This window comes from Schistocerca americana, chromosome 1 (genome assembly GCF_021461395.2).
Source record: "Schistocerca americana isolate TAMUIC-IGC-003095 chromosome 1, iqSchAmer2.1, whole genome shotgun sequence".
In the NCBI taxonomy this organism is placed as follows: domain Eukaryota; kingdom Metazoa; phylum Arthropoda; class Insecta; order Orthoptera; family Acrididae; genus Schistocerca; species Schistocerca americana.
The window spans coordinates 819022195-819145368 of NC_060119.1; the positions used below are offsets into that span (position 1 = coordinate 819022195).

The 123174-nt window shown below is 42.3% G+C and overlaps 1 protein-coding gene across 1 annotated transcript; it reads left to right on the forward strand.

Annotated features, from left to right (window-relative positions):
• Positions 1 to 53983: 53983 nt before the first annotated feature.
• Positions 53984 to 120949, forward strand: LOC124594428 (zinc carboxypeptidase A 1-like). Its single transcript, XM_047132805.1, has 7 exons — positions 53984 to 54145; positions 58126 to 58361; positions 71411 to 71480; positions 75794 to 75938; positions 81148 to 81308; positions 104597 to 104681; positions 120750 to 120949. The coding sequence occupies exons 1-7, from the start codon at positions 53984 to 53986 to the stop codon at positions 120947 to 120949; spliced, it is 1059 nt and encodes a 352-aa protein (XP_046988761.1).
• The last annotated feature ends 2225 nt before the right edge of the window (positions 120950 to 123174 follow it).

Below are 123174 nucleotides of genomic sequence, written 5' to 3' on the forward strand. Positions count from 1 at the left end.
TCCATGCCCGAGGCAGGATTCAAACCTGCGACCGTACCGGTCGCGCCTGTAGTGCCTAGCCGGCCGAAGTGGCCGTGCGGTTCTAGGCGCTGCAGTCTGAAACCGCGAGACCGCTACGGTCGCAGGCTCGAATCCTGCCTCGGGCATGGATGTGTGTGATGTCCTTAGGTTAGTTAGGTTTAACTAGTTCTAAGTTCTAGAGGACTAATGACCTCAGCAGTTGAGTCCCATAGTGCTCAGAGCCATTTTGTAGCGCCTAGAACCGCTCGGCCACTCCGGCCTAAAAGCCACAGGAACAAAGGATGGCCGGCCGCGGTGGTCTAGCGGTTCTGGCGCTGCAGTCCGGAACCGCGGGGCTGCTACGGTCGCAGGTTCGAATCCTGCCTCGGGCATGGGTGTGTGTGATGTCCTTAGGTTAGTTAGGTTTAAGTAGTTCTAAGTTCTAGGGGACTTATGACCTAAGATGTTGAGTCCCATAGTGCTCAGAGCCATTTGAACCATTTGAACAAAGGATGTTTAACATATAAATGCACTAAATTTGATAGGAAAGAACAAAGTAAGGCCAACAATCCAAGAATCCGCCAAAATATGACGTCAGTTACACTGTCCGAAAAAAAAAAAGGTAGCATCCAGAAGGAGAGAAGTCAACGAAATGAAACTTCACGGCTGGCTTGTATATTGGCACTCGGACCCAGCTTGTAAGATGGTATTTTTACCGCCTTCCATGGACAACAGATACAGTGACAGCCCATTTTACCACCTTCCATGTGCATCTCCTCGACGACACGATTCGAATGATATGTAACAGGTCATACTTCGGGCGTAACAGACTTAATTTCCATATCATATAATAATGAAAGTGTGCTTGGCTGATTGGATAGTAAGTAATTCCTTTTGTCATTTGCATGTACTGTACATACATTTCGGTAGCAACGCAGACCTGGAAAGGAGAGGAGGCGACGAGCCACGACGCAACTTTTTCATTAAAAGCCAATTTGCAGATCCGTGTCGCAGGCCAGGGTCTTGACAGAGTCACGTAGCTTGTTTCGCCACAGAAAGCCAACGGCGGGTTTACGGTCTCAGATGTCGAAGGGAGAGGCGATAGTAATTGTTTGGGCAGGAGAAGGAAGTACGTAGTTAAAACAGCATGAGGCAGTCACGTGAACAGTACATGATGCATACATATGTATATGAATGTCAGTAGAGGCCTGGTACTCTCGTAGAATGCTCTCTCATTGACCGAACAGTCTGAAAATTTCGAGAGAAGGGAGACTGCACCCTTTACATCATTTTCTTACGGGGGTGGAGTTAGCGGGTAGGACGACTGAAAGTAATGTTTTGAGAGTGGGAGAAATAATTCCTGTTCATAGCACTTTGGTTGGCAGACTCCAGTTTTGGATGGAGGCAATGTTCTTCAAAAAGAGGGAGAGGTAGCTCGATACGCGCAATTTGCAGACAAGAAAGAGCTCTCTCTCCAAAACGTTGTGTTGATACATGGAGTGCTTGACGCTCCGTGGGGAGTGGAGAGAGGTTTATTCTGTGGTCGCTTTGATCACAATGGATTCTAAATGGATCATTGTTATATAATCTGAGAGTCTCGTACATTCTCCAAGTGCAGAGATGAGTTCTGATAGTTAATTCATTCTTGCGAGAACTACGAGGGAATCACACCTCCAACCAGGTCAGTGTACACAGCCATTGTAGACAGACTACGGATAAACAGTACTCTGCTTCGCAGAAGAACTCGGTAAGAGCATATGACTGGCACTACTTTCAAAAATAAGCAGTTTTATAGATTTACAGGCAGCACGGAGTAGCCGGCCGCGGTGGTCTAGCGGTTCTGGCGCTGCAGTCCGGAACCGCGGGACTGCTATGGTCGCAGGTTCGAATCCTGCCTCAGGCATGGGTGTGTGTGATGTCCTTAGGTTAGTTAGGTTTAAGTAGTTCTAAGTTCTAGGGGACTTATGACCTAAGATGTTGAGTCCCATAGTGCTCAGAGCCATTTGAACCATTTGAACCAGCACAGAGTAGATCTAGTCGTCGGGCATCCCGCACATCCAATGTCACACCATGCAGCGAAGGTAAATGACGCATTGCAAATTGCAATTGCGCAGGGAGTATGTCACAAGCGTGCTTCTTCACCCAGTTCAGTGTTTGGTTCGGAGTAGTATACTAAACGGTCCTTTGTATTGCGTTCAGCCAAGCAATACTGTAATGCTGAATGTCAGTTAGAAACAACTGTCCAACTACGTTAATTAATGGTTTTAAGTTAGTAGGGGAGAGCGAGGCACGTTGGCCATAGGGGCAGGATGGTCCAGTTGAGTTAGTTCATACAATAGACGCAGGATCGTGCTGGGAATCAATCAGCAGGTTGGTAGCACTGTCCTGCTCCCTCTACAGGAGCAATACGGCCGGCGGAGCAGTTTTGGACAAGTTGTGTTGATTACCTGTTTTTGTGCGTGTGTGAGTAAAATTCTACTCGTGGGATAAAGTGTGTTGTGTAAAGTTTGCTTACTTTAGGTGCGAGAGGTGAGTAGTATAATTTAACGTAGTAGTTTAAGGATTATTTCTATATGGCATACAATCTAAATTGCTTCAGTGGGTTTTGGGACGAATAGAATTTATTGTAAACATGGCGATGGGGCAGGCTGGCCCAGAGACGACGGGGCACGATGGCCACCTGGGCCAACCTACCCCGTTCTATATATTTTTTTAAACTCGATGAAAGATTTCTTGTTTTTAATGATAATAATATTTATAATTCGTCGAGTTTATGAAATGATTAACATAATTTTCGAAGTTAACGCGCTGGAAGTCCATGGTAGCACTGAAGTCTTGATGGAACGTAGTTTATTGTTCCTCACTTCCAGCCACAGGGACTCCCACCAACATACGGCCTTCCTGGTCACAAATGTAGTGACAGCCTTCAAAGGGACTGAACAGCTGGCAGGAGGAGGAAGGGAGCAAGCCTCCTTAGCAGCAGCAGCAGCGAATTCGTATCCCTGGATCCTCTTCTTGATCGCCGTAAGTTTGCTAAGTAGTTCGGCCTTCAGAACGTCCACCAAACTGTGTCCACCGACCCGGGAACTGCAATACTGTTTTATGTTTCAGCTACACTTGCCTTTGCTGTGACATGTTGATAAGTTCATTATCCCGTACAGGTGCTCAGGAACGTCATGCTGTGCCCTGCCCACCGACGCTGTCAGTTTACCTTACTCCGCTAGGGAATGACCCTGTCACAAATGCCAGTTGACGACGAGGCAAGGCACATGGATAATGTGACTGTGGGAAATAAGCTGCACATCATCAAAATATGTGTCATATAATGCAGTGGAAGGCTCCACAGAGAACAAATTCGAACCAGAGGAATGTGTCCCTTATGGCGAAAGAAAAAGAAAAGTGATTAGCATGGATTCGAATGTGGGACACTTTAGGTGTATAATTATAAAGCTTGCACTTTACACTGACCATTGACAAAATATTCAGATTGAGTTCACGTGCACTACATCTATAGTTAATACCAGCATATTCTATTTGCAGAAAAAATTCTGCCTTTTTGCAACAGATCTGGATTACTGACAAGATGAATTTCCAATAATTTTTGAAGTAATATTTCCTCTTCTGCAGGTGCTCAAGGTAAATAGGAAAATACGGCACCTTGCATTTCATTCACGTCAGTGCTGTACCGGACTTCAAGTCTGGCTGCGATTTCTGCTGGTCAGTTTTTGTGCTATCAAGTGTACATATATGCAACAGGTGACTGAAGTCATGAAATAGCTCCTAATATCGTGCTGGACCTCCTTTTTCCTGGCTTAGTGCAGCTACTCGACGTGGTGTGGAGTCAATAAGTCGTTGGAAGTCTCTGGAAATATTTTGGGCCATGCTGCTTCTACAGGGGTCCATAATTGCAGAATTTTGTGCATCAACTTACTTATCGATTATGTCCCATAAATGTTCGATGGGGTTCAAGTAGGGCGATCTGGGTGGCAAAATCATCCCTCGAACTAAACCGCAATGTTTTTCAAACCAGTAGCGAAGAACTGTGGCCCGGTGATATTATACACTCTCATCGATAAAAATGGAGTCTATGAATGGCTGAAAATTGTCTCCAAGTAGCCGAATTTAACCACTTCCAGTCAATGATCGGTTCAGTTTGACCAGAGGACCCAGTCCATTCCATATAAACACAGTCCACACCATTACGGAATTTCCACCACCTTACACACTACCTTGATGAAATCTTGGGGTCCTGCCGGCCGGAGTGGCCGAGCGGTTCTAGGCGCTACAGTTTGGAACCGCGCGACCGCTACGGTCGCAGGTTCGAATCCTGCCTCGGGCATGGATGTGTATGATGTCCTTAGGTTAGTTAGGTTTAAGTAGTTCTAAGTTCTAGAGGACTGATGACCTCAGAAGTTAAGTCCCGTAGTGCTCAGAGCCAAAGCTTGGGGTCCATGGCTTTGTGGGACCTGAGCCACATTCTAAACCTACCATAAACTCTTACCAACTGAAATCAGGACACATCTGACCAGTGTTGCTTGTCTTTTAGCACTGACAACTCTACGCAAACACTGCTGCTCTCGATCGTTAACTGAAGACCCTCACACATTTACCACATCTCAAATGCCTCGATTCTCCTCTGTGCCGATTTTCCCACCGTCCATGATTCACTAACATACAATGCTGTGCTCCAAACATACATTCTCTGAAATTTCTTCTTCAAATTAAGGCCCATTTTTGGTACTAGGAAACGTCTCTTGGTCAGGAATGGCCTGTTTGTCTGCCTAGTTTAGATTTTTATGTTCATGCTTGCTGCATCTGCTTCCAACATAACAGAATACCGTAACTTCGCCTACCTCATTGTCATCAAGTTTGATTTGAAACTTCTTGCTATTAGCATTTCTGCTATTTCTCATTTTCCAGTTTATTCTTAACCCATATTCTGTACTCATTAGACTGTTCACTCCATTCAACAGATCCTGTAATTCTTCTTCACATTCACTGGGGATAGCAATGTCATCAGCGAGTCATGTCATCTTTTCAACCTGATTTTTAAACATTCCTTTTGTTTCCATCATTGCTTCTTTGAAGTATAGATTTATCGGTAAAGGGTGAAATACAGCAACCACGTATTACAGCCTTTTTCATCCAAGCACTTCCTTCTTGGTCTTCCAATCTTATTGTTCCCTCTTGGTTCTTTCCCTAGAGCTTACTCCTACTTTTCTCACATTTTGGAATATACTGCAACATTTTAGATTGTCGAACGCTTTTACTAGGTCGACATATCCAACGAACGTGTGACAATTTTTCTTCACTCTTGATTCTGTTATCAAGCGCAACTTCCGAACGGCGTTTCTGGTGTCTTTAGCTTTCCTAAAGCCAAATTGAACATCATCTAACAGAATGTCAGTTTTCTTTTCCATCCTTCCGTACATTATCCTTGCCAGCACATTGGGAGCTTGTGCTGTTACGCTCAATTTACCACAGTTCTCGCACTTACCTGCTTTTGCTATGTTTGGCATTGCATGATGATATGTTTCCAAAAGTCTGATCGTACGTTGCCATTCTCAAAGAGTCTACACATGTTTGCCACTTCCCTTAACTATTTTAGAAATTCCGATGGAATATTGTAATCCCTTCTGCCTTATTTAATCTCAAATCTTCCAGAGCCCTTTTAAATTCTGACTAATACTGGATCCCCTGTGCCTTCCACGTCCACTCCTATTTCTTTCATCATGCCATTGAACAAATCCTTCCCCTCACACGGGCCTCCACTTTACTCATTCCGTCCATCCGCTCTCTCTTCTGCGAATTTCCATCGCACCCGGCTTCAATTTCATCGAAGGTTGTTCTGACTTCAATATGCGGACAGTGAGTCAGTCCTCCCGGTGATTAATTCTTTTTCTACTTCTTCACCTCTTTCCTGCACCCATTTCTCCTTGTCTTCCTGCACCTTCAATTTAATTCATTTCAAACACATTTATGTTGTTACATTCCTGTGTTTACCTGCACGTTTTTGTACTTCCTTCTGTCGTCAGTCAGTTCAAGTATTTCCCCCATTACCAAGGGTTTCTTCGCTGTTACCTTATAAAATCTGAAAAGGGGAATGCAAACGTTCAATCTAGATACAGTGGGGGTCAGTAAAGTGAAATAGATATAGGTAAGGATTTTTGGTCAGATGAATATAGGGTAATTTCAGCAGCAGCAGAAAATGGTACAATGGGAATAGCATTTGTTACAAATAGGAAAGTAGGGCAAGTAGTTAGCTACTATAAACTGTTCGGTGATAGGGTTGCCCTCGTCCGATGCTATATCATCGCCGACAACAACAGTTCAGGTATACATGTTGACCCCACAAGCAGAAGATAGAGACAGTATATAAGGATATTGAATCTTTAATTCAGTATGTAACGGAAGCCGAAAATCTAATAATCATGGGACATTTGAACGCGGTTGTAGGGGAAAGAACAGAAGAAAGTGGTACAGGTAAATATGGGCTTAGCAGGAGAACCGAGAGAGGAGTGTGACGACTGCGATTCTACCCTGTCACTAAGAATCACCAAAATACCCGAAAAGTTCCGTGTTAACTAATGCAGTCAAAATCAAGTCGTATCTAAATAGACGTTTCTCCAAATTTTACTTCCCAACACAATATCTGACCGTGCATTTATCCCAGTTTAGCATAGAATAACCATATTAAATAAGATTTAAGGACACTGACAAAAAAAATTGCTTCTAACGTCAATAGCCGGCCAGGGTGGCCGAGCGGTTCTAGGCGCTACAGTCTGGAACCGCATGACCGCTCCGGTCGCAGGTTCGAATCCTGCTCCGGGCGTGGATGTGTGTACTGTCCTTAGGTTAGTTAGGTTTAAGTAGTTCTAAGTTCTAGGGGACTGATGACCTTAGAAGTTAAGTCCCATAGGGCTCAGAGCCATTTGAACCATTTCTAACATCAATAAACAAAAGAATACCAAAGTTGAGTGATGAACCCACAATTTTACATGACTCTCATTCAAAGTAATCACAACCCGTGTGGTTTGACAGCTACCCACCTTTGAATTACCCACTATAGAATGTTAGCACCAATAGCAAGCGAGCTTCACTGTCATTGGTCGACGTTTAAGAAATTAATGGCGGGCGCCCTTGTCCAAGTAGCAAAGCATTACAATACTTCTGGTAAATGTTACGGCACACGAATTTAGACACATACCCTCCAAAAGTTATAAAAAATACACATGCAGCGGCAGCGGGTTTAAAATGTAAAAAAAATGGAAATAATTAAAAGGGAAATGGCTACTGCTAATGAAGGTCAACAATGTCTACATAGAACACACCACTTCGTGGAGGAGACTTTTATTTTAAAGAAAACAAATGTTATGTGAACGTCAGCCAAAAGAAAAAGAAATTACAAATTAAAATTGTTTGCAATAATTTTGAGTCTTTGAGAGGAGACCGCTGCTTTTAAATCTTATCTTGTGTGTTGTGACGATGGTCGCGATATCGACGGCAGCTGGCTGTCCTGGTGAAATGCTGAGATCTGCTCCCACGGTCGTGTGATTGCAGCTGATGATTCTTTCTTCGTAATGGGGCGGGTGGTGGAATTCATTAAGCTGCAAATCTGAATACAGTGGCGTTTTACAGGCCACAGGCTGGCCGATGTAATTGTTGTTACCGATGTCCGTATGTGCACAGTCTTAATGTTTCTGGCGCACACAATTTAAGTTTACTTATGCCACACACAGTTTATAAAACGTGCCGACCGCGAATTCTGTAGAAAGTCAATTCGTATTATGAGTGCCGCGATCGCGAAAAAGCGTCCTGGGCGGGAATGTACTCACACACAATAGACAGTTTGCGTAAGTTCTGAACAACTGTTACTGATTATAGGCATCCGGTAGTTCATCCAAACGCTAATAAATACGTAAGTTCACGGTACTTGAGTATACGAGAACACAGTCAAAATACCAGCGCAGTTCAATTCACAGACACAGAGCTACAATAACGTCCATTCCCGGTTGCATTGTCATAGTTACTTCGTCTCACGGCACAGTCTCAGTATTTACTTCGCCCAGTTTCTACACTCACTATTATCATATCAGGTCCTGGTATAAAACAGTTATTGAAACCGTACATCGCTTGCCACTAAACTCAATCTTCACCAGCTCGTAAAAGTCACGACTCCCACAATAAAACATGTGTCCGCCTATCTCGCTGACCAACAACACACGCCCGCGCTTTGTTGGGTCGACTATCGATATTGCTCTCTCTCAATACTCTCGCCCACAGTTTATACAACATCAAAGTAAATTACATATATTTTTACACAACTATTTTCTACCAAACATATTACAGTAAACGATAAACAAAAAAAAAATTAAAGCTTTTCACAATCAATAAACTCTAAACATATTTATCTACTAACAAAAAAGAAATAATTTCCAGTTACATATTACATCTAGAAAACAACTTTTATCTCTATATTACAGGACAAACGAAAATGCGCTACAATATAAAAAATATATCGCAAATAACGATGTCTTCACAGGAGAAAGGCTGACATTCCAGATTCCAAATCGTAGAATGTTGGTTATTCCATCTTTTTCTTATGGTCACCTCCCCTTTGGCAGCCCCTTTCCGGACATCTGAATGGCGGACTAGTCTGGAATCTTTTGCCACTAGAGAGATAACGATGACACTTTTTCACTTACAGGCCATATGTCCTGTGGACACATATTATGTGTCTTTATTGCAGTGATTTCCATTGTCTTCTGCATCCTCATGCCATTGATCACTGCTGATCCATCCGCCTTTTAGAGCCAGTTTCCCACCCGAACGGCAAGAGAGTGCCCTGAACCTCTGTCCGCCCGCCGCCTTTTTTGACAAGGCTTTTGACAGAACAAGGGTAATTTCTTATGCGGTAAGTCTTCGGCCCCAATTTCTGACAATTTTTTTTTAAAATTTAACAAGTGTCTGGATTCGAACATGGAAGCCATGATGGTTTAATTGCTAGTCAAAGACGCTACCAGTGAACCACGCTTTTATTTATTTATTTTTTTAATCTCATTTTGTTCGCTTTTGTTCCGTTGTATCTGCTCGGGGCGGACGTCGCAAGACATCCGTGTAAGTTCGTTATTGATCGGTTAACTCAGTTTTTTTATTACAGAGGGCAGCTAACCCTGTGACCGAACACGCTGAGCTGCTGTACCAGCGTGCTTAGGCTATTAAGCACAGATCTCCACGCTGGACACTCGCACCAGGGTCGCCATCTCTACTCCTCACGCATTTTGGAAAGTGGGGTGATTCTTATCACGCAATATCTATCTCATGTACTAGTTGTTAATAGCTGCAACGTCAGTGCTTTCATGAGTCGGTCAGTCTGCAGAATGGGCAAACAGAGTGCTTTAAGAAACATTTCAAGGCGTATGCGGAAGTTCTAACCATATACCAGTGTGGTGGAGGAACGGTAAAATGAACTTCTTGTAGTGATTCTAGTGCTGCAGTTGTAATTTTTTTCATTGCCTTTCCACTTGTTGGACTTTAGAGTTCTGAGAGCTGTCCACTCTGCAAAAGATGGACCCACAAGTATGTTCACCATTCCCTGTCATATGCTCATATAGGTAAGAAACGAAGGTTGCTATGCCTTCAGCTACCCACTTTCGGCTATTTTTTTTTTTTTCTTCGCAGTTACTGACTTTCATCCACTTTCAAGAACATCATCCAAATACACATATACTTTATTGTAAACAGGAGACTTTTGTAGTTTTTGGCAGGGTAGTGCAAGGATATCCTTAATGGAATTAATGGTTGGTTCATCGCCTAACATAATTTATGGTGGTCAAATAAAAGCAAAATAAAAGGAAAACACTTAGAAAATTAACACTGGGCTGCGTCTCCCACACTTTGCGTGAAGAATGGAGTTATATTAATGTAGGTGTAGAAATTTTGGCACCTCGACCTCCGATCTGTTACAAAGCGGCAGGTAAGGAGTCTGTGGTGACTGATATCTGAACTTAACAGCGTTGCCCGGGTAGCTGTTTGTAGCTGTGCCCGAGACTTCATACGCTTGGAATTTATTTTTGGCTTATATAGCTTATTTGTGTACAAAGTTTGAAGTAGTATGATTGGGGACATGCACGAGATCTTGTTTGCTTCGCTAACACGGTAGAGAGCCATTTAGAGACGGTCGAGCAAAAAGGAAGTGACACCACGATCCACGTCCGCAGTACGTAGCGTCCGGCCTTGTCTTTTGTATATGGTCATGGCATGAGCCCACAGGAACTTGTACACGTTCGAAGCGAAATGGTAAATTGTTAGGAATGATCGGGATTCAATATATAAAAACTTACTCGCCCGCACTGTTTTCGTCAAAATTTCCGCTTCTATGGTGTTACATTGAAGTAAAGTAACTTTAAGTCACTATGGCTGTTTTATTCTAAACAAAACGTAAGATGTTATGAGTTGGCACCAAATCACAAACCAAACTTAAATAAAACTTATCGAAAAAAAACAATATCTTGACGTTTTTAATACAAAGACCGAAATCAATAATCCGTATATCGTAGCCAAGTAAATTTGCCGTTAGTCTGCATTCGTAAAGATAGGACTGCGGCTCTTAATTTTGCCGCTGACGTAAACTTCGGAAAACGTATCTATCAGTGAGAGAAGAAAAAAAAGGTGTATGAAATCTTATGGGACTTAACTGCTAAGGTCATCAGTCCCTGAATGAAGAAAGCTAAGAGCTCCGTCTATCGGGTCTTTGGTGTAGTAAGCCGTGATGATTAAACATTCGAACTACTAAGTTGAGCAGACGGTTTTAGATAAAATTTTTAACTACGATACGATTTTAATGGAATGAGGCCTGTATGTTGCACCAAGCTATGCTCAAGTTACGAGTAAAAACTCCACGAAAGTTCGTTTTTTAATTTAGGAGATCTGCGAATTTAAACTAACAAACAAACAGACAAGACAGTTTTAGATTGTTGTTGTTGTTGTTGTTGTGGTCTTCAGTCCTGAGACTGGTTTGATGCAGCTCTCCATGCTACTCTATCCTGTGCAAGCTTCTTCATCTCCCAGTACCTACTGCAACCTACATCCTTCTGAATCTACATCTACATCTACATTTATACTCCGCAAGCCACCCAACGGTATGTGGCGGAGGGCACTTTACGTGCCACTGTCATTACCTCCCTTTCCTGTTTACAATAGCAGCTATACATTTTTCTTAACTTAACTACAGACAGTTCTACGATTCAACTAGGCAGACTACTTCTTAGTTTACTAGCTAGCATAATTTCTAGTTGCTACTACTGGTTAATACTAACTGCCTGCAGCGTTACAATTGTGCCAGTTAATGATATAAACCTACTTGATGCCCTGCTCATAGAGCTAATCCCTATGAGCGAGCCCCTGGCACAGGGCAGGCAAGGGTTAAATTATCGCTGCAGGTTCCTAACTTACTATCCTATTCTAATTAACTACGTCTACTTTCTACTCTATGTCATTATCGGTGCGTTGTCTTGATCAGGATTTGCCCCAGTCCCCCTGGTCCTGGTCGTGGCGGATTCCAACTATAAAGTCGACCTGTCCACGAACCGGCGGTATGGGATTGGGGCGGTGGTCGCATTCAGTGTTGTCTATTTACTTAATCATGAAGGTCTCTCAAAAAAGTTGTCAGAACTTTCTGTGATACCTCGTTTACCAATGTATTTAGTCTGTGAAATGTCTCCTCCTGTCTTAAAAGATCATAGGTGTTTGTGCTAGGTAATTGTTGTCTCAATGTCCCGGCTACATCATCGAAAAGGGGGCACTCATAAACCACATGGTCAGGAGTACCCTCCAGTGCGCCACAGTCACACACAGGCGTAGCCTTTTTCCCAAACCGACAAAGATATGTCGGATAGGGGCCATGACCGGTGAGAAAGTGGAACAATCCCCGAGTTGGCTTAAAGTACTTCATTTTCAATCTTTCCCTTACATCTGGTAGGAACTGAAAGGTTCTTCTGCCAGTTTCATCCGATTCCCATATTTCCTGCCATAGGTTTACCCCTCTTTCCCTAATCTCACCTTTGTCCCTGACTGGTGCTCCTATAATTTCTTCTACCTTGGTGATAACCCCCTTTTTTACCCAGTACCAAGCTGCCTGTTCCCTAATCTTTATATCTAGGGGACAGAGTCCCATTATGATTAACAGGGCTCCTCCTGAGGATGTTCTGTAAGCTCCCACGGACCTTAATATCATATTTCTTTGTACTCTCCTCACCGTCATTGCAGGCACCACCCTCGTGAGCCTGTGAGCCCAGACTCCTGAACCGTAACCCACTATTGACGTCAGTATACTATTGTGGTAGAGTTTAATTAATTGAGGCGGAAGGTGAAATCTCTTGTGTCCTATGGTAATCAGATTATTTAGTGATTGTAGTGCTTTCTGGGTCACGGTTTCTATGTGCTTTGCGAAATTCCACCTTTCATCGATGATGATTCCTAAGTATCGTGTCTCTCGTCTCCTAAGAACAGGTATTCCGTCAATTCTCACAGTCGGGTTTCTTATTAATTGTCCTTTGAGTAATAAGTAAGTCGACTTGGTTGGTGAAATAGTCATTTTGGTCCTGTGGCACCGTAGTTGCAGTATGTCTATTGCTCTCTGTATTTTCGGCTCTATGTCCTCGCGACTTCGGCCGCCAACCAGCAGGAGGAGGTCGTCGGCGTAAGCTATCACCTCTAGCACATCTTCGCTCTGTTGTAAGCTTTCCAGAAGAGGCTCCATATAGCAGCCCTGGGCACTCCTTCTCCCGTAGGCAGGAGAAGAGCGAAGGCCACCACAGGTTGTCAAAGGCGCCACTGATATCCACCATGATGCCAACAACATACTTACACGGGGCTGAGCCACAGACCTCGGCCGCTAGGGCGATTGCATCAGATGCCGATCGGCCCGGCCTAAAACCGAATTGCCTGTCGCTCACCCCGTGCAGCATGCGGTGAGCAGTCAATCTGTCCGCTAGTAGCTTTTCAAGTAGTTTGCCGAAGCCGTCCAGCAGGCAAATGGGCCTGTAGGATTTGGCCTCTGCAGGGTCCTTCTCGGGGCCCTTTTTAATGATCACCACGTTCGCAGTTTTCCATATTTTTGGGAATTTGCCTTGCCTAAGGCATGCATTGAAAGTATGTGTGAGTGGCGCAACTAACTGTGGGGCTAAGAACTGCACTACCTCCGCACAATGCCGTCCGGCCTGGGGGCTTTTCCCTTCTTTAGGGACTTAATAAGAGCAGCAACTTCCTCTTCAGAGAACGGGAGGACCGCCACGTCATTTCCATACCTATTAAGGTCTTCTTCGCGTAATTGACGCTGCTCTTCAGTGTCTTCATTTCTATCATCGTCAGGCAACAGCGACCGGAGGAGGACCTCGGCAGTTTCCTGCCAAGATTCCGTCATCCCGTCCCCGCGCCTGAGCGTTGATATCATTGTTGGGGAACGAATTTTCTCCCTTACCAGTCTATATGGCACACCCCAAGGATCGAGGGCCAGCTGACTGGTTACAAAATTTTCCCAACTAGCTGTTCTTGTCTTTTGTAATTCTTTTTGAAAGTTCTCTTTTGCCTCCCGGTATAACTGCAGCCATCTTTGCTTTTCCCACCAGACGACACTGCGCTGGTAGTGCTTCCTCAGTCTCCTGACTGACTGACGTAGTTCTTGCAATTCGGCTGACCATGGTGCCGGTGTGGCCGCCACGGCCCTTCTCCTGGTTGGTACGGCTACCTCAATCGCTCTTGTTACTGCGCGTACCAGTCCTTCTGCTCTGTCGTCCACATTCATGTCTTGTCCTTCGTCTCCTTCCGGTAATGGAGGGATGTCGCACTCTCTGGCTAGACGTTCCCAGTCTGTTTTCCTGAAGTTCCTTTGTACCTCCCACCCCATGGCCCAGCGGCACTCTCTATCTCCAACCATGAAGGTGATTAGATTATGATCGCTAGTGGTGGCATTGTCTTCCACTTTCCACTCTCGGAGTATATTTACTGTGTTTGGCGTGACCAGCGTCACGTCAATGTTGGTACCCTGTCCTCCTCCAGCCACGTAGTTGGGGGGATTACCTGGTCTGTTTGCCACCACTAGTTGGAGAGCCATTATCATTTCTTCAGCTTTGGCTCCATTTTCGTCCCTAGTGCCACTGTACCACAGGGGGGATTTTGCATTTATGTCGGCAGTTATAATGATTTTGCGTCCCTGCAACGCCGTGGCCACACTCACTAGATGGTCTATATAATGTTCAATTCTCTCTCCATACTGGAAGTACATATTAATAATGATAACAATTCCAGCCGGAAATTGTATCTCCACGACGTTGCAGTGACTGTTGGAGAACTGTGACAAGGGGGTTGCACGCAGTGCCGTGTTTGTTATTAGAATAGCCGCTCTGGGGATATCCCCACTGCTGACAGTTTGCCATGTTGCGGCAGTGAACGCAATTTTTCCAGCCAGAGAGTACGGCTCCTGTAAACAGAGTACATCCAGTCTCTTTTCCACCACTTCCTTTCGGAGCTCCTGCATTACTAGTCGACTGTTATGAGTGTTAAGTTGTCCGATTTTTATTCTGGTCGTCATGGAAAATAAGTATGTATATGGTCATGCGGCCAGGTTTTGTTCCAGTCATAAGCCAGTCAGCCGTTTGCTATTACTGATTGGTTGTAAATGTCATCCAGGTCGAATTTCTTTCCTCGTCTTTCAAAGACTTTTTTAAGTAGGTCCCGCAGTCCTCCGAAGTCAGTGGGGAGGTTCACCGCCTTTAATTGTATCCTATCCACAGCCTCCATCACCGAGAAGGTTACCCTTCGTCCGTACTCATGTCCAACCTGGACCACATGACGTAAGGCAGTGGTCAGGGTAGTCAGCTGCTCCAGTCTTGCTAGTTGCATGGTGTACTCTAGATTAGGGTACACCCTCACCGGGTCCACGGGTGGCAACCTGACCACCGGACTGTCTTTGGTGTCAGAGTTGGCGGTGGAGCTTGTTATTATGCTATCTTGGATGGGTTTTGTGATTTTATCTGTCACTACCACAGGGTGCTCTTGCCGTTGTGGATTTTTAATCGGCAGCATGCCCCGGCATTGGGAGGAGGGTGCTCTGACCTCTGAGGGGAGCTCAGTTTGAATACCAATGTCCCTGGTGGGGGACTCTGTCTGTATGGATTTGTCAACTGCTTGAATGTCTGCGCTGATGAGCGACTTCAGGAAGTTCCTGAACCTACTTGCTCTCATTGCATCCCTCCTCCTTTTGCTTGGGGATTTATGCTTTGGCATCCTGCATGGTATGCCATTTTCAGCCATAGTCTATACGTGAGATCAATCTTTGTTCGAGCATCCTGTAGGTAGGGCAGTTCCGTCCTGTGGCTCCACAAGACTTCTTGCCACGATTCTTACAGGGGATGCAGACACCTGTGGCCTTACAGTCCTTTCTGGTGTGTCCATTATCACCGCATTTGGAGCAGGCCGACCCCCTGGTGCAGTGCCTCAGGATGTGGTCCAAGTCGCCGCAGTTATGGCAACGAGGTACCACAATGTAGTCTTTAGTATTAATCGCGTGGAAACCCACGTATAGTCTGCCCAGTGCTATTATATTCCTCCACATTGTTGCGGAGACCTCGGCAACGTGATGTACTACATCCCGGTCCCGAGGACCCGTTTTAAATCTTAGTTTGAAGCTGCTTTGGAATTCGTTTTCATCAATATCCTCGAAATTTTGTTTCCTTATTGCTTCAGACAGTTCCTCATTTGTCATTATAGTAGGGACATCATATAATATAACCAAGGGGTTCCTTTTCTTGGGGGGTTCACATTTAACAACTGCATTTAATTTGAGATTTTCGAGCAATTTGGTTTTGTCTTCTTCAGACGCAACTTCTACTATCACTGAGTTGCGGCTTGGTTTGACACGTTTTATCTTAATTTTGTCTTTGACAGGGTCAATGGTGGTAGTCAGGAGTTCCTGAATCCTTTTAACACTCGTGTCTTTCCCAGGCAAGGTCCTAAGGAAGACCGCCGTCTCCTGCTTCTTAGTTACCCTGTCAATTGCTTCTTTTGTATTATTTTGTCTGGTGGGGGCTTGTGCAGCCACCGCCGCCCAGGTCTTGCTTGGTTGTTGTTGCTGTTGTCTTAGCCGGGTGTTTTCTTTCTCCAACTCTTCCACTCTTCCTTTCAATTTGGCATGAGCAATTGCCCATGCAGCCAGTTCGTTCTTTATCTGCAATATTGCTGCCTGGCTTATTTTCCCATTCTTAATACTTTGCTCCAGGAGCAACGTAATTTTTGAGTGTCTCCTCATTACTGTGTAATCCTCCTCAGCCTGTCCCAGCTCGTCCTGTTGAGAGGGATCAGGCACAACAGAAACTCTCGAAGGCGCACTAATATCACTCGTTTCTGGTGTCGCCATTGTATACGAGTGATAAAAAAAGAAGTGGGAGCCCGTCTCTTGCCCCGGACCGGCTCCTCTGGCATGGGGGGGGGGGGGGGGTGACTCTTGCAGCTCGCCCATCGACCTCGCCCCTAGGTCAAGGGCACTCCAGAGCTGCAGGGTTCAGCGCGCCGTTGCCAGCGCACTGGTCCCTGTCGAAGGCCTCGTCGTCGACGATTTCACTCGACGATCCTCGGCAAGTGCACCCCGCACTCCGGAGAGGCGGATGCACCCCTCGCCCTTCGCCGCCTACTAGCCCGAGTTTCCACCTGAAGGCCAAGGACCCACTCCTACTCAGGTGGTGGGTCGGTCCCCCAGTCGTTCGGCGGTCTGGGCCCATCTAACCTAGCCCAGGCGATGTCACCACCTCCTGGGTTTGGCAGAACACGCCCCGGTTACCCAGGGGCGCGGCGAAGCACCCTTGCCGACTCGCGCCGCGATCCCACGCCGACAAACGAGGTCGCCGGCATGCAGAGCACCTGCTGGTCTGTGCCCTGCGAACAGAAAGGGACTGGTGTTCGGTCCCTTGACACAGCTCCCCCTGTGCCACGCACCTTTCGCTTTCGCATCGGGTTGGGTCGCAGCTCTCCCTTTTGTCGCAAGGCAGAACGCCAAGCTTAACATCTGGCACCACGGGAAGGCGGAAAGAGCCACTTGGGAAGGAGAGGCTATGAGAGACGCTTCACTTCCCCTGTGAGGACTGCCGCGGCACGCCCGACTGGAAAGCGATACGCCCCAGTGCGAGCTTCCGTGCCCTACGGCGCGCCGGCAACGGGCGGGCCCGCCCCGAAACGCGCCGTCAAACGACTGACCTCACGCCAGACTTGCCAAGTTCTTTGTAACATTTCCTCTGTTATTGTTGCAATCGCATTAGTGATACGATGTCGCAATGTAGGAATATCGTCCACTTTGGTTGCATACTCGCGGTCCTTCACGAATCTCCACATGAAGAAATCAAGTGGCGTAACGTCGGATAAACATGGTGGCCAGGCAATGGGTCCTCCGCGACCGATCCAACGATTGGGAAATTACCTATCCAGGAACTTGCGAACAGCCGTTGATCAATGCGGCGGAGCTCCATCTTGTTGAAAAATGATATTGGGTTGCAAGTCTTGAATCTGAGGGTCCACTAACTGCTCCAACATGTCCAGATATACTGACCCATTCACAGTTTGTTCTGCAAAGAAGAACGGTCCAACAATCCTGTCGTGCATTAACCTGCGCCAGACGTTTAGTTTAGGGCTATCACGAACATGTTCAGTGACAACGTACGGATTTTGCGAACCCCAAATGCGAACATTATGCCAATTAACCCTTCCTGACTTTTGACTTACGTGGGCTTCTGAGAAACGTTTGTTTGATGTCGTCCACTGTCTCTTCTGAAACTCTGTAATGTGCACTGACAGAATGTTTCAGAACAATCTCCCTGTTGCCAGAAACTTCCTATACCACTCCTTAATTGTTTTGACATCAAGTGGATCATATTCATACACAAGACGGTAATTTCTTTGCACAGTAATTGGCGATTTTGCCTCTGCAAACCACACTACTGCTTGTGTGCGCTGCTGTGGAGTCGCCATTTTCACTCCGTGCGACCATGCTGCACTCTGGCGACGATAATTGGCACTTCTGGCTTAGGAATATGAATTCTTTGAGATGCTCTACAATGCAGCGCATTTTTCACAGTCGTATCTGCTGTGGTTTTTCCCTCCTGGGTCTTTGAAATCAGGGAGGATTGAGTGGGACCGCCTGTATTAGGATACCTGAATCATTCGTTAAAAATCTTTATCGCCGGGTCAGACTCCTATGGATAGAAATTGCTGGCAGTGGAAGCACAGAGGACACTGTTAAGAATTTGATCGAGTGGGAAGCCTTATTCCATATGTTTTCAGATCATATCGTTATTAATTACGCAATTATATTTTACATCTTTTTCATACCTACCATTACAATAAAAACACATCACACTGTACGAACTCTCATTTATGTTTTTCACATGACAGGGTAATTTCTGGCCAGAGAGAGACAATGATACATCTCCAGTAACGTATCAGAGAAAATTATATCAGTAACCCTCTTGACTATAAAGCTAATTATTCCAAAGGGAACTGCCATTCAGTTTAACTAAACAAACATTGTGATACATTAAGATGAATCATCCTATGTAGCTGAACTATTATTCCCTTGTCAGTAGAAATGTCGAAGCTATCACTAAGAGTACACACACGACAACAGAAATTGAAAAGTTTCTCATAACTGTATTTATGAAACGTCGAGACGTTACTACCTTCTATACATAAGGTAATTAGTACTAATCAATATTTCTGACGACAACGGACAGGCAGAATGTTTATGGCTGCAATATTGTAGACTGGATAGAATACTATCGTTATCTGAAATCACTAAATGTACTACTACAAAGTCCCTGTCCAAACAAGCATTCCAATGAAAATATTACGATCGATTGCGCAATTGTGTTTCTAATTTTTACAGTGATTTCTTACACTTAACTGATAAGAAAAGAATATCACTTAGCCGGAAAGTGCTTTTTGAAAACCATTTCTGGACCTTGCATAACACCAGTGTTTCGAAACAATATCGTACATCAGCTCCTAGCCGGTGGACACTGATATATCACCTCTCGAGAGCACTTCACGGGCAGTAAACGTGAGAAACGTCTGCCCTGATTACCACTCTTTCAACCTGAACGTTTTGTCCGCTTTTTTCTGGGTACTGCTTAAAATTCCCACGACGATTTTTGGCGATCACTGGTTTCTCCCTTTTAGCTTGTTCTAAAGTAGAAATTGTCATTTTGTAGATTCTCTTGTCACCATATACAAAGGTAGCACGTTGGTAAGCACAATATTAAAGATCAGTAATATGTGTCGTCTAACTTATACACTGAGGTGACGATAGCCTTGGGATAGCAATATGAACATATACAGAAGACGGTAGAACCGCTTTCATAGGCTATAAAACGGCACTGCGTTGGAGGAGCTGTCTTTGTACTCAGGCGACTCATGTGAAATGGCTTCCGACGTGAATTTATGGCCGCAAGACGGGAATTAACAGACTTTTAACCCGGAATGGTAGTTGGAGCTAGACGCATGGGACATTCCTTTTCGGAAATCGTTAGGCAATTCAATATTCCCAGATTGACAGTCTCAAGAGTGTGCCAGGAACACCATATTTCAGGCATTGCCCCTCACCATGGACAACACAGTGGCTGAGGGTCTTCAGTTAACGATCGAGAGCAGCAGTGTTTGCGAAGAGTTGTCAGTGCTAAAAGACAAGCAACACTGGTCAGATGTGTCCTGATTTCAGTTGGTAAGAGTTTATGGTATGTTTAGAATGTGGCTCAGGTCCCACAAAACCATGGACCCCAAGGTAAATGTCGAAAGCTAGGTGGACTGATAATAAGGAATGAAAAGGTGCTCCACTGACAATAAATAGTTGAGGACGTAGGGTTCAAATGCTGACAATGAGATGAAGAGCTTAGCGCTGGAAAGGGATCCGTGGCAGGCTAAAAAAAAGAAAAGAAAAGAGGTACCAACTCGCTCGGCCTGCTGTAGCACGACAGGCACCATCTGATGCCACCCAGTCCCTCAGTGGCCTGGAGCGACATTCGCGCCTGATACGATGTGGTGTGGCAGCACAGCATGGCACGGACAACCTACAGAGGCCACCATGTCTCTCTCTCTCTCTCTCTCTCTCTCTCTCCCTCTCTCTCTCTCTCTCACATTCACACACACACACACACACACACACACACACACACACACGCACACTTGACAGCAGCGGATTTTAACGCCAATTTCTTTAAATAAAACCGTTGAGCACATCTCTCATCCTTCAGCTCGCACACAAGGCTGGATAGCTCCAATGGAAACGTCAAACCGGCGGTAGTGAAGAGCTGTGGTGTGGCTGTGGTTGGTGAGGGCTTAGCCCACTTGCACTGTAATTGTTTTAATCCATCAAGTGTGTCGAATTACGTGGAAAAAGGTGAGTTTTAAGAAAATTGAGAATGACAGGGCTCGGACCTCGAGCCTTCTGGCTCCAACATGATTCTAAACTTTACACAAAGCAGTTAGTTCCTCCATCTTATATTTTTCGAATTTCCCTCTATTGCTTCGGATATTCTGACTACTTCCACCACCTTGGATTTTTTGAATTGTCTGCCGTTTTAAGCTTAGGACAGGTGGTAAAGTCTGCAGTCTTGGATTATGACGTAAGTGGGGTGGAAGGAGGGTATGGGAGTAAATCTGATAACATTGCATGATGTCATAGGGGAAAGTAGGTTACTGGAAATCTGGCAACCATGCAGGCTGCCCTGAAACTGTTCCTTGTCCTTTACTTAAGAGTATGTCGAAGTCCATCTGACCATTGCATGCCCAACAGTACTGTTGATGGAGATATTTTCGTATGGAACCTGTTTAATGGGTGAAACTGAGACCTTGATCTGTGGGCCATCATTTCCAATTGGGACACTATTCAGACCCTCACGATTTTTAATGTGGATCCCTCTGTTTGCATATAGTTCTCCATAGTCGACCTGTACCTTCAGTAAGACAAAATGCCATTCCATCTTTCTCAAAGATGACAGTGTTGTTCGAGGAATGTTCCAGGGATATAATGGTGCATGCATTCTCAACCACTACCCTTCCTCCCCATTCCCACCTTTCTCTTTCCCAAATACATGTATGATCATTTCTTATGGGGCACATCTGGAACGCACCGCAGGAGATCCTGCCTTTGGCTCAGGTCCGATCAGTATTTATGAGTTATGAGCGAACGAAAAGCGATCATGGATCATGATGGGTCCTTACCACGACTCCTCGCTGGGGACGTTTGTGCGAAATACAGTGCTGCACGCTATTCGGTAAATGTGTCTAATTTCTGACATAGTCATTCAGCAGAGATAAAGAACATGTTAGTATCATGTTAGAATGAGGAACACTCTGTAACGGAAACTGACGATTTCACAGATCAATAACTGTGGAAGGCATCTCCTTTACTGTGATGGTAGAGGAGAATGCGGATTTGGTGGGGATTACCTTTTACTAACGTTATAGTGCATATATAAAGTTTCTGGTGTACAACATAGTTATTACTAAACTATACTAGCATTTATGAAATGTTTACAAAAATAATTAATTCATTGCAGTAACTTTCAACATTTAATTTGCTTTTAATTTTATTCCATTTTACATTATAAATAGCACCTCAACGATTATTGTGATCAAACCAAGAAAAGTAAAACGCGAAAGTTTTTTTTGAAAATAAATAATTATTAAAGAAGTACGGTCGCCATTCTGTAGGAGGTACAGACACGCACCACCGGTGTGCACAGAAGGAAACAACAAAGAACAAAATGCAGGATAATTAAACTAAACTTTACTAAAAGCGCAATAGATGTATTCATATAAAAGTTACAGAATTAGAGTTTTATGTTGAAATGTTCAAATGTGTATGAATTCCTATGGGGCCAAACTGCTGAGGTCATCAGTCCCTAGACTTACACACTACTTAAACTAATGTATGCTAAGAACAACACACACACCCATGCCCAAGGGAGGACTCGAACCTCACGCTGGAGAGGCCGAGAATTTTATGAAAAGGTCAGAGGAGAGACAAGTTTTCATCACACTAAAAGCAAATTAATATTTATTAAGGTAATACAATGGAATAGTAGATCTATTTTGGCCACTATGGCTATGACTGCACAGAGCCGAGGGTCCGAGATAAGCAACTGCTGGAGATCAGATGGTTTGCACAGCGATAGTACACGGTCCAATCACATTAATGTGAGCACCATTTATGCTCGACTTTAACTGAACGTCCAAAAGGGCGTGGTCTTGGGTTTTTGGGGCAGGGTTGGAAGTATTTCTGAAACGGCTATATTTATAAGCTGTTTGCGAGCAGCTGTGGTTGAAGTATACCACGCATGGCAAGATGGCGCTATCCAAAATCGGCGCCGGTGTAACTGTGGAGCACTCTGGCCGTAGCTGGCGGGGTCGAGCCACGACTGCAGGATGTGTGCAGGTGAATAGACTTGCAGCTGTTGAGTAGCTAACCACGCAGATGAACCAAGAGGCTACCAACAGTGTCTTATTAACGACCGTTTGTAATCATTGGTGCATATCAGCCTCTGGAGAAGGCTCTTTGTTCATGCAGCCATACTGATTGCTTTTCATCATCGGCGAAAGCTCGAATTTGCTTGCCAATACCGCAAGTGGACGTCCATTGATTGGCGACAGGTGGTTTTTTTCAGATGAATGACGTGAAGCGTCTGAAAGCAAACACCCTGCAACAAGGCTGAAAGGGTGCAGACTGGAGGAGGGAGCGTTATGGTCTGGGGAATGTTTATGTCACCTCGTCATTCTGGAAGGTAGAATGCATCATCACAAATATTCCTGTGTCCTTGGGGACCATGTCCATCCCTACATGCAGTTTGTTTTTCCGCAGTACGACGGCATCTATCAGTACAAGAAAACAGTATGTCACATAGTTTGCAGAGAATATATGAGGTATGAGGAGCACGAAGATGAATTTACCGTACTCTCTGGCCACCAAACTGCTTGGATTTAAGCCCATTCGAGAATCTAAGGGACCACCTCGCTCTGATTGTTCGCGCTGTTTAAGTATTAGGGTAATGGCGGCATGAGGACAATTTGATAACGAAATTAATGAAATTGATCAATTAATTATCCCCCAGAAGATGTCATGTGTTACCTCAGCGAGCAAGTTGGTCCACGTCCCCCCCCTCCTCCCAACCCCAGCCCCTCCCCTACGTACCCTTTCCGCAAGAATTCTGAATTTTGGTGGGAATTCCTAATTTTTGCATGTATTTAAAATTTAGAATTTCCTCGTCCCAGGGCTGTGCTGACCTTCCATCCCACCGTCACACTGGAACTGGCAGGAAATTAAAAATGGCAGTGCCCTTTCTGGGACTTGACCCTTGCTCCTTCTGGACAGAATGCCCAAGTGCACCCCCAACACAGATGAGTCAGTGTAATTTATTTATTGTGGTTGGGAAACTGAACTAAAGATCAATCCTAATTATGCAATTAGTCATAAACATCTACCCTAATTACACAACTATATGCAGGGTGCTACACAAGGAGTGCCAAAAATAGGAATTCAGCTCAAAAATTGACAATGTAATACAAACTGATGTTAACCTGCTGGGAAAAATTTCACAATACCACGCGAAATTAGTCTCAGACACACTCAAACTCTACCTTTCACCTACACGCTATTGGGGAAAAAAGAGGCAGTATACTTTTTTGATGAGAAATGTATTCAACGGATGAGATGCTACTATGGACAGAAAGGAGTGTACATTACCTGTAAGTATACAGCCGAGGACTGTATCTATCGCCACATCTACATATACATCTACATGGATACTCTGCAAACCACATTTAAGTGCCCATTATTCCAATCTCGTATAACGCTCAGAAAGACTAAACGCCAATATCTTTCCATACGAGCTCTAATTTCCTTTATTTTATCGTGGTGATTGTTTCTCCCTATGTAGGTCGGTGTCAACAAAATGTTTTCGCATTCAGAGGAGAAAGTTGGTGATTGGAATTTTGTGAGAAGATTCTGTTACAACGAAAAACGCTTTTCTTTTAGTGTTGCCCAGCCCAAATCCTGTATCATTTCAGTGACACCCCATACTTCGGGATAATACAAAACGTGCTGCCCTTGTTTGAACTTTTTCGATGTACTCCGTCAGTCCTATCTGGTAAGGATCCCATACCATTGTTTGATGTCAGAGTTCACTACAGACACCTGCTCATCAGTCACCCTGCAGCCCAGGTCATCGAAACCAATACACGCTACCACAACTGATGGAAAATAATTCACTGCTCTAATTACACTTCGAAATTGTCTTGAAAAATCCAGCACTTGTGTAATAGGTCATAATGCAATACATATATTGGGGAAAATCCTCGTCATAAAAGACCGCAGGGAGAGCAGTAGTTGGAACGTGCTTCTCCTCGATGTACAACAAAAAACTGCTAAATTAGAGGCCCTCTTACCTCCCCTCATCCCTCCCTCCTTCCTCTATCCCTCCCTACCTCCCTCCAGCTACAGCGGGACACAAGCTTCTTCAGTCAGCTGCTACCACATGCTGTGCATTTATCCACGGCATAACGCCTTCCCACCAGCAGACATGCGGCACCCTGCATTCCTTAAAACGAGTATCCAGCATCGGCCCTTCCCCAACACAAAATGATGTACAGTCAGCTAAACAAACAGAGATATATGGATGGATGCAACTTACTTGTTCATCAAAAATTTAGCAGCACAGCGCCACCCCACATGCCGCTCTCTGGTCAGCTGCCTAGGGAAAACACACAAGAGCCCACCATTCTAAGTGGAACACTGCGCTGTAACAATTATATTTAATATCAACGCATCCCTCTTATAATCAAGCATCTGTTAAAAAGGAAAACACAGTCACAACCATAATAAATGCCCTATTTCCCTGAATATAGGTGCAGTCCATTTTCTTTTAGTTTTATGTGCAAAGTCAATATTGTTTTTACGTTCGACTGCAGGATGCAATTCGCATCTCACTATTTTGCAACATCCAGCGAAGTGCACCACTGCCCATAACAAATGATCGGAAAACAGAGGCCTATAAATGTCCACCCTGCGTAAAATCAGAAAAAAAATCTACCACTATTTTGCTGCGAAAACTACCGATCACCTCAGAATAGCCTCATTATTTCGAAATCATTAATGAAGTAAAGAAAAAGCGAGTATTTCAACTATGTTACGCAACTTCTCCCAGCTTAATTGGCAACCTACACGACCTGAGAGCGTCTCTCATGTTCAAATCAGTGTCTGTACATAAACTGTCATGCACGTGTGTACTACAAACATTTCAGACAGGCACAATAACATTACAGAATACAATCTTTCACTCCATTTAGTCACTTGTCGGAAAAATCGCAATCATTTTACATTTGACAACAACAAGCTATAATTCTATAGGATGTTGCTGTTTTGTATACTATGGCAGGTTATGTTTTGCCAGTGTGAGGCCATATCGCACTGGCATTTATGAAACATCGTGAGAGCCTGTCTTGTAATAGAACCTACTATAAGATTTTACCACGTCTCCCTCTTCCAATACATCGAAAAACAAAAAAAAGTCTGAGTGTTGACATGGAATGTTGACATGGAACATATTATATATGCACAAATCATTCCATTGTAGCAGGTGACCAGTGTTCGAAGCCCCTTGCACACACCTGTGTAAAGTTTTGTCAACAGTACTGGATGAAGACCATATCCAGCAGACTATCAATCACACGAGAGTTTTCCTGTGTTATTCCTTCATAAGCAGTTTAACACATATAAGCAGTGTGACACATATAAGCAGTGTACAACTGTGTCTTTGTACATTGCCATACACTTTTGTTTTCTACCATGACTTTGAGGTACATGTCAGGTGCTAAACCGACATTACCATGTTTCGATCCACTGGCTCTCACAGAAAGCTGAACACTGCATGGTGTAAACTACACAGGTCCCATATCACACAGGTTGGTAGAAATTAAACAGAGGTGATGTTTTTGAGTGACAAACATTTGGAAGACATCGCAACATATGGAAACTGGAAGAGTTTGTAGCATTTTAGAGCGTTTCCAACATGCATCTGAAGGTGATGGCCTGTACAGTTAATCTCGTCTTCCACAGCGTAGGGGTAGTGAATGTCTCGGTGTTCCGTTTACGAAGATCAGTGTTTCCTCACTTTGCCATAACGTATATGAATGCTGTTCCATTGTTGACCATCGCTGGAAGGTGCTATTCGCCACACACATGGGGTGGTGGAAATAAAAAGAGATACTATTATCATATTGGCAAAACAAAAAAAAGAACATGTGAAGGGTATTGCAGCATATGGAAGTAGGACGAGTCTGCAGCATTGAGGAACGCTTTCAGACAATATCTGAAGGTAATGGCCTCTACACTTAATCCCATGCTCCACAAGGATAAGTAGCAGATATCTAGCATTCCACGTAGGCTTCCTCCTCAAACAGGTGGTGTCAGTCAGTCATAATCTGGTAATCAACAGTGTACCAATGGACAGATGGGACTTAGTTAGTTGCTTAGGTGTTCCATTGATCAATGACATGGTACGATAGCCGTTATGATGTGGAGTGTGTCAAGTGCACAAGAAATGCACATTAGAAACAAAATTTATATATATTTTACAATACAGAGTTAAAGATTAATATTTCTATAATTTACCCCATTCCCTTAAATGGAACAAAATGCATATACTATATTTATAGATTTATTTATTCCTATTCAAGAATTCATCTATGGTATAGAAGGAGTTATGAAGGAGATATGATTTCAATTTATTTTTGAAGCTATTACTGCAGTCTGTCACACACCTTATTTCATCTGGTAATTTGTCGAAAATTTTTATAGCAGCATATTTTACCCCTTTCTGTGCCAGAGATAGGTTGAGCAAAAGATAGTGTAAGTCTTCCTTTTTCCTGGTACTATAATCATGAATATCACTGTTGTTTTTAAACTGGTCCATGTTATTGAGAACAAATTTCATTAGTGAGTAGATGTATTGTGAGGCTGTTGTAAGAGTTCCCAATCTTTTAAAAAGATGCCTACAAGATGTGTGACTATGAAACCCACAAATTATTCTAACCACTTTATTTTGAGCAGTGAATACTTTTTGTCTAAATGTTGAGTTACCCCAAAATATTATTCAGTATGACATCAGAGAGTGAAAGTATGCAAAGTATGTTAGCTTACTAATTTCTATATCCTCAAAATTGGCAGTTATTCTGATCCCCAAAAGTTGCTGAACCTAGTCGCTTTAGGAGATTCAAAATATGAATTTTCCAATTAAGATTTTCATCTATATGTACACCGAGAAACTTAGTATGCTCTGCCCTGTCTACTGACTTCTGTTGATGTATTGTATTTGTTGAAGGAACTGTATTTTTTGCAGCAGAAAATTGGATGTACTGTGTTTTTTCAAAGTTTAAGGCAAGCCCATTTGCAGAATCCCAATTAATGACTTTTCCAAATACCTTATTTGTATCATTTTCAATTGGACTTTCTTTTACTGGATTAATAATTATGCTTGTATCATCAGCAAACAGTGTCAGTTCAGCTTCCTGTTTCAGATAGGAAGGGAGGTCTTTCACATATATCAAGAACAGAAGGGGACCCATGATTGAACACTGTGGAACATCTAATGTAATTTCACCCCAGTCAGACGAAGTAGCAGACTTATTTAAATCACTTGACCCATATATGGAAACTTTTTGCTTCCTGTTCTGTAGGTATGACTTAAACCACTCATATGCTATTCCATTTATACCATAGAATTGTAATTTATGTTGCATAATGTCATGGTTCACACAATCAAATGCTCTGGACAAGTCACAGAAAATTCCTGTTGGTGACATTTTACTATTTAAAGACTCTATTGTGTGGAAAGTGAAATTGTATATTGCTGTCTCAGTGGAACAGCATTTTTGAAATCCGAACTGTGATTTACTATATATCCCATTACTGTTGAGAGGGCTAACCACTATAGAGTACATTACTTTCTCGAAGGTTTTTGAGAATACTGTAAGCAAGGATACTGGCTGATAATTATTGACATCTGTGGAGTCCCCCTTTGTGTAGAGACACCTGACGTGGCATATTTTAACCTGTCTGGGAAAATACCTTGAGTTAGTGATGCATTACATATGTGACTCAGAACATCAGCTGTAATTGCTCCACATTGTTTTAATATCTTATTAGAGATGTCATCTACCCCAACACAACATTTGTTTTTCAGACATTTAATAATTTTACTTATTTCACAAGAAGTTGTTAGGTGAAACTTAATATGACTAAATTTTTTTTCAAAACAGACTCTTCCATGTACTGCCTAGCTTTTTCTTTTGAACTGTTCTCAGCAATTTTTTCTCCTACACTTAAGAAATGATTGTTAAGTACATTAGCTACTTGTGTTCTGTTGGTTAGGATGGTCTTGTTCTCTTTAACAGTAATACTACTTACCCCAGTGTTTCTTTACCTGTCTCCCTTCTAACAACATTCCATATTGATTTGATTTTATTGCCAGAGTTGTTAATTTATTCTCTATCATACATATTTCTTGATTTCCTTAAAACTTTTCTTAGTATGTTGCAATAATTTTTATAGTCTGAAACTACTTCTGGTTCTTTACTAGTTCTTGCTGTCTCATACAGTTTTCTTTTTCTTTCTGAAGATACCTTAATACCTGTAGTAATCCAAGGTTTCTTTGAAAAGTGTGTGGTGTAACACTTAGTAGTTTTCTTTGGGAAACAATGTTCAAAGAGGGATATAAATTTTTTCAAGAAATATTTTGCACTTATAATTAACATTTGGTTCATTATATACATCTCCCCAGTTAACATTTCTTAAGCTTTCTCTGAAGTGCTGTATAGATACCAGGTTGAGCGACCTCACACTTTTACTTAATGGTTTCTGAACTGTACACCCTGTTAGATTTTGTAAGTTAATCAGTTGTGCATCATAGTCTGACAATCCATTTACCACAGGGAAAGCACATGTTTGTTTTACACCCTCTTTATGTACAAATACATGATCTATTAGCTTGCTACTGTCCTGAGCTATACGTGTAGGGAAATTGATCACTGATTATAAGTTATATGTTGTTAATAATACTTCTAGTTCACTTTTCCTATCAGAATTGCTTAGGAAGTTTACACTGAAATCGCCACAGATTAATAACTTCTTTTTTTTGTCTGGCAGACAGCATAATAGGGCGTCAAACTTTTTTATGAACAGCTCCCACTCTCCTAATTGGGACCTGTACACTGTTGCTAGTATCAATACTACATTATCTAGCTGAAGTTCACATGCACAAACCTCAAAGTGCTGATCAACACAAAATTTGCTTACTTCTACAGTTTTGCATTTATACCCTTGTTTTATAAAAATGGCAAACCTAAAAAGATGGGAAAGACATTGCCGATATGGGACGATGAACTGTAATATGCATCACAGTTGATAGTGCAATCACTTTTAGCAATTTTACTAGTTGTTCCGTAATTTCATCGCCAGACAGTGACATGGCAGTATACTTCCCAGTTTCTACACCATCGCTAAATCACCCCTCCACTACTTTGAAAGGACCATGTACTAGATTGCGAATGCAGATAGATGACAGTGCAATATGTCCATTTGGACATATGCACCAAAGTATACCCCTTGTTACGGTTACACAGCTCTGCACCTAAAAATACTATAGTGTCAAAACTATATGGTTTCCGAAGTATTAGTCGTGATCAGTGCAACGCTCTTAATACTCTAATGCACGATATATTTGTCAAACATCACACATACAAACACCGCGCAAGTTTCCTACCCCATTTAAATTGATAAAACTACGTCCTCCTACACTACTCTGGTGTCATAGGAGAGGATCGTCAGTGTATATCCGCTGCTCGAGCTGCATGTAAACCCACTAGAGCGAAGTGAGGAGACTTCTGTTTCGTCTATTGTGAAATGAATGGATTTTATACGTCTTTTTAAGTCGCAAACGTATGAACCCTCAATCACACTTCCCGCGGCAGTAGTACTTATCATTAATAGTAGTAGTACCGGTTTTGAAGGATGCGGCTGTCTCACTAGCAAATAGAGGAGGAAAAACCGACATGAATATTTTCCATAGCTAATACATTAAGGAACCACACACGCACTGTTGCGCGAAAATGCAGACGAAGAAGCAGCAACTTCTTACGAGGGAGTAAGCCCCACGATCATTAGCCAAAGGAGATGTAACAGTCTTATTGCTGTTTACAGTAGCGACACCACAGCTCTGGTAGCATTCCTCTTGTACGAAGAAGTCCTGTTCTGATGTCAGGTAGCTTTGCTCATGTGTAGGGTAATGTAGCAATTTCGTCCTAAGACCACACCTCTCGAGTACATCCCCTCATACTATTAAAGGTGGTATACGTGACACAGGTCCACTTTTCTACAGAACACTATAGGGAATGGCTTAAGTCTGACAAACGCATTGATTCTTCTTCTTAATACTTAAAGAATAACATTATATCCGAGAACCAACTATAATTCAGTAATACCGATATTTGACTGCATGTGTGAGAACACAGTTGTGGGTTTCGGTACATGCATTTTGTCTGCTTTTACATGGAGCCTCTGTGTAGTACTTAAGTCGCCTTTCGTGTTGTATGAGTTACAAAAGCCTACGTAGTTTACAGGGAGAGGGGCAGGGTCAAAAGTAAATGCAGCCAAAGCATAATTTTTAAGCTTTTCTCGATCTTGAGTGTCCGGGTACCCCCAATCCATCTCAATTCCCCGCATTTCGTGGTACGCTTTCTTTAATTTTATCTATTATCATTCAATGTAAGTAGGTTTTCAAGTTTTTTCACGATTTTACTTATTTCGTCGTATTTCCATCAATTGTACGTCTTTCCCATCAATTTGTCGTAATTATACCAGGTTTTTCTTAATTTTCAAGGATTTTATGTCATTTTTCATAGTTTTTGATATTTTTCTTATATATATGGTCATATTGCCGGCACACCCTTGGGTTGTTTGATTTTATACGAGAATATCTGCGTGTCGTTTACACCAAACTATTAAAAAATCCTAAGACTTCCTCTCTTCCCGATGATCTACATGCATGCATTTTGTATAAGAAGATCAAGCAAAGCACAGTACACTCGCCTCGTACCTAGATGAGACTCAACGAATGATGTAGATTGGAAACTAGTTGTCTAGAAACAAATCCGTGTATTGTTAGGACACATCAGAGAGCTTGTTTGCAGACACATGAAGCGATGCACTTGACGGGAACTCAAAGTTTTGCACGGTTCTACACATTCATCTGACTTCCACTCTACCATGTAGGAATCTGCAACACAGAGTTGACATGTGTACAAGGTTGATTTCTGCTGCTTTCTGAGAATTTTTCCCAGAAGTATATGCTCTTATTGCTTAGCAGACGAGCTTCGCTACTTTTGTTTTCACCTTCCAACTCTGATACGTCCCCACAACCTCGTCAGGACACCTGTAAACTGCAGATTTCGGGTATTTTTTTATCCTAGTAAAAAGTTATTCGTCATTTGACAGTGTTTATGCTGCACTTAGCATTCTGGAAAGTGAGAGATTTCCCCCCACCCACCACCCCGCAGTTACAGACAGCGCACCCCCGGCAAGGTAATTATAGACGAACAATTAGCAAGTATGCATTCGACCCGCAACCGTCAGCCGCGGACAGCTGTATATACATACATATAGAAGCTGTGCATGCATATTACCAATCGCGAAGTCTCAATTTCAACCACTTGTACGTCATTTTTCGACAGTGCTACAGCCCCACAAACAGCGAAAAGCTCTTCACAAAACGACTCTGTAGAGAGTGTAAGCACATTTAAATTCATACTGCAAAAGAGCTAAGAGTATTTCGTAACAATATTGTCTATATTCTCCATTAATAACAACAAACCAAGGCGGATTGCTGTGTTAAGCTGCATTTGAAGGAACAACACAGGAACCCTCTCGTGTTATTGACAGTCTGCTGGATATAGTCTTCCTCCAGTACAGATGATAAAATTTTACGCAGGTGTGTGCAAGTAGCTTCTACCACTGGTCACCTGCTACAGTGGAGAGATGTGTGTATTTATATATGCTCGATGTCAGCAAGAGCAGACTGTATTTGTTTTTCGACATCGGAAGAGAGGGACTAGGTAAAACCTATAGTAGGTTCTATTACCAGGGGTGGTAGAATTGTTAAAGTTTGGATGCAGATAGTTCTCTCATAATTGCACCGATTTTGCTCATAAAACTAATAAAAATCGTCTGTATCTGTTTTTTTATTATTTCACTCACGACTGCGTGTTTAAAAATATCTGTTACCGCAACTTCTATGTTATTTCATACGTCATAATCTCTAATCATGAAGTAGACACCACTGGAATTATGGCTTGTTGTGGAACCTAGAAATGATAGTGTTTTTTCCCAGCAGGTGAGTAGAGTGCGCGAAACAGGCTGTGATGATCAAATTGCATACGAAACCAGAATGCAAGAATGTACTGTATGATAAAAACTTTACAGACATGTCGGTAGAGGTGAGTTATCAGTCAAAAATATCAAATGTGAGTACGCAGACGGTGTCTGATTTAAATGTATCGGAAGAGAGAGACACACTAAAATCTTGTAAGATGTTTTATTACAATACAGGGTCTCACGATTCGCTTCGTAAACGCCCATGTGATATAACATTGCACTGGTAAAACGAAACCTGCCATAGTGTACAAAACAGCAACGTCCTCTTGAATTACAGCTTGTTGTCGAACGTAAAATGATTGTGCTTTCTCCGACAAGTGACTAAATGGCGTGAAAGTTTGTATTCAGTAATGTTATTTCGCGTGTCTGAAATGTTTGTAATACACACTTCCATGACAGTTTATTTACAGATATTGATTTGATCGCGAGAGATGCTCTCAGGTCGTGTAATTTGTCCATCAAGCTAGGAGAAATTGCGTAGCGTACTTTAAATTCTCGCCTTTTCTTTACTTTGATGATGATTTCGAAATAATGAGGATATTCTATCGTGATCTGTAGTTTTCGCAGCAAAATAGTAGTAGATTTTTTCCCGATTTTATGCATGGTGGACATTTATAGGCCTCTGTATTCTGATCATTTGTAATCAGCAGTGGTATACTTCGTTGGATGTCGCAAAATAATGAGATGCGAATAGCATTCTGCAGTCGAACGTAAAAACTATACCGAATTTGGTCATAAAACTAAAAGAAAATGGACTGCGCCTGTTTTCATGGAAAGAGGACATTTATTATGGTTGTGATTGTGTTTTCCTTTTTAACAGATGCTTGATTATAAGAGGGATGCGTTGACATTAAATATAGTTGTTACAGCGCAGTGTTCCACTTAGAATGGTGGGCTCTTGTGGGGTGGTGTGTGTTTCCCCTAGGCAGCTGACCAGAGAGCGGCAAGTGGGGTGGCGCTGTGCTGTTAAATTTTGGATGAACAAACAAGTTCAACTTGTGGCGGCCCTCCATTTATGTCCTATTGCTTAGTTGAGTAAAAATCCTTTTGGGTTTACGAAAGGTTGATGCTTGGTCGTCGCTTTAAGGTGGGCCCGATGTTGTGGCGGCGGGAAGGCAGCATGTCGCAGAAAAGTGCACAGCACGCGCTAGCATTTGACCATTTGGAAAAGCCTGTGTCCCCCATCCCCATAGTTGGGGGTGATGGATGGACAGAGGGTGGGGGGAGGAGGGATGAGGGTCTCTGATTTCTACAGTTTGGGAATGTACATCGAGGAGAATGCACGTTCAACTACCACCCCCTGTGCAGTCCTTTATGACGAAGATTTTTCCCAGTACGTGTGTTGCTCTAAGGCTTGTTTATTACGAGTGCTGGTTTTTTCATGACAATTTCGATGTGAAATTAGAGCAGCGAATCATTTTGCATGAGTTGTAGTAGCGTGTATTGGTTTCGATTAGCTGGACTGCAGGGTCACTGTCGAGCAGGCGCCTGTAGCGAACTCTGACGTCAAGCAGCGACAGGTACTTTCCTCAGCTGTATGAGCTGTATGCTTACATGTAATATTAAACTCCTCTCTGTCCAATAATAGCATCTCGTCAGTTGAATACATCTCCCACCAAAAAAATATAGTACCACTCACTCCAGCCTTTTTTCCCACCAGCTTGCAGGTGAGAGGTAGAGTTTGAGTGTTTCTGCCAGTAGTTTCGAATAGTATTGTGAAATTTTTCCCAGCAGGATAACATCAGTTCTATGACATCGTCAATTCTTGAGCTGTTTTTCGATTTTAGGCACTTCTTGTGTAGCGTTCTGCAAATAGTTGTGTAGTTAGGACAGAACTTTATGATTAATCCGTAACCAGGACCGATTTTTACTTCAGTTTCCCAACCAAAATAAATAAAGCGCACTAACCTAACCTCCCTCTTCTGCATCTGCTCCTTTTCGTGTGTTGGGGGTTGCACTTGGGCTTTCTGTCCAGAAGGATCATTGTTTGAGTCCCAGAAAGGGCACCATCATTTTTATTTTCCCGTCAATTCACTGTTGGGGCTGGGGGTGGGGTGGTGAACGTCAGTACAGCCCTGGGGCAAAGAAATTCCAACCAGAATTCGAAGTTCCCGCGAATAGGCTAGGTGGGGGAGGGGGAGGGGCTGGAGTGTGGAAGGTATGGGCGTGGAGGTTCATGTTCCAGCTGAGGAAAATACATGACTTTATCTGGCGTTGGTGGTAATTAATTGATTAATTTAATTAATTTGTAGATCAATGCGATATCAAAATTTTCCTAAAGCATCCCTTACCATACTACTCGTCTACTCTCAACCGAAAAACTTAGTGCTGCTGGCAACAGCACTGGAGTTACCCTGGCTTGACATCCCTGTCGGTATTTTCAAGAACCTCACTGACTTTCTTCCTACACTTGTTGCAACGGCCCATGATGCAAAATATGGTTATTCAGGCTTTTGGAATTCGGTCACGTTAATGTACCTGAACAGTTCGTTCGCTTATTGTGACAAAAATTGAACTTTAATTCTCTCGTAATAGCCTGCAGATTTTTAAGTTCAAAATTTCATAAAGAATACCTTTTGATTTTTGTCTTGTAATGCAGTTACTAATAACAATGTTGTCATAGATATGCGACTGTCACCTGCCAGCTGCGCTGTCTGATCAAAATCCATTACTAGACATTAATATGTAGCGTGTCCAGACTTTACTTGGGCTCTGGTGGAGACACATTCAGTGAATTGCCTTAATGTCTTTGCTGGAATGATATTCTTCTTCAGGAGTCGCAGCCAGAGAAGATAGTGTCGGACACTGAAGGTGAAGCAAAGTCGATGTTATAATTCATCCCAAAAGTTTTCCGTAGTGTTCAGGCCAGTCCATTTCAGTAATGTTCTACTCACTGATCACTGCTTTCCAAACGCTGTTTTATCATGGGATGCATTGTCATACTGATACAAATAATCATCGTCTCTGTACTGTTCCTCTACGGTATGCAATACACAACGTGGTAAAATTTGTTCACATCCTTCCGTGTTCGGTGTTTTCTTAAGCACAATAAGGGGACCACAATAAAAACATAACGAACAGCCCCATACCGTAACACCATTTCCTCCATACTTAATTGTTGGCACTATATATGCAGACAGGTAAAACTCTACAGCCATTCTCTACACCCAAACCGTTCCGTCGGATTTACACTCGAAATCACTCGTTTCCAGTCATCACAATCCAGTGGCATCTCTCTTTACACCACATCACGTGTCACTTAGAATTGACTACAGAAGTGTGTGGCTTATAAAATGCTGCTCGACCATTGTAACCTACTATTTTTAACTGAGTATGCACAGTCTGTGCTCTGGATGGAAGATGATAGCATTTTGGAATCCATGAGTCTTTTTTTCTGCTGATTTAATACGATTTTTTACAACCAGCCTCTACAATGCCCAATGCTCCCTGTCAGTACATGAAGTCTACCGGGTCTTGGTTTGTATTCCATTGTATTATATGGAACCGGGGACCTAGAAATGACGGAGAGACTTCGTTCCCACCATAACCCGCAGTGGTACTCCACTCACCCCACCGCCACCCCACACCAAACCCAGAGTTATTGTGCTGTTCGGCCCCGAATGAACCATCCCCCCCCCCCCCCCCCTCTCAGCAGGAACGTCTCACGCCAGACGAGTGTAACCCCAATGTTTGCGTGGTAGAGTAATTACGGTGTAATCTTACGTGGGGAAAGTGTTTGCGCAGCAATCGCCGACATAGTATAACTGAGGCGGACTGGCACGCCTTCCCGCCTGGAAAGCAGTGCGTTAGACCGCACGGCTAACCGGACAGGCTGGTCTTGGTTTAGCTGTGGTTGTTGTTTCAGGTCTCAATTTCACAATCATATTACGAACAGCCGACTGGTCCTGCTATAGAAGGAGTGAAATATCAGTAAGGGACTGTGGGAATTCTGGATCAATGGTTTATCACGTAATCCTTATCTCCACTATTATCTGTGGTCTATGGCCCCACCCTCTACCCCTCACAGCTACTTGTGTAACATACAAATGCCAGCTGTTATGCTATTGGCTGATTTGCTGACCTTGAACATCTAGACACTTCCCCCCTCCCTCCCCCTCTCCCTCTCACGGTAGAATATTCTGGCTGAGTTTTTTAGGGTCTAATTTATTACCCAATTAGGACTACCCTTTTCCTTATCAATAAAACTTATTGCCTTCCCATCTCCCATCCCTCTAGGCCACTTGGGCTGTTTTTATGTATAATCAACGAACTAGAACTACCATTTTCCTTACTGCAACATTTTATTACGCTTATTGCTAGTATTTATTGTCCAATTACTCTTAGCATAATTTATGATCCAAGATAGTGTCCACATGGCCATCACTATGACATCACTATCAAAATGGCTCCCCAAGGTAGTGGAAGATCAAAGTGTCACTCACTGACATGTGTGTGGCAGTATCATGTTGAAAACATGCTAGTACTCGCATGCAGGATATCGCTAGGGCTATGATAAGTGTAAAAACAAAAATTCCAAGTGAGAGATTTTTTGACAGTTGTATATTACATGGTCTAATTATGTCAACATTTCATAACTTTTTGGTGCAATGTAACTCATTACACTTTTGAAGAGTATGTGAGTAGTCATCTTTATTTTGTATGAAGTTTTGTCTTGTTATGTAATATTTGCTCTGTGTAGATGCTGAGATTCATTTTTTAAACAAAGTCTTGTAAAGTATCCCTCAAAAATGAAATCAGTGAAATGCTGAAGTGAGTTTTTGAATGTTGATCATTAGAGAAGTGGGACACATCATATTAATAACAACAGGAGTACGATAATAATGACGTGGAGACATAGAGATTTATATTAATGATAAAAATGGAACTCCTGCTGCATTGAGTGATATCACATTAACTGAAATTCTCAAATTCTTGTAAAAGTTAGGCACAGAAGTTCTCGTTGGAAAGTAGAAAAGCTTGGTGACGCAGAACAGCGTCAATATTACATTGAAATGTAACAAATCATTTGCAGAATAATAGCAGTGATAATCAGACTTCATAAAAAGAAAATTGGACTGCAGGCTCGACTTGTGAATATGTAACTACACACTCAAGAGTATTCTGATGTCATGTGATCATCGTGTCACCAAACTGACCATTTCTAGAATGAGATTTTCACTCTGCAGCGGAGTGTGCGCTGATATGAAACTTCCTGGCAGATTAAAACTGTGTGGCCGACCGAGACTCGAACTCGGGACGTTTGCCTTTCGCGGGCAAGTGCTCTACCAACTGAGCTACCGAAGCACGACACGCCCGGTACTCACAGCTTTACTTCTGCCAGTACCTCGTCTCCTACCTTCCAAACTTTACCTGGAGGTTCGCAGGAGAGCTTCTGTAAAGTTTGGAAGGTAGGAGACGAGGTACTGGCAGAAGTAAAGCCGTGAGTACCGGGCGTGAGTCGTGCTTCGGTAGCTCAGTTGCTAGAGCACTTGCCCGCGAAAGGCAAAGGTCCCGAGTTCGAGTCTCGGTCGGGCACACAGTTTTAATCTGCCAGGAAGTTTCTGACCATTTCTAATGAGTTAATTGTGTGTGTGAAATCTTATGGGACTGAACTACTAAGGTCATCAGTCCCTAGGCTTACATACTACTTAACCTAAATTATCCACACACACTCATGCCCGAGGGAGGACTCGAACCTCCGCCGGGACCAGCCGCACAGTCCATAGCTGCAGCGCCTCAGACCGTTCGGCTAATCCCACGCGGCCCAATCAGTTAATTAATTGGAAACATAAAAATGGGTCACAGTTGGCAGGACAGGATTATAATGATTACAAAACACAGTAAAATCCATATCTAATTATTAAGTAAATTACAAAATTAACAACAGAACCTCTGCACATCCATTCAAGAAAGCGAGAAAGGGGCAAAATCAAGAGTTGAGGCAAGAGTAAGACATATATCAATTTTTTGTTTTTGAGAAATAGATAATTCACGCATTTTACATACATTTTGGCCTATACGCATCCGACGTACTCTCTGGACGATAATTACGTCCTCGACTTGAAGTAACGTTTCGTCATAATGTCATTCAACTGTAATTCATGTGAGACTGAACACTTCATGAATCTTTGAATCAGGAACATAATAAAAGCACTGAAGTAGGAATTTAGTGGAAAATATAACGAACACAGTGTCAGCTATTTAGTATTTCTCAAAGAGTAGTTTTTTTAATGTATTACATATTTAACAAGAGTGCTTTCTACATATTTCTCAAGTAGTCTGTGTTTGGTGTAGTTGTCAACCGCCTTTAAGTGCTCTTTCCTTCTCATGACATTTTAAGTAAGCCGTAGATGTCACCAGATCACTTAACGCTTTAATAACAAAATATTGGACATCATTAGTGTTAACGTCTGGAATTTTAGTTAATTGGCTTCTATTTACACGTAGTCAACAAGAAACCTGAGAAAACTGCGGCAAGGCGTTTGGAAGCTACCTCGTTACAACTGAGGACTGTTAAGTATAGTTCTATGAAAAACAATTTGTCGTAATGTGCAGTTTATTCAAGTGTTGATATAATTTCCGATCATTTTATGCCCTAGCTGATCAATTTCTTGTAATTACTTCCTATATCATAAAAGTTTCATGTATTTCAGTAAAGACAAGTATCATTCAGCTCAACCGTTTCTGTAAACAATATAGTGTCGTTGTAGTATGATACACGAGGTGTTTTCAGTGGGAAGATGGCTGCAGTTTCTTGCATTTTTCTAACAATAAGCGTTAAAGTTCATGAGATCCCAGATTGTATCTATGGTTGGATATTTCTGCAGGTGATGACCAGGTGCGATGGACCCAAGGATACGGTGCAGACGATATTGTTGGCTGTGGTAGGACCCATATAGCTACCAGGTTCCTAACAGAAAGGTCGTCGATCAGAACGATAGGCAGGAAGTAACCGCTTAGTTCTTCTTTCATCTCAGGGTGGCCTCAGAGTGTTTGTAAGTAGACTGTTTAGGTTTTTTTGTTGGTAACGCCACGTAGAGCTCTGTATGTAAATCACTGACTGTGCTGTGTGCAGTCTGCGGCTGGATGGACTCATTGTTGGAATATTCGCTAGTGTAGTGTTGGGCAGTTGGATGTGAACAGCGCGTAGCGTTGTACAGTTGGAAGTGAGCCATCAGCGGTGGATGTGGAGAGAGAAATGCCAGAGTTTTGAGAGGTTACTATAAGCGGACGATCTGGACGTGTGCCCGCCAGAAAAAATTAAATTTGTAAAGATGGATGTCATGATGACTTTTGAACATTATTAAGGTAAATGCATTGTTTGTTCTCTATCAAAATCTTTCATTTGCTATCTATGCCTATCAGTAGTTAGTGCCCTCAGTAGTTAGAAACGTTTATTTAGCTGGCAGTATTGGTGTTCTCTGTATTGCAGTAGTTCGAGTAACGAAGTTTTTTGTGAGGTAAGTAAATTCATGAAAGGTATAGGTTATTGTTAGTCAGAGCCATTCTTTTGTAGGGATTATTGAAAGTCAGATTGCGTTGCGCTAAAAATATTGTGTGTCAGTTTAGAGATGATCAGAATAAGTAAAGAGAGAAATGTCTGAGTACGTTCAGTTTTATTCAGCTGTCTTTGTATCAAATAACGTAGACGTTTACTAGCACAGCCATTCACAATTTTTCTAAGGGGACGTTTCAAGTTTCTTCGTTAACAGATCACGCGAAACAATTATACAATATAATTACTACTACATATTCTATGACCCATATAGGTTGCACTGTAAACTTTTTACACAAATAGAAATAACAAAGTATAAGGCTCTAAAAGTTTCTGCTAACATAATTGGTTAAACCAGTTGCTAGACCACACTTAATAATCAGTTTGATTTAAAACATCTCACAAGATGTGAATAAGACTAATAATTCGTGCAAGGTATCTTTTAAGACCCTGGTATGCATACAATCTCTTAATTTTGTTGGTTTTAAGAGAGACCAGGAGATAACTTACTTCATGTTGAATCCTCTCTATTTTGTAAGCACACATATACGGTAGCTGTCATTGGCAATTTCTTTTGAGGAGAAGCAAAGATTTCACAAAAATCTTTTAGAAGAATATTTTCTGCTACCTGATATCTTTGCTTTTGCCATAATCTCTTATTACAGTACTTTTTTCTCAACTGTACTTGCTTGGTGAATGATACTAAGGCTCTTATTACCTTTTCTTCCAGGAAAAATTCTTGGCCCTGAAGCTGTGGAAGTGGGTCCATACATTCATTCTTCTCTTTTATCCTAGTTATGAGTTCAACTGGAGTGGACTGTGAGAGATGTACAGTGGCAGATTATTTACAGTCCGTTCTAAATTTTCTATCAATTATGTCTCATGATGTTGTGCATTTGTTCATATGAACTTGATAAATTCATGGAAAATACGTGCTGTGGGATTGATTTCTGGATGAAATCATGATATTAGCATTCATTTAATTTGATATTTATGTAAAAATGTTTTCGATGTTCGACATGTAAAGTTTTATGTATTATCTTACAGGAAGGTAGCAGGCTTGCCGACTGTAGGCACGTAATCATTTACAGTTATAATAATGATTATATGTGCTACAATAAAATTAATAGCATATAATTTGATGTACCTTGTGAAAATATCATACAGTGCAACAGCATACTTAAACGCAACTCTAGCTGAGGACAAAAGTCGTGAAATATCAATTGAAATGATTCGTAGCTGTTTTGTTGATATAATAAGATATAATTCTGCGCAACAGCATTTGTTTGTGAGTTTTGTTTTCTGACGTATGAAACATGTTTTAAGGAGCTGTTGTATTCGTCTTCACATGTTGGGAAAGTAGCAGTAAAATTTGATTTTCTTGCACTTTAGTTGTGCCCTAATGCCATCACACACGGGATATGTACCAGATCAAGGTATTCTCAGATGCAACTGGAATACAGACACACAACGTGTCAGATCGTACACCACACGTGACAGATCGTACACCATACTGATAGAATAGAACCTCATTGTGTTTTCTGTAATGTTGTTTTAACTTTTCTGTAGGGGCTTGTGAATGTAGTGTCTTAACTTTACACCAATGCTGGTAAGAATGTTGTAAATCAGCTGTATTATTGTACATGTTTAAATAATATTGTAATTACTTCATTAGTAATACGCAGTAATTACTTCATTAGGAATACACAGTAGCCCATGGTTTTTACTATAATTTCTGTGTACTCTGGTAAATCTTGTGGTAGGCGGGACAGAGCAGCTATCGTTATACTATCTTGTGTGGACTGTGCATGATTTCAAAACTGTACTCTAGTAAAAACAGTGACCAGTGTACTATGAGAGCATGGTGTAGTTTGAATGCCATAAGAAAGATCAATATCTGATAATCATGGAAGACCTTGAATTTTTTCCCTGAATATAGTAAATGAACTTTTTAAATGCCCAAACTACCGCAAGAGTCTGCAGCTCAGTAGCAGAGTATGCTCGTTCTCATTCTGAAAATGCGCTGCTAGGACTTATGACGCGAATATATTGCTTTACATCTTCTCCATTAACTTCAAACAGACATGCTTCAAAGCCAGAGAATGAGACACTGATGACAATCCAAAAATCTTTCGCCAGTTTGGGGGAGACCAGATCCCCCCGAGACTATGAGTTGTCTCCATTCATCTGTATTTTTCATTTCCACTATGTCTGTCTCCAGCCATCGCTCTTTCTCTTTTACTGCCACTGTTTCTCACTGACTATCAATATCTCCTCCCTCGTTGGGGCCCAGTGCTACTGTCTTCATCCATCTCTGTTTCTCCTTCACTGCCACTCTCTCTCTCTCTCTCTCTCTCTCTCTCTCTCTCTCTCTCTCTCTTTCTCCCTCCCCCCATCACTGTCTCCTCTCTCTTTCTCTCCCACTGGCACGGTCTCCTCTCTCTCCCACCGTCACTGCCCCTTTCTGCTACTCTCTATCAGCATAAGCAATGCCGAATACGTCCGCATGCCAAAAATGTTGGTGAAGAAGGCAGAAAGAGGATTGTAGCAGCTGGTTCCCCACTTTCCTGTCAGAGTCTTTTAAAGAGGAATTTATTTACCTTTTTTGTGCTGCAACAGGAACATTTTTCCGCTTAGTCCCTTCTTTTCCCTGCTACAGCAGTGCGTGCTGCTTGTATAAAACGAATTCTGTAAGACAGTAAAGTTGAGTATATACGTCTACAAATTTATATATTTCCACACATATGGACAAAGAAATAAGTACGCATAATATAGGGTTAAGGCAAAACCATTTGATTTACATTTTTTACTGGATATTTTGCTCATATTTCGAAATGAATCGAAAAGTCCGGCTTATGATTTCCGCCTTAGAAGAGTAAAAATGTTATTAGAAATATTTTAATTAATTTCAGACTTTTCTGTGTACATAATTTTTGGCAGTCATTTTAAGATCTTTTCTCGGATGTTAAGACGTTTTGGTACATTTTTAGTCACTACAATACCACTTTGGACACATTTATATAGACTTGAAGTGGCCATTGCACGTTATAAAGTTTTACTGATGAATAAATTGCTAATGAAAACATAGTTTGGTGGCCTCAGATCCCTTGCGATGACCCTAGAACCCTTGGCGTGTGTTCACTGCGGCAGTCAAAACTATATTTATGCCTCAGACCGGATATTACGTGCCTAAGTACGGTAACTTTGAAACTCTCGGTATCGGTAATGGATAATGAAATCAAAAATAATTCGCTGAGGACATCATTTTGAGACGATCTGGTATTAATGGAAATTACAGAACTCACCATTCTCACAATGGTGTGCAACAATTATGGTATCTTGATAACGGATACAAACATTCGAAAAGGGATTATGGTGTTTCTAAATGAACGCCTAGGACATCTATAGTTAAAATTTAAACCATCTGCCAGGGTTCGTTATTTAGATAATTACAGGTCACGGTACAAAAACGGCTAAAAATCGGTTTTTGCAGTTTTATGCACAAGTATGATAACTCTAAATCTTTGAATCTCGAGAACGACTACTGATAACGAAAAAAGTTTCAAAGTTTCTCAAGAATATTATCGTAAGAACATGAAGTAAAAATGTCGACGAACTACACGAACAGAAATGGCCTTCCACTTTATTGGTACATTTCGTACCCAAAAATCACTGTTTTTCAAGGGAATTTAATAAACAAATGCACATGGCTCCAGAAACACAGAGTTTTTCACCAGAAAACCAAAATCCCTACTTAAAGGTAAGTAACAAAATTGTCACCAATGCTACCTCCAAAATCATGTTGTCTCCACTGACCACGTGCCAGGTTCTGATGAGTGGTGAGACTCAAATGAGCGAAAAACAGCAGTTTATTCATTCAAATGAGAAGCGTTGTTTCTCGACTGGCGTTAAAAATTATGCTGAAGCCTTTATGTATGTGGAGGAAATTTTTACTAATTTGAGCCGCGTACTCTTAGGTTTAGTTGACGTTAGAATAATGCGGAAGACTATATCATAGTCAGTCCAAATGCCTTTGAGAGATCCGTCCTGTACGAAATGTAAGTTTGCAGTCTGAAAGTGTAGACAAAGAAACAAAAAATACGACTTGGCGTTTAACACACTTTCGCGTAATGTGCCGGTGTAGCGGATAAGTAGTTATTAGCAATTCAGGAAGATGGGGCCAGTTTATCTTTGCAGATATGCGAAACCGGTGCAAACGTACTTAAAATGCGTCGGTGCTCCCACCGTTTTCATCATACACGTTTGTGCATTTTCACAGTAAGTACTACTTTCATTGTTTATCGTAAAATATCTCGTGCATGCTACCGTAGCGTCGTAGCCACATCGAACAATGTGTTACGAATGTTTCATAGGATGGAAAATGATATACAGCTACAATAACGGATAGAATTTGTTTACTCCGTTTTATTTAGCGTGTTTCTCAATGAGAAAGAAGAAACAGATGTCAGAGACTGGAACGCAAGTAAGGTACAGTGAGGTCTGTAGCAAACATGATCCGGGAATTCATTGTGGTGTTAATATTCTCGAACCCATCAGTTCTTAACAAGTGATGTGACACACAGTCCGACTTTTCCGGAATTTAGCAATGCACTTCACGTAAATGTGACACTGTGCGTTGTGCCTCTGAAGAAAGCAGGCGGCCACATGGCGAATGTTGAGCTGTTTTAGAGCAGCAGTGATCCTAGAAATGTTTGTTCAATGAATATAAAGGTGGAAAAAGGAGCCACAAATTATTGAATAAGCGGCAGCCGACACCCACAATACATTCGTTAAGAGTGTTATATTGCGGAAGATTTAGATGAGTTACCTTAGCTGAATATCTGTGCAAGCATTAAACACGTTTTGGCATAAGTAAAGCTGTATAATAAGTGTTGTATTTCGTCAAGTAGTACAACATTTTCAATCTTAAAATGAATACTAGGACATCATTGTCCCAAATCGTGTGTCCGAGGCTTCAGGATTCACTCATTATTTTATCATAACATCATTTCTGGTTTTCTAAAACTTCTTAGCTCTGTGCTTTTCTCCGTTTATTCCCAAATATACCACGCTCAGAGTAATATGTCAGCGAAGATCTGATAACTGTTAAATAACAGAAATATGGGAAAGACAACAGATGTGTCGATAGAGCAAGAGTTGGGTGTGATTTACAAGTATCGATGTTTACTTACCGCTGTGAGATAACCTCTGCTGCCCTTTTGTTACGGTAATAGACAGAAATTTGATCAATGAATGAAAAGGGTAAAACAGAGAAGTAATAAAGCTGAAAACGAAGTATTTGTGTTAAACAGAAAGCTCAAACAGTATTATCAGGAAATGGAGAGTTAACGTCTGAACTTCAGGGGGAAGAGGAGAAATTAACAAAATAAAACAAGTGACGGGTGGAAAGAAAAATGTGGACGCCCTATAATGAAAAAGTTCCGTAGCAGGGCGCATGTGGCACTAGGCTCCAAGAATCTTATATCCGATTTAGGTTCCTAATTTCGTCTATATAAAACGTCTATAAAATACGTTGAAATTGTTCCGCTACAGAGGTAGGACACAGTCTCAATTATGACAATGAGTTCCACCTAAGTGAAACTCGGTAAGTGCAAAATATACTACAAGATGAACGAGTGCTGCAGTTGTTTACCAGTTTTAACATTAGAAACGCCAGTGTTATTTAATTACATGTTCCATATGTAGTATTAACGATAAACGTAGGAAAATTCTGGTGGATAAGAGGCGCATACATTCCATTAACGGCTGTGCGTGGCAACATACACCTGCTACTTACATTTAATCATTTGATTTCTTTTATTGAAGAACTTACGTATGATAAGAGAATAAACTATGCACTGAAACATATTATCTCTCTCAGACTTTTCATATTTATATAAATTTTATAAAATACTTTTATCGTTCAATGTCTTCTCCCACCGGAGTTAAGTTCACTAAAGGTTAGAGTGGACGCTTTTTCTTCCAGTGTTGCATGATGAACATTAGATGTATTTTCAAAGTCAGCTTCATTGTAAACAACAAATTACATAAAATACATATGATGTCAGGCCTGTCAACTAAAATAAATAAATACGAGAGAAATGTTTGAATCCGTAGTTAACTTGTAATTTATTTTCGGTCATGAGCACTAGGCGGATAGTTGCCCTAAAGTACTTTACCACTGTATATGAATGAATCAAAATACGCTATATACCTACGTTAAGTTACCGATTTCCGTGTCTCAGAATTTGATGGTATCCCTATAGGAGAAAGATATGATTCAAATCATTTTAAAGAACTCTATTTTTCAACTTTGTCTCTTTTCATTAATATGTATAACCTAAATGTAGCATTACCATTACACTTCTCGTACTCGTACATAGAAAGAACTGTTTCTCCTTTCTATTTCAAATAAATTGTGGGATCATGAAAGACATGAATAGCAGAGAAACCACTACGAGCTGTATGGAACATTCACTGTAATATCTTATCTTTGAGAAACGCTTTTGCACATTTGTGGATCATGTAGCATTAATAAGTGTTACATCATTTTGCTTGAGTCGCACATAAACAAGGCACATGCAAAACAACAAATACCACACAAAATTGACTTATCTTAGATCATGTTACGAAACGTATCATAGCATGCCTTGCATTAGTCTTGAAAGACACAAATACTGACATTTTAACGTGTGAAACTTCCTGGCAGATTAAAACTGTGTGCCGGACCGAGACTCGAACTCGTGATCTTTGCCTTTCGCGGGCAAGTGCTCTACCGTCTGAGCTACCTACGCACGACTCACGTCCCGTCCTCACAGCTTTACTACCACCAGTACCTCGTCTCCAGGATTTTAATGTGTACTGAACAAGTGTGTAACTGTAAAATAGCTATTTCGAAATCGAAACTCTGTATGGCGATCGCATTACTACTACAACTATTGAGTAGATAATCTTCTCAAAATTATTACAGAATATACACAAAGCAATTATTTACATTGTTAAGAGACCAAAAATAGGAATCTATGACAAATTTATTGACGTGTCGTAACAAATAACACTACGTGGGATCAGAATTATCTAGAATATTCCGTGAAATATCATTGATCCCACACGAAATTTACTGAGAAAGTTCATTATTTGCATGAAAGGACTGAAGACAATTTCACCAAATATCCAGACATTTCACTAGTTTCCAATTTATCTGAACTAATTTAAAAAGGACTCATTAAAAATCTTAATTCTTCTTGGACGACAAACAACCACTTTCTACCTCATTTTTAGCAATAGTTTTGACTGAATTTATCTTAATACGAGCTACAGGTACGAATACAAAGCTTTACTTATGGGTCAATGCTTTCTGCGTTTATCTTTATATTTTAGGATAATGCTTTTATGGCGAGTTGTATCATATCATTTCCCAGAATAATTGTTTTCAAGAATAGATGAAAATTCATAGAAATATACAAAACTACGGAGAAAAATGAAGATTTGTCAAATGGCGATCTATTTGGCTTTAGGGAGAGTGAAACCAGTTCTAAAGTTATGTTTGATAGTAAAAGGAAAACTTAAGAAAAATAAGAAACTTTCATAGGACTTCGACAAGGCAGTGTAAACTATGGGGAAGGAATGGTAGCGTACAGTACGTCCAAGAACCGAGAGGGCAAGCAGTAAGAATGGAAGGGCAAGAGAAGAAAAACGGGGAAAGACTTTCCCCCGTACTGTAGACCCTACACACCAAAGATGTAATGATAGAAATAACAGAAATGTTATAGAGTGTCATCAAAATTAAGGAAAAAGTTGTATCAGTGATACGATTCGGTAATGATATTGCTATGAAAGTGGTGAAAACTTACAGACCCTGTCGATGGCAATAAACAGTCTAACACACACATAGAATAAGAACTGAGGGCGAACCGAAAAAAGACGAATGTAATGCGGCATGGCAGAAATATTAGCGATAAACTGATCAAAAGTGGGGTTCACGTAGTAGATTGAGTCAAGGAATTCTGCTAGCATGGAATTAATTTATGACAGAGGCTTTTGAAAATATACGTCTGGAATACAACATTGTATGCATGTGAATAATAGACTGCGGGGAAACGGGAAAAGAACAGACTCGAAGCGTTTGTGATGTGGTGTTACAGAAAGATGTTTAAAACGAAGCAAAAACACTGAGATTTTCACAGCATCGGGAATAAGTCGGAAACACTGGCCAGAAGAAGCGGCACGACGGTGGAACGTGTCCTAAGATTAGGGAATAGAAAAATGGTTCAAATGGCTCTGAGGGTTCTATGGGACTTAACTTCTGAGATCATCAGTCCCCTATAACTTAGAACTACTTAAACCTAACTAACCTAAGGACATCAGATACATCCATGCCCGAGGCAGGATTCGAACCTGCGACCGTAGCTGTCGTGCGGTTCCAGACTGTAGCGCCTAGAACCGCTCGGCCACTCCGGCCGGCTTTAGGGAATAGCTCCCTTGCTACTTGAGGGACCCGCAGCAGGTAACAATTACAGCGAAGAATAGAAGTTGGATTACATCCAAAAAATAATCGAGGACGTTGAATGTAAGCGTTTTTCTGATACGCAGAGATATCCTCAGGAGACGAAGAAGTGGCGAACTGCATCAAAACAGTCACAAAAACGATCCTAAAGGCTGTAAATTAAACTTAACACTTGGAGATTACAGTTACGAATAACTTAAATTGTATCTATCACATAGGTAATGTTATGGGGAAGGCAAACCAAAGACTTCGATTTACTGACAGAACACTTAGAAAATGAAGGTCTATTGAAGAGACTTGTTACACTAAGGTTGTCCGCCCTCTTCTGGGGTACTGCTGTGTGGTATGGGCCCCGAATCGGATTGTACTGACGGAGAACATCGAACAAAGAAATGCATTTTTCTTTGTGGCAGGAACTCCTCATGAAATTTCTAACACCAACTTACTCCTCAGTGTGTGGGAATATTTTGTTGGTGGCCACCTACAGAGGAAGAAATGAACATCATAATAAAATTACAGAAATCAGAGCTCGCAAGGTAATATTGAAGTGTTTGTTTCTTCCCGCGCGTTGTTCGAGAGTGGAATGGTAAAGAAATACCTTGAAGGCAGTTCGATGAACCCTCTGCCAGGCACTTAATTGTGAATTGCTGAGTACGTACGTACGTATAGACGTAGATATAGCAGACCGATGGTATTAAAAAATTCAAAACAGGTCATAAGTGGTTTTTAGTACCTGCTTATCATAATCATATGTAGCCTAGCTACGTCTGTGTCAAATTGATGTTAAACTGTAACCTACCTTTCTATATTTAATACATATTTTGTAAGAACTTTGAAAAACGTTTGTAGTAAAACACGATAAAAGTAAGCCTCCCTATCTATCTGATAAGCAGTGCAATACGGTTGGCTTGCCAGCGGACCTGCCGTCTCTTTTAGGCAACACTCGGACGAATGTGGTTAAAGTTTTAAAGTTCTGTGCCCTGTCAAATGTTTTTACAAAGATTTTAGGGAGAGGATTTTAATTTGCTCACTGTGTGACAAGCTCACCCATATTTTATGTAAGTGGCCAGCCAATAACAATTTCCTGTGACATTCTTGTTGCTATGTTTCCCCTTTCCTTAGGTTTTACTTTCTTATGTAGCATTTTCCTTCTTTTCCTGCTTTCTTTGAGTGTGTGCTTTAGTTTTCTTAGGTCTGTCCACATTCGTTCCTTTTAATATGTGTCAGGGTGCTGATGACCTCGATGTTGAGCGCCCATAAGCCCCAACACACCACCACCACCGATACGGTTGGGAATTTTATATGAAAGTTTTCTATTCTTCCAGTGGGCATAGTTATATATTTATCGTAATAGGTGTTAAATTGTAATAATGATTCACTGGTGTACAATTAAACAGTGGAAATTTTTGAAGTTTTCTCTTTTATAATTGTTGTAGCTTCCCCATACATATATTGCGCATATATGAAAATGCAACTTTTTAAATTTTTTATTGAATTAGAATATTCTGATGAAACAAATATAACGTCAATTTATTTGTAGATACTCTCTCTTCACCGAAATTCAGTTACTGAATTAAAAAAGAAGATAGACTTTCTGTTCCATAGCTCGGATTGGAGATGAGCTGTATATCATATTTTGTAACAGCATCAGTTAGAACAGGAAATGTATGCTGCTGTCAAGGAAGATCATTCAGCTCTGTTTTATGGGTGTTTATAATACCTTCACTAAACTGAAATTTGTGATTTCTGTTCTCTCTATCGTATCCAATCACACATTACACGTTACATTCTTAGGTATATTGTTTTCAGTAGTCATCATTGTCCAGTGGTCCTTCATACAACCCTTATATAAATATAAATAATATATAAATAAGAAAATAAAATAATAAATCAAATACTGTAAATGAAAAGTAATAAATAACATAAAGTAAATAAAAATACTGTATATAAATATAAAATCATTACATAATTTTCAGATTTTTTTGTTATGTACCTAAAGAACATAATCTTTATATACTAAGTTTATGTCTCAATGTTTAGGAGATGACGCTACAACTAAGTACCAAAGAATACAAAATTATATGATAGAAATAATATCACAATGTAATTTTCAAAATCTGCTAACATATTTTATTTGGAAGCTCCTGCAAGTGATCCATGTGTGAATAAAATTCAAAATATAAAAAGCTAAAATTTTCTGGTATATACCTGTGTACTAATTTCCATTTAAATTCATTGTGTGGGATCCACATAATTATGTAAAAAATACCACCACAATGATACAGTTCAGTATCGTGTTATGAGCACTGCAGATCCTCAGGTCAGCTTATGCTGATTCATACTATTGCATTGCTTGCAACAATGCGATTATAAAGAGCAGAGTGAACTGCTCAAACAGACGTGTTAAAGAAATTTATGGTAGATGTTCAAACTACAGTCTACGTTCTCGAATTGAGTTTTATGGTCTTTTAAACACACTCTAGAATATTCGTTCGTTTGATTGAAGTCACCTTCGTGTGGATTTACGATTCACGTTGTACAAAAACTCTGACTAGCTAACAGAGCAAAGAACAAACTGTTTGGGGGACAAAAACGTATTTTCACAGAATCTCCTTCCATACCAACGCAGTTTGTCCGACGTTTGTTCAGTGATTAGACTCCATGTGTGAAACAATGTTCTGGAAGTTGCTCAGAATTGCCGTCTTTCGCAGTCATAACGGCTTTATTATATTATTTCAGCGACTTATTTCTTTGGATATGGGAAAAAGTGCATATCAAGAGGATATCAGATCTGCTGCACGTAGAGTAATTCTACTGAACATAGAGTAATTTGTGCCTGAGATCCCTCATTTTGACATTACCGAAGTACATTTGTGGACACGAGAACTGTTCTTATGAAAGAATTTTTTTTCCATTTACATTCCTACCCTTCTTGGGTTCATTTTGTTAATTAATTTTGGTACAGGATACTAGCATAATATTTGCTAGTTACTGTTTTCCCGTGTTGTGTCCTCACTACTTGGACATGGTCTTCACGTTAGATTAAATAGACTTGGACTCTTTCGCTTCAGAGCTACTGGCTGCCTCCTACAGCTAGAACTGAGTAGCTAAAAGGGGATAACACCTCAGAAATTGAAAATGCAAATTTTGTCAGTTTCTGTTTGCACTAAAGTGACAAAAGTCATGGTATACCTCCTAATACCGTATCGGACCTCCTTTTGCGCAGCATAGTGCAGCCTGGGGGATGTGTCCAGAATGAAAAGCCATATCTCCGCATTATCCTTTCTTCCAGGAGTGCTAGTTCTGCAATGTTCACAGAGGAGCTTCTGTGAAATTTAGAAGGTAGGATACGAGGTACTGGCAGAACTGAAGCTGTGAGGACGGGTAGCTCAGATGTTAGAGCACTTGCCTGCGAAAGGCAAAGTTCCCGAGTTCGAGTCTCGGTCTGGCACACAGTTTTAATCAGCCAGGAAGTTTCAGATGAAGGTATGTTTAATTGTTGTCACGAGGGCCGAGGTAATAACGGTCATAATGAAGTGTGCACCTTACTATACCATTACAATGATAACTTTGTCTCCTAAAACATAAGAAAACTCGACATGCTCAGCGATGCATGTGGAGGCTTAAATCGCAGTCATGTGGTTATAAAAAAGTTATTGATCTTAACAGGAAATTGTAAATCAGGCAAAATCTACCACTGTTTCCCTGTTGGAGGGTATTCTTACCTACCACCTGAATACGACTTTGTCGTCATGAAAAGAAAGTGGAGATGTGCGACCAGTGCTTTTTGCTGGTAAGTATAAGTGACTTATCACTGAATCCAACTTGGTTGCTTTAAATTTTATGCAGCTATAACAAGCGAAAGAGTGGACTTTGAATGATGGTGGATCCTTTCACGAAAAAGATCATCATATCATATGAAACAATGAGAAAAGACAGTAAAATTATTTGTTCATCATCATTTTCTGTACTATGAGTACAGATGAGAAAAGAGAGGGAAAGTAGTTCCTAATCCCTATATCAGAGGACTTGAAGTCCATACCTTTATGTTAGTGAAATTCAGATGATATTTTTCCCAACAAGAGCGTTGAGCTTCCTTAAACAGAAGCATATAATGGAAGAGTTTCAGTAAACAAGAAAAAAGAAAGATTTTCTTGGGAAATTGCTATAGATCCACAGTATCAAATAATTTATAATCAGGATAAGACGTGGCCTAGCACAGGAGTAGATGAAGTTGGCTAAGAAGTGGCAGGAACCAATCATCTTTTTTAACATGTTTTGTATTCATTTTTGTATAAACCTAAGACAGCTTTGTGAAAAAGCGTCAAATCAGTTTTTGTAACATGTTTTGTTTTAATTTAATATGAACTTGGAAAAATTTTATGAATACTTTAGAGTTACAAAGTTAGTTTACATTCAAAAGCACTGAGAAACAATAAGTTATTTAGTCACCATTTCAATATGCTTCATAAAATGATTATGTATGATAATAATGCATTTTTCTGTGTAAAAGTACACTCAGGACAGACATATTTACTTTGTTTTACATTTATCACATTCAGAGTAGTGTTATTCATTCATTATAAGTTTTTCCTTTCATGTCATTTAAATAAGTGCTTTACAGTGTATCTGTTTCCTCCTTTATTGCTATAATGGGAGAACTCTAGGTGACAGAAATCATCACAGCAACTACAAATATTTTCCAAACATGATAACATTATCCTTAAAGACTATGACATGAGTTGTTTAACACAGCAGAAAAATATTCTCCATTTCATTACTAAATAAATGATATGGAATTTTTTTTCTTTCCCCTGAACAATTTACCATTTGTGTGTTGCCCCTTTTAGAAATAAGCGATTCAGCTGGTGTATCGACCGTGAAATGATATACTCAGGTCTTATCATCAGTGATCTGCTGCATAGTACTCGCAGATTGCCTAATACCACGATGTGGACTTCCTCTAAAGTCTTCATCTTCACGAGAAATACGGCACATCGAATTCACCCACCCATTTCTTAACTGATTACAATGGATTGGTCTCCTTATAAGTGTTTACGAACTTCTGATGGACATCCATTGGCGAAATTCCGTCTGAAATATAGAACTTTGTGCCGCCATGATATACTAGTTGATTCACATGAACAAAAACACACAACACTACTGCTCTGCATAACAGTAAGAGAAAACTGACTTACGTTACTACGGAACATGTACCAACATAACAAAAAGCAAAATTCTGTTGATATCAACACCATGACTGTGGCAGGTTGATAAATTGTGTCCTTGCCTTGATATTTCACTCCTTCCAGCTCGAATGTTCCCGTAAGAGATGAAAGTGACGCTTCCTTTGTATAACTTGTAGTAGCTTGTAGATACTCGATGATAACGTAAGAGTTTACGCGTAGTTAGTTAAAGGTACTATGATTTTGCCTTTCAGTGGGTGCCACTACTGCAAGACATGGCCGCCGTTTCCTACTGCCTGGCAGTTCTGCTGATTGTCGCTAGGGGCGCGGCTGGCGGGGAGAGGGCGCGTTTCGACCACTACCAGGTGTTCCGACTGACACCCAGCTCCGCCACGCAGCTGCACCTGCTCAATGCGCTCAACGCCAGGCCTGACGGGGTACGTGCAAACTGCTGCTACGTTTCTGTCTCAACTTTTGTGATTAGAATATGCGTTAAGCAGAGGTTAAGAACTGAATGTTACTACGCTATGGAACCACTAGAAAGGTAACTGTAATACAACCTAGGAGCCTCTCGAAGACAACGCTGTATCAAGCAGATCATTCGAGCACAACTTATGTCTCTACTTAGCTTCTCAAACTGCCAGAGCCTTTCAGCTCCTAAATTCACCCCGTCCATAGTCTCTCAGCCTCTCGTTGCTCAGAATCGAAGGAAAGTCCATGTGTAGTTAGGCACTGTACAGGAGAAGCACCGGTAGATTGAAGCTGAGAGTATAACCAACAGGAGTAGCGTGATCACTCAACTGAAAGATCACATCCAAATACCGAATGTACCCATTCAAAACTTGGCTTTAAGGATGGGCAGTACAGAAAGCATTATTTCCTCAATTGAAAGTAACATTTCTCAGAATCTTAGCACATCCTAGTTACACACAATAAGCCTGTTTGGATCTGTGGAAGAGACCTGTGATCTCTATATCAGAAGAGGTTGTAATCTATTTCCTACTTAAATGAACAGTAATTTAATAAAATGTGATGAAAACTGAAGGAAGTTCTTCATCAGAATAGTAAGCGGCAGTTGGTTAAACAGATCAAGTGAACAATTGGGAGGTATATTCATTTTTAGCACAATGGACCTGATGCAGCAACCACTCTCTCAGGTATGAATTCCTGTAAAAACTGTGTGCACTGGTATCATAGAGCAGAAAGTCAAAAAACTTGTACAATGTAAACTTACACTTGAGGACTAGTTTTAGATGTCACAGTTGTATTGTACTGACAATGGAATATCAAATGCTCCTACCGCGCGACGTGGCTCAGTGGTTAACACACCGTTCCTGGAATTATTCAACTAAGTCCAAGGAATTCCGTCAGACGAATTGTAGCAGAGCCTGGTTTGAACCGTTTCAGTGAAAGTCACCATCTGTACGAGATGTGTGACAGAAGGCCGACTTTACGAACCAGTTTCTGACATTGACTGATACATTTGATGTTGGGTGCATATAGTGAACAAATGAAACAAACTTCCACCTGAATCGAGTGGTGAGTTAACAAAACTGGCGATTTTGGGGCTCCAGTGAACCCAATTTGTGTGAAGTGAAACCACTATATTCTCCCGAAGTTACTGTTTGGACAGTGGTACACAGCAAGGGATTATCGGCCCATTTTTACGCGATAAACCATCACTAGCGAACGTTATGCTGCAATTTAGGAACAATCTGTCGCCACACAGCTAGCCTTGGAGGATCGTCCAGGCACCGAGCAGTTCATACAAGGTGGGGCTGACCACGTTGCACCGAACACATATTTCTCTTTCTTGATCAGTACTTGGATATTAGAGTCATTGGTTGTATTAGTGCAAATTTACTGCCGCAGGGATGGATTTCCCACCATATTCGCCCGATCTGATTCCTTGTTATTACTTTTCGTGGGATACCTTGAAAGATTGTCTACTGGAACCATGCCACCATGCTGGATAAGCTTGAATCGTCGAACTGTGTGGCATCTGAATCCATTTCCGTTGGCACACAACAGGATGTGATGACAAATTTCATTGTTCGTTTGTGCCATCTCCATACTGCCAACGGTGAACAATTCGAAAAGATTGTGATGTAATTGCAAAGACTGTTTGCAGAGGACGAGCTTAATTATGCGCGCTGATATTGTTCGCCCCACACAGAATACAGCGCCGTCTGTTAGCAGCTTTTCGAACCATTTCGAAACCTCTGCATAAATTTTTTACAGCTTTCCCAATAAGATACCTTTTGTTGCACTCGTCTATCGCTCTAATTTTTGGAGATATTTAATTTTGGAATCGGGGACTTCTTTGTCGGACACCATGTACGAACTATTTTGCGCACATTAGCGCGAGGGAAAGCCGCCGTCAACATTCGTATTATAATGCACTTTTCATACTGGCTACTCATGTCAGTTGTTAATTCTCGTACCTTCCACCCTACTGCAGGAGTATCCCAAGGTTCCGTCCTCTCCCCTCTTCTTTACCTCTTATACGCTGCTGATATGCTCAGAGTACATTCTCCCATCCATATTCTTCAGTATGCTGATGACACCGCTTTCCTCGTCCTCTATCCTGCTCTCCAGTAATCCCAACGATCCCGCCAAATCCACCTTAATCAGTTTATATTGTGGTGTAACCAATGGCTCCCTAAGATTAACCCCACCAAAACCTAGGCAATAATTATAGGACGCTCCACCTACACCTTCCATCTCCGCGACTTCTACTTCACCATTTACGACCGTCCAATACAACTACCACCTTGGAACAACCTTCGACCGGCAACTAACGTGGAAACCTCATACGCTAACCATTTAACCAAAACCCCAAAGTAAACTAAAACTTTTAAAACTAGTAACTGGGCGAACATGAGGACTACAACCCTCCACTGTCCTTCACACATAGAAATCTCTGATGAATCCCAACCTTCGTTATGCAAATGTTGCATGAATATCCCCCCCGCCCAAGTTCTGTAAGGCTCTCCACATCCTCGAACATCGTGCTTTCCGCTTCGCATTCTACGTCCACTTACCTCACCCACAAGGATGCTTTACCAATTAATCAATTTATCATCTTTCCTCACTCACACTGAACATCTCCGAATGATCTGCACCGTTCGCAAAACGACTCGAACAGTACTATTGCGTTCCTTCTCCTTTCCAATCCCAGTGTGCTGCCGCGCCTCTACCCACACATTTCACCAGCCCTGCTCCTGCACACCCAACACATCCTCTCCAAAAGAAAAATTTCAACCCTCTCCCTCTCCCTGACCACGAACTCCATCCTGACATATACCCAGCCTACCAACTCTGAATCCACCCCACCTTATCCAACCCTTCCTCCCCCCCCCCCCCCTGCTCGCAAGAACTCCCTCCTCGTCCTCTCTCCATAATCCACCCATTCCTTTTCACCCTTCCATGTCACCCCCACTCCCTTTTCCTTTCAAATTTATAGAGCCCAGTTCCGGGTACCCCTCTTAGCTTGTCCTCCAGAGCCATTCCTGTCTCGTTCCAACCTCTTACCAGTCTTCAGTCACCATCCCCACCACTCTCCTATCTCCCTCCATAACCACCTTTTTCGTTATCGACAATCAATCTACCGAGGACAGGAGTTTTTCCAGTTCTAGTGAAAGCTCACAGTGCTCCGTTTTTAATGGTCAGCGCATCTTCTGTCGTGTTTAGTGTTTTTAAGTTGTTCTCTTCACGTGTTTAGTGCTCAAGAGTTTTTCAAAGTGTTTTTCACTGACAGCCTGTTGACATTTTTCATTAGCGTTTTTCAACTACTCATGGTGGCAGCACACTCCAGCTTCAGGCCACAAGTGGCCCATCGGGAACATCCGACCGCCGTGTCATCCTCAGATGAGGATGCGGATAGGAGGGGCGTGTGGTCAGCACACCGCTCTCCCGGTCGTTATGATGGTTTTCTTTGAACGGAGCCGCTACTATTCGGTCGAGTAGCTCCTCAATTGGCACACGAGGCTGAGTGCACCCCGAAAGATGGCAACAGCACATGGCGGGTGGATGGTCACCCATCCAAGGGCCGGACACGCCCGACAGCGCTTAACTTCGGTGATCTCACGGGAACCGGTGTATCCACTGCGGCAAGGCCGTTGCCTATGGTGGCAGCATTACTACTTAAATACTCCCACTAACGTCACTTTTTAAAATAATTTTAAATTCATGGTAAATATGTCGCCTCGTTTTGTGTTTAGCTTGTAAGTTGAAAAATAAAGTCCATTAGCTGAAGAGGGGGTTGACTGTAACGCTGTCACAAGGAAAAAATATTGTTATCTCTTTCAATTCCTGGAAATGGCGAGCGATTGTCGTAGTAGGCAACCGCGCCGCTGCCTGTGCGTCCATCAATAGACTGGTGCCTTTTCATCTGACATCTCGTTGCTGCGCGCAGCTGGAGTTCCTGAGCGAGCCCAGCGCCGTGGCGCGGTCAGTGAACGTGATGGTGGCGCCGCACCAGAGACCTGCTGACTACCAGCGGCATCGGCTACGCCATCACCATACCGGACGTCCAGAGGTAGGGACCACCTCCTACTTACCGTGCTGCACAAGTTCCCAACGTATACTCTCTGGAGGTAATGAACACATTTCCCATGTTGTGTTCACCAAAGACAGGTGCCCAGTATCAAGGTAACAGGAAGCGAACCCCCTGCCACAGACATCCGTAGTTGCATGAAAGTGGCCTGCTTGCGAGCTAGCTAGTACAAACCCTTCACGGCGCAATAAATCTAAAACACAGTCGCTTGATAACACATGAGGAGCAATAACAATCACTTATTGTAATAACGTACATGAACATATACTCGGCTTGCAGAGGACGCATGTTACTGGCGTAGGGTTCTGCACCTAAGCTAACTTATCGTAGCTGATAATGACGAACTAATGTAACTGAAGTTCAGTGTGGACGGAATTTAAGTTCAATCTCTCGATAGGTAAAAATTTCGACAATCACTTTTACTTACATTCGACAGACGCGTAAATTGTCCGACTACTAGACCGGCCGTTACTGTAGACAAGTTGTAGGTCGCTGCAGAAATAAAGAAGTGCTGGTTATCGGCGATAGCTGCTGGAACGGGGCAATGAATGCTGGAGAAGGTTGACGACTGTCGGAGTGTCATCGTGCGGTCGCTTGAATCGTAAGGCCCGCTAATGAATGTCGTCTCTTGCACTATCTAATGGCCGGCCGGAGTGGTCGAGCGGTTCTAAGCGCTACAGTCTGGAAGCGCGCGACCGCTACGGTGGCAGGTTTGAATCCTGACTCGGGCATGGATGTGTGTCATGTAATTAGGTTAGTTAGGTTTAAGTAGTTCTAAGTTCTAGGGGACTGATGACCTCAGAAGTTGAGTCCCACAGTGCTCAGAGCCATTCGAACCATTTGTTTATCTAACGCAGAAAAATAGTTTGGGGTTTCGGTGCTCTCTGCAGTAGCCGACGTAGTTGTTGGCCACTGAAGGATTGTTTGAATGCCTTGTGTGGAAGCATAAAATACTTCTTGGTACATGCATAATTAAGGAAGCGACTCACCATAGTGCTTATGTCGCCACGCTGAGACTGGTATTTACTTGGCGCTCTCTGATGCTTCTGCCGTGTACCGCGGCTGGCGGAGGAACAGCATTACGGCAATCACTTTATACAGTGAACGAATTGTACAGTGTAATGGTGCCCACAGGCCAATAAGATTAATAATAAATCTGTCACTTATCTAGCATATTTAGGTGCACAATTCCGGCACACACACACACACACACACACACACACAGAGAGAGAGAGAGAGAGAGAGAGAGAGAGAGAGAGAGAGAGAGGTCGCTTGATCTCATTACCAAGAAATTATTCTTGTTTGATATGGCGTATTAGTGCGAGACTATTTTTAGAGCTTGCCGAGGTTCATCAAAATAGATCAAATCAGTGGCAGTCAACGAGCATTTTACTATGAAAATGTTCTTCCACACTGTTGGAAAATATCGTGTATAGTGTCTTACAAAAAAGAAACAAGGCGATCGCTGCGGTCAGTCAGAGGTCGTCAACTACCACCTCTAAAAACATTTCTGTAGTTCGCTTTCCGTGAGGCTACTCAAGAATTCCGTCTTTCTTGCTACTAGACGAAGTCCAACAACACACTTCTATAAAACTGTCATCCACTGACTTGATCGATTTTGATATAAATTATTACACAGTAACCACACAGTACCGTGTCGGTAAACAGTCGTACACTAGTGCGTCGAGACAAATATTTTGTCATCGTAGCTGGTTTGTTTCTGTTTTGCGTGACCTCGTACACTTACATCAGCAATCCGCAAATCAATGGTCAACGCTACACGATGTGTCTGAATCATTTCCCCCATTCCTATTCCTATCGTGTACGCTACACAGGAAGAAAGACTGCCAGTATCCATTTATAAAATCTGTAATTTATCTAATTTCACTAATGTAATGAGACATTGGAAGAAATAATGTTGCTTACTTTCCTTGGAATTTTGGGCCCCTCCTAATTTTCCGAGGCAACGCCCTCTGCGACACGCAACATCTTTCTTGCAATCCACTTACGAGCAACCCACGAAACGACGACAGATCAGAATCTTCCATGCTTTTTATAGGGATTTATTCTGTTTAGGCGAAGTGTGTGACATACATGAAAGAAAACTCGAAAGCACACACGTCGTTGTTTTCTACTATCTTTCTTCTCATTTAGACTGTTGGTGTACCGTATACAAATGTTGACACAGCGCTTCATCTGAGAAGTGGCAGTCGTCTTGAACTTTCCAGCCATTGTGTGCTTCCATTTCTTATTCTGTGGAGTACCAGTTATACTGAAATCAGTGTGGTTTAACAGCTTTGAAAATAATTTGTTAATTTTGTATGGTTTCACCAGCTAAATAAACAAGAAGAAACTGGTAGATGCAGAGTACCGTTCATTTCAAAATAACAGACTGTGGAATTCTATTATTTGGTTCTAAATAAAGGGTTTTCTACATATGTGCCATACAAGAGACCCCCAAAGCCTGGTCACACGTCGCTTCGAGACTGCTGATCAAAGCAAATGGGACAAGGACAAAACTATAAAATACAAAAGCTAAGTAATAACAGCAGATACACAGGAAACACAGACGAAAAATTCGGTAGAGACGTGGCACGAACTCAGACTGGTGACGGGTGGGAAAGGAAGTCATCCATGTCCTATTTTAAAGATCCCATCCAGGCAATTTAATGAAAGAAAACTGACGAATGTGTACTGTATGTAACAGGCAAAATATCCCATGAAAGGCCAATTATTTTCTATTGTGTAGGGTTTGTGTAGCGATGTAGTCAGTAGTTTAACAGTCTTCCATTGGTGCTTTTATTACTCTCCACAGAGAACATAAAACCAAGGAATTGGTTGAGGGTTTTTGAGACCCACTGCAGTGTGGTTCCAGATGATGTTTCTTATGTACTACGCCATCATCCAACATGAAAATTAACAATGACAATTCAGTACTGTCGTAATTTTGCAAACATGTGGTTACATTTTATTAGGTACCCCATCCCACACACTAACCTGGCTTGTACAGGATATAGCTTCTGTGGGCAGTATATTGCCTCCCCGAATTCAAGCACGCAACCAAATGTTGCTCTCCGTGACTTATATTTCAGAATTTTTGCGCAAACAGTTCACAACTAATAAGCTTGAATTTTAATTCATCTACATCATACTCCTCAAGCCACCTAATGCAGTGTGGCGGAGTGTACTTTCGGTACCACAATCTGATCCCTCCAGCATTGTTCCACTCGCGAATAGTGCGTGGCAAGAATGATGTCGGTAAGCCTCTGTATTGGCTCTAATTTCTCGAATTTTCTCCTCGTGGTCAATACGCGAGATGTATGAGGGGGGGAGGGGGGGGGGAAGAAATATTATGTCTTACTCCTCTTGAAAAGTGTTGTCTCGAAATTTCAATAGCAAATCTCTCAGTGATGCACAACGTTCTCCTGTAACGTCTGCCAGTGGAGTTTGTTTAGCATCTCCGTAATGCTCTCTCGCCAGCTAAACCTGTGACGAAACGCGCCGCTCTTCGTTGGATCTTGTCTATCTCCTCTGTCAGTCCTGTCTGATAGAGATACCAGATAGATGAACGATACTCAAGAATCTGGCGAACAAGCGCCTTATAAGCCACTTCTTTCGTGGATAAGTTACATTCTTCTGATGATTCTGAGTCTTGTATCTGCTTTTCCCACTATCTGTTTTATATGATCATTCCACTTAAGGTCCTTCTGGATAATTAGGCCTAGATATTTTACGGCGGCGCAGTCTCCAGTTGTCTATCAATAGTGTAGCTGTACAGTAGTGGATTTCTTTTCCTATGAATGCGCAATATGTTACATTTATTTACGTTCAGGGTCAACTGCCATAGCCTGCACCATTCACCAATTCTCTGCAGGTCGTTCTGCAAATTCGTACTATCTTCTGGCGTTGCTACTTTGGTATAGACAACTTCATCATCTGCGAATAGCCTTAAAGAGTATCCGTCGCTTTCTACTAGATCATTTATATATATTGTAAACAGCAACGATCTATCACACTTCCCTGTGGTACTCCAGATATTACCTTTGTATCTGTCGATTTAGTTCCGTTAAGAGCGACGTGTTGACTTCTATTTGTAAGGAAGTCCTGAATCCAATCGCAGGTTTGCTCCTATACTCAGTAAGCTCGTATTTTTTTCATTAAACGGCAGTGCGTGACGGTGTCAAATGCCTTACTGACATCGAGGAATACGGCATAAGCCTGAGCGCCGTTGTCCACTGCGCTGTGGATCTCATGAAGGAACAGAGCGAGCTGAGTTTCGCAGGATCTCTGTTTGCGGAATTCATGTTGATTTTTTAGAGGAGCTGTTCATTTTCCAAGAAAGTCATAATTCTTGAGCATAAAACATGTTCCATAATTCTACAACAGTTGACAACGATTTAGGTCTATAATTGTGTGGATCTATCTTACGGCCCTTCTTAAAAACGGGAATGACCTGCGCTTTTTACAGTAGTTAGGTACCTTTGGTACCTTTGCTCAAGTGACCTGCGGTAAATTACTGCTAGAAGGGGAGCAAGTACTTTCACATAATCTGTTTAGAATCTTATAGGTATCTCAGTCTTGTCCTGAAGCCTTTCGGCTACTAAGCGATTGTTGCTGCTTTTCAATTCCTCGATCGGTTATCTCAATATCTGCCATTTCGATGTTCGGACTACGATTGAAAGGAGGGAAGTGTTACGATCTTCCGCGGTGAAACAACTTCGGAAGACCGAATTCAGTATTTCGGCCTTCTCTTTGCCATCGTCGGTTTCAGTGCCGATGTTGTCGCTGAGAGAATGAATATATGACTTTGACCCACTTACTGATTCTACATACCACCAAAATCTCTTAGGATTTTAACTCAGGTCGGTTGACAACGTCTTACTTGCAAAATCATTAAACGCTTCTCTCGTTGCTCTTCTTACGCTCATTTTCGCTTTTTTCAGCTTTTGTTTGTCAGCTAGGTTTTTGCTTCTCTTGAATATGAGATGAAGTGCCCTTTGTATACGTGGCGCTTTTCTAACACGACTATTAAACCATGGTGGATCTTTCCCGCCGCGCGGGATTAGCCGAGCGGTCTAGGCGCTGCAGTCATGGACTGTGCGGCTGGTCCCGGCGGAAGCTCGAATCCTCCCTCGGGCATGGGTGTGTGTGTTTGTCCTTAGGATAATTTAGGTTAAGTAGTGTTTAAGCTTAGGGACTGATGACCTTAGCGGTTAAGTCTCATAGGATTTCACACACATTTGAACATTTTTTGGATCTTTCCCATCCCTTAAAATCTTACTCGGAACATACTTGTCTAGGGCATATTGAACGATGCCTTTGAATTTTTTACATTTGTTCTCCACATCTTCGTCATCATCACCGAATATTCTATGTCCACTGCTGAGATATTCTGAAACTTGTATCCTGTCACCCTTGCTGTGCAGATATGCCTTCCTTAACATTTATTGTAGGACCCGTCGTCATAGATGCTGTCACAGCCTTATGAACACATGCTTTCCTCTACATGAACTGATTCGATAACTCCAGGTCTGTTTGTTGCCAGGACGCCTAAGACGTTACCCCCACGAGTTGGTTCTCTAGCTATCTGCTTAAGGTAATTTTCGGACAAGACATCCAGAACAAAGCCACACGATTCCCTGTCACTAGCACCAGTTTTGATGGAATAACACTCCTAATCTATACCTGGTAAATTGAAGTCCCCCCTATTACAACGGCATGATCGGGAAAATTACTAATAATATTTTGCAGATTCTGTCTGAAGTGCTCTACAACTACAGGTCCTGACCCAGATGGGCTATAAAAGCATCCGATCACAATTTTTACCGTTCTTTGATACTCAGTTCCACCCAGATTAATTCACATTCGGAATCCGTAATAACCTCGCTTGATTTTATCAAATTTTTTACTGCAATAAACACGCCCCCGCCATTGGCGACTAACCTATCCTTACAATAAATATGCCAATCTGAGTCTAGGATTTCGTTGTCATTGACGTCTGGTTTCAGCCAGCTTTCTGTTCTCAATACTACCTGTGCATTATAACCTTCAGCAAGTGATATTAGTTTTGGGACCTTTCCTAGGATGCTCCTGCAGTTTACTCAAATCATATTTATACTTTCTATCTCTGTTCTGCGAGGACCAAGATTCTCTGAGGTCGCTGTAGCTGATTTAATAGGCAAATCGTCTTTGATCCCAAGGGAGGGGCTGACTAACCTAAAAATGGCTCTCGGCACTATGGGACTTAACTTCTGAGGTCATCAGTCCCCTAGAACTTAGAACTACTTAAACCTAACCAACCTAAGGACATCACACACATCCATGCCCGAGGCAGGATTCGAACCTGCGACCGTAGCGGTCGCGCGGTTCCAGACTTTAGCGCCTAGAACCGCTCGGCCACTCCGGCCGGCTGACTAACCAAAAAAGCCCCATGTGCACCCACACGTACTCCGGTACCTTGGTAGCCGCTACCTGTGTGTAGTGCACGCCTGACCTATAAGGGGAACCCTACAATTCTACACCCGATAGCGGAGGTCGAGAAATTCGCATCCGATACAGTCGTAGAACCATCTGAGCCTCTGGTTTAGACCGTCCACTCTGCCCCAAACCAGGGGACCGCGACCAACTCTGGGTACGATACTATCCAGTGCTGGCTCAGAGTTATCATCAACACTGGGGTAACAACTCGTACCTGTTGCTAAGATGTTGGGAGCCAGCCGCACAGCCTGCTCCCTCTTTCGCCTTCCGCCCAGTGACACGCGAACCCACCACTGTCTGCCACTCACTCTGGAATGAAGACGGACCGGCTAGATGCCGCGTGTCGGAAGCCGCAGCGAATTCCGGATCACCAGGGGATTCCAGTGGCACCAAAGCTGTCGCAAGTCTCTTCACTGGAGCCCCGACGTCACCGCAACTTTGGGCATTAGCTAGAAGCTTCTTGACGGTAGCCAACGCAGCTTTCAGCTGTTTACGGACAGCAGCCAACTGTCCTTGTATCCGCACTGTCCCTACCCATGTCGTACTATGTATAAAATAGACATAAGGTCTCAAATAGCGCTACTGAGTTTGAAGATATACCAAGGGAGACTAAAGAAACACCAAAAATTGCTGTGCAGGTATCTCACTGTATTCTAAGACCGCAGGGTATTAAAGAGAAATAAATTTCTCTACTGAAGTTGATGTATTTAGAGGTAACTTATTAGAAATCCTGTCTATCGAAAAGTTACTGCACGAGATAAATATTCAAACTAGAATGCACTGATCTAAACTGTGTGCTAATTACTAGCACAAAATTAAAACTTAGTGGCGTGACGGATTTTCTGGTGACGGGAAAATTTACACTAAGAAGCCGCCCTGCACAAGGATATTCGCAAGACTTATGCAACAACAAAGATTAATTTTCTAACCACTAGTCTACACTGTAAAATACACACGTACAATTCACTTCTTTGTAGAAGCACGTGGACGAAAAACAAAGACTAAATTAATTTACAGTTTATCACACAAGTACTGCTGCTGCTCCGCTACGCGTCCTTTCGGCTCGGCGGCTGCCGCTGCTAATTCTAGGAAGAATCGGCCCAGGAAGGCAAAGTGATTATGCCGTTTGAATCATACGCTACGGGTTGTTCTGATTTTTCGACAACTGTGCCTATACGCGTGGTTGCCGAAGAGTACACCTGAGCCCTTACAACTATTAAATGTCGCTAAAAACCGTGTTTACCACGGACAGTAGTTTTCATTCGGTGATGAATATTGCATTCCACAACCTAGAATTGAGAAATTTTTTCAAAGAGTAAAACTGTGTGCTCAGTAAATATTTGGCACGATCACCTTGTCTACCACGCGAATAGCTTATTTTCCTATTTTAAAAATATGCTTGGGATTGTTATTCAGAATGATTATAACATTCAAATCGCATTCATGGTCAATATTCTCACCTAATATCTCATATTTTAATGTAATTGAAGCCTAAAAATAATTAAATATGAAGATCTGATCACGTGATCGAAAACGATCTGTTATTGCCTGAACCTCTGGAGACGACACAGACTAGGATAAGATGAATCTATACGTTTGATGCAGGAGTATCAGTCAAAGTTACTATGTTTCCGTACTTTTTCTGCAAATAGCTAGGCTATTTGGTGATGGAAGACGCATTTACAACTTTGAACTAACAAAAGAAAGGAATTTTGTGGCCGCTGGTAGTGGAAACCTTACAAAAATTAATGGATTTATGCATGACTCATTTGGAGCGCCGATATGTGCAAGGACGGACATTCTTTTCCCTGCTCCCTGCAACATCATTAAAACTAAGGAATTGTGAAACTTTTGCAAATGGATCCGTATCTTATATCTAGATTGTCAACCATCAGATATGAAATACAACTCAAAGCACAATACAGTTACTCTTTTCAACTTTCAGTGCTGATTTCCCCTATACGAGGCCCACAGCAGAGACGCTGCCAAAAGTACCCTCTCAGTGGCGCAACGAAAAGCGAGTGTTACTACAGATAATAAAAACACAGGTTCCAATTGTAACCTCCCCGCAGAAATTTAAATAAATAAATGTGGAAATTGAGCTAAGTGTAACCTCCCCGCAAATAATATTGTTAAATAATAATGCAAAAAATTAAGGAATGAAAATTGACCATAAACCACACAATAATATTAATTAGATAATGAACCGTGAACTGAATGTAACATCCGAACAAAAATTAATTAAACCTGATAAATTTTATAAGGACAGCAGCGCTGACCTTCGGCCCTGTATTCTGAATAAAAAAGCAGAAAGTCTTACCTCAATAAAAACTGCATCTATATCTGCTCTTATTTATCGTCACAGCTTCGTACAATGCTGGCGTATATTTAATCTTGATTCTTGGAGGAAATGCATAGGAAATATTCTTTATATTGAAATGAATGCTTTTTCTTCAAAAGAGTGGAAAAATTCTTTAAATTGAAATGATTGCTTTTCTTTAAAAGATTTACTTTATAAAAAAATTATTATTGGGGCATTTTTTGAACAAATTAATTACAATTAACATACATTACTAGATGTGCGCAATGCTGCTTCATTACCTTCTACAACAATACTCATCGTCCACCACAATTCTGACCAGAGTCGCAAGAAGAGCACGCCGCCGACGCATGCCGACTTCTGCTACCGTATCCGACTGACTACTACCTCTCCCGACTGGCTACACACTAGCACTGTTCCTGCCGACTTGGTACACGCAACAACTGTTCCTGCCGACTTCTACTACAGACAGAATACAACTGAACACTCGCGCGGTCAAGCGCAGACTAGCAACGATAAAATATAACTCTCTGGTCAGAGATTCTGTCATGCCTCGCCATCGCTGGTAATGAATACATACGTGTTTCACAATCCTGGAAGAATTAAAACTTTTTAAAAGTTTTACACGAAACAGAAAATAGCGTTAAAAAGAACTCATTGTTGGAGTTGTTTCGATGGTGGCATATGTTGTATATAGCTTCACATTAATCTTAGCCTGACAAAAGGACAACTGAGGATGAAGGCATCTATTTTGCTTGCAGACAGTTACATTATTTGGAGAGCATTGCTAGTTGTGAAGATATGGCCATACTCCCACAGTACAACGAGATGTAGGACGAAGAGGTTTTGTATGCGGAAAGATATAAAACCTGTACAACATACAGGTAACACAAACGTTAGGTCTGTGCTGTTTCTGAGTGTAAACTAACGTCAGTGTCTGAAGCAGTCTTAACTTCATCTTATGTAAGATGATGAAACTTCAAAAGCTTAAACAATAAGGATCCTAGCTGGACAGTAGGAAGGTAAAAAAATATTGTTTCTAATTAAGCAAAAAGTGTGTGGTTACATTAACTAGCAAATATCTTCTTGAACGTGACGTATGTGAGCAGCTATTGTAAATGTAAGCGCATGTAAACGGCAAGGAAAATACAACAGTACTCCGTTTGTAATCGGTGTGGTGAAGTTTTGTAATTGTGATTTCGTTTTCATGTGGAAGGACTGTCCATTTTTTTACAAATGAGTTAAAATATTAATGCAGGCTAGATTCTAACCAGCCATTTATCGTTATCACCTTTTAATATTCGACAGTCCACCGCTCTGTCAAGCGAGCTGTCAACGACGACCAAAGAAGAAGGTGTAATGATAATTTTTACTAAAAGTTTAATTTCGTCGAATGACGCTATCCTTCTTTGTAACAATGGGAAAGTGTATCTCGGAGGAAAATTAATGTTACTTCAGAGTGCAAGACATTTATAATTAAGTAAGGGAAATTGGACGTCGAACTGGTGTAATTTTGCCGGTACAGTACAATAAATTTATACGCACCTTCTCATTCTCTGAAACACTCAAAAATAATTTCTTCAAGAGTTTTTATGGATATATTTGTACGAGGGTGAGTCAAATGAAAACCTTAAATACTTTTTAAATATTATTTATGGTGCAGAAGTGGTACAAAGCTGTATCGCTTTTCAACATAATCTCCCCCACGCTCAATGCAAGTCTTCCAGCGCTTACAAAGTGCATAAATTCCTTTAGAGAAAAATTCTTTTGTTAGTCCGCGCAACCACTCATGCATTGCGTGGCGTACCTCTTCATTAGAACGGAACTTCTTTCCTCCCATTGCGTTTTTGAGTGGTCCAAACATATGGAAATCACTTGGGGCAAGGTCTGGTATGGTGGACGAGGAAGACACTCAAAATGCAGGTCTGTGATTGTTGCAACTGTTGTACGGGCAGAGTGGGGCCTTGCATTATCATATTGTAAAAGGACACCTGCTGACAGCAATCCACGTCGCTTTGATTTGATTGCAGGCCGCAGATAATTTTTTAGGATATATGTGTATGATGCACTGGTGACAGTGGTCCCTCTAGGCATGTAATGCTCCAAAATGACGCCTTTTTCGCCCCAAAAGAGAGTCAGCATAACCTTCCCTGTTGATGACTCTGTACGAAACTTCTTTCGTTTTGGTGATGAGGAATGGCGCCATTCGTTGCTCGCTCTCTTCGTTTCCAGTTGGTGGAAGTGAACCCAGGTTTCGTCCAATGTAACGATTCTTGCAAGGAAGCCATCACCTTGTGGTTCAAGGCGCCGAAGAAATACTTCACAAGCAACAACACGTCGTTCTCTCATTTCAGGAGTCAGCTGCCGTGGCACCCATCTTGCAGACACTTTGTGAAACTGGAGCACATCATGCACAATGTGGTGTGCTGACCCATGACTAATCTGTAAACATGCTGCAATGTCATTCAGTGTCACTCGACGGTTTTCTTTCACTATGGCTTCAACTTCTGTGATGTTCTGTGGAGTCACAACTCGTTGTGCCTGACCTGGACGAGGAGCATCTTCCACTGAATTCACACCATTTGCGAACTCGAACTTCCTACTCCATTCGTAAACTTGCTGCTGTGACAAACATACATCACCGTACTGAACCTTCATTCGTCGATGAATTTCAATAGGTTTCACACCTTCACTACGCAAAAACCGAATAACAGAACGCTGTTCTTCCCTGGTGCAAGTCACAAGTGGGGTGGCCATCTTTATACTGATACTGCGACGGTATGTGTGCATCTGCACTATGCTGCCACCTGCTGGCCATTCTGCACGCTGTTTATAGCACGCTTACCAACTTACAGGATAATGGCGCGAAATTTCGATTTGTTATTACAAATTTAAGGTTCTCATTTGACTCACCCTCGTAGATTGAGGTATTACACACCATTTATAATCTGTTTTCCGAAACGTAAATTCCAAAATAAGACTTCACTGTTAATTATCTTTATGATAGTAGGAGCAGTGAGCTAGCCAGTGACGTCACACGCATCACGTGACTCGAATGGAGCGTTATAGTGGGCGTTCAAATTAATTGAATTTCATTTATGTTTTTTAAAGGATAATGAAATTCAAGAAGGAAAGCAGCATGCTATGAGCATAAAATGACATTATTAACCATTTAAGACGATTTCGAGAAAGTCAAATACCCTATTGTCTTATCAGTTGTATCATGTAAGCAAGATGAGAGCTGTGGTTTCAAATTCTGGACCAGTACGCAATTTTATTCTGTTATGGAAGTTGCAGAGATTTTTCACATAATATGTTATTCCGTTGAAAAATGTAAGTCAGTCTTTTCCTCAGAGTATTTCATTGAATCATGGTAGTGTGCTTTTGGGGCTTTAATGACAGATGCACTGGCCGACTAAATTATGGCAATTCAGTTACTCCCATTATGCACACAGCTGTTTTTTTCTTTTCTTTCTTTCTTTTTTCTTTTTTTTTTTTTAAATGCGCAAAAGTGTTTCAGTGTCTCGTTACCATTATCTACACTTTTATTCAGTTCTTACTTCCTAGAACGTTAGGTTCTTTTCGTTGTACCTGTTCTCATATGCTGAACAAACTGCACACAGGAACGCAGAACGTGTTTTCGATGAATCACACTCGCAAATTACAATTCTAACTTCACAAGTAACAGTGTTTATGGTGCTGCTGCAGAGGCATAAGGAAAATAGTATTATGTATTTCTACGGGAGGTGAGGGCACATACCACGAATATAGCTCTGACAGCCATGCTATAATAACGTAAGTAGTTTCTACTGAATCTAACATTTTACAAAATAAAGACTGAAGAAAAGTAGCCTTTCATGATGGCACAAAGCTGCTTAAACATGTTTATCCATGAAAAGCTACAGCTGTTCGCATAATAAGTGGATCAGGTTCCCACAATTTAATTTAATCGTTTTTACTCTGCTGTGTCACATTATTTAACGTTATGTGTTCATATTGATTACATTTTATCTTCTGCGGTTTCAGCAGCGCATTGTTTGGTTACCTCGTACAGCTTCGGCAACGTTTTCTGTTAAATATGAAGTATCATTTTAAATTCTATAAAGTTATACCTGTTAATGAGTAATCCCTTTTCTGCCGCGCGGGGTAGCCGCGCTGTCTAGGGCGCCTTGTCACGGCCCGTGCGGCTCCCCCGTCGGAGATTCGAGTCCTCCCTCCGGCAAGGGTGTGTGTGTTGTCTATAGCGTAAGTTAGTTTAAGTAGTGTGTAGGCTTAGCGACCGTTGACCTGAGCAGTTTGGTGCCATAAGACCTTACCACAAATTTCCATTTAATCTCTTTCCAACAGGCAGGACGGTGAGAGCAGTGGCAAGAACAGCACGGACTACGACTGGGAAACCTACCAGGACCTACCTGAGGTGAGAACTCCCGCTCTCTACCACTTCATGACTTACTTTTAATAGACACAATTTAATAGACACAATTTCAAAACCTCATTGTTGATGCAAGTTGAATATTTTCTTTTGTTGTTGAAGACAATTCTTCTGTTCAATACTTATTACTTGGGAAAACTGAAACTTATCAGTTTTCTGTCTTATGTCATAAACAGCTGTGAAGCAAGTTTATCTCACAAGCCGTTTCTAGTGTTAACATAGCCAGGCAGCTGTTATACCAGACAGTAGCAGCAACAATCCCCTTATAAATGTTTATTCCTTAGAGATTTTCAATTAGAATGGCACTATAAAAGATAAGTATGTAACATTAAACGTAAATGGGCGTTATTAGGTGAAGATGTTAACAGTTCAAAGATTACATTTATTTGTTCGTTTTAAATGGGCAAAAATTTGTATTCAATGCAATTAAAACCAATTTTCGGAACTATTAGGAGTCTTGATTTGACTATATAAATGATGTTTTACACACTCTTGAACACATGCTGGAATGAAAGTTGAAACAATTTTATAAACTTTGTGTATACTCAATACACTCTTACCCATGAATTACAGTTAAGTCCGTCTCCATATCTGGCCACGGCGGCAGAATGCAATAGGAGGAGCACGGATAGGATTTCCGATCGGGACGGAATTTTTTTCCGCTCGGGAACTGTTATGTTACCTTCATCATCACTTAATCCTTATCGACACGCGAGTCGCCGAAGTGGCATCAAGTAAAAAAATCTTGCACCAAGCTATCGGTCTAACCGATTGGAAGCCATAGCCACATGCACGTTTTCATTCACATTAGAGAAAAATCATAAACACAACTATAAATCGTGGAAACAAGGAGCGCTGAGGACGATGCAATACTGTAAAAAACTTATAGAATCTTATCTGACTTGATAGACAGGTGAACATTGGAAATTTTGATATCAGGCCTATAGGACTGAGGGAAGACATCAATGACAGCCAAGTCGTTCTAGCAGCGTCGAGGCTCCATTTATTGAATGTACTGCGACGAAGGGATCATTATCAGAGATAAAATGGGCCTACCTCAGAGATAGCAAGGCAGTCAAACGTCCATCATTTTCTTGTTCGTCGACATTAGTATAAATTTCAAATACTATGTTCAGTATCCTAAAAGCTCTACCAAGGATGGTTAAGAATTACAGCTCATGTATGTTACTGATATTTGCTGTCGAGCAATCGGAGTAGGACCGTGACCTTAGCGTAGCCAGCAGGAATGATAAGTTAGCGACCTGAGTTATCCTAACTTTTGAGTGTCGCAGTGAGTTCATTTTACACATAATTCTAGTTCTACTAAAGAAATTATTTGTTATAAACTTCTGCTGCTCTAGGCGATGCCTTCCCACACCCCAACTATACACTTCCCATTAATTCGTCTACAAGTGGCAAACCACTATTTCAATATATTTCTACCATGATCAGCAAAACACGCAAATTCAGCCGAGGATCCGTTTAGTGCTCTCAAAGGCACCACGCACAGAACTCAAGAAGCAGACGCTACGAGACAGACCTAGGTACGTCACAGAGAGGTTTGTCTTTAAAAAGCTAAGATAGATTTTCAGTAACATCAGCAGTTCTCATTACAACATTATCTGCAATTATTTGGTGAAATGCACGATGCTTCACCTTGGCCTCTCATGGTTCGTAATTACCTGACTGAGATCATAGAAAATTTCATTAAAATCATCACACATTGCTACCTGTGCCTTCAGGGAAATTACCCAGGGTAATCATAGAATTTTAATTCACACTCCAGGAAACCAAGCTGCGGCCATGAACGCTGATGATGTTAGGTGGGCTTCTCTACAATTTCACCATTCAGTGTGACATTTTTCCGGTGATGATTGAGCTGCCCGACACTGTGGTATAGAAGACTACATTTTGGCTGTTCAGAATATGTCCCACCTCGAAAATCACTTAATCATTCTGGAAATCACTGTCACACAATGTGTAGCAGGTAAAGTGGTTGGGGAGAAGAGCAATGGGTTGTATACGATCGAGGGTGGTTGAGCTGAATGGTTCAAATGGCTCTGAGCACTATGGGACAACTGAGGTCATCAGCCCCCTAGAACTTAGAACTACTTAAACCTGCTAACCTAAGGACATCACACACTTCCATGCCCGAGGCAGGATTCGAACCTGCGATCGTAGCGGTCGCGCGGTTCCAGACTGAAGCGCCTAGAACCACTCGGCCACACCGGCCGGCTGTGGTTGGGCTGAAACAAATTCATTTTTCAGTTCCGTTTCTTTTGTTTTTCCCAATCCAAACTTCAATAAGAAGACATGAGATTCGAAGCCACTCTGGAACAACCAACATCTGTGCAGTGAGGTAGGCGCCATACATTGACATGAGAAATTCGCGGGATAGCGATTTGCACACATACGGATGGAGGTAACATCACGTACACAAGATATAAAAGGGTAGCGCGTTGGCGTTGCTATCAGTTGTACTCATCTGATTCACTTGGAAAGGTTTCCGACGCGATAAAGGCCGCACGACGGGAATTAACAGACTCAGAACACAGAATGGTAGTTAGAGCTGGACGCATGGTACATACTACACTACCGCCCATTAAAATTGCTATACGAAGAAGAAATGCAGATGATGAACGGGTATTCATTGGATAAATATATTATACTAGAACTGCCATGTGGTTACATTTTCACGCAATTTGGGTGCATAGATCCTGAAAAATCAATACCCAGAACTACCGCCTCTGGCCGTAATAACGGCCTTGACACGCCTGGGCATTGAGTCAAACAGAGCTTGGATGGCGTGTACAGGTACAACTGCCCATGCAGCTTCAACACGGTACCACAGTTCATCAAGAGTAGTGACTGGCGTATTGTGACGAGCTAGTTGCTCGGCCACCATTGACCAGACGTTTTCAATTGGTGAGACATCTAGAGAATGTGCTGGCCAGGGCAGCAGTCCAACATTTTCTGTATCCAGAAAGGACCGTACAGGACCTGCAACATGCGGTCGTGCATTATCCTGCAGAAATGTAGGGTTTCGCATGGATCGAATGAAGGATAGAGCCACGGATCGTAACACATCTGAAATGTAACGTCTGCTGTTCAAAGTGAACAAGATGTGACCGAGACGTGTAACCAATAGCACCCCAGACCATCACGTAAGGTGATACGCCAGTATGGCGATGACGAATACACGCTTCCAATGTGCGTTCACCGCGATGTTGCCAAACACGGATGCGACCATCATGATGCTGTAAACAGAACCTGGATTCATCCGAAAAAACGACGCTTTGCCGTTCGTGCAACAAGGTTCGTCGTTGAGTACACCATCGCAGGCGCTCCTGTCTCTGATGCAGCGTTAAGGGTAACCGCAGCCACGATCTCCGAGCTGATAGTCCGTGCTGCTGCAAACGTAGTCGAACTGTTCGTGCAGATGGTTGTTGTCTTGGAAACGTCCCCATCTGTCGACTCATGGATCGAGACGTGGCTGCACGATCCGTTACAGCCATGCGGATAAGATGCCTGTCATCTCGACTGCTAGTGATACGAGGTCGTTGGGATCCAGCTCGGCGTTCTGTATTACCCTCCTGAACCCATCGATTCCATATTAACAGTCATTGGATCTCGACCAACGCGAGCAGTAACGTCGCGATACGATAAACCGCAATCGCGATAGGCTACAATCCGACCTTTATGAAAGTCGGAAACGTGATGGTACGCATTTCTCCTCCTTACACGAGGCATCACAACAACGTTTCACCAGGCAACGCCGGTCAACTGCTGTTTGTGTATGAGAAATCGGTTGGAAACTTTCCTCGTGTTAGCACGTTGTAGGTGCCGCCACCGGCGCCAACCTTGTGTGAATGCTCTGAAAAGCTACTCATTTGCATATCACAGCATCTTCTTCCTGTCGGTCAAATTTCGCGTCTGTAGCACGTCATCTTCGTGGTGTAGCTATTTTAATAGCCAGTAGTGTATGATTAACCAGAAATATGAATTTATTTGCCGTGCATTATATTAAGTCATAGTTTCTCATATATATGTTTTCTTTGGAGAATATCTAAGTAATGGGGTGAAAGATGCACTTTGTGCCTCTCCTTGAGGTTTGGTGGTTTCACGAGGAATAGCCCATCTTAGTGGTATGTTGTGGTAGGACAAATGCCTGTATTACCCAATATTGTGCACGTGGAACTATAGTTAGCAGTGCTGAAATTTCCTGGGCTGATGTGAAATGAGGCAGATGAAGCGAATCTGTGTGTCGGTGAGGAATCAGATCAGCCTCGTGTTGGCAGCTGAACGCGCGGATAGACGCCACCGTGGCCCGACACCCTGAGGCGGCTTCGATCATCGTGGCAGGCAGCTCCTTCGAGGGACGGCCGCTCAAGGGTGTCCGGATTTGCCACGGGCCCGGCAGACCCGTCGTCTTCGTTGAGGCCGGTGAGTACCACTTAAGCTCTTTTTATTTCTTGTTACACTTCATCCCTTTACATTTTCTTTTTATGTTCGTTGGTAGCATATCGCGACATTGCTGCTCGCGTTGGTCGAGGTCCAATGACTGTTAGCAGAATATGGAATCGATGGTTTCAGGAGGGTAATACAGAACGCCGAGCTGGATCACAAAGGCCTCGTATCACTAGCAGTCGAGATCACAGGCATCTTATCCGCATGGCTGTAACGGATCGTGCAGCCACGTCTCGATCCCTGAGTCAACAGATGGGGACATCGATGATTTCTCTGACTTACGCTATAGTACAGGGAAGGAACATTCGTTACTGCAGTAACAGTGCCAATACAATAGAGAAGTGTTTCATTCCGACAGCACCTTGGTATTATAGGGCAGTAGTATGGCTCTTATTCGGCCTCGTACTAGAAAGTAGACAAACAGATTCCCACAGATACCTGATTTTCAAGACCGAAATGTGCAACCCCTGTCGTTCAACGTTACGGTGATCGTGAAAACAAAGGGCTGACTTATTTGTTTTCTGGATGATTATCTGTGTCGGAGGGGGGGGGGGTCCGTTATTTGTGGATATAATAGGCATTTATTTAAGTGCTTATGACATCGGAAAGGAAAGCACTACACGCTGATCAACACAAGTAAGATTTCTATTCAGCCTCAATGCAGCAGCTCTGTTTACGTATAGCCTACACCAGATTTTCACTCACTTTTCAGTGATTTCTGCTTCTGGAGTCCAGTCCACGCTTAACCTCTCAGAGGACGAACAATGATTCTCCACTTGGTGAACTGCAGTGGAAACAGTCGCACTATTCGTGCTTGCAGGGTAGAACAAATCTTTTTCCTGGATTCAGGATAACTGAGCTATTGCAGGATAGATAGTTTTGTGAATGAACAGTTCGATGTTTCAGCAGTTCGTTATGTTGCTACTTCTTTGATATAAGACACCGCCATGCCCGTGCTAGTCTGAAGTTTGAATCTCGACATCCACACGCAAACACAGTCGCTCGTAATAACCAGCTCATCGTATTTAACCGATCCTGTTACCGACAAGTTCACAAACTGATGTTGTTTTTGAATGATTGCTCTATATTATCCAAATGGTTTCTTCGAACTTTGAATTATCGGTCACGATTTATACGACATGCCATGCCGATTTTACTTGCTTCAGTACTCACAGTTTACGCAGAAAAGGCAGAATTTCGCTCGTTCGTTTTTCTCACTCATGCGCGATTAGTTTGCGGCACTACGCGGTCAAGTTTAACTAACGACTCCGAAAAATTGTTACGTCTACTCAGAGCTGTTCATACACGCGTCCTATCGCTATGTTGGATGAGATGCGAATCTCTGTAGACTCCAAGAAGCTGTTCAATAGCCCACAAAATACGCGCGTATCTTCTCTGTTCTTGTTAGCTGGGAAACATGATAGCCAATGATACGTCAGTATTAAATCGCACCATCTCCCGTCTTTTATTATGAGTCCATCACAACATAATATCTTTTTAGCGCGATTTCTTAGGTGAAGAAAATTAGAAAACGGGGCTTAGCGCCATTCCTTGGATTCCTACCAAAATGGATTGTTTTACAATCACTTACAGAAAACAACATCAGGAATGTCAAAACAATCTCATCTGAATCTAACTGAATTGTCGTAGTATGGGTTTTGTTTCCCCAGTACTATGAACTGGCTAATTACATGTTATAAAATTTCCCCAGAGCAAATGACTCACTCATACTATCTAGATACAGTTCTCACGCTACAAATACACTCCGCGAGTAAATAGATCAATATTCATTTATCATATTACTTCGCATTTACCCCTTCGCTCACACCAATAACTAAACTATTAAATTTGTAACAATTAATCAAATATATAATATTCACAGAAGACAACATTTAGTTTGCAAAATACATTGTTTTGAATGTTCAAAAATGTTCAAATGTGTGTGAAATCTTATGGGACTTAACTGCCAAGGTCATCAGTCCCTAAGCTTACACACTACTTAACCTAAATTAGCCTAAGGACAAACACACATACCCATGTCCGAGGGAGGACTCGAACCTCCGCCGGGACCAGCCGCACAGTCTACGACTATTTTGAAAGATTATGACCTCATTGACTGTACTATACCTACGACGTTTGGTCACAGCCATTACTACTTGGAACTTGGAGGTTCTCTCGATCATAAGCACACATCCGTTACGCTTTTATAAAACAAATATCTTTTAATTTTAGATGAAAATAGGTATACAAGGATTTAGCTTTACCACAGCGAAGTGTTCTCCAAATGATATAGTTCAGCAACAGCTTGATCCATTGTTAATTATTATCTAGATATGCGTTCATAAAGAAATTAATTTCCATTTGTATCTTATTCCAAAATCATTTCAATTAATTGTTCATGAGCCAATTCTGATTCCACCAGTTCAAATGGTTCAAATGGCTCTGAGCACTATGGGACTCAACTGCTGAGGTCATTAGTCCCCTAGAACTTAGAACTAGTTAAACCTAACTAACCTAAGGACATCAAAAACATCCATGCCCGAGGCAGGATTCGAACCTGCGACCGTAGCGGTCTTGCGGTTCCAGACTGCAGCGCCTTTAACCGCACGGCCACTTCGGCCGGCGATTCCACCAGTCGATGCCGTGCAGCCCAACGCAGGAGAGTTAGGACACCTGTGAGAAGAAGTCTAGAATCTTTCCCGAATTGACTATTTTGATCCTTCCACTTTGCTGTTTCACCAACATCGACATTAATAAAGTGAATTGCTAATGTTGAACTCTTTAGTACCTTGTCGATAATAGTTCAGCTTCTACACATCTGGATACCAGTTCTTTCCACCATAATTCCTTGAGCCATAAAGCAGAACATATATCGGTTGTCCTGCGACTTCCACCTGCTTAATCAACCCACAGAATTCGCCATACCCTTCCGTGCTATGAGGAGTAACCATTTCTGTTGAAAATTGTGCCAGGAAGAGTGAACAAATTTCCTTTTAATGTCATTCGTTATCTACAGCACAATGTTTACAGCCTCACGTGATTACAGTTTATAGATGACAATCATCGTTGACCAATCGTCAGGCTAGAACCATGACTCATCTCTACCTGAATTTACTTGCCTTCATTAAATGCTACAAATGCTACGCCTCAGTAAGTAGTTCTGGATGTCTTCGAATATCGACGTATCATACTGAAGGTATGCTATACCGTTCCAGAAAAGAAAACATATTTTCCTTATATAGCGAACAACATGCCATTTTCATGGACAATGGGCGACGCAGTCCGACTACTAGTAATGACTAAAGAATCGTTTGTTCGATGATATTATTACTGATTTCTCTTCAGCCAGGTGATCACAGGTGGATTGCGTATTCAATATGCATGAAGGTGGAAGCTAGGCACCCCGCTCTAGACGAGATAATGATATTTGACCTTTCTAGCGAGTCCCTCTTTCGATATATTTTGTGGCTTCTCCGACTAAGAAGAAAGCGAGAACATGTGAAAAATTGTCACTCCTTAAAAATAACTGAAATTATATGTGACGGTAGTCTGTTCCCCAAAGAACAGTTACGGTAGATGACCATGCAGCTTTGCTAGAAATGACATGATAATTAAATGGACACCCTAGCTGCAAACAAGAGGTGATGTACTTCATTGGGGACATGTTGAATATGTGTGCTCCGACCGGGACTCGAACTCGGGATCTCCTGCTTACATGGCGGACGCTCTATCCATCTTTTTTTTTTAATCTCATTTTGTTCTATATTGTTCGTTGAATATGTTCGGGGCGTTGTTCTGTTCACTCAGTTTTTTGTTACAGAGGGTGGCTAACCCTCTGACCGAACAAGCTGAGCTACCGTGCCGGCGATCCATCTGAGCCACCGAGGGCACAGAGGTTAGTGCGACTGTAGGGACTTATCTCTTGCACGCTCCCTGTGAGACCTACATTCCCAACATGTCCACACCACTACATTCGTAGTGCGCCTAATAGATGTTCGAGTCCTGGTCGGGGCACACATTTTCAACATGTCCCCAATGAAGTACGTCAACGCCTGTTTGCAGCTAGGGTGTCCATTTAATTATCATTTCAATTGAAATTATGGTTGGTTGAGGTCCCGCGTGTCACTACTGCTTCACAACATTTCGTTAATAATCCCTCTCGGGTGGCGTAAAAATCTGTTCTCGTAAGTGTATCTCAATGTGTTGCGACGAAGCATTGTTAAGGCCCTCATAGCCGAGTACGTCTACTCGCCACTTAGGAAACTCGGAGAGGTGAGTCGGGGCCAGATCGAATCTGCCTCGCCGTTTAACGAAGAGGACGGGTGAGTCGGCTGGCCTGGGTGTAGATTTGAGGCGGTTTCCTACATAGCCGGCCAGGGTAGCCGAGCGGTTCTAGGCACTACAGTCTGAAACCGCGCGACCGCTACGGTCGCAGGTTCGAATCCTGCCTCGGGCATGGATGTGTGTGATGTTCTTAAGTTAGTTAGGTTTAAGTAGTTCTAAGTTCTAGCGGACTGATGACCGCAGCAGTCAAGTCCCATAGTGCTCAGAGCCATTTGTACCATTTTTCCTACATCCACGTAGGTGAATACAGGACTGCGACCCACGTCTCGCCTCCTAAACACACTGGACAAACATTTAGAAAACCTTATCACACCTGAACATGTGGCTTACTCTAGACCCAGACAGGTGGGGTACACAGATTCCGTGTCGGAGGGAGTTCTGACGCCAGGAAGGATATCTGGCCGCCAACTAACACTAACATCGTGAAGATTCAAATAACAATGGCCACACCGTAGAGGAATGGGAAAAAGCGAGGAAGGAGATTCGTGACGAAGAATTGAGTGTACCCCATTTCAGTACTGAGCGAGGTGGCGCAGTGGTTAGTACACTGGACTCACAAATCTAAGTTTCCCGTGATTTCCCTGAATCACTTAAGGCAAATGCCGGGCTGTCTCCTTTGAAAGGGCACGGCCTATTTCCCTTCCCATCCTTCCCTAATCCGATGGAACCGATGACCTCGTTGTTTGGTGTCTCCGACCCCCCTCCACACCCTCGCCAAATCAACCAACCAACCATTTTAGTAAGGAAGCCCTCCTTTTTGCCATTTACAGTACTTTCTTCAATTCAGCATGAGTAGCGCTCCATAACCGCCGGATCGTGACGCCGCTTGCTCTGTGCTCAGGCATAGACGGCGCCGAATGGCCGTCCGTGTCGACGGCGACGTTCCTGGTCCACCAGCTGCTCACCAACGACAGCGAGGCTGTGCGGCGCGTTGCCCAGGCCTTCGACTGGCACGTCCTGCCCACGGCCAACCCAGACGGCTACAACTACGCGCACACCACAGTACGTACCTCGCGCACTCGCCACAAACTGTGGACGCTGCCAGCGTTTCGTGCAGCTTGTAAGTTGCCTATAATAAATGCGATTTGGATTTGTGTCTTGGTGTCCGTGCTCTGTCGAACAGTGCTGTGTACTTGTAGTAGACGTGTGATGAGTTATTATTATTGACCGGTGCTTAAATTTGCCTATCTGTCGTCCCACATTACACCGCTTCTTTTCTCCTCTTCATCAACCACTACACTCAAGAGAGCGCGCTAAACCTGTTTTGACGATATCAGGTTGAGTACATTCGTAAATAATGGTATCCATGAGAATGGTAAATACTGGTCATATATTGAGTAAATTATATTGACTATGAAGTAACAAGGTTAATACTGGCATTACTTGTACTAATGCAGTTGTAGCCACTAATAGTGAATAATAATAATAATAATAATAATAATAATAATAATAATAATAATTACAATAGTTGTGGCATTAATAACAATAATGATAGTGTCAAATGCAAATAGAATTAATAGGTCTACAAATAAGATATTTTCTAATTTAGTGAGTTCTGGGGAAAGGGAATTTAAGGAGACTACATCGGCTAAGATTACTGGGAAATGAGTAAGATCAGGTTGTAAAGAAGGATGTGCAAGTGTAACGAGTGCGTACAGGAACATTGGTAAATTTATTGTTGCTTTAGTAGATATGTCATATCCTGTCTTCTGAAGCTGGAGACGATATTCAGTTCTTTAATATAAGGCGGGAGGCTGTTTCAGAATCGGTTTCCTGCTACTGAGAAGGACTTCGAGAAGTTAGGTGACCTATGGAGTGGAACAAAAAGGCTTTCATTCTCATTGCAATTTGTGTTGTTCAGACCAGAGCATTAATGTCGAGGAGAGATATGAGACACAGTGTTCATTGATAACACAGTAATAATGTCGTGTGACGAGGGCCTCCCGTCGGGTAGACCGCTCGCCTGGTGCAAGTCTTTCGATTTGACGCCACTTCGGCGACTTGCGCGTCGATGGGGATGAAATGATGATGATGACAACACAACACCCAGTCCCTGAACGGAGAAAATCTCCGATCCAGCCGGGAATCGAACCCGGGCCCTTAGGATTGACAGTCTGTCGCGCTGACCACCCAGCTACCGGGGGCGGACGATAACACAGTAGAGAAGGCGAAGGATATGGAAATCTTTGTACTTGTCTGCACGCAATCAGGATAGCTGTGAATATAAATATGATCAAAGAATTTTACATCACAGATATAACGAACTCAGTTCCAGGCGACGTAAACGAGGATAACATAGCTGTAACCAGTAACTAAAAGTGTCTGTACAAGTTTATTTTTAGGTGAAGAAAGAAGAGCTTTTAATATTTTTGTGTAGCTTGGAGGGATACTGATGCCTTATTACACATTGCGGTTATCACTCTGTCATATCTAGATTTTCATCTGTTATTACTCGTAGACTCTTTGCTGAAGGAGAGAAGTTGACATTTGTCTCATTTAGGGTTAAAGATGATAGGGACTTCCGATATTTCGGACTAATGAGCGTTGAATCACCAACCAGTACCTTTTCGGTTTGGGATGGATTGAGTTTTAACCATACATACCGCTCCTATTTGCACATTTGTCGGTATTGAGATTCTCTATGGCTGACTTCAGGTTTACAGGTTTGGCACTTAGATACAAGTGGAGGTCATCATTGTACATGTGGTATTTGCAATAGGACAGGACTGATGACACGTAATTTACATACAATGAAAAGAGTGTGGAACCTAAACCGAACCCTAGGGAAAACTGATACTACCTTCCTCCATTGTGAATTTATGGTGCCAGGCCGGATGTAATGCTGGCTAGACTTCAGGTATGAGCAAAACCACTGCACTGCACTTGGCGAGAGATTTAGCCTGCTACGTTTGGCAAGTAAAATGTCATTGTCGACGGTGTCAAAAGCCTTGCTGATGTCTAAGAGGCACATGGTTGTTGCCTCTTGTGCATCCATGGCAAGCATCAGATCATCTGTTAACTTCATTAAAGCAGATGTTGGGCTTCGAAGTTTTTGGAAGCTTGATTTAAATTCGGCTAGCAGGTTACTTGTAGTTAGGTAGTTTGTTAGCTGGTCGTAGACTATATGTTATAAGACTTTGGACAGTGAAGGAAGAACGCAAATAGGTCAGTAATCAGAGGTTGCTGTGGCAGGGTCGTTTTTAGGTAATGGCTTAACTAGCCCCTTTTCCAGGTCTCAGGGAAAACTTGTGTGGTTAAGGAATGGATGAAGGTATGTGTTATACTGGGCAGTACAGAGTCAATATTGAGCTTCATTATTTGGACTGTGATGTCTTCATGCTGACCTATGTATACAGACTGAAGCGACGAATGGTCAGTTTCCCGACCGATTGAAATTTTCAGTAGTGCACCCACATTATAAAAACAGAGAAAGGGATAATGCAGAGAATTTTAGACTTACTTCTATCCCATAGGTGTTTGTTAAAGTTACTGAGAAGGTTGTATGTACAAGGGTAATTGATTATTACAGTTCACATAATTTGCTGTCTGATGTACCGTTTGGTTTTATAGGTAGTTTAACAACTGGAAATGATATATTCTCTTTTCTCTGTGAGTCTCTGGAAGGGTTACATGAAAGGTTGCGAATGTTAGGTGTCTTCTTTGATGTAAGAAAGGTGTTTGATTGTGTTAATCACAAAATAATACTTCAAAAGTTGGCCCATTATGTAATAAGGGGAGTAGCTCACATTTCGCTCAGCTCTTACATTAAGAACTGTCAGCAGAAGGTCATTATCCACAGTACTGAGAAGGGCTGTGATGTGCAGTCTCAATGAGTCATACTTAAGAGGGATGGGGAGGGGAGGCTGGGGATGCTGGTGCCACAGTGGTCGGCGCTGGGGCCGCTACTGTTTCTTACTTGCATAAATGAGACGCCTTCTAGGCGATTCTAAAATATTTCTTTTTGCTGCTGACTGGGTAGACCGTCAGAGACAGAGCACCTCGTGCTAATAAGCCGAGTACACCGTTCGTTTATTACATATTTTTAGGAGCTTCAAACAGGAGCGACTGCAGTAATGGATAGGAACTGTGATTGATGTGTACGGATGCCAGGTGAGCTGGTGACCCATCGCTCACAGCTCCAGGCTGCGTTGGCTTCCGTCACACAGCTTGAGGCTGCTGCCAAGGGGCATCTCTGTGCGCAGGTCGAACGCGGGGATACGAGGGACGTCGAGCACGTCCCACGTGTCCCCCAATCAGTCCACTGCTGTGGCCGCCCAAGGTACTGCTTGCACTGAGGTTGACCACCCATGATTAAGTGGGTGATCATTCCAAAGTCTTGCTGGCAGCAAAAAACTTTCTGAGGAGCAGATCGTAGCGCCTCCCGTGCGGTAGGGTTCTCGCTTCCCGCGCCCGGGTTCCCGGGTTCGATTCCCGGCGGGGTCAGGGATTTTCTGTGCCTCGTGATGACTGGGTGTTGGGTAATGTCCTTAGGTTAGCTAGGTTTAAGTAGTTCTAAGTTCTAGGGGACTGATGACCATAGATGTTAAAAAAAATAAAAATGTCATGTGACGAGGGCCTCCTGTCAGGTAGACCGTTCGCCTGGTGCAAGTCTTTCGATTTGACGCCACTTCGGCGACTTGCGCGTCGAACCATAGATGTTAAATCCCATAGTTAAAAAAAAAAACAAGTAGCACCTCCCCAATTCGTTTGACGAACACGTTTCGGGCGTTATCTGTGGCTGATAATGTCTATATGCCGGATGCTGTCGTTCCAGAGGAATCTTCTCGGCCTGCATGGTCTGAGCATTCACAGAGGGTGGGTTTGATGGTAATTGGGAGCTCCAACGTTTGGTGCATAATGAGGCCCCTTAGGAACGTGGCTGCCAAGGAGGGGATGGAAGCTAGTGTGCACTCCGTGTGCATACCGGGGGGAGTCATCCCAAATGTGAAAGAGTATGCTATGAAGAGTACAGAATGCAGCCAACTGCAGTTGGTGGCTCATGTCGGTACCAATGGCGCGTGTCGCTTTGGATCGGAGGAGACCCTCTCTGGTTTCAGGCGGCTATCGGAAATGGTAAAGGCTGCTAGTTTTGCTTCCGAGATTAAGGCGGAGCTCACCATCTGCAGCATCGTCGATAGAACCGACTGTGGTCCTGTGGTTCAGAGCCGAGTGGACGGTCTGAATCAGAGGCTCAGGCGGTTCTGTGATCGTGTAGGCTGCAGATTCCTGGACTTGCGCCATGGGGTGGTGGATTTCCGGGATCCGCTTAGTAGGTCAGAAGTCCACTACACACAGGAAGCGGCTACACGGGTAGCGGGGGCAGTGTGGAAGGGGGAAGGGACTGGGAGGTTTTTTAGGTTAGAGGATGTCAGGGAACCACAGAAAGGGAGTTCGTCTAAAAGGAGATATGTAAAACACAATACGTTAGTTGTAGAAACGATCGGTATTGTAGTTATAAATTGTCGTATCTGTGTTGGGAAAGAGCCAGAGCTACAAGCCCTAATAGAAAGCACTGAAGCTCAAATAGTGAGAGATACATAAAGCTGGCTAAGGCCGGAAATAAGTTCAGTCGAAACTTTTTCAAACGATCTAACAGTGTTCAGAAAGGATAGATTAAATACATTTGGTGGTGGAGTATTTATTGCTGTCAGAAGTAGTCTGCCTTGTAGTGAAATTGAAGTACACAGTTCCTGCGAAATAGTAGGGGTAGAGGTTATACCTGAATGTCGGACTAAACTATTAATTGGATCGTTTTACCACCACCCCCCCCCCCCCCCCCCGGTTCAGAAGATGTAGTTGCTGAACAGTTCAAAGAGAACTTGAGTCTCATTTCAAATAGGTGCCCCACTCACATAATTATAGTCGGTGGCGACTTCAATCAACCCCCGATATGCTGGAAACATTTTAGGTTAAAAGTCGGCTGCAGACACAAAACGTCATCAGAAATTGTACTGAATTCTTTCTCAGAAAATTATTTTGAAACATTAGTTCATCAGCCCACTCGAAGCGTAAATGGTTACGATAGCATACTTGTCCTCTTAGTAACAAATAATCTTGGACAAATAATGAATATCGTGACGAATACAGGGATAAGCGACCACAAGGCAGTTGCTGCCAGGCTGAATACCATAACACCTACAACCATCAAAAAGGAACGCAAAGTATATCTATTTAAAAAAGCTGATGGAAATGCTCTTAACGCCTTTTTGAGCGACAGTCCTCACTTTTTCCGATCTGATCATGTAAGTGCAGAAAAATTGTGGAATGCTTTCAAAGAGATAGTATCGACTGCAATTGAGAGATATATACGCAATCAATATTTTCACTGTGCGATAGCGCGGAATTAGCCGAGCGGTCTAAGGCGCTGCAGTCGTGGACTGTGCGACTGGTCTCGGCGGAGGCTCGAGTCCTCCCTCGGGCATGGGTGTGTGTGTTTGTCCTTAGGATAATTTAGGTTAAGTAGTGTGTAAGCTTAGGGACTGATGACCTTAGCAGTGAAGTCCCATAAGATTTCACACACACTGTGCGATAACAACGGTGAAGTCACTGGTGACAGTGCCACCAAAGCAGAGTTATTAAACACGGTTTTCCGAAACTCCTTCACCAAAGAAGACGGATTAAATACTCCTGAATTCCAATCAAGAACAACTACCAAGAACTAGATATTCTCGGTGTAACAAAGCAGCTTAAATCACTTAATAAAGGCAAGGCCTCCGGTACAGAAAATATAACGGCCAGGTTCCTCTCAGAATATGCTGATATAATAGCTCCATATTTAGCATTTATATACAACCGCTCGCTCACAGAAAAATCCGTACCTAAAGACTGGAAAATTGCTCAAGTCACACCAATACCCAAAAAGGGAAGTAGGAGTAATCTGCTGAATTACAGGCCCATATCACTAACGTCGATTTGCAGTAGGGTTTTGGAACATATACCGTATTGGAATATTATGAAGTACCTCGAAGAAAACCATTTATTGACACATAGTCAGCACGGATTCAGAAAATATCGTTCTTGCGGATCACAACTAGTTCTTTATACTCATGAAGTAATGAGTGCTATTGACAGGGGATGTCAAATTGATTCCATATTTTTAGATTTCCAGAAGGCTTGCGACACGGTTGCTCACAAGCGTCTTCGTACCAAACTGCACGCCTATGGAATATTGCCTCAGTTGTGCGACTGGATTCGTGATTTCCTGTCAGGTCACAGTTCATAGTAATAGACGGAAAGTCATCGAGTAAGACAGAAGTAATATCCAGCGTTCCCCAAGGAAGTGTTATAGGCCCTCTACCGTTCCTGATCTATATTAACGACATAGGAGACAATCTCAGTAGCCGTCTTAGATTGTTTGCAGATGATGCTGTCATTTACCGTCTTGTAAAGTCATCAGGTGACAAAAATGAATTGCAGAATGATTTAGGTAAGATGTCTGGGTGGTGCGAGAAGCGACAGTTGACCCTGAATAAGTCACACAAATCTGAAGGCTGTAAATTCAACTAAATACTTAGGAATTACAGTTACAAATAACGTAAACTGGAACGATCACATAGATAATATTGTGGGTAGAGCAAACCAAAGACTGCGATTCTTTGGCAGAATGCTTAGAAGGTGCAACAGGCCTACTAAAGAGACTGCTTACACCACGCTTGTCCGCCCTGTTCTAGAGGATTGCTGTGCGGTGTGGGATCCGCATCAGGTGGGGCTGACGGATGACATCGAAAAAGTACAAAGAAGGGCAGCTCGTTTTGTATTATCGCGAAATAAGGGAGATAGTGCCACAGACATGATACGTGAATTGGAGTGGTAATCATTTAAAAAATGCGTTTTTCATTGCGACGGAATCTTCTCATGAAATTTCAACCACCAGTTTTCTCCTCCGATTGCGAAAACATTCTGTTGGCACCCACCTGAATAAGGATAAATGATCATCACGAGAAAAATGCTCACTTTTCCCGCGCGCCGTTCGAGAGTGGAACGGTAGAGAGGTGGTTCATTGAACTCTCTGCCAGGCATTTTATTGTGATTTGCAGAGTAATCACGTAGATGTAGATGTACCAACTTGGTAGTGAAGGAAATTGTGTGCAATTTTGACACAGTATCAAATAATGCAGTTCAGGACATACGTTCCTGGCTTGTAGGGAATTGATGCTAAATCCCAGTAAGACTCGGGTTTTACAGTTTCTAACACACAATTCAACAAAAATTGAAATTTTGAGTACACAGACCGGACATATGATTAGTGACACTAAACGAAACTCCAAGGCGTTCGAACAGATAGTTAACTGTCGTGGAAAGCCCATATTCAGGATGTTGTTCAAAATCTAAATGATGCTTTATTTACCATTAGAACAATACCTGAAGTAAGTGATCATTCAACGCGAAAAGTAACCTGCTTTGCTTATTTTCAGTCGCTCATGACGAACGGTATTATTTTTTGGGATAACTCTTGTGATTCACAAGCGGTATTTTTGGCTCAGAAACGGACGGGTCGAGCAATGTGTGGTGTACGTTTGCGAACCTCTCGTCGACGCCTGACCAGTAGTGTGGGATTCTGACATGGGCGTCTCAGGACAAATTCTACTTATTTTCGCTTGTTGTTAACCATACCAGTTTATTCTCAAGAGGTAGCAGATTAGATTAGACAGATTAGATAGGCTTTTCGTTCCATAGACCCAAAAATGAGATTATTCTCGTGGTTGTGGAAGATGTCAGTAAGTACAACAAAAAACGTAGAACATTTGAATATAGTACTTTCTACCCTGATCATTTGTCAGGCTTTCACTCATTCAATACTAGGCAGGAATCCAGTGTGAATTTGGGACGCACCTCCTTTGCTCTTGTGCAGAAATGCGTGCAGTATTTTGCCGCGTTCATTTTCCATAAACTATCACAAGAATTTAAAAAATCTTAGGCGTAATCGAAGCACTTTTAAGTCTAAACTGAAGAGTTTCCTCATGGCTCACTCTGTTTCTGTCGAGAAACTCCTGGAACAATATAATTCCTATGTTCCGTTCTTGATTATGTTTATTTAGGCTTATGGTTTATCGTCTGCGTAGGATTCAAATTCGTTTCGTTTTACCTATAACTACTCTTCTTTTATAATTTCATGTTCTGAGTCGTTCCATGACCATGGAGACTTGCTCCTCAATTTGGTCCTAATTAATATGTCATATAAAAAAATAAAAATAATTACCAAGGCTGGGATTAGAAATACGGTCCATTCCTAAGTAGACAGAAACGCTAACCACTACGCGACTAGACCACAATAGCTTTACACAGCTTCACTGAGTACCTTACCATGCCTTTGTCCTCAGTCCAGTTTGCCATTCATGCCTAAGTCCTCTTGGTGTTTCCTCTAAACTGGAACAGCATTGCGTAGGTCTCCATCTGCATTGGAATATCATCTCAACATCGAACGAAAAGGTGGATCCTGCCTGAAACACAGACATAGGTGCGTTAATCAAATGAAGCTGTGTGTTTCGAATCTCGATCTTGGTACAAATTTTTATTTGTCGCTTCAGTCTATATATATATATATATATGTTTGAGACTCGAGAAGGTCTCTGAAACAATATAGTTTCATTTGATTAAAGCATTTATGCCTTTATTTCAGGCAGGATCCACCGTTTCGTTAGATGTTGAGGTACTATTCCAATATAACTGGAGATCCTCTGCAGGGCTGTTTGAGTTTAGGGGGAATAACCAGTTGGCTGAGAGGTGAACAGAAATTTGTATTGAGGACAGAGGCGTGCTATGGTGGTCCGTGCAGTTGCCACAGTGCCGGGGTGGCGTAGTGGTTAGCGCGTCTGCCAAGTGGGCAACAGATCGCAGTCTGAAGCCCGGCCTTCGTACAAAATTTCATTCGTTACTCCAGTCTGCATATATACATCATAGATGCTTGAGACTTGATAAGGTGTGTGGATCCACATACTTTCATTTGATTAGATGCTGATCTAATAGGCTTTTTTTATGGTACTGCAAATAATGTGCTACAGATAGAGCTTTTCGTCGCTGCAGCCGTTTACCTCTACGAAATGAGTCTCTGTTTAGGTTGTGATTAAATTGTCGTTGTAAATAATGTGCAATATCGGTTCAGTTCATCTGTTGGGTCAATGGAATCATTGCTTATACCAAGACCATATATGTTTTTCCATAGGGCTGCTGATCTATTTGTAATTTTGGTTAATGTGTGAGTAATCCTGTTTTCTGCGTTTCTCACAGCTTGACTGATTCTGTTCCGCTTCTGCTTGTAAATAATATGGTTTTCAGGTGTGGGAAATAATTTCCGGATGTTGCCATTGTATTTCCCTATGATTACGTGCTCTTGCTTCGTCGAGCAGATGAATCTTTATGTAACAGGCGTATAACAGGTGCCACCAAATCCCAGAAACAATTGTGCTGGCACATGTGGAGGCAGCCATAAGGCCTACAGAAGAGGTTAGTTATATAATGAAACTACGAGTCATTGTCATAAGAATGTGAATCCATCTTTTAAGAAGTTTTCGATTAATGTATTCTGATTGTCTTCACTGGGATTTCCGTCAGGGCAGACCTCTTTGGGATGACTTCGATTGTATCTTTCTAGTTACGCTCCGCCATTAGGGGTCCAGCACCCACAAGGATGTGACCGTCTGTCATCACAGCGTTGACTTATTTCTTGTCTGTATAGCTACTGTTCATACTGCTCTCTTTTATTACCTTTATTACCTAAGTCGAAACAAGGCCCCGGGAGTAGAAAACATTCCATTAGAACTACTGACAGCCTTGGGAGAGCCAGTCCTGACAAAACTCTACCATCTGGTGAGCAAGATGTATGAGAGAGGCGAAATACCCCCAGACTTCAAGAAGAATATAATAATTCCAATCCCAAAGAAAGCAGGTGTTGACAGATGTGAAATTTACCGAACTATCAGTTTAATAAGTCACAGCTGCAAAATACTAACGCGAATTCTTTACAGACGCGAATTCTTGAGCTTAATTCTAGAGTCTATTACTCAATTCCATCATATAAAAAAAATTCCACCAATTTTCGTCATTGAACGGTAAATACCTATCTCTATCACAAATTACTGTAATATTCTACAATTTCCAGTAAAATATGCTGTCTTAGTTTTTTATGAATATAAGCGTTTTGTAAAATTTTTCGAACTATGTTATAACGTTACTGGGAGAAAAATAACTTTAGATGTCCAACTACTGTGTCACGCTACCTAAATTGTTTAGTTGAAAGTTGGATCATAATGCCATTCGACGTGTACATCATTACCTCTTTTATTCATGGCCTACTGAAACTTCCCTTACAGCAGGTAACAAGTTTAGAGTCCAGGATAGTCTATATAGCTTCGTACAACGGAACACCAGTGTCGAATGTGATCTCAACATGTTACGCCATGTTGTTTGAACATAAATGGTTCTCTTTTGTTGATTGTCAATGATCTCACAAACATTAGACTAACATTTGTACATACTGCAGAGTTTTAATACTTCACACCTAAAATTAGGGCAGTTATAGCAATCATAAGAAGAAGGAATAGATATACGAATATCTTCGTCGCTTCAAACACAAAACAACGACACATCGTTTAGTATGGCATTATAGAAGAAGTTCATGATATCCTACTTGCAAATACAAATACACTGCGCAGCAAAATTAATTTTCACGTTTTCAAACCCCGACACTGCACCCCATTGCGAAGCAAAAGTCTTAAGTTTGGCTCAGGGGTGCCTACAACATTCCTCTGTAATGGTACAAAAACACATCGACCTGCAGCGTCACCCTCAGCTCGGCGGCGCATCAAACAGCAAGGTGTTGACACAAGCGAAAGAAGGCCAGAACTCAGTTCATGTGAGGTGTAAATTGGGTTAATGATGTCACATTGGCACCAAAATCTCAATGTAGACAAGTGTAATGTGCTGCAAATACATAGAAAGAAAGATCCTTTATCATTTAGCTACAATATAGCAGTCAGCAACTGGAAGCAGTTAATTCCATAAATTATCTGGGAGTAGGCATTAGGAGTGATTTAAAATGGAATGATCATATAAAATTAATCATCGGTAAAGCAGATGCCAGACTGAGATTCATTGGAAGAATCCTAAGGAAACGCAATCCGAAGACAAAGGAAGTAGGTTACAGTACACTTGTTCGCCCACTGCATGAATACTGCTCACCTGTGTGGGATCCGTACCAGATAGGGTTGATAGAAGAGATAGAGAAGATCCCACGGAGAGCAGCGCGCTTCGTTACAGGATCATTTATTAATCGCGAAAGCGTTACAGACATGATACATAAACTGCAGTGGAAGACTCTGCAAGAGAGACGGTCAGTAGCTCGGTACGGGCTTTAGTTGAAGTTTCGAGACCATACCTTCACCGAGGAATCAAGCAGTACATTGCTCCCTCCTACGTATATCTCGCGAAGAGACCACGAGGATAAAATCAGAGAGATTAGAGCCCACACAGAGGCATACCGACAATCTTTCTTTCTACGAACAATACGAGACTGTAATAGAAGGGATAACAGGTAGAGGTACTCAAAGTACCCTCCGCCAGGTGGCTTGCGGAGTATGGATGTAGATGTAGATGTAAAATTCGCCACAAATCTGCCCAACGCCACCGGGGACGTGTAAAACTATGGGAAGGTCTTCTCATCCTTTCTTACATACATTTCACCCTTCGTTTCAGGCCTCTGCGATGTAAGTCAGAACAGTGATTCTCAGCGTTGAAATTACGCGTTTTTATGATGGGTGTCCGTGGGCAACATTTCAGACACACCGCCATTCAGTAATAACGAGCATCAAAACCGACACAGGGATTAGTAAGCACAGGGTTGTCGTAGCGAGACTGAATACTGTAACATCCAAATCCTCCAAAAATAAACAAAAAATATACCCATTCAAAAAAAGCAGAAATTCATTTGACGCATTCCTGAGAGACATTCTCCACTCCTTCCAAATATAAGTGTAGACGAGATGTAGTTTGAAATCAAAGAAATAATATCGACACCAATTGAGAGATTTATACCAAATATATTAAGAAACGACGCAGTTGATTCTCCTTGGTACACAAAACGGCTCAGATCACTGTTGGAGAAACAATGAAAAAAGCATGCCAAATTCAAACGAACGCAAAATCTCGAGAGTGGCAATCTTTTATTGAAGCTCGAAATTTACCGCGGACGTCAATGCGAGGTGCTTGTAATAGTTTCCACAACGAAACCTATTCTCGAAACCTGGAAGAAAATCCAAAGAGAGTCTGGTCGAATGTAAAGTATGCTAGCGGCAACACACAATCAATGCCTTCTCGGCGTGATAGCAATGGAAATACTATCGACGACAGTGCTGCCAAAGCAGGGTTGCTCAATACAGCCATCCGAAATTCCTTCACTAAGGAAGACAAAGTAAATGTTCCGGAATTCGAATCAAGAACAGCTGTCAACATGACTAACTTAAAAGTAATTATCCTCGGAGTAGTGAAGCAACTTAAATCACTCAATAAAAGTAAGCCTTCCGGCCCAAATTGTATATTAATTATGTTCCTTTCATACCATGCTGTTGCAATAGCTCCCTGCTTAACTTTCACATTCAGTCACTCGCTCGACGATAGATCCATACCCAAAGACTGGGAAGTTGGACAGATCACACCAATATTCAAGAAAGTTAGTAATCCAATAAATTACAGGCCCATATCAGTAACGTCGACATGCAGTAGGATTTTGGAACATATATTGTGTTCGAACATTACGATTTACCTAGAAGAGAACTGTCTATTGCCGGCCGTTGTGGCCGAACGGTTCTAGGCGCTTCAGTCTGGAACCGCGTGACCGCTACGGTCGCAGGTTCGAATCCTGCCTCGGGCATGGATGTGTGTGATGTCCTTAGGTTGGTTAGGTTTAAGTAGTTCTAAGTTCTAGGGGACTGATGATCACAGATGTTAAGTCCCATAGTGCTCAGAGCCATTTTGATTTGAAGAACGGTCTATTGACAGTCAATACGGATTTGGAAAAAGTTTTTGTGAAACACAACTAGGTCTTCACGCACACGAAGTGTTGAGTGCTATTTACAAGGAATTTCAAATTCGTGTTTCTAGATTTCCACAAGGCTTTTGACTCTGTTCCACACAAGCGGCTTGAATTCAAATTACGTGCTTATGCAATATCGTATGTTATGTGACTGAATTCGTAATTTTCTGTTCAGGAAGTCATTGAGTAAAACAGAAGTGATTTCCGACGTTGCGCAAGGTAGTGTTATAGGCCCTCTGCTGATCCTTATCTATATAAAAGATTTAGGAGACAATCTGAGCACCCGTCGAAGGTTGTTCACAGATGATGCTGTCGTTTATCGTCTAGCAAAGTCACCAGAAGATCAAAACAAACTGCAAAACGATTACGAAAAATAACTGTATGGTGCAAAAATTGGTTATTGAACCTGAATAACGAAAAGTGTCAGGTCATCCACTTGAGTGCTAAAATGAATCCGTTAAACTTCTGTTATCAAATAAATCAGTCAAATCTAACGGCCGTAAATTCAACTAAATACCTAGAAATTACAATTACGGACAACTTAAATTGGGCAGAACACAGAAAATGTTGTGGAGAAGGCAAACCAAAGACTGCGTTATATTGGCAGAACACTTACAAAATATAAGAGATCTACTAAGGAGACTGCCTACACTACGCTTGTCCGTCCACTTTTAGAGTACGGCTGCGCGGTGTGGGACCCTTACCACATAGGATTAACGGAGTGCGTCCAGACGTTCAAAGAAGAGTAGCATGTTTTGTATTATGGTGAAATAGGGGAGAGAGTGTCACTGACATGATATAGGATTTGGGGTGTGCATAATTAAACAAAGGCGTTTATCATTGCGGCGGAATCTTCTCACGAAATTTCAGTCATCAACTTTGTCCTCCGAATGGGAAAATATTTTGTTGAAGCCGACCTACATAGGGAGAAACGATCATGATAATAAAATAATGGAAATCAGAGCTTGCACGGAAAGATATAGGTGTTCGTTTTCTTACGTGCGCTGTTCGAGATTGGAATAAAAGAAGTATTGTGAAGGTGGTTCGATGAACCCTCTGCCAGGCAATTAAATGTGATTTTCAGAGTATCCATTTAGAGGTAGATCGACACGGTTAGGTTTCAGGGGGTGGCATGAAAGGCGGGAATCAAACCACCTCTTCCCTTGGGGCATTCATTCCCACACGTTTTGCGGTCGAAAACGACAGTTCGGAATGTGATGAGCAAACGGTCGACGTCCTTGACAACCTTTGACACTGCTGAAACTCCGCAAACGATACATCTCTTCTCTATGAACATCGTGGACCTGAACCCCACTGAACGTGATCTTACGCCTTTGGAATGTAGTGTGACCGCAATTTTGGTTTAAGTATGTAGGATGTAACCACTAAGGACCGTTCAAAGCCATTCGAAAAAAAATTGAGCGTCATCCGAAACGGCAAAGTGTTCTTATACTTTGTCAGTGCTTCTATTTCGCATCCTCCTGTGGCTTGATCAAGGGGGAATACGACATTGTCGGCCACTGTGGCCGAGCGGTTCTAGGCGCTTCAGTCCGGAACCGCGCGACTGCTACGGTCGCAGGTTCGAATCCTGCCTCGGGCATGGATGTGTGTGATGTCCTTGGGTTAGGTAGGTTTAAGTAGTTCTAAGTTCTAGGGGACTGATGACCTCAGATGTTAAGTCCCATAGTGCTCAGAGCCGTTTTTTGAATACGACATTGACACATGCGTGAATAATGCGGCAAAGTGTCTTAAGACCACCCGGTTGAGAAAACCCTTGGTGCCAACCACACACTTTCGCAGAGCACTTAAAAATGCACCTGCACAGAGACAGCCAGTCACTGATCACTGGGCACTGGTCTCACAGGCAGCCAGTTCGATGCCCCTGAGCTGAGTGGCGCTGTGTCGCTGAACCAGCGCCTGCTAGCCGCATGCGAAATCTAACCCTTACGAGAACTTCAGAGCTCCGGCGTTTTTTTTCGCATGTGTTGATGCACTGCTGTTTGAAGGGACGCCGGGGCTGAGAGTGGCGTCACAGGGCGCCACCATATTGCACTATTACATAGGAAGGTTGTAGGTACCTCTGAGCCAAATTTCATTTCTGTGTCGCAATGGGAGACAATCGCGGGGCTCTGAGAAAAGTGATCCTTTAATTGTGTTGCGTAGTGTATATCTGAAGGGTGAAGCATAAAATATTCATGGGTAGGCTGTAACACAGCCACGTTATTAGACTTCCCACAAGACAGATATATTTATTGTGAATGAAAAAAGGTTTTAAAATAGCGTTGCGCATTATAGAAACACAAAGGTCTTTTTGCTGTCTTAAACAACAACAACAACAACAACAAAACTCAGATCTAACATGAACTCAGTAGGAAACGTTGAAAAATGAAAATAAAATGAGCCGTTTATGATAACAAGAACATTTATGCAGTCAGCTGCACAGATTACTAACAATAATAATGATTAAGTTTGACTAACACACCGAAAATACACTGAAATTGAAAATGTAGTGCCACCAGCAAGCATGAGTTCTGTACCCTTAAACATTCTTTTCTACGCCGGCTGCATTCTTCTCGATTTAAGACGACGAAAAGGGCTTAAAAGTGTTGCATTGGAATAGTTTACCCTGAGTCGTTTCACTGTCAACATCTTGAAAAGAAAAAAAAATTATATAAATGTGCTTGTATGTCATTAATCTTATAATTCGGTTATAATTTAACATATGTTTCAGACGGCTCACTCAGAAGAAAAATCAGGATTTTTGCGATCGCACGCCCGAAATTTAATGGCTCATTCACTGCACCGCGAAAACATAAAGTGCACATCAAACATCGACATATTTATCAGGATTTAAGGTACTGTACTAAAGAATATAATTAACTTGCATTGTATTTCATACTTGAAACAACACACGTCATAGCACCATCACGTAGAATAATCACCAGGCCATGGACTGAAATTACGAGAAGAATTAACTATGAAAATGTACGCCCGTGTTCAAAATATAAACTCATAGAAGTGCAGTCCAACAACAATAATATATCATGTATAGCCCTGGTTCTGGAGAAGCATAAGGTTTAAACATTGCTCTTGGTTGATATCAAATGTGCTACACTGCAGGAATCAAAAGGAAACATGTAAAATGATACGACCGAAGACACTTCAAAAGTCATACGGTTCCGACCGCCTTAGTTCCCTTGCATATGCAAAATCCTGTTTAAAACTTTTGGACCATTGTTGAAAATTGGTAGCCTGTGACTTGAAGCAGAAGATTGTGAGAAAATTCAAAATACTGCAAAGAAACGTTCATAAAAAAGATACGGCAACGAAAAGACGACATTTCATGTGGATGAACGGGAAAAGTTGAGAAGTGATACTATAAATTTAATGTAGAATCATAAGTCATTCTTAATTACTACGTTCAGGCGCTGTAGTATCAAGTGGGGGAGGGGGGGAGGGGGGCAGCGGCTTCTGAAATCACGGGTCTGACTGGAAGAAATGATAGAATGTCTAACTGAAAAACTAAAATTTTACAGCAAAATGGACATATGTGTCAATAAAGTATGAGGTACGCTCGTAACAGCTGGCCCTTTCAAATGTAAGCTCGCAGAGAAGCGAGTGCGCAATCTTGCGTTATCAAAGACAGGCCATGTTACTATTATTAATTCCCTCCCCTATACCCTCACGGACACATACAGCTTAATATGCCCCGATATAGTTATTCATCACTTTCCTATATACACTAACAATTATAACGTGTTATCGATTAAATGATACATCGTAAATGAAAAAGGAAAGGTCCTTTTAGACATGTATTGTGAATTCGATATCAGAATCTAAAGTAGTTGCAAATGCTACTCTGAGATTGAGATGTTGGGACAAGAGTGGAATTCGTGACTGGCTTCGTGAAATCTGTCAGGAGACTGAGTACTATAAAAAATCTATAGCCCAATACCGGAACAGAATGACAAGGTATACACCCTTCCCCATTCGTACCCTGTATGAACATGCACTTCGTCAGTAGTGTACCAATATCAATGAAAGGTCGGATAACAATCTCATCTCAAGGTCACTCCCACCCTCTGCGAAAGCCTGCTAGGCATTTGCTTGAAGTACTTTCATGGTCAGAATGTAACCCGATATATGTCATGTAGGATCCTTGAGTGTGGTACATTCAGGGTCAAGATGAATCCTGATACTCCACCCACCCCTCCCCTTTCTCCAACAGGAATCAAGTCAGCCCTCCACTGAGCTTACGTTATTAGTATGATAACTATGTGTGTTTCGTTAATCGAGGTTATGTGTACGCCATAGGGAGACGATCATCACCAGCAGAGTTATCCTACTTAAAAAGTGGCGCTAAATATTACCAATAATTTGCAAGGTAAGACACTTTGAAATCACAGTATGTGACTGTGACGCAGATGAATTACTATAATTTAATGATGTCATGGAATATTCTGCAAATTTACTGCATAACATAAGACACTTCGACAATAGAGTGTGCAGGTGATTCACAAAAATTTATTGAAGCCATTGCAAAATTCTACAAATTGATGGGGAATATTACATACTTTATTATGTAAGACACTTTGACAACACAGAGTGTAGCTGCAGTACTATAATTCAACTACACCCCAGCACATTCTATAGAATGGCGGGAAATATTAACATAATTTATGATACAAGGCACTTTGACATTACAGTTTGTGACTGGGGCGCTGCTGAACTGCTATAAATTAATGATGTCATGACATTTTCTGTAATAACACCAAAGCATGACTATCTCCCATTGATATTTACACTTTTTGGCTGATTTCTTCCAAATACCCACTTTTTAAGAGGACACATGTAGATACAGGTCTGCACAATTAGCGTAGTGCGATATTTAAACAAATGCACCTTATCCCATTAAAAAAATTCTGCAATAAATACGATCCTCCAGTTTCATGCAGGGGTCTCCGTTGTCTAAGGTAGGTTTGGGATAGAGGTAGTGCCTGGCGGTGAGTTTATCCTTTGTTCAGTCTGAGATAGCTTTTGGAGGTGTGTCCACCCATGCTACATCTGGGGTAGTGTCTGGAGGTGAAACCACCAGTGTCAGCTCTGGAGGAATGGAAGGTAGGTTCTGGGGGATCTTGCAAGAAACTAATGCATTTATACACAAAATATTGCATTTGGCTTATGTGTGTTAACAAAATAATAAAATCATTTCCTCTCAAACATTATTATTTCCATCTGTAACATATACATCCTAGATCTATAGTATAAAAGCTTTGACAGCTGCAGTTGATCGTATTCAGAGCACTATTTCCATCTGTTAAATACATCTTGTAGAATATATATATAAAGCACTGACGGCCATATCTTGTGTAATTAACATACGAGAAAATACAAATGGATGTTTTCGTTGTTAAGTGGTCATGGATTCTCATATTTTATGAGAATCAGTTGGCATACAGCTGTATTTAAAGTATCTCAAGGCGGCATGCCGTCTCCACAAAAATTCTTGTGTGTTTTAGAGTATATAAGAATTGGACATTGCAGTTAGTACTGAGTGTGTTCACAGGCGTTTTTACGGTTCGACATTTGTAAAAATAAGAGGAACAATGATCTTGCAGATGCTTTTGTAGATTCTCTACGGCTTGGTGGATCCAAATCACTGTTAGATTCTAAAGAAACATGACAGGGTATGCAATAAAAGCACAAATATTGTTCTACATTAACAGATAGCATATGGGTAACATTGAAAAATGTGGAAAAATACGGAAAATAAGGGAAAAATACGGAAAAACAATAAAATATAAAAAAATACGAAAAAATATGAAAAAATATGGAAGACATTGTTGATGAGTGAATAACAAACCTTGATGCTGATAAGCACATTGTACTCGCTTTCCTCTTAGGCTTCTACAGACCGTTCAGGACAAAACACATTTATAAGAGTTATAAAGATGCGTGGAAGTTACATCTCAGGTGGTAACGTGCTGCAGTATGAAGCAAAAAATGGGTTACCTCCATTACGATACCAAAACTAATTGTAATCGACTTAAATTAATTCATCCAAAGATAGGTTACCATCCCTAAAAGTGGCTGGGTTGCAATACCCACATACATTTTATCTTCATTCATCTACACGATTTAGATTAGCAACTAATATCCCAATTCTGAGTCTTTTACCATAATCTTAATTATTGTTTGTTTGTTTTACGATACGCACATTAATTTACATGACATAGAAAATAAGTTGTTATTTTGGTTATTCTGTGTAGAGATACATATTTGTAGATTCTTGAGTCAGTTCCTACGAGATGTTCAAAGAGGCATTCCACACAAATACTATCCACATCACATCGCAATACAATGGGTAAGGGATACATCCACCAGTGACTCATCAGAGCCCTAACATTATCTATCACCCATCCAGGGAGCGCCTGTTGGTGCCTATCATCTAAAAATTACCACAATGCATTATTTGAACAAACAAATACACTTCTGCAAGAAAATGGAACTGGTTCACCTTGAAAAAGAAATCGTTAATCTAATGGACTAACAAAAATGTCGTGTGGCTAGGGCCTCCCGTCGGGTAGACCGTTCGCCGGGTTCAAGTCTTTCGATTTGACGCCACTTGCGCGTCGATGGGGATGAAATGATGATGATTAGGACAACACAACACCCAGTCCCTGAGCGGAGAAAGTCTCCGACCCAGCCGGGAATCGAACCCTGCCCTTAGGATTGACATTCTGTTGCGCTGACCACTCAGCTACCGGGAGCGGACATCTTATGAACTGAGTGCCATAAAAATATGAATGTTACCAAATTAGGATTGGTTGCTTTCGAGTAGTATATCATTCTTCAGTTTTAACGCACAAAAGTTGGCTGGTGTAGTAATACACCTTCCAGGTAATCTTGACTGAGGAAAGGTTATAAACAAAGGTCTGTCTGTCTACAATTTCTCGTTGTTTGTGTGTAAACTATGTGAAAACCTACGCTACTAATCCGATTCCTTTGATTTGCTGTGGTGCTGGGTATTCTCAGTAAGCAAATTGCATTTCAAAATCTGAAGAAATCGTATATGCTGTGGAAGACCGTAGTTTTAATGGAAGATTTTTGGTAATGCCAAACACAGCATTACTCTACTAGGAAACAGCACTGAGAGGAGTATTATAATCTCTCTCCTGATAGAAATCTTTTTATGAATCTAATTCCATTTCCACAGGTTATCCTTCATAAGCATATTGTATTTCAAAACCAGTATGGGTCTTATATCTCACAGAAGACTGTAGTTTTAATGGAACATTTTGTTAATGATGGCGGGCAGTACCACATAGTAACACTCTACTGAAAAATGGGGACTGTCAGGCGTATTTTAGACTATCTCTTGGTGGAAAAATTATGTTATGCATCCAGTTCTATTGCTCTGCTGGAGTACTGGCTATTCTTTGGAAGCAAATTTCATTCCAAAATTAGGAGGGTATGAATACGCCGTAAAAGACTACAGACACCGTAACTTTGGTGCTGCTAACAGCCTGAACACACTGTCAACTTCAGCTTTTAAGCAGCTTTCTGTGCCTGGTACTATGTGAGCTTCGGTGCTTTTAGGAGCTCTCCAAACTCTGACACTTTGTAAGCAATGTTCGGCACACACATTTCTTTGGATCTTACACTGATACTTTTGGATTTCCTACAGCTGTTGTTAACTGTATTGGATGGACAGCCGCCTAGTCAAAAGAAAAGAAAAGGCAGCTGCCTCTGATGTGTGGTGCACACGCACCAGACCCAATTAATGGGACCCTGCAACCCGCGACCGTATGACACAAGTCTAGGAAGTTACAGCCTAGCCTGTCACAGAAACTTCGCTGGATCTGGTTCAAGCGTTCCACTCGAGTCAGAACCAGGTTGGTTGGTTGTTTCGGGGAAGGAGACCAGACAGCAAGGTCATCGGTCTCATCGGATTAGGGAAGGACGAGGAAGGAAATCGGCCGTGCCCTTTGAAAGGAACCATCCCGGCATTTGCCTGGAGCGATTTAGGGAAATTACGGAAAACCTAAATCAGGATGGCCGGACGCGGGATCAGAACCAGGGGACCACGATCTGTTGTGGGGAAAATGCTGCAGATTGTGAGCGGTGAAACTACGTGAGCAAGGCTGGTGGTCTCAGCTTTCTGTGCCAGTCACTGGAATGATCCAAGTATGACCTCAAAGCGAAGACGACAGGCATACATTTTTCCAAAGCGTTCCCCACTCTGCAGTTGGGTGCATCCTGCTTCCTCAATGGCTGTCAGAATAACCTCTTCAATATGCTGAACGAGGTCTCAAGGCATACACATTGAGCGCTCCTGGAGTTCCTTCCCGTTCATTGCTGCCATTTCCCTAAGGGCTGCCATTAACCGCCGTACGTTAGAACCGCCGACGATTAATCGACCATTGTCCCTTTGCATTCACTGCCCGTTGACACAGGACACAGCAAGTTTCCCAGAAGGTGAGACGAAACTCACTGGATCAGTTTCGGTTTCAGTGGAAGACAACACCTCGAAATTGCTGGTTATTTGGATGGATGCAACATCTTGAGATTTCCTGTCCCGTCTCCCCTGTACAGTACGCTTAGACCTTCCATTGAGAGGCCACTTACAGTCAAGTGGACGAGTAACGATGACTACTGTAGTTCCTCTCCACAGGAGAGGATAGTAATTGAGGTACTTCTGGTGTACAATTCTTGATAGCCCTCGCTACATACCAGTTCGCAGCAACTTCTAATCTCTTGAGTGTAATAGGAGTCGATTTCCAACTGATTACGAATAGCAATCAACTCATCCCCTACCCCAGAAAGCACACACAGTGAGGCTGCTTTTTGTCTCGTGCAATATTTTAAACAACAGTAAACAAATAGCTTATGTCTGGTGCAATATTTTACAGAATAATAAACAAATAAGTTGATACTGAGCTTGCTGTTTCTCGAACACCATAGGGATGAAATCCACTCACAAGTCCATTTCTGCCTGCCATATTAGTTTTAATAATGTGTGTTATTCGCTTGAATGATTGCTGTTTATGATCCTAGAGAGGGCATGCAGTTGATGACAAGTTTTATAGCATCGAAACACATAACATAATGGAACATCCGCGAACACTTCCGCCACTGACGGTGCCATTTTACACTTAAATAATCGGCAGACATGTGGATATGAGGTGGAGACGTTAATAAACATATGCCAAACTAACGTGTCACAGTCATTAGTTCAAGACGCTTTTACGGAGTCCAGCGAAGATCTGTGCCTACCGTAAACAGACATTTTTCATACTTTCCATAGGAACACATGAAGAATGCAATGCTCTCAGTACAAAAACGTTGGACAGTTTCAACTGAACTAATAGGAGACTACGTCAAAAAATAATTTTAACTTTTTTCCCTAAAACACAAACCCTCTCACTTAGGGATCAAAACATTTCACTTTGCTCTTGCTGTCGCCGCAGAGCCCGCACATAACACATATGACTAGTGGTTTAGAGTACCAGCGACAGACTTTGAGTCCTCCACGTTGCAGCTGGGTATTTTCACTGTTTCGCTAAGGAGGTGGGCCACCAAAAAGGTTTCAGGATCCTAAAACGGTTAGGATATCGTTCATATACACTTCATAATCTATTAGGAATCCTTATGAAACACACGTTTCTCCTGATGGAACGTCATCTGTGATAAATTCCGCTACAGCTGTAAAAATTATTTATTTCTGAAAAGGAAGAACGACCTCGTTTCAGGATCTGTTTCCCGTCTTCAGGTGCACGCTAAAATATGAGTCCATAAAAGATGCATAACTGAGGTCAAGATAGGTTAAAATATATTAAAATAATGCATCCCTAGTACATAACGTGACCTAGGATTGATGAGGATACTCTTTCATGCCATGTACCAGGGATGCACTACTTTAACGTATTTTAACCATAGTTATGCGTCCTTTATGGCTCACATTTTAATTTGCACCTGTGCACCTGAAGCTGGGACGCAGGTGCTGAAAGCGGTTTATGCCTCTCTTTTTAGAAATAAATAATTTCGATGGCTGTGGCGGATTTTGTCATTCATGACTTTATAAAACATTGCGGTTTGATAATTGTAGTTTGCTAAGAGTATTACCGGAAATGTTTCTTTCCTGACTCAATAACAGTAAGTGTGTATTAGTACAGTGGAATGTGAAACAGTTACTTGAAGACTTGGGTGAAACTTATCTTCATTGATGTAAGGTACGAAGCTAAGAAAAGTTTACGTTTTGCAGATGGAAGTGGCCGGCATATCGGCGGAAGCACTTTCTAGAAGATACGGCACCAAATATCAGACAGGGACTATCTTCGACGTCTTCGGTAAGTATGGACCTTTACACAGATAAAATACCCAATCTTTCAATAACGTGCGAGCACATGAGTTCTACTTCAGCCCGCAAACTAGTTCTCAGCTTTTTTTCATTCTCCGCAAGTTGTAGCTCAGTAGCACACTTGATAGTGGTAGAGAACGGAAATACCACATGAAATACTTCCCATCTTTCTCTTCTTTCATAGAAAATGATCTTAAATTTCTGAGTGGCACCACAATGAACTGGGCAGTTGACTCTCTCCCAGAGAAGGTGCAGACGATATTCACATTTCTGCACGAACTGTGGCCACACATTCTAGTGACGAATCCATCAACATAAAGTCTCTGTTTCTACATCGACTCTGTTTCCAATTTAACGCTTAAAATTTCTCAGCAATATTATCCGAAAATTGTTCGTGCCGCCGATATCGTTTGCTACTTCTCGCAATCAAATCTGTTAGGAAACATAGGACTACTGCACCTGAATTAGTAATCAGAGTTTCTCAGTCGTATACGAGTAGTTCGACCGCAGTTTAAGAAAAAGCTCTGTCTCAAGCCTCTGCGGCAAGCTTGCACCAAAGCGCAAATCATTTGACTGTTTATTATATTTTACTTTAAACTACGAGTAAATCATTTATAGAAACTACAAAACATAAAATGATTGGTTGATTGTTTATAAGAAACAATAATTTATTTTATTGAGCACTTCAGGCACACCTCTAAATGAGTTAAAATGAATAAAATTGCAGAGTAAAAGTTGCCAAATAGTTCCTTGTTTAGTCAACATTATTGTTATCATTTTTTTTCACCCCATTACCAGGTTGAACAGCAGTTACAAAAGAGAAGGAGAGTCCAGTTTGTGGTATTAATGCACTCATATTCTAATTCACGAAGCCTGGCGCACTTTGTGTAATTTTACACCAGCATAAGCAGTGTTACATAATCGAGGTGCGAGAACGTTGTTTGTCAGGTAGTGCGTCTGTGGCTGACTGAAAGACTCTGGAAAGATCTCGATGACTTACTGCCTTCCACCCTTGCTCCTCTTCCGGCGACCGTGCTAAAGATATTGTCCTACCGTCTATTTGGCACCTAATTTCTGAAAGATATGCTCCATGAGGGGGAAACACTCAGTTACAAAGTTCGAAGACTTTCTCGAGTAAGTGTGAGAGGCACATATTCGCTTCTTCGAATATATCTTTGACTTTGCTATTGACTGGACACAATGCCTTTCCCGTAGGTTACGCAGGCACGGAAAAAAGTTTGGTCCCCTGCTTGAGCAGTTGAAGGTAAACTGTGTCAGGAATTTTCATTCGCAAACACATTCCAGCTTACAAGAAAAGATGCCCCAAAACTTCGTTATTTCTGGGGAGCCGGTAAGCAGCTGCACACTGCATCTTCACAAAATCTAATATTTCCACATCCTGAGCTTCGTCCTCATTAATGTATCGTTTATAGTTACTGTCTGGCGACGTACGAGTCAGTGGTTCAGCTCACACTTGAGGCAGTTATTTATGATTCGACGTTTCTAATCTCTAGTTCTTACTTATTTAGGAAATATTATTTGCTGGAATATCACATATTTGTGTAAATACGAGCACTCTCTACTGAAGCAGAGACTTTGTTCAACAACCGTGCTTTCAGTTTTTAGTGTTACTTCTTGTTGTCTTTGATCTGTTTACTGTTACTTGATTTCCGATGTAAAGTGAGAATATCAATTCATTCGCGTCCTGTAACTTCTACAAGAAATGTAACTGAGGAATTTTTGAAGTCAAAACATGGGTCTCTGGAGCGCTGCCGACCATATTAATGACCTTCTCATGTGCCTTACCACTCATATTGGTCACGACCATCAGGTGTGTTCTATTTCACACTGCACACCTACTTACAGTAGGTGTAGAGGCAGAAAAAGAAAGGAATGATGTAACACTAACATCTGGTTAAGAATACTGACAGAATTCAGAGTCAGTTCATTTAAGTAACGATCTAGGTGTTACAAACCTTTACAACAAGTCGTACTTATCTGCATGTTGAAGAACATACGTTTTTGAATGCTTAACACCAAAGCTGCTTTTTATTTACTGGCTGACTAGTTTTGGGCTTTTCTATTTCCACAAGATCAGAGATTACTGATAATAAATTGATAATAAAATAATATTGATAAGAATATAATAATATAACATATAATATAACAATAGAATAATAAATAGTATTGATAATAAAATAAATTGATAAGAAAATTTTTTGCATTACGTCTACATCTACATGGTTACTCTGCAATTCACACTTAAGTGCCTGGCAGAGGGTTCATCGAACCATTTTCATACTACTTCTCTATCATTCCACTCTCGACTAGCGCTTGGGAAAAAGGAACACCTAAATCTTTCCGTTCGAGCTCTGATTTCTCTTATTTTATGATGATCATTTCTCCCTACGTAGGTGGGTGTCAACAAAATATTTTCGCTTTCGGAAGAGAAAGTTGGTGATTGAAATTTCGTAAATACATCTCGCCGCAAAGAAAACCGCCTTTGTTTCAGTGACTGCCACCCCAACTCGCGTATCATATCAGTGACACTCTCACCCCTATTGCGCGATAACACGAAACGGGCTGCCCTTCTTTGCACCTTTTCGATGTCCTCCGTCAATCCTACCTGGTAAGGATCCCACACCGCGCAGCAGTAATCCAGCAGAGGACGGACAAGTGTTATGTAGGCTGTCTCTTTAGTGGGTTTGTCGCATCTTCTAAGTGTTCTGCCAACAAAGTGCAATCTTTGTTCCGCCTTGCCGAAATATTATCTATGTGATCTTGCCAATTGTAATTCCAAGGTATTTAGTCGAATTGAGAGCCTTTTTATTTGTGCGATTTATCGTATACCCAAAATTTATCGGATTGTTTTTTAGTACCCATGTGGATGACCTCGGACTTTTCTTTGTTTAGTGCCAATAGCCACTTTTCGCACCGTCTATAACTACGAACTGTCTCTTCTCTGAGAGGAAATCACGAGTCCACTCACACAACTGAGACGATACTCCATAAGCACGCAGTTTGACATATGTCAAAATTACGGTAACACGACAAACAAGCCAGCACCACACGCAGTCTAATCCAATACGTACAAGTTCTCCCTAGTATGTAAATATCGTAGTCCTTCGGATCACATGATGATGGGCAATGAAGGTACCACAATTAAGAAAAATACCAGTATATACCTATGGAACGTATATTAACTTAATACTGTGAGGGTTAATTACAGCTGTGACTTATTTTAATACAGATTTGAAATACAGTTAAGTGTGATGAAATAAATATAACGGTCCACACCAAGAACATCCTCAATACAAATTCATAAGCATTTACCCATATTTGACACATCCACTCGCAATAAATTTGGTTTCTTTAGTAGGTGGCGTTTTAAAATACGCAAAGCCCGAAACTAGTCAGCCAGGAAACAAACAGTAGTTTCGTGTTAACCATTTAAAAATTTTTCTTCAACCTGCAGATATTTGCTTGAAAAGATTTAATGGAACCACAGTAGACCTAAATCAGGATGGTTGGATGGCGGTCTGGGACCTGCTCCTTCCAAAAAAGAGAACGATATCTGGCCGCTGCTACTTAAGATCGATCTGTCCCGTGTAGTTCATTTGTCTGATCTTCCGAGTTAAAGTGCAAGAAGTCTGCAGTGGACTGGACCAATTTAGTGTTTATATTAGAATTGTAGTACAATTGATGGAAGGCTAATTTCCAAACGTCAGTAAAGAGCAAATAAAAGATTCTTCACATGTGAAGCGAACTTGAAGATACCTTGCCGTATAGTTGGAAGTCTTGAATTATTCCCCGCAAATGATCTACTGAGTGACTACTGTGCACATCAAAGCAAGATTCCCTTTCGTTGTTCACAGAGTACCGGCTTTCTCTAAGCGTGTGTTTATGCACTTCGTCGGATGGGAATTTGATTGCAGCTGGGTAAGGTCAACAGAGAACGACCAGATAAGGAAGACCATGTTTTTTGATTAAAAGTGCACTTCCTTTTCGGCATAGTTCCCTTTTGACGTTTCACGAAGTCGTTCCATGCGATTGAGAATTGTTACAGAGACCAATGGTTCCCTTACAATTTGTTTCAACGCAGGCTATAGTTGCCTGATAATTGCGCAGATATGGCAACGTTGGAGAAGTAATTTATTATCCATCGGTGCTCGCACTTCTTTGAGGTGTCGGGTCACACACACTGTGGGATCCATCAGCATTTAAGTGAACTTTGGGACTTCGACGACGAATTTCGAGCTCAAAACATCAGACAGCGACGCACAGTATCGGTTGAATTTTCGTAACAGTGGCAACATTTTGGATTTGATTTCAATTAGCATCCTAAAAGCAATATAGTTATTTCGTGTGGCTCAACGGCTTGCTGTAGGTCTTTCAATTGGAAGCCACTTCGGCAACTTGCGTGCCCTTAAACTACTCTAATTATTCAAATGGGGAAAGGTGACGTATAGCTTCACTTGGAATCAGAACTGTGCGTCGTTCCCGACGAATTTTCACATCAGAGGTGAAGGCTAGGTTAAAGAGAGACTGAAATATTCTGCAATTCGCCCGGGATTCGATCCCCAACCTTTCGATTTCTACTTGCGTGCTTTACCTCTAGACCATCATCTGTGCCTGCCGTTTTGATACGACTAGTGCACCTATCACCATTAAGAGAAGTATGACACAGAGTGAAGTCCTCTTTATTATTTAAAAACAAAGAATAGTGGTAAGACATACCACTTTGTCCTACTTGAAAGAATACACACCTCGACATTCTTAAAAATCTGAATAAAAAGAAGTATTTTGCAGATCATGTTGTCAACTATATGTACCAACACAATAAAAGTAAAGAACAGTTGCATAAATGAGAACATTATGTCTCTAGGAACCGTGACCACTGTAACTATAATGAAAGAAGAGACGGTATGGGTCACTTGGAGTGTTTTATATGAATAATTGGCTTCGACCCGTAGTACCGGTAATCTTCAGATTCACATAACTATTACTCTGAGGCGCAGAAATTCATCAGGGCGAGAATTAGAACGTATCAAGCGTCTCATGCGGCGTCATTCCTCGATATAATTTAGTTGCTAATGACTCCATGCATGCACCAGGCCAAGAACTTTTTACGAAGCGTTGGATTAGAAAAATCATCATATGGGATGGTCGAACCCGCCGAAAAGGAGCACATTTAACCACCAGAAACAGTGATATGGCTGGTAACCAGCACCCAGAGACAACCGCATGGAGGCAGTGCCACTGTTGTATACCTACCGTCTGTGTAGAGCAGGGGTCCGAACTGGCACGACTTTCCAATTGTCGAGCGCAGGTTACCCCAGGTTGTCAGCTAGTTACCGTAGTGAATTTGCAGAGGAAGGAAATCCTCTAGATATCTTCAAATCTTACAAGAGTTATTAGCAGGTTGGTTTCAAAGTGTTACAACCCAATTATCAATGCTCTGTACAGAATGTTCAAGTTTTCACAACATACTGGGTGAACATTAGGAAAACCGACAAGTTACAGGAGCGTATTCGTGACTACAAACAGAGGGACATAGAGTCCACGAACGTGTGTCCGAAAACGTATTGTAACTACTGTAGATGGCACTGACGAATATCAATTCCTCTGGCCGCATGCTATGTATTCATTGTGTGTTGCAGGCTGGGTGACTGTCGCAGCGTATTGTAAGCAGCAGAATGGTCGGAGTTTTTGTACGGCCCAGTAGATGGAAATGGTCGAGAGGCAGCACGGTTACACCAAAACAAGTACCCTCACAGCCACCAACCATACCACACAACATTTCAGGCCCTTTTCGGGCGACTGTCTGAAAGGAGCCATGATCACACAAACGCCAAAAAAGGGCTTGAAATGTTGCATGATACGCCTGGTGTCTGTCAGGGTACTTGTGTCGGTGTAGCCGTCCTGTCTCTCAGCCGTTTACAGCTGCTTGGCCGAACACAAAAACCATCTCCGCTTGTTCCCAACACGGATACCGGACCATTCTGCTGCTTCCAGTATGCTGTGCCAATCAACAGCCTGCGTCACACAAGGAACACACGGCACGCGGTCAGAGGAGCTTCCATTCGTCAGCTCCATCTATCGTGGCAGCGATAAATTTCCAGACACACGTTCATAGGACCTATTTTTCTCCATTGCCAGTCAGGAATTCGTCCCTGTAGTTTGTCGGTTTCATTCGTGTTCAACCTGCATATAGAAGGAAATAGTGTAAAATTCCAAAATCCGTCCAAGAAATTTGTTCCAAGTTCAACTTAGTCTTCCCTAGCGAGTACACATACGCGCTACATTTAGAGCGTATTATTGATGTTGTGTCATCCACATATGAGGCGGGTTCCCGGGTTCAGTTCCCGGCGGGGTCAGGGATTTTCTCTGCCTCGTGATGACTGGGTGTTGTGTACTGTCCTTAGGTTAGTTAGGTTTAAGTAGTTCAAAGTTCTAGGAGACTGATGACCATAGATGTTAAGTCCCATAGTGCTGAGAGTGATTTGAACCACATATAAGGGTTTGAGTAGTTCACAAACAACTTCAGGGGTGTGAATATCTTGCTTTCAACCCACGTGCTATGTCGTAGTTCCGATTACTGCTTTCGGATACTACTGGCTACCACTGTATGTTCAGTCTGATACTTCAAGAACTAGATGTACTGATAAAAGACAGAATTCTGGCTCCACAATCACCGTATTTGGACTGCAGTTGTGAAGTGTGTCGAAAAAAAAAAAAAAAAAAATAAGACCATTTGTCCCTGAAGCATTTCTCCAGCAAGCCATAGCTTTTATCGTATTCCATATTATTCAAATTGTCAGCCCCAATAGCAGAGTGGTCAACGTGGCGGATTGCCGTCCTATGGGCCCGGGATCGATTCCCGGCTGGGTCGGAGATTTTCTCCGCTCACGTGGCGTCGAATGTAATAAGAGCTGCACCAAGGCGGCCGGAGCTGCCCCACAACGGGCCTCCCGGCTAATGACGCCAAACGCTCATTTCATTTTTTTATTCAAGTTGGCAGTGGAGTAAACCACTGTCTAGGATTTCATGCTTGAATATCCATGAGGATCATGATGGCAGGTGCAACTAGGGCCAAATTGGCATTATTCATACTACTGTACGTGTTTGGATATGCAAGTGATTAGCATTTCAGCGCAACCGCACAAAATAGGTAAGTAAAATTTGCACAGCGGATTTCTCATTTAGATGTCGAATTCGAGTAATGTTTATGACAAAGTCGTTTCATAGCTAGTGCAAGGAAAGGAAACGTGTGGCAGCACCTTAGCCAGAAGTCGAATCGTGACTTATCGAGACGGCATTTTACTGTTCCCCGATACTGCGCACAGACACGTTCTGCTTCCCGAGTCAGGAAGTAGACTTGTTTACATCAAGGCAAGCATCCATGCTGACAATATAACGGCGTCAGGGGCAGTACGGATTGTCAGCGTGGCGACGTTGTTGCGGCTTCCTTTGATGGGGCGGTAGAGAGAGGCGCGTCACAACAGCACTGCACACAGGAGTGGCACAGCGTCCTCTCTTCACACGAGTCCCGACTCTGCGTGCAGTCTGTGTGTGGAATTTCCGCGGAGAACGAACGTTGCCAGATAGCGCCCGTCATCCTCATACGGGCGTAGCACAAAGCTGTGAGGTTCCGCTGTGGACGTAAACACAAGCACTTCAGGATCGCATAGTTGGTGATTTGAGGAGCATACGTTAAACTCGTGACGTGTTAAGGCCACTGAAGTGACATTGTTTTTCCACACAATAGCGCCAGCCAGCGTGCTGCCCATGCTGTTTCGATTCAGAGCGTGTTTGGGTAGCGCACTTTGTAGCACGGTCTCCTGATCTCACCCACTGAAAACACATAGACTTGGGTTGGCTAGAGACTGGCACCCTACCACTCTGAAAACACTGTTACTGATGAAATCTGGCACAGACCTGAAGCAGCATTGGTTGAGTTATCTCTGACTGTCATCGAAGCGCTGGCCGGTGTGGCCGTGCGGTTAAAGGCGCTTCAAAAATGGTTCAAATGGCTCTGAGCACTATGCGACTTAACTTCTGTGGTCATCAGTCGCCTAGAACTTAGAACTAATTAAACCTAACTAACCTAAGGACATCACACACATCCATGCCCGAGGCAGGATTCGAACCTGCGACCGTAGCAGTCGCGCGGTTCCGGACTGCGCGCCTAGAACCGCTAGACCACCGCGGCCGGCTAAAGGCGCTTCAGTTTGGAACCGCGTGACCACTACGGTCGCAGGTTCGAATCCTGCCTCGGGCATGGATGTGTGTGATGTCCTTAGGTTAGTTAGGTTTAATTAGTTCTAAGTTCTAGGCGACTGATGACCTCAGAAGTTAAGTCCCATAGTGCTCAGAGCCATTTGAACCATTTGTCATCAGAGCTCAGTTTGACGCGGCGCACTGTTGATGCAACAGGTAGCAGGACATGGTGGCCGTTGTGCAGTGACAGTTTTCGTCCGAAGCGCTGAGCGAGTTTAATCATTTGTTGGGAAGGGCATGTCAGCTCAACCCACTGCTGTATGCCGTCCATTGCACGTTTAGTGACTATACTGCTACATGCAGCACTGCATCGCAGTCTCCAAGCATCGTGGGTGTAGGAAGGAAGAGTTTGCATAGCCAGGTACGAGACATTGTTTACAACATAATTAAATTTACGTTGGAAGAGGCAAAAGAGCGGATAAAAATCCCATCACAAAGTGTCATAGAATGAGTTCAGACTGCTAGTGGTATTTCACTTCAGACAACAAGAAGGGTAAAGAAAGAGGGCGTAAATTAGTTACCACACCTCTGAAGGTTTCTCTACTTCAGGAAAAAAAGTGGAAGAAAGAGAAAAATCTTTCATTTAGATGATTTTGACTTGTAAGTTGTGCGGAGATTGATACACAATTTCCAGGTGACAAGCAAACAGCATTCCACATTAATGTCCCTTTTTTCCATAATAACTAAATTTGTCTTTTTGTGGATGTATTTCTTCATTACGGTACCTACTCCATAAATTAGCCCTCATGTATGTTTTTTAATGTTTTTTAATGTCAATGCATTACTTACACATTTTTTGTTATTAACGTATCTAATATACTACTGGCCATTAAAATTGCTACACCATGAAGAAATGCAGAAGATAAACTGGTATTCATGGACAAATATATATACTAGAACTGACATATGATTATATTTTCACGCAATTTGGGCGCATAGATACTGAGAAATCAATACACATAACAACCACCTCTCGCCGTAATAACGGCCTTGATACGCCTGGGCAATGAGTCAAACACAGCTTGGATGGCGTGTACAGGTACAGCTGCCCATGCAGCTTCAACATGACACCACAGTTCATCAAGAGTAGTGAATGGCGTATTGTGAAAAGCCAGTTGCTCGGCCTCCATTGACCAGACGTTTTCAATTGGTGAGAGACCTGGAGAATGTGCTGGTCAGGGCAGCAGTCGAACATTTTCTGTATCCAGAAAGGTCCATACAGGATCTGCAACATGCGGTCGTGCATTATCATGCTGAAATGTAGGATTCGCAGGGATCGAATGAAGGGTAGAGTCACAGGTCGTAACACATCTGAAATGTAACGTCCACTGTTCAAAGTGCCGTCAATGCGAACAAGAGGTGACCGAGACCTGTAACCAATGGCACCCCATACCATCACGCCGGGTGATACGCCAGTATGGCGATGACGAATACACACTTTTAATATGCGTTCACCGCGATGTCGCCAAACACGGATGCGACCATCATGGTGCTATAAACAGAACATGGATTCATCCGAAAAAATGACGTTTTGCCATTCGTGCATCCAGATTCGTCATTGAGTGCATCATCGCAGGCACTCCTGTCTGTGATGCAGCGTCAAGGGTAACCGCAGCCATGGTCTCCGAGCCAATAGTCCATGCTGCTGCAAACGTCGTCGAACTGTACGTGCAGATGGTTCTTGTCTTGCAGACATCCCCAGCTGTTGACTCAGGGATCGAGACGTGGCTGTACGATCCGTTACAGCTATGCGGATAAGATGCCTGTCATCTCAACTGCTAGTGATACGAGGCCGTTGAGATCAAGCATGGCGTTCCGTATTACCCTCCTGAACCCACCGATTCCATATTCTGCTAACAGTCATCGGATCCTGACCAACGCAAGCAGTAGTGTCGCGATACGATAAACCGCAATCGCGATAGGCTACAATCCGACCTTTATGAAAGTCTGAAACGTGATGGTACGCATTTCTCCTCCTTACACGAGGCATCACAACAACGTTTCGCCAGGCAACGCCGGTGAACTGCTGTTTGTGTATGAGAAATCTGTTGTAAACTTTTCTCATGTCAGCACATTGTAGGTGTCGCCACCGGCGCCAACCTTGTGTGAATACTCTGAAAAGCTAATCATTTGCATATCACAGCATCTTCTTCCTGTCGGTTAAATTTGGCGTCTGTAGCACATCATCTTAGTGGTGTAGCAATTTTAAGCCGGTAGTGTAATGTAAAATTCCGAAAACCGTCCAAGAAAAAATCAGTCTTCCCCGGCGAGTACACATACGCGCTACATTTAGAGCATATTATTGATGTCGTGTCATCCACATATGAGGGGTGTGAATATCTTGCTTTCAACCCACGTGCTATGTCGTAGTTCCGAATACTGCTTTCAGATACTACTGGCTACCATTGTATGTTCAGTCCGATTCTTAAAAAACTAGATGTACTGATAAAACACAGAATTCTAACTCCAAAATCACAATATCTGGATTGCAGTTGTGAAGTGTGTTGCAAAAACAGTGATAGAATAAAAGACCGTTTGTCCCTGAAGTATTTCTCCAGCAAGCCATAGCATTTATCGTATTCTGTTTTATCTATATGGGCAGTGGAGTAAACCACAGTCTAGGATTTCATGTTTGAATATCCACGGGGATCATGAAAGCAGGAGCAACTAGGGCCAAATTGGCGTAATACATACTACTGTACATGTTTGAATATGCAAGTGATTAACATTTCAGCGTAACCGCACAAAATAGGTAGCAGTAAGTAAAATTTGCACAGCGGATTTCCCATTTAGATGTCGAATTTGAGTAATGTTTATGGCAAAATCGAGTCATAGCTAGTGCAAGGAAAGGAAACGTGTGGCAGCACCTTAGCCAGAAGTCGAATCGTGATGTATCGAGATGGCGGTTTACTGTTCCCCGTTACTACACACAGACACTTTCTGCTCCCCGAGTCAGGAAGTAGACTTGTTTACATCAAGGCAAGCATCCATGCTGACAATATAACGGCGTCAAGGGCAGTACGGACTGTCAGCGTGGCGGCGTTGTTGCGGCTTCCTTTGATGGGGCGGTAGAGAGAGGCGCGTCACAACAGCGCTGCACACAGGAGTGGCACAGCGTCCTGTTTTTCACACGAGTCCCGACTCCGCGTGCAATCCGTGTGTGGAATTTCCGGGAAGAACGAACGTTGCCAGATAGCGCCCGTCATCCTCATACGGGCGTAGCACAAAGCTGTGAGGTTCCGCTGTGGACGTAACACAGTCGATTTCGCATAGCTGGTGATTTGAGGAGCATCCGTTAAATTCGTGACGTGTTAAGGCCATTGAAGCGACGTTATCTTTCCACAAAATAACGCCAGGTAGCGTGCTGCCCATGCTGTCATGACCAACCTCGATACAGAGCGTGATTGCTTAGCGTCCTTTGCAGCACAGTCTCCTGATCTCACCCACTGAAAACACATGGTCTTGAGTTGGCGAGAGACTGGCACCCCACCACTCTGCAAACACTGTTGTTGATGAAATCTGGCATAGATTTGAAGCAATATTGGATGAATTATCTATGTCTGTCATCGAAGCTCAGTTTGACGCGGAGTACAGCCGAGTTAGAGCGACTGTTGCTGCGACAGTAGCCGTCCAGTGCACGTTTAGTGATCGTACTGCTGCACGCAGCACGGCATCGCAGTCTCCAAGCATCGTAGGTCTACATCTACATCTACATATGTATACTCCGCTAGCCACCAAGCGGTGTGTGGCGGAGGGCACAATTCGTGCCAAAGTCATATTTCCCCCCTCTGTCTTACTCGCGGATCGCGTGAGGGAAAAACGACTGTCTAACGCCTCAGTACGAGCTCTTATTTCCCTTATCTTTGAATGGTGATTATTGTGCGATTTGAAAGTTGGTGGTAATAATATATGCTCTACATCCTCGGTAAAGATCGGATCTCGGAATTTAGTGAGCAGCCCCTACTGTTTAGCGCGCCGTCTATCTGTAAGTGTGTCCCACTTCAAACTTTGTATGAGATTTGCAACGTTCTCGCGATAGCTAAATGTACCAGTCACGAATATTGCCGCTCTTCTCTGGACCTTCTCAATCTCTTGAATCAGGCCAATTGGTAAGGGTCCGATACAGAAGAACAATACTCCAAGGCTGGACGGTGTTGCCGAGCGGTTCTAGGCGCTTCAGCCTGGAACCGCGCGACCACCACGGTCGCAGGTTCGAATCCTGCCTCGGGCATGGATGTGTGTGATGTCCTTAGGTTAGTTAGGTTTAAGTAGTTCTAAGTTCTAGGGGACTGATGACCTAAAATGTTAACTCCCATAGTGGCTACTCAGAGCCATTTGAGTCAATACTCCAAGACTAGACGAACTAATGTATTGTACGCTATTTCTTTTGTTGAAGGACTGCATCGCTTCAGGATGCTACCAATAATCTAGAGTTCGCCTTACCCGTTACTTGTGCAATATGATCATTCCATTTGAGATCATTTCGAATAGTCACACCCAGATACTTGACGGACGTGTAGGAACGGAGGTATTCAAATGGCTCTGAGCACTATGCGACTTAACTTCTATGGTCATCAGTCGCCTAGAAAAAAAATGGTTCAAATGGCTCTGAGCACTATGGGACTCAACTGCTGAGGTCATTAGTCCCCTAGAACTTAGAACTTGTTAAACCTAACTAACCTAAGGACATCACAAACATCCATGCCCGAGGCAGGATTCGAACCTGCGACCGTAGCGGTCTTGCGGTTCCAGACTGCAGCGCCTTTAACCGCACGGCCACTTCGGCCGGCAGTCGCCTAGAACTTAGAACTAATTAAACCTAACTAACCTAAGGACAACACACACATCCATGCCCGAGGCAGGATTCGAACCTGCGACCGTAGCGGTCGCTCGGTTCCGGACTGTAGCGCCTAGAACCGCACGGCCACTGCGGCCGACGAACGGAGGTGTAGGAAGGAAGAGTTCTACATAGCCAGGTACGAGACATTGTTTACAACGTAACTAAATTTTCGTTGGAAGAGGCAAAAGAGCGGATAAAAAGCCCATTAAAAAGTACCATAGAATTTCAGGCTGCTAGTGGTATTTCATTTCCGACAACAAGAAGGGTAAAGAAAGAGGCCGTAAATTAGTTACCACAGCTCTGAGGGTTTCTCTACTTCAGGAAAAAAGTGGAATAAAGAGAAAAAATCTTTCATTTAGATGATTTTGACAAGTAAGTTGTGCGGAGACTGATACACAATTTCCAGGTGACAAGCAAACAGAAAGTCTCTTTTTCCCATGTTAAGAGGAAATTTCTCTTTTAATGGATGTATTTCTTCATTACGGCACCTACTCCATAAGTTAGCCCTCAAGTATGTCAGTTTTTTAATGTCAATGTATTACTTACACATTTTTTTTGTTATTAACGTATCTAATATTAGCTGTTACTCACCGCATCGCTCGCATATCAGTAGTTTTGTTATAATGTCGTGTGACTAGGGACTCACGTCGGGCAGACCGTTCGCCGGGTGCAAGTCTTTCGATCTGACGCCACTTCGGCGACTTGCGCGTCGATGGGGATGAAATGATGATGATTAGGACAACACAACACCCAGTCCCTGAGTGGAGAAAATCTCCGACCCAGCCGGGAATCGAACCCGGGCCCTTAGGATTGACATTTTGTCACACTGACCACTGAGCTACCGGGAGCGGACTTTTGTTATAATGAGCTATGGTGAGTAAGTAAGGTAGTAATTTTAGGAGACATCTGTGTACGAAGAGGTGTAGAAACATATGTATAAAAACTGTAGTGTCAGTTTGTACGTACATAATGAATGTACTTCTATGATTTTGCTGTATGTCAAATTTGGAAACATGCTTTATATTTTCGATTATAATTAAAAGCGCCTTAGTTAATTACATTTGTGCAGAAGTAGAGTTTTTAGGAGTTTCTCTGGATCGCCTAGTACTGCAAGTGAGATTATTCCATAGAAGCAACCCATCCCACCGAATAGTTCTGTAAAATCGTTTGACAAAGATTGCAGGTTGCGCGCCTGTCATTGCGGAAAGCGGGCGAAGAGTGTGTCGTAGCATCAGCATTTTTCCCGGCCGCAACACCCACCGCTACCGCTCTCCCCACCCAAGTTCAGCCTACTGTACCACGTTATTCTGAGTGGACTTCGCACCCTGCATTCCCGAGCTCACCTAAAAAATGTCGTCACGTTTCTTTGCTATTATACTGTGTATGCACAATAAGTACATTGTAGTTATTTTCGTCCTTTCTGATAGTGCAATTTCAGTTGTTGGTACTGTAGTTTAATGTTATATTACACTACTGGCCATTAAAATTGCTACACCACAAAGATGACGTGCTACAGACGCGAAATTTAACCGACAGGAAGAAGATGCTGTCATATGCAAACCTTTTCAGAGCATTCACACAAGGTTGGCGCCGGTGGCGACACCTACAACGTGATGACAAGAGGAAAGTTTCCAACCGATTTCTCATACACAAGCAACAGCTGACCGGCGTTCCCTGGTGAAACGTCGTTGTGATGCCTCGTGTAAGGAGGAGAAATACGTACCATCACGTTTCCAACTTGTAGCCTATCGCGATTGCGGTTTATCGTATCGCGACATTGCTGCTCGGGTTGGTCGAGATCCAATGACTGTTTGCAGAATATGGAATCTGTGGGTTCAGGAGGATAATACGGGACGCCGTGCTGGATCCCAACGGCTTCGTATCACCAGCAGTCGAGATGACAGGCTTCTTATCTGCATGGCTGTAACGGATCGTACAGCCACGTCTCGATCCCTGAGTCAACAGATGGGGACGTTTGCAAGACACCAACCATCTGCACGAACAGTTGGACGACGTTTGCAGCAGCATGAACTATCAGCTCGGAGACCATGGCTGCGGTTACCCTTGACGCTGCATCACAGACAGGAGCGCCCGCGCTGGTGCACTCAACGACGAATCTGTATTCACGAATGGCAATACGTCATTTTTTTCGGATGAATTCAGGTTCTGGTCGCATGACCAGAATCCGTGTTTGGCGACATGGCGGTGAACGCACATTGGAAGCGTGTATTCGTCATCGCCATACTGGCGTATCACGCGGCGTCATGGTATGGGGTGCCATTGGTTACACGTCTCGGTCACCACTTGTTAGCACTGACGGCACTTTGAACAGTGGACGCTACATTTCAGATGTGTTACGACACGTGGCTTTACCCTTCATTCGATCCCTGCGAAACCATACATTTCAGCATGTTAATGCACGACCGCATGTTGCAGGTCCTGTACGGGCCCTTCTAGGTACAGAAAATGTTCGACTGCTGCCCTGGCCAGCACATTCTCCAGATCTCTCACCAACTGAAAAATTCTGGTCAATGGTGGCCGAGCAACTGGGTCGTCACAACACGCTAGTCACTACTCTTTATGAACTGTGGTATCGTGTTGAAGCTGCATGGACAGCTGTACCTGTACACGCCATCCAAGCTCTGTTTGACTCAATGCTCGGGCGTATCAAGGCCGTTATTACGGCCAGAGGTGGTTGTTCTGGGTACTGATTTCTCAGGATCTATGCACCCAAATTGCGTGAAAATGTAATAACATGTCAGTTCTAGTATAATATATTTGTCCAATGAAAACCTGTTTATCATCTGCATTTCTTCTTGGTGTAGCAATTTTAATGGCTAGGGGTACTTTGTTCAAGGTAAAGGCTGGAGCGTAGTGTGATTAGCTACATTCCAAATTAATCTCTTTCCGCGTACTGACCTGCCCGCTTCGTTGCAGGAGGCGTGTCCGGGAGCAGCGTGGACTGGGTGAAGAAGTGGCTGGGCGCGCGCTTCGTGTTCGAGTACGATCTGCGCGACACGGGCGGCTTCGGCCTGCTGCTGCCCCCCGCGCAGGTGCGGCCCGCCGCCGAGGAGACGGCGGACAGCCTCGTCGCCATGATGCGCGAGGTGCTAGCCCGCACTGCAGCTCCACACTAGCTCCGCTCGCAGCAGTAGTGTGCATCTAATTTCCAGTAGAACAAATTCAAACTTAGACCTACCAATGGACCTACCGCCTCATTCACTGCTTTCTTTTACACCAGGGGTGTTCAACCTGTCGATCGTGGTCGATCAGTCGATCGCCGTGGCTTTATGAGTCCATCGTTCGAAACCTTTGTTCGAAATTTGTTTAAATATCAGTTCGTTGACAGTGGGTGTTACGTACAGTATTTGTAGGTAGTAAATCTGACTAGACTGTCTCCATCTCCTTCGACTCCACCTGGATTTAACCGTCCTTAACTCTCGCGTCGAGCAACAGTCTTTTCTCCTGCATTTGGGCGTGAAAAATGGGTGCAGCTAAACGGAGGAAAACATGCCAGTATGGACACCTGCTACTGCACATCCAAGATCGATAGCTGATACAGGTATGGTTCTAAACAGATTTAGAGGACTTCAACCATCGATAAAATCTTTTGTGTCTGAAAGAGAGGAAGATTGCTCACAACTGTAGGGTCTGAGCTGCTTGTTGCAACTACCATTTGTAACTGATATGACAGTGAAACTAAATGGCAAAGGGAAAGATCAGAGTATCGTAACTCTTACGTTTTGCATAAGGTTTTTCATGCAAAAAATTGACCTCTTGAAACTACAGTTACAGAAATTAAACGCGCAACACTTTCCTCAAATACAGTCAGAACGGTCGGAATTTTGGGTAGTGCCGCGCCAAGCTACAATGAGCCAATGATGTTTCGGAAGGCATACGCCGTCCTCCAGTCTTCTGGCAAACTGTCTGTGTCTCGCAGTCTGTCACCTTATATGCCCACTAGGTGACAGTTAAAGCTTAAATCCCCATAACGGCCGCTCCATAGCAGTTTAAGCGCCTCATAACCCTGTTACTGCGTGGCCCGCAGCTCGCGCTCGCTGTACACCGCCGCCCCAAGAAATGCAACATCTTGTCGCTCCCGTTTCCCTACTTCCAATATAAGGTTGCCAAGCTGCACTGAAAAAAGAAACCCCTATCAAGAATCAAGAGATTTCGCCCCACATATACTTCGATTGTCTCCTTGATTATTCTGTCTTAGAAACCACTCGGCAGACAAGTGGCGTGGAGTGGCCACTCAGTTTCAGGCGCCATGTTACGGATTGCGCGGCCCCTCCCGCCGGAGGTTCTAGTCCTCCCTCGGGCATGGGTGTTTGTGTTGTTATTAGCACAAGTTAGTTTAAGTTAAAGTAGTGTGTAAGTCTAGGGACCGATAACCTCAGCAGTTTGTTCCCTTAGGAATTCACATATCTGAACTTTTATTTGGCAGACAGGTGACAGATATCTTATGAACTGTAAGTTTCTCTGATCAAGGATGTTCTGCCACTTCTGCTTAAACTCACTGGCGGAGTCTTAATTTATGTATTTGTTCTGTAGAACATGCAGAGAAGTACTTTTCTGTCTCCATACATTGTGCCGAACATAATAAAGAATCTGTATTTTCTGCACTGTGTATGTCAATAACTCAGGGACTCGCATACATTTGCATTCGAAAAATAAAATATTTTATAGCTCTTCCAAGATTAATATGTTAACACTGACATAAAATATATTGAATGTGAATTAAACTTGGTAAAATAAAGTAGGACATACACATACTATGATTTTTCTTAGTTTAATATCTTTTATTTCGCTTCTGTGTCTTTTATTTTAAAATCACATGATATGGGCTGGAAATACGTACAACGAATCGTTTCACAGAGTACAGCTATATGTAAATTCTAGGCACATTTGTACATCAAATTCTCTTGTCTGCTCAAAAACATTTTTATTAAAACATTTATGGAATTTTGGTACATAACTATTCATTTCCATTCACCAATATTCATTTAGTATATTTGATAAATATTTAAAAATAAATAAGGACGAACATTGTTTCTGCTGTACCACACAATTGCTTCTGCACCAAACTGACTTAATCTCAAAGTTATTACAAGGGTGCATCTTCTGCTCTTGTTTTGCTAAATATAAAATTTAGTTGATAATTTATAATATGGTATAAAGGTTAAAGGTACATTGTTCACTTGAACACGTAAATGCGTATGTTTTACAAATTTATACTCATGCACTGTTTTATGAAGTCTGCGACGCTATTAGTGGAATAATGACATAAGGAAGATGTTCCAGAAACAGAATCATGTATTAATACAGTCACAAAATGATATTGTTCTTTCCAATAAAAAAC

Coding starts and splice junctions, on each gene's coding strand:
- LOC124594428 (XM_047132805.1), top strand. CDS start 53,984: ATGGCCGCCGTTTCCTACTGCCTGGCAGTTCTGCTGATTGTCGCTAGG. Junction 81,309..104,596: donor ACAACTACGCGCACACCACA/GTACGTACCTCG, acceptor TACGTTTTGCAG/ATGGAAGTGGCCGGCATATC. Junction 104,682..120,749: donor GACTATCTTCGACGTCTTCG/GTAAGTATGGAC, acceptor GCTTCGTTGCAG/GAGGCGTGTCCGGGAGCAGC.